The sequence below is a fragment of the Musca vetustissima genome, unplaced genomic scaffold, assembly GCF_032173495.1.
Source record: "Musca vetustissima isolate MV318-11 ecotype Yass unplaced genomic scaffold, APGP_CSIRO_Mvet_v1 utg21938, whole genome shotgun sequence".
Taxonomy (NCBI): Eukaryota; Metazoa; Arthropoda; class Insecta; order Diptera; family Muscidae; genus Musca; species Musca vetustissima.
In genome coordinates, this window is record NW_026876984.1 from 56,040 (window position 1) to 200,218 (window position 144,179).

The 144,179-nt window shown below is 34.9% G+C and overlaps 4 protein-coding genes across 4 annotated transcripts in view; 3 read left to right on the forward strand and 1 right to left on the reverse strand.

Moving 5' to 3' along the window:
• LOC133321511 (vitellogenin-1-like) overlaps nt 1–417 on the forward strand; it is a 641-nt gene extending 224 nt beyond the window's left edge. Inside the window, exon 2 of the mRNA XM_061530594.1 lies at nt 1–417. This exon is cut by the window's left edge and continues 172 nt beyond it. Within this exon, the coding sequence (XP_061386578.1) occupies nt 1–417 (417 nt within the window).
• Nucleotides 418–3,176: 2,759 nt separating this feature from the next.
• On the forward strand, nt 3,177–8,226 carry LOC133321512 (vitellogenin-1-like). The gene is made up of 3 exons (XM_061530596.1): nt 3,177–3,426; nt 3,501–3,760; nt 7,531–8,226. Exons 1-3 carry the CDS (start codon nt 3,177–3,179, stop codon nt 8,224–8,226), a joined length of 1,206 nt encoding a protein of 401 aa, XP_061386580.1.
• Nucleotides 8,227–9,070: 844 nt separating this feature from the next.
• Nucleotides 9,071–11,823, forward strand: LOC133321513 (vitellogenin-1-like). Its single transcript, XM_061530597.1, has 3 exons — nt 9,071–9,098; nt 10,834–11,090; nt 11,149–11,823. Exons 1-3 carry the CDS (start codon nt 9,071–9,073, stop codon nt 11,821–11,823), a joined length of 960 nt encoding a protein of 319 aa, XP_061386581.1.
• Nucleotides 11,824–17,629: 5,806 nt separating this feature from the next.
• LOC133321514 (putative protein kinase C delta type homolog) lies at nt 17,630–108,549 on the reverse strand. Its single transcript, XM_061530598.1, has 13 exons — nt 108,211–108,549; nt 108,026–108,141; nt 103,748–103,833; nt 103,558–103,687; nt 38,684–38,785; nt 33,765–33,848; nt 33,484–33,620; nt 33,241–33,414; nt 23,512–23,666; nt 23,293–23,440; nt 21,640–21,819; nt 17,863–18,003; nt 17,630–17,779 (listed from the first exon to the last, which is right to left on the reverse strand). Exons 4-13 carry the CDS (start codon nt 103,658–103,660, stop codon nt 17,630–17,632), a joined length of 1,374 nt encoding a protein of 457 aa, XP_061386582.1. The 5' UTR covers nt 103,661–103,687; nt 103,748–103,833; nt 108,026–108,141; nt 108,211–108,549.
• Between the last annotated feature and the right edge of the window lie 35,630 nt (nt 108,550–144,179).

Consider the following 144,179-nt stretch of genomic DNA (forward strand, 5'->3'; position numbering starts at 1 on the left):
AGTGTATCGACAATATCACGTAGTGATGCCTCATTTGTTGATATAATTCATACCAATCCTGGTGCACTGGGAAAAGCCGAATCATTGGGACACGTTGATTTCTATGTTGGTGGTAAAGGTGCCATCCAACCGGGAAGTTTGCAGTTTAGCTGTTCTCATTTACGGTCCGTTGATTATTACATTGAAACGGCTTATCCCGGTAATGAGGGAAATTTCATGGGAAAACGTTGTGATTCGATAGAGAATTTAAATAATGGTCACTGTGATGGTCTGGATCATCCTATGGGATATTCAACACCACATGATTTGGAAGGAGATCATTATTTAAATGTGAATCCACAACAACCGTATGGTAAAAATGCTGCAGCTACTGCTATGACTTCGTCGAACCATTGTGGTCATTGTGATGGCCAATAGATATTTTGGAAATGCTTCTGAAATATATTTTCTTTAAAAAATAATATACAGGCAATAAAAATTAAGACATTAAATGTTAATAATTTCTTTGGAGGAATGGCATTCTTGGTAAGTATAATAGAATGATTGTTTTTATACCCTTCACCACACTGCCGTACAGGGTATGTGGTGAAGGGTACCCTTTCAGTTTTACTGTCGAATATATTCGACATTTGCGATTTTTCGGTTATCCTATGTACCGTTACTATTGATGTTTTTGTTTTTACTGAAAGAGGAGACTAACCTGGCCAATGGTTAAAATGAAAATTGCTATTTTTTCTCAACTCTGTGCCTTTATATGATCTTAAATACAAAATTTTAGATTTTTATTCCGACAATTTTTTCTTCGACACTGAAGAGGATTAAAAATTAGGCTTAGCTCCCATTTATATTTTCGACCGATTTAATGTAAATGGGTCTCATGTTCCAACTAAAGTTAGGTTTGGTATGAATAATAGCTTGTACAAAATTTGATTCAAATTGGACATTTCCTTCGCCTGATACTGGATTTATAAATATTGAAAATGTTTACTATTTATGGGGGAGGTACAAGAAGGAGTGGACCAGTGGGTCCCATGTTCGGACTATATCTAGGATTGGTAAGGATAATAGTTTGTGCAAAGTTTGTTTCAAATCGGACATTCCATTCGCCTGATATTGGATTTATAAATATTGAAAAATTTAACCATTTGTTGGGGAGATACCAAAAGGAGTGGAAGAATGGGTCCCATCTTCGGACTAAACCATGGTTTGGTATGGATAACAGTTTGTGCAAAGTTTGGTACAAATCGGACATTTCGGTCTCCTAATATTAATGTTTATAAATGTTTGTGGGGGAGGTACCGGAAAGAGTTGACCAGTTGGTCCCATATTCAGACTTGATCTAGGCTTGGGAAAGATAATTGTGCAAAATAAATTAAATTTTAGTAAAATTTAGTGCCAAATTTCATGATTCGAGCTCTAAAGGTTCACCCAAATCCCAATTTTACCAAATTTAGTTCCATTTAGCACACATAATTTCCATAAGTTAATCCAACAAAAATTCCTGCATACCCCGATCCTACACCCCCACAATGATTCCAAATTCAAGTTTAAGGATTTCAAATCTATCGGTTCAACCACAATTCAAATTGTACCAAATTTAGTACACAGTAGCACGAATGTCAAAAACTTCCTACTTAACTCAAACCTTCACCCTCACAGTGATCATAAATCTATGTTTCAGGTTCCAACTCTATCGCTTCTCCCACAATTCAAATTGTACTAAATTTAGTACATAGTAGTACCAATTTCCAAAACTTTCTGCATTCCCCAATCCTACATCTCTACAGTGATCCGAAATCCATGTTTCAGGATTCTAATTCTATCGGTTCACTCACAATTCAAATTGTACCAAATTTAGTACATAGTTGTACCAATTTCCAAAACTTCCTACATACTCCAATCCTACACCTACAGCGATCCTAAATCTAAATTTCAGGATTCCATCTCTATCGCTTCATCCACAACTTAAATTGTACCAAATTTGGTACACATTAGTACACATTTCTAAATCTTCCCACATATCTCAATCTTACACCTCAACAATAATCCTGACTCCAAATTTCATGATTCTAGCTCTATTGGTTCACCTAAAATTCAAATTGTACCAAATTTAGTACCAGTTAGTACCGATAACTAATAATGTCTTGAACTGAATTCTGACCCTAATCCTACACCCCTACAATGATCCTAACTCCAAATTTCATTGTTCGCGCTCTATCGGTTCACTCAAATCCAAAGTGTACTAATTATAGTACGATTTAGTACTATTCGTACATATATGTAAACATTTTCAAAACTACGTACATATCCCAATTCTACACTCCGACGGTAATGTTAATTTCAAATTTCTGAATTCCAAATTGTACAAAATTAAGTACTTTTTAGTACGTTTGGCATACTTATAGTTCGAATGTCCAAAAAAACCTTTGCTGTATCTATTCTACACTCCATCAGTGACCCTCATTAACAAAAACTTAAAGTTCTAGCTCTACCGGTTCGTCAAATGCAAATGGTATCACATTTAGTACTTTTTGCACCGATCTAGTACGAATTTCCAAAAACCCAGTCTTATATATCACCTTTGGACCAAGAGTGACCCTCACCACAAAATTTCAAGATTCTAGCTTCAGCCGTTTCGTCCGGGCGTTGATGAATCGTTAAGTCAGTCAATCACTTTACTCTTTTAGTAGTAAAGATTTTGTAGGAGAGGTACCAGAAGGATTGGACCAATGAGTCCCATCTTCGAACTAAATCTAGGCTTGGTAAGGATAACTCAAAATACAAAACTACAACCAATCTTGCCGTGCCCATACTCCCCGTTATTTGGAAGGTACCGGGGGCTATTACAAAAAGTAAAGCTCCTAAAGCAATTTACAATGATCGAAGTGACTTTATGCATTGTTTTATCGATATTTGCCACGAAGTTCACCATAGAAAGGGTAGCGTGAGCATTTGATGTCGGCAGACGTTTATCAAATAGATGATATCTCAACAATAACTGACAATGCCTGTATTATTATATAATTATTACTTTTGATAACAATGACTTTTGTCAAGATGAACAATTACAAAACCAGCAACAACAAATTGCAATCAATAGGCACTATGCATTTCTACATATAAACATGTTCTAGAACTAGTACTAGAAATTAGTTCTACAATTAATAAAAACCACAATGAAGCTGCAATTAAAATTCGCTAAATTTATTGGTGAGCTAATTTTAATTTGTGCCACCATCACCAGTCAAGTTGCAGGCCAGGGTATAAATTTTAATGATTTCGGAAATTCGGCTGTTAATATTATTCAAGGATTAAGTTCACAAGGCATACAGGAAATACCAACACCAGATAAAATATTCTCTACATCAATTCAAGTGTTATTTGGTTTCCCCGAACAAGTAATTTTTACTGCTATCAATCAGGCATGTAAGTCGAAAGGGGAATCTGTAATTCAAGTTAAGGATTATTGGAAATTTCTTGAAATGTTTTTGTCTTTTCAGGTTCGTTGTTTTTGGCTTCGGGAGCTATTAATCCCCGAGTAACTCCCAGTGTTGAGAAAATGCATTTCCAATTGAGAACTCCATGTAAAAATATAAGTGTTCCTCTGCAGCAACCAGAGGAGCTTGTTAATTTAGAGGAATTCGATATTGAGAAGAAAGTAGTTATATTAGTAAGTGGTTGGGGTTCGGATGGAAATAAGAGTACATATATTCAAGATTTTGCCGATGCTTTTAATTGCCGGGGTGAACATAATTTTGTGGTAAGTGTTAAACAACAACAACAATAATAATAATAAAACCAGTGAGCGGAGCAGTATAGTCGGACGGGACCGACCATACGATACCCTACACAACTACCACGGAAATCGAACTTTCTGCGGATGTTTATTCCGAGCCTGGCAATATTTCTTGATATTTGCACCCTCCGATTAGAGGTAAACATCACCTCTTCCTTACACTGACATATTTTCCGAATACTATGAGTATTCAGTATTGTGTTGTGATGTTCGGCTTTCATTTGTGGTCTATAGATCGATTCGAAAATAACACAAAAAATTAAGTTTTCACTGAAAATTATAGGCATTGTCCTTGACCATAACTGGAACCTCATGGAACATTTCAAAGTGATCAGCACTATAGTTCCGCTCTCTAGAGTGATAATGTGATAATAATACGGAGATAGCTTTAAATATTTAGGTGTAACTCCCACTTCCGAGCACATACAACAATATAATTGGTATTAGTTTAAAGGTCAACCACTCATCTTGGATATAATATCAACTTATCGGGTCTATGTCCTTCAGGGGTAAATATATACGCTATAGAATACAATACAAATTTTGTTATTTTTCACACAAAAGTCAGGGTCCATTTGACCCGCTAAATATTGACCGGTCTTTATCAAAACAGGCCCGATCCCCTTCTCCATGCAAAATTTCACGATGTTCGGGCCATTATTGCGGCCTCTGGAGCGACCAGAAAAACCGACAAAAACTTATTTGGTCCATTTCATCCCCTAAATATTAACCGATCTTTCCCAAAAACAATAGGGGTATTCATTGACCAGAACCCATCCTACATGCGAAAATTCGTGAAGATTGGCCCATAACTGTGACCTGTATCGTGTTTACAAATTATAGTGGACAGACGGACGGACGGACACACATGTCTAGATCGACTCATCTAGTCGAGATATGACGATCGGTATACTTAAAGGTGGGTCCAGGACCAATATTTCGCGGCGTTACAAACTTTTGGGACTGCACAAAGCTATAATACCCTAACAACATAGTTGTGTAGGGTATAAATATATTTTTATAGGACTTAGGGCGTGGAGGTTTATATTTTTCAAGGGCCAACTGAGGCGTGGATTTATTAAAGAATATTTTTCAAGGGCCAACTGAGGCGTGGATTTATTAAAGAATATTTTTCAAGGGCCAACTGAGGCGTGGATTTATTAAAGAATATTTTTCAAGGGCCAACTGAGGCGTGGATTTATTAAAGAATATTTTTCAAGGGCCAACTGAGGCGTGGATTTATTAAAGAATATTTTTCAAGGGCCAACTGAGGCGTGGATTTATTAAAGAATATTTTTCAAGGGGCAACTGAGGCGTGGATTTATTAAAGAATATTTTTCAAGGGCCAACTGAGGCGTGGATTTATTAAAGAATATTTTTCAAGGGCAACTGAGGCGTGGATTTATTAAAGAATATTTTTCAAGGGCCAACTGAGGCGTGGATTTATTAAAGAATATTTTTCAAGGGCCAACTGAGGCGTGGATTTATTAAAGAATATTTTTCAAGGGCCAACTGAGGCGTGGATTTATTAAAGAATATTTTTCAAGGGCCAACTGAGGCGTGGATTTATTAAAGAATATTTTTCAAGGGCCAACTGAGGCGTGGATTTATTAAAGAATATTTTTCAAGGGCCAACTGAGGCGTGGATTTATTAAAGAATATTTTTCAAGGGCCAACTGAGGCGTGGATTTATTAAAGAATATTTTTCAAGGGCCAACTGAGGCGTGGATTTATTAAAGAATATTTTTCAAGGGCCAACTGAGGCGTGGATTTATTAAAGAATATTTTTCAAGGGCCAACTGAGGCGTGGATTTATTAAAGAATATTTTTCAAGGGCCAACTGAGGCGTGGATTTATTAAAGAATATTTTTCAAGGGCCAACTGAGGCGTGGATTTATTAAAGAATATTTTCAAGGGCCAACTGAGGCGTGGATTTATTAAAGAATATTTTTCAAGGGCCAACTGAGGCGTGGATTTATTAAAGAATATTTTTCAAGGGCCAACTGAGGCGTGGATTTATTAAAGAATATTTTTCAAGGGCCAACTGAGGCGTGGATTTATTAAAGAATATTTTTCAAGGGCCAACTGAGGCGTGGATTTATTAAAGAATATTTTTCAAGGGCCAACTGAGGCGTGGATTTATTAAAGAATATTTTTCAAGGGCCAACTGAGGCGTGGATTTATTAAAGAATATTTTTCAAGGGCCAACTGAGGCGTGGATTTATTAAAGAATATTTTTCAAGGGCCAACTGAGGCGTGGATTTATTAAAGAATATTTTTCAAGGGCCAACTGAGGCGTGGATTTATTAAAGAATATTTTTCAAGGGCCAACTGAGGCGTGGATTTATTAAAGAATATTTTTCAAGGGCCAACTGAGGCGTGGATTTATTAAAGAATATTTTTTTAAAGAATATTTTTCAAGGGCCAACTGAGGCGTGGATTTATTAAAGAATATTTTTCAAGGGCCAACTGAGGCGTGGATTTATTAAAGAATATTTTTCAGGGGCCAACTGAGGCGTGGATTTATTAAAGAATATTTTTCATTGTTTCGCCCGATTTCATGTAAATGGTGAACCAAAGTCGCTATAAATCGTTCGATTTGCACGAAATTTGGAATAACGTACTGACTGAGCCTAGAGTGATGTCTGCCAAGTTTCGTGAAAATCGGTCTAGATTTAGAAATAGCTCCCATATGTATTTTCGTCAGATTTAAGGTAAATAAGCACCAACGTCCATATATATCCTTCGATTTGCACGAAATTTGGCATAGCGTATTGAATTAAGTCGGGAACGATGTGTGTTAAATTTCGTGAAAATCGGTTCATATTTATATATAGCTCCCAAATATAGTTTCGTCGGATTTCATGTAAATGGTGTACTAAAGTCCCTATATATCTTTCAATTTGCACGAAATTTGGGATAGGGTACTGAATTAGGTCTAGAGTGATGTCTGCCAAGTTTCGTGAAAATCGGTCCAGATTTATGGTGTACCAAAGTCGCTATAAATCTTTCGATTTGCACGAAATTTGGAATAACGTACTGATCTGAGTCTAGAGTGATGTCTGCTAAGTTTCGTGAAAATTGGGCCAGATTTAGATATAGCTGTCATATATATTTTCGTCCGATTTAAGGTAAATAGTGCACCAAAGTCCCTATATATCCTTCGATTTGCACGAAATTTGGCATAGCGTCTAGAACGATGTGTGTTAAATTTCGTGAAAATCGGTTCATATTTAAATATAGCCCCCATATATAGTTTCTTCCGAGTTCATGTAATTAGTGCACCAAAGTTCCTATATATATTTCCATCTGCACGAAATTTTGTATAGTGTACTGAATTAATCTAGAATGATATATGTTAAGTTTCGTGAAAATCGGTTCAGATTTAAATATAGCTCCCATATATAGTTTCGTCCGATTTCATGTAAATGGTACACCAAAGTCCGTATATATCTTTCGATTTACGTACTTTGTCCCATTGTAACAAACGAATGACATGTTTATGGATAGATCTAAGTCGTTTCACATTTAGATAAATATCACATATTTTATTTTATACAATTTCATGATGATATTCCTGTTTAATATACCCATAGTGGTGAAGGGTATCATATAGTCGGCCCCGTCCGACTTTACTACTTTCCTTACTGGTTTAAAAGAATATATTTCAGAATTTTTTCAGGCTTCAGGCAATTAAAATATATTTTTCTTATGTTTTCCTATTCCCATTTTAGTACCTAAACACAGGAGATTCCATACAAACTCTGTATTCATGGTCCGCCTTTAATACAGATGAAATTGGTAACATTTTGGCAGAGAGTTTGCAACGCTTGACCCAATGCATTCCCGTGGAGAATATACATTTAATAGGTCACAGTTTGGGTGCACAAATTGTTGGCAAAGCTGGACGACAATATAAGGAATTAACGGGACAATCGCTGCCACGTATAACTGGCTTAGACCCGGCCAATCCATGTTTCAATGAAGGTGAACAGTTATCGGGTATATCACGTGGTGATGCAACATTTGTTGATATCATACATTCAAATCCGGGTGTTTTGGGTAAATCTCAGTCGTTGGGAGATGTTGATTTCTATCCAAATGGCAAGCAAGCCATACAACCGGGATGTGTTAATTTTGGCTGTTCCCATGAACGTTCCATGCGTTATTTCATTGAAACTGTGTATCCCGTCAATGAGCAGAACTTTGTGGCAAAACGTTGTAACTCACTGGATGGTATTGATAATGGACGATGTAATGGTCCGGAACATGTTATGGGCTATGCTGTACCACATGATATTGAGGGAAATTATTATTTGAATGTAAACGGCGATCAGCCGTATGGTCAAAATGCACCAGCTGAGGCAATTGTTCAACCAAATCAATGTGGTAAATGTGACAATATTGAATTCCCAGATGATGTCAATTAATAAGGAAATATAAAATTAAAAAAAAAAATAAAAATGCATATATTGTTACATAAATAAAATTTAATGATATTTTATATTTCAAAAATTGAAGAAAATTCACAAGATACACACGGCAATGGGCGGGAACTCTATTGAGTGCTGATGTTGCTGTAATGTGGTCAAATTTTTAATATAATATTTCTATTGTTATTTAGACATTTGTCAGAATTCTGTAGTAATATTGTAGTTAAAGCTTATAAATTTATCTAATATTATTTTCAAATATGATACGATTTCCACTTAACCACATCGTTCCAGTGACCCACTTTTTCCCCACCAAATAAATGTTTATAAGGCTACTAACCTTGAATTCAAAACATTATTTTGAATTCTATAATTTTAAAATCAAGTTGTTTTTGTTGTTATTAGCAAACTTTCATTTATCCATGTACAAATATGCTGAGCAAGTGTGTACTTTGCATGTTTATTTTTGTCTCCCGTACAGCAGAACCTTTCCATAGACTTCTGCAAATATTGAAAATCAAATAATATCTCAGTATTATTTCGTATCGTTATTATTTACTTAGAGTTTTTGCTATATATAAAAGAAATTTTAGTTTCTAGTTGAATTATTATTAGTTTTGCAACAATGAAGCTCAACGGCGCGAGCAAATTATTTGTAACAATTCTGTTACTCAGTGTCGTGATTCAAAGTAGTTCGGGTTTTTCGTTAATGGGTTTGGATTTGTTCAATTCGGCTGTTAATATAATTTCGGGAGTTGGTACAGAACTGTTGCAAAATTTTCCAACAGTTTCACAATTATTTTCAGCGTCGAAACAAATTTTATTCGGTTTACCGGAAACGATGTTATTTAAAGTTCTAAATCAATTGTGTAAGTAAAGTCGTGTAAGGAAAGATGAAAAGTCGGGCGGAGCCGACTATATGATACCCTTCACCACTTTGGGTACATTCAGGTATGGTAATGTGTACAATACCCTCTTGATAGAAAAGACATAGCATCTTTGGAAGACCATTGGAAATGGAATTATGATCTACATAGATAATGGAATTAATAAAAAACCTTACACATATCGACGCCTCCGAACCATATTATGCTAAGTCTGAAAAGTGAGTTTTTCAGTAGAAGCTCTCAAAGTATGGAAATTTCATATATCTTACGGGCCATGCTAAGTACATTTTTGCTTATAACTTTGGTTTGGATTCGCCGATGATTACCAAAATTTCAGAGAATATTAATTAAGGACCGTAGTATCTAAAAACGTAAAGAACTTTAAAACATGTTAAGTCGACTTAGCATACTATGGTTCGGAGGCGTCGATATCATTCTGAAATCTATGAAAAATTGCATGTAAATCCGGAAGACTTGGATTTTTTGGTGTAACATTTGTATGAAATCCAGCAAAATTATGTATATGGAGCTATATGTAAATCTGAACCGATTTCAACAAAACTTCGCATACACAAATTAGGACCTAATTCAGTGCACCGTGCACAATTTTGTCTAAATCGGACAAATATTGGGAGATTGATGCACCATTTAAATAAAATCGGACGAAAATATATATGAGAGCTATATCCAAATCTGAACTGATTGCAATAAAATTTCGCATACATCAATTAGGACCTAATTCAGTACACCGTTTAAAATTGTGTCTCAATTAGACAAATATTGGGAGTTTTGTGCACCATTTACATAGAATCGGACGAAACTATATATCGGAGCAATATGTAAATCTAAACCGATCTCAAAAAATCTTCACAGATGTCAAACTGGACTGAATTCAGTACGCTGGCAAAATTTTTATTCAATCGTGCAAATTATGGGAGTTTGGGGCACCATATACCTAAAATCGGACAAAGTTATACTTTGGAGCTACATCTAAATCTGAACCGATTTCAACAAAACATAGGACATCAAACTGGACTTAATTAAGCACCCTGTGCAAGTTTTCGTCTCAATCCGACAGTTATTGGGAGTTTGGTGCACCATTTACTTAAAATCGGACGAAACTATATATGGGAGCTATATGTAAACCTGGAACGATATCAACAAATCTCCACAGATGTCAAACTGGACCTAATTCAGCAGCGTGTTCAAAATTTTGTCTGAATCGGACAAGTATTGGCAGTTTGGTGCATCGTTTACATAGAATCGGACGCATATATATATATATATATATATATGGGAGCTATATCTTAATCTGAACTGATTTTTTCCAATTTCAATAGTGTCCTTAGGCCAAATAAGTGACTTGTGCCAAATTTCATCCAAATCGGATCATAAATGCCACCTGTACTTTGTTTGCAATTTAATATCAACAGACGGACGGACATGCATAAATCGACTCAGAAAGTGATTCTATGCATATTCTCATATGGAACCATGAATCTACCTCGTGTCCTTATTCATGTTACAAACATGTGGTGAAGGGTATAAAAATTACTTCCTTCGCAGACCTACTTGGGTGATTGCTGTATACTCGTATATCTCAATTGGTGTGGGATATCACATGATCGGACCCGTCTGACTTCTGTCCCGTCCATTCCTTACTGGTTTATTATTAAGTCTAAAAATCTATTTTATTTTCGAAATTTTATATTTACAGGTTCACTCTATGTAGGTTCCGATAATATAGATCCCCGGATAACACCTAAACTAAATGAGATGTATCTACAACTGAGAACACCCTGTTCCAATCGAAGTGTACCATTAAGTGAAGCTCAAAAATTACTCGAATATCCAGAATTTAATGCTACAAAGAGGGTTGTGGTTTTTATTACTGGATGGATGTCTAGTATACAGGCCGATTATATTGAAGATATGGCCAGGGCATTTCATTGCAGAGGAAATTATAATTTTTTGGTGAGTATAAAATTTGTCAAATTCAATAAAACTAATAAAATTTTTAATTCCCTTCAAGGCTCTAAATGCTTCAAATTTCGTCCAAACTTTATACACATGGTCCGCCTTCAATACCGATGCTGTGGGTGCATTTGTGGGTAAGGGTATTGCTAAGTTGAGTAAAAAAATACCAGCCAAAAAAATACATCTGATTGGCCACAGCTTGGGTGCACATATTGCCGGCAAGGCGGGACGTCATTTTCAAAAACTCACCGGACAAACTTTGGCTCGCATAACCGGTTTAGATCCAGCTAATCCTTGCTTCAATGAAGGTGAAACCCTTTCCGGTTTACATCGTGGTGATGCGGTCTTCGTTGATGTTATACATTCCAATCCGGGTGTGTTGGGTAAATCACAACCATTGGGTGATGTTGATTTCTATCCCGGTGGTTTGGCACCTATCAAACCGGGTTGTGTCATTTTCAGTTGTTCACATAGTCGTGCTTATGAGTATTTTATTGAAACAGTTTTTCCCGGAAATGAAAGGAATTTTTTGGCGAAACGTTGTAATTCATTAACAAGTTATAATGCCGGACAATGTGGGGGTTTGGAATATCCAATGGGTATTGCAACGCCAACTTATTTAAAGGGTGATTACTTTTTAGCTGTAAATGCAAGAGAGCCCTTTGGAAAGAATGCTACACGATTGACAGTGAATGAGAAGCATAGCCAGTGTGGCCGTTGTAGTAAATAAGTGTTGTTGTAGATTATATATAATATTAGTTATAATATCAGATTATTAAATATAGCAATTAAAATAAAAAATGTTGAAAATTTATAAAGAAACGATAAGAAAAAATTTTTTATATTTCCCATTTTTAGACATAATTAAAATAGTGGGTTTATTTAATAAATATCACATGTAAAAAGAACGGGAGCGCTGTTTACGTCTCTGCAAGATAGAAAAATAAACAATTTAATCAGACGAAAAGTTATATGTGTGAACTATATCTACATCGGAACCGATTTTCACGAAACTTAGCACACATCAGTCTAGACTCAATTCAATACGATATGCCAAATCGTGCAAATTGGTGCACCATTTACGTATCTAAATCTGAACCGATTTCTAGGAAACTTTAGTGCTCAAGTTACACAAAACCGGACGAAAATATATATGGGAGCTATATCTAAATCTGAACGGATTTTGGGGACTGTAGACAGGTTTTCCAACCTAATTGACTGTAATTTAGTATTTTGGGTTCTCATTGTATAATACATATCCATACCAAAACCAGTAAAGTAGTAAAGTCGGACTGGGCAGACTATATGATACCCTTCACTACTTTGGGTATGTTGTACATATGAATCCTCACAATTGCAAATCGAAGTATATATAGGGACTTTGATACACCATTTACATAAAATCGGACGAAAATATATATGGGAGCTATATCTAAATCTGAACCGATTTTCCCGAAACTTAACACAGATCACTCTAGACTTTATTCAGTACGCTTTGCCATATTTCGTGCAAATCCAAGGATATACAGGGACTTTGGACCACTTACATAAAATCGTACGAAAATATATATGGGAGCTACATCTAAATTTTAACCGATTTTACCGAAACTTACCACTCATCATTTCAGACTTAATTCAGTACGCTATGCCAAATTTCATGCAAATCGAATGATATATAGGGTTATTGGTGCAACATTTACATAAAATCGGACGAATATATATACGGGAGCTATATTTGAATCAGGACCGATTTTAACGAAACTTTGCACAGATCATTCTAGACTCAATTCAGTACGCTATGCCAAATTTCGTGCACATCGAATGATATATAGGGACATTGATGCACCATTTACATAAAATCGGACAATAATATATATGGGAGCTATATCTTAATTTGGACCGATTTTCTTGGAACTTAGCACACATCGTTCTTGACATAATTCAGTACGCTGTGTCAAATTTCGTGCAAATCGAATGATATATAGGGACATTGGTGCACCATTTACTGATAATCGGACGAAACTATTTATGGGAGCTATATCCAAATCATTCTAGAATCAATTCATTACGCTATGCCAAATTTCGTACAAATCGGAAGATATATAGGGACTTTGGCATACCATTTACCTAAAATCGGGCGAACTATATATGGGAGGTATATCTAAATCTGAACCGATTTTCAGGAAATTTTGCACACATCATACTAGACTCAATCCATTACCTAAAATCCATTTACCTAAAATCGGGGGAAACAATGGGAGCTATATCTAAATCCGAACCTATTTTCACGAAACTTAGCACACGTCATTCTAGACTCAATCCAGTACGCAATGCCAAATTTCGTGCAAGTCGAAATATATATAGATACACCATTTACATTAAATCGGGGGAAACATATATGGGAGCTATATTTAAATCTGAACCGATTTTCTCCAATTTCAATTGGGCCTAATAAGTGAACTGTGTCAAATGGCATCCAAATCGGACCATAAATGCGACCTGTACTTTCTTAACAAAAGTACATGGACGGACGGACGGGCATGCGTAAATCGACTCAGAATGTGATTCTATGCATATTCTCAAAAGGAACCATGGGTCTATCTCAATTATTTTTGCCTGTTACAAACATATGCACAAAGACATAATATCCTGTACCACAGTGTGGCGAAGGGTATAAAAATAGGCGATTCTCCAGAAAATATCATACAACCAATGGAAATTTTATTTGCCGATTTCAGTATTCCAGCTTTATCGGTTCTTACTTACTTTACTTACTTGGCTGGCTTATGACAGAACGGTTGATTTCTGAGAATATATGGTAAAGTTCATGGTTCATTAGAGGGCGATATTCACCATCGACGTAAGATCTTCCGCAGAATTTTCTCCCAAACACTCCAAGAGCTGCCTCATCTGCTAGCGCAAGTACCCATGCTTCAGATCCATACAACAACACGGGTAATATCAGCGTCATGTAGAGTGTGAGTTTGGTCTGGCGAGAGGTGGCCTTGCTTTTGAGTTGCTTACTCAGACCATAGTAGCATCAGTTGGCCAACACTATTCTTCTCCGGATGATGTTATTAGCTTTGTTTATGGCGGTACCAAGGTATATAAAATCTTTGACTACCTCGAAGCTGTAGTTCTCAAGTTCCACAATTGGTCCAAGTCTACTAGACGTCTTGCGCTTTGCTACCATCAGCTTGGTCTTCTCCCCATTTACTATCCAGTCCCACTTTGGCAGACTCCTTCTCAGTTTGTTCAAAGGTGGCTGTTACCGCTCACAATGTTCGACCCATTATATTGATGTCGTCGACGTAGGCACATTTGCATCTCGTATGACATTTTCCAGCAGGATGTTAAACAGGTCACACGACAAACTGTCACTTTGTCTGAATGCTCGTTTGGTATTGAAGGGCTCCGAGAGGTCGTTTCCGACTTTAACTGCTGACATTGTACCAGTTAAAGTTATTCTGCATAGCCGTATTAATTTTGCAGGAATGCCGAAGGCGGATTGGGCTTTAAACCTCTGAACGGATAGGGCTGTCGAATGCGGATTTATAGTCGACGAATAGGTGAAATATGTCGATGTGTTTTTCGTGGGCTTTTCCCCTATCTTGCGCAGAGTGAAAATCTGGTCAATGGTGGAATTGCCTGGCCTGAAGCCGCACTGGTATGGTCCAATAATGTCATTGACCATTGGCTTCAGTCGTTCACACAGTACTTTATAGCACTCTATAGTTGGCTTATTCCTCTATAGCTTGATATATAGCGGCAACTTCTGTTGCTTTATTGTTCTTCAGCTGATTAATTGCTACTCTAACTTCATCTTGGCTAGAAGGTATACATTCTAATACCGTCATCTCTTTTTTGTTCTGTGGTATCTTCTTCTCCGCCACTATTTGATACCAGAAACTTTTCAAAATGATCCTTCCAGATCATCAACACGCTATCTGTATCTGTCACCAGGTTTCCATCTTCATCTCCACAGGAGAATGTGCCTGCGCCAAAGCCTTCGGTTTGATGTTTTACTCGTTGATAAAATTTCCGGACTTCATTCGGACTCCTGTACATCTCGATTTGTTCACGCTCACGCTTCTTTTGTTCTTTCTATCGGTTCAGCCAAAAATTTAAATTGTACCAAATTTAATACTCATTAGCCCAATCCTACACCACAAGAGTAATTCTAATTTAAAATTTCAAGATTCCAGTTCGATCGGTTCACACAAAATTCATATTGTAACAAATTCCTACACCAATCCTACACTCCAACCGTAAAATTATTTTCAAATTTCGTTGTGTAAATCGGCCTAGCTATGGATCTTTTCACGAAGCTTAGCAACATCATTCTAGACTTAATTCAGTACCCTATACCAAAATTAGTGCAGATCGAAAGATATATAGGGACTTTGGTGCACTAATTCCATAAAATCGGACGAAAATATATATGGGAGCTATATCTAAATCTGAAACAATTTTCACGAAACTTAGCACACGTCATTCTAGCCTTAATTCAGTAGGCTATGACAAATTTCGTGCAAATCGAATGATTTTCAGAGATTTTGGTGCACAAATTACCTAAAATCGGATGAAAATATATATGGGAGCTATATCTAAATCTGAACCGATTCTCACGAAACTTTGCACACATTATTATAGACGCAATTCAGTACGCTATGTCAAATTTCGTGCAAATCGAAACATATATAGGTACTTTGGTGCACCATTTACCTTAAATCGGACGAAAATATATATGGGAGCTATATCTAACTTTGAACCGATTTTCACGAAACTTAACACACATCATTCTAGATTTAATTAATTACGCTGTGCCAAGTTTCGTGCAGATCGAAAGATATTTAGGGACTTTGGCGCACCATTTACCTTAAATCGGACGAAAATATATATGGGAGCTATATCTAAATCTGGACCGATTTCCAGGAAACTTGACACACATCATTCTAGGCATAATGCATTACGCTATGCCAAATTTCGTGCAAATCGAGCGATATATAGGGACATTGGTACACCATTTACATTAAATCGGACGAAAAGACATATGGGAGCTATATCTAAATCTGGACCGATTTCAATAGGGTTCGTCCTTGGGCCAAATAATTGACCTATGCCAAATTGTGATTCTATGCATATTCTAAAAAGGAACCATGTGTCTATGTCGTTTCCTTTTGCCTGTTACAAACAAATGCACAAAGACATAATACCCTGTACCACAGTGTGGTGAAGGGTATAACAACCGCACCACGCAAAAATCATTACCAGCATTAAATAAAAACGCAAAATATAATATTTTATATATTTTTATTTTCGCTATTATTTATATACGTTTATTCGATTCAATAAATTGTATGTATATATACGATTGCTTATATTTATTACTTCTTTATTTTCAGTACACTTGTTCACAGATTGACAGTATAATTTGAATATTTTTTTTTACAAAAACTATATAAACGAATATTTTTTTGTAAAACATTTCATTTGTAATGCCATCAATATATGAAAACTGTTTGAAAACAAAACTTAGATTTAAACTAGATAAGGAATTTAAGTTACATTTTAGTTGTTATTGTTCTTTGTGTTAACTTACAATATAAATAAATTAAAAATTTAACTTAATAATATATATCTAGATGCTAAATATATAAATAAAACAAAGACAAGCGGAAGAGAGAAATAAAAAAGTAAAATAATAGATTTGGATTTTTAATTTTTTTGTTGTTGGTTGTTTTTTTTTATAGTATAATGTTAATAAATAAAAGAAGACAATTTGTTTTTATTAAATACTGGTTTTTTATACAAATATTAAAATATTTATAACGATTTTTAGGGATAGCGGGGAAAAGTTTTTCACACACACAAAAAAAAATTAAATTGTGGATAATATACACAAAAATATATTTGGAATAGGGGTTTCCAATTAAAAACAAACTATGTAAAATGTTTCGGGCCAATGTCAAGGCAGACAAAAATCGTTCAGTAAATTTTCTCAGAGTTATGGATAATCATACATCATATTAGAAGATTTTCCACACTTCATTATATATAGTAATTTTCGCACAATTATCCAGATTTGTGATAATTTTTGAAAACGTATTCTACAACATTTTCCTACCTTGTGACAAAATCATTGACCAAAACAAAATTTTACAAAAACAAAAAATATACATTATTTAAAAAAATGTATTTGAAACACTTGGGGGTTCCACTATAAATTATGGGTATTGATTTTTTTTTCTTTATGCAGAAAGGAGAGGTAGCGGATTATAATTATTATTGTTTTTTTTTTCATATAAATCCGTATAAAAAACAAAATCACAAATTTTCAAAACAATTTGGCATAACTGATAATTAATTTATCAGTGACCAACAAAATAACCGATTGTTTATCACATTTAACAAACAATAGCGGGGAGGGGCGGAGTAGTTTTCGATTTTTTAAATAAAATCATTTATTGTGTTTAAATAGTTAAGGTGAGCGGGATCTACCAAACTCGAATATGTTTTTTTTTCTGTTTGCATTTTTAATCCAACGTAATATGAGGATTTGTATATGTAAAACCTAGGAACTGTTTCTGATCCATGGATTGTAGTATATCCTTATCGATAGGCGTCAAACGTACACGTTCTCTTGTGAATACACGATCGAAATATTGTGTATCGAGAGGGTGTTTCTGCAATGGTAATGAAAATAGACAATAAATATAAAATTAGCATTCTTTTTGATTCTAATTCATTTTTAAATAAAATCACTTACCACTTGCGGTCTAAATGGTGGCTCTATTAGTCGTTTCTCCAATAGATTCCAGTCGATGGGTCTGAAGAATATGTGCTCAACAACATCTCCAGCTGGACTGTATTGATTGCCAATACGTTTTGTGTGATCTTTTTCTAAAAGCTGCAATTAAATAAAAGTATAGATTAATTAAAAACTAAAAATTAAAGTATATTTAAATGCTATTAAAAATATACCCTATGATATGGCCATTTGTGGTAATATTAGTTTGGGGAAAAATAAATCCATTAACTTTTGGGCAGATGGCTGGATTTCTCGAAAAGTATCGATCAAACAATTTCAAATTTATACTCGTTGGAAGGGTAACATTTCGCAGTAAATAAATTATTTTATTGTTTTTATTCTTCACCACACTGTGGTACAGGGTATTATGTCTTTGTGCATATGTTTGTAACGGGCAAAAATAATCGATATAGACACATTGTTCCTTTTGAGAATATGCATAGAACCACTTTCTGAGTCGATTTATGCATGTCCGCCTGTCCATGTTAAATTGTAAACAAAGTACATGTCGCATTTATGATCCGATTTGGATGAAATTTGGCACAACACATTTGTTTGGACCAAGGACGAACCCTATTGAATTTGGGACAAATCAGTTCCGATTTAGATATAGCTCCCATATATATCTTTCGATTTGCACGTAATTTGGCACAGCGCAATGAATTAGGTCTAGAATGATGTGTGCAAAGTTTCGTGAAAATCGGCTCAGATTTAAATATAGCTCCCATATATATTTTCGTCCGATTTAATGGTCCACCAAAGTCCCTATATATCTTTCGATTTCGATTTCGATAGGGACTTTTTCCCTATATATCTTTCGATTTGCACCTAATTTGGCACAGCGCAATGAATTAGGTCTAGAATGATGTGTGCAAAGTTTCGTGAAAATCGGCTCAGATTTAAATATAGCTCCCATATATATTTTCGTCCGATTTAATGGTCCACCAAAGTCCCTATATATCTTTCGATTTGCACGAAATTTGGCACAGCATAATAAACTAGGTATAGAATGATGTGTGATAAGTTTTCTGGAAATCGGTTCAGATTTAGATATGGATCCCATATATATTTTCGTCCGATTTAATGTAACTGGTGCACCAAAGTCCCTACATATCTTTCGATTTGCACGAAATTTGGCATGGTTCGGTTCAGATTTAGATATAGCTGCTATCTCTGACCAAATAAAAAATTAGTATCGGTTGCAGAATGAAATGTCTATGGATTCAATTTCATTCCTTTAAAAATGCGACGTCTGTTAGGATTCATCTGTTGAATATACCCAAAGTGGTGAAGAGTATCATATAGTCGGCCCCTTCCGACTTTACTACTTTCCTTACTGGTTTTTGCTTTTAACATTCCGTTGTGAGTTACCGGGTGTCTACAATGGAAGTGAACAAACAGAAAATTCGGTACATTTTACAGTTTTTCTTTGACAAAGGCGAAAATGCAAGCCAAGCTGCTAAAATTGTGAATGGTGGTTAGGTTCCGATACTGTAACAGCCAATTATGTGCAATTTTGGTTTCCGTTCAGGAATTTTTGATGTTAAAGATGGACCTCGCACAAGTAGGCCTGTCGTCGAAAATGTCGATAAAATCGAAGAAATGATCGAAGTTGACCGGAAAGGGCTAGAATTGGCCAACACGAGAGGTGTCGTGTTCCACCAGGACAAATCTATGACACACACATATAAAGTGACCCGCTAGAAACTTCAGGAGCTTGGTTGGCACCTGCGATTATCATATTTTTCTTGCATTGCAAACTGTGTTTAATGATTATGAAGATACCTTTAAAATGTCATCAAACATTCCGTTTGTAACCCATGATTTCCGATCCTTTAAAGTATATATTTTCTTGATCAGCGTAAAATTCTATGACGTCTGTCCGACCGTTGTAATCACTCTAGCCTCTAAAACGAATTTAGTTAGATCACCAAAATGTTGTCTTTATGCAACTCTATGATGGGCTATATCGGTCCACGTTTAGGCATAGCTCCCATATAAGGGTACCTCACAATTTTCGGTATTTTGGGGTTCTTGAGCGCGTTTTCAACCGAATTCGATTCGAAAATAATCACATCCGACCCTATAATGTATATTTATTCTTAATCAGCCTAAAATTCTGTGACGATCTAAGCATGTCCCTATTTTGGGGGTTCTTGAGCGAGTTTTTCAGCCGAATTCGCTGAAATTTGGTACATTGGGTTCTTATTGGGTACCAAATTTCTCCACTAAAAGTTATACATATAGGTCCACTATTCCCGTAGCCGTGTACTCGAAATTGTAAGTTTATACCCTACAAAGTATGCATTTCGATGATGTTGCCATTTATTCTCAGGTTCAAGAATGAACTATATGGGCTCGCATTTAGGCCTAACCTCCACATTATGATACCTACCGATTTTCGATATTTTTGATATTTAACGTGAATGAATGTAAGGTTCGAAATTAAGCTCAATTAGGCATAACACCTCAGACAATGATAATGTTCGTTAATTTCTACACGATGTAATTAATATTGATCCCGCTTTAGGTATAGTTTCCAGGGACGTACACATGCAGTAAGGAAAGTCGTATAGTCGGACGGGGCCGACTATTTGAGACCCTTCACCACTTTGAGTATATTAAACAGATGCATTCTAACAGACGTCGCATTTTCGAAAGACCTTTGGCATGAAACATGGATGAACTAAAATATGTGATCGATATCTAAATGTGAACCGACTTAGATCAATCCATAAACATGTCATTCTGTAACCTATACTAAACTGTTAATTTGGATAGAAAGAGAACGAGGAAAAATTATATAAACCGATTTAAAGTTTTGAGCATATCGGCCATATTTTGGGTCCGTGGTGCATCATTTGTTTAAAATCGGAGAAAAATATATGTAGGAGCTATATCCAAATCTGGTGCACCATTTATTTAAAATCGGGCAAAATTATATATGGGAGCTATATTTAAATCTGAAATGATTGCAACGAAACTTGTCAAACATTAGGTTATACTAATTTCAGTACGTTCTGTGCCTATCGGTCATATTTTGGGTCCTTGGTGCATCACTTACTTAAAATCGTAGAAAAAAATATATAGGATCTATATTCTAATCTGAATCAATTTTCACGAAATTTAACACATCAATTCGGAGCGTTATGGTCTTATAATAACAGGCTTTTTTGCCTGCTATTAAAGAATACGACTAGGAGAATATGTGTCTTCAACAAGACGGAGAGGTTATGGCTTTATTGCAAGAGACATTTCCCAGCCGCGAAATGTTTCGTCGTTGCGATATCAACTAGTCACCAAGACTCGAAATAATGTGTTTATGCGGAAAAACCTTCAGCTTCAACATTCATCGACTAAAATACCGCCCGATATGTCTCAAAATTTGGTTCAAAATTACCGCAAGAGAATTAATGATAGAATGGAGGTCATTTAAATGTTGTAGAACATAATGTCAATGTTTATATTTTACAATAAATAATATTTACAGTGAATTCTCAATAATGTGATCATCCAAAACAGTGAAATCTGGATATTATGAACCAATTAATTTGTTCACATTTTCGATTCGACCAGCTTATTTATCGCTAATTCCTTGATTTATTTATTACTTTGATGCAAGTTTGAGTGTTGACATTATCGAGAGTTCACTGTATCATGAAAAATTATTTAAATTACGAAATGGCTAACCATGTATTAGGCTTAGGTTTCAATAATTAAGATTTAGTAACTTACCCCTTTCAGTATGCTTGTAGCTTCCGCTGATATATAAACTGGGAACCATGGAATTTCATTGCATATTGACCAAAATAGTTCATCTTCATCACAACCGCTGAATGGTGATTGTCCAATTAACATTTCATATAATAAAACGCCAAAGGACCACCAATCGACATTTTGATTATAACTTTCGCCCTGAAATACACAAAATTTAAAGAAGGTCAATAACTAATGCAAATCAGAGGCGTAGCCATAACATTAGCTTGGGAGTTGGCTGCTTTACCATTTACAAACAAAACCAGTAAGGAAAGTAGTAAAGTCGGACGGGGCCGACTATATGATACCCTTCACCACTATGAGTATATTAAACATAAAATATGTGATATTTATCTAAATGTGAATCGACTTAGATCTATCCATAAACTTGTCATTCGTTTGTTACAATGGGACAAAAGTAAGTAAATCGACATCAAACAAATATAAATAGGTAATCCGTTGGGCTATGTCTATACATCTAGAAAACGCAACTACGTAATTCTATACTTAATTTTGTACGTTGTGCAAAATTTGATGTCAATCTGACTAACATGAGGAGTTTGATGCCCAATTAACTTGAAATCGGGCGAAAATATATATATGGAAGCTCTATCCAAATATTAAGCGATTTCAAACTTGTCACAGGTTAAGTTATACTAATTTCAGAACGGTTTATTCCTATTGGTTCCTTGGTGCATCAATTACTTAAAATCAATCTATAATAAAAGAGAGCTGTATCTAAATCTGGACCGATTTTCACGAAACAAGGCAGATATCACTCTAGGCTCAATTCAGTACGTTATGCCAAATTTCGTGCAAATCGAATGATATTTAGCGACTTTGGTGCACCATTTACATGAAATCGGACGAAACTATATATGGGAGCTATATATAAATCAGGACCGATTTTCATGAAACTTGGCAGACATCATTCCAGACCTAAATGATTAGGCTGTACCAAATTTCGTGCAAAATAGAAAATATATAGGGACTTTGAGGCACCATTTACATGAAATCGGACGAAACAATATATTTGGGAGCTATATCTAAATCAGGGCCGATTTTCATGAAACTTGGCAGACATCATTCTAGGTTCAATTAAGTACGTTATGCCAAATTTCGTGCAAATCGAAGGATATATAGGGACTTTGGTGCACCATTTACACGAAATCGGACGAAACTATATATGGGAGCTATATCTAAATCTGGACCTGTTTACTCGAAACTGGGCAGACATCATTCTAGGCCCAGTTCAGTACGTTACGCCAAATTTCGTGCAAATCGAAAGATATATAGGGACTTTGGGGCACCATTTACATGAAATCGGACGAAACTATATATGGTAGCTATATCTAAATCTGGACCGATTTTCTCGAAAACAAATTTCGTGCAAATCAGAAGATATATAAGGACTTATATAGGGATGGACGGACATGCATAAATCGACTTAGAAAGTGATTCTATACATATTCTCAAAAGGAACCATGTGTCTATCTCGTTTCCTTTTGCCTTTTACAAACATATGCACAAAGACATAATACCCTGTACCACAGTGTGGTGATGGGTATAAATATATGTATATATTTATGGGTAATTACATTTCCACTCCATTGGTTCTTGTTTATAACCTACCTTAATTATTTCAGGCGCCATATAATCCGGTGTACCACAGAAACTATCAGCTGTTTTATCCAAATAGATTTGTAATTTACACATACCAAAATCGGCAATTCGTACATGTCCTTCGTAATCCAGCAAAACATTATCCAATTTGAGATCTCTGTTCAGATAAAGGGGAGAAAGAGAGAGAATTATAAGACTACAAATACATTTTATTTATTTTGAAATTACCTGTATATAATGCCCTTTTTATGCAAAAATTTCAGACCCGATATAATTTCAGCACCATAAAAACGTGCACGTTCCTCTGTGAAACGTCCACTTTCCTGTATGTGAAACATTAGATCACCACCATTCAAGTATTCCATTACAAAGAATAGATGGCTCTGAAAAAAGTGAAAAACAAAACCGTTAAACAGACAATAATTGAAGAAGTATGACACCATATCTTCATAAAATTGTCAATAGTCAAAGATATATTAAATTCCATACCATCCTACGAAGAGTACTATAATTATAAATTATTTTTTTATTTGAAAAAAAAAATTGCTCTAGAAACATTGTCACCCATTATTTGCTTGAAGATTCTCGATACAGCGTATTCAACGCCAAATATATAAGTTAATGATTCGCCACAAATTATGTCCACCATTATCCCAATATATCATCATGAATCATTCATTACTAATTTTCTGCTTACTAGATACGATATTTTTAAACAAATTCTTAAATGTTTTCCCAATCTCTGCCCATGCATGAATGTCATGACATTTGTGTTATTGATTTGTACTCTACTCTATTTTAGTATTTCGTTTCCCGTACAGTAAAAATAAAAAAAGAAATTATTGTACTTTGGTCTTTCCAAGGATCCATCTTGATAGATAGATGTACCTGTGCACTTGACTTAATTTTCACCTACAATGTCATAAACAATTAAAATGTTCTGTCGTTCTGTTTTTTGTCGTTGTGCCACTATGGCATTTAATGCGTAAGAAAATATATGTGTCAATGCGAATACGCTTCGATTGTCTTCGAAATGTGAATGAAAATTTCTGTAAGCGAAAAAAAAAACAAAACGAATACGAGAAAGTGAGACGCTATTGACGGCATCTTTGGTGCGTGAACATGTTTACGATAGGATGAAGAGGAAGTCGAAGAAAATGAATGAAAATCTGTTTTCGTAATTGTCAATTAATTGCATCTGCTCACTCTATGCAATCTCTTTTAAAGAGACAATTAAAATTATATTATACTATTTTCTATTAGTCAGTAACATTTTTAGGAACACAATTATTTGAAATGGGTATTAGTTTTGTGAAAAACGATAAGAAAAACCATTCACCCATTAGATAGAATGCAATTCGATGAAGACCGCTTTCTGCAAGCTGTTCTTTGTAGTTTGTCAGCGCTTCCCAGGACAAGTTAAATAATACGGTTCAGAGATAATGTTTTTGTATTAAACCATATTTAACCAGTGAGCGGAGCAGTATAGTCGGACGGGGCCGACCATACGATACCCTACACAACTATCACGTTAATCTAGCTTTCTGCGGATTTTTATTTCGACCCTCGGCAATATTTCTTGATATTTGCAGCCTCTTGTCCGATTAGAGTTCAACAGCACCTCTTGCTTACAATGACATATTTTCCGAATATTACTAATATTCAGTACAGCCGCCCCTCTAATTACTTGTCCAGATTCCCTTCACCGTGGGTGGTGTTGTGATGTTCGGTTTATAATTGTGGCCTATAGATCGTCTCGAAAAAAAAAACAATCAAAAAAGTTTTCGGTCCACTTCATCCCGAATTGGTATCTGATCATCACCGAAAATTATAAGCGTTGTCCTTGACCATAACTAAAACCTCATGCAAAATTTCAAAGCCATCAGTCGTCTAGTGTGGTGATGGGTTACTAAATAATATCTGAATGCATAAGCACCTGTAAATATTTACGTGTAACTCCCACATCCGTGTACATACCACAGTAAAATTGGTATCAATTTAAAGGTCAACCGCTCCTCTTGGAAATACTATCAACTTCTCGACTCTATGTCCTCCAGGAGATAATATATACGCCATAGAATACAAATTTTGTAATTTTTCACACAAAAGTCAGGGTCCATTTGACCCGCTAAATATTGACCGATCTTTATCAAAACAGGTATGCTTATTCTTTGGCCCAATCCCCTTCTCCATGTAAAAATTCGAGATGTTTGGGCCATAATTGCGGCCTCTGGAGCGACCAGAAAAACCGACAAAAATTAAATATTTGGTCCATTTCATCCCCTAAATATTATCCGATATTTACCAAAAACAATAGGGGTCTTCATTAGGCCGAACCCATCCTACATGCAAAATTTCGTGAAGATTGGTCCATAACTGTGGCCTGTATCGTGTTTACAAAATATAATGGACAGACGGACGGACGGACACACATGTCTAGATCGACTCAGCTAGTCGAGATATGACGATTGGTATACTTAAAGGTGGGTCTAGGACCAATATTTCGCGGCGTTACAAACTCTTGGGGCTGCACAAAGCTATAATACCCTGACAACATAGTTGTGTAGGGTATAATAATGTAGAAGCATATGTGAATCAAAACGATTACAATTGCTTTAATTTGAACTTTTTGAATGTAATCTTCAACTTTTCAGAGGAACTGCACATAGTATGGAGGGTATATTAAGATTGTTTTTCAAGTTTATAACTCATCGCAATAATTATTTCCGACCCTTTAAGGTATATATATTCTTGATCACCGTACATGTGTGTCTGTCTGTCTCTTGTTATCACTCCAGCCTATTTTGGTGGTTTTCAGCCGATTTCCGACCTAATTCGGTGTACTAAAACATATAAACATCGAACTACTTTTTTGGGTAGTCCCCATATAATGGTCAATATTTTGGGGACGTTTTTCAACCGAAATGGTTTCTAATTTGGTATTTGAAATTCCCATATGCTATAAATAATTATCAATATTGGTGAAATTTTTGGGGTATACCCAAAATACGCAGATCTTGAAGATTTTGAATAAGTGTTTAACAGAATAGGCTATATTTTGGTATAATAGGTTCTAATTGGATACCAAATCTTCCTGCCAAAATTATGAATATTGGAGCAATTTTTTGAATTGCCCACAAATAAAGACACCCCCAAAAATGTGGATAATTTTGAAGTCTTTATACCCTTCACCACACTGTGGTACAGGTATTATGTCTTTGTGCATATGTTTGTAACAGGCAAAAATAATCGAGATAGACCCATGGTTCCTTTTGAGAATATGCATAGAATCACTTTCTGAGCCGATTTATGCCGTCCGTCCGTCTGTCCATGTTAAATTGTAAACAAAGTACAGGTCGCATTTATGATCCGAGTTAGACGAAATTTGGCACAGCTCATTTGTTTGGCCCAAGGACGAACCCTATTGAAATTGGGAAAAATCGGTTGAGATTTAGATATAGCTCCCATCAGGGACGTACGCCTGGCTTCAGAAAAAATACAACTCTATTCAAAATTTTGTCGATCTATTTCAATTCGTGTATAGCCTAGAGTGATTACAACAGACATACAGATGGACATGATTAAACCGTCATAGAATTTTACGCTGATCATGAACATATAAATTTATAGGGTCGATGAGTTATAAACATGTACAAATGTACCCCGTTATTGATCGTAGCGGTTAAGTCGGTTCACATATAGATACAGATCACATATTTAATTTAGTCCAATTTCATGTGAATGGTCCTTAAAAAAAAAAAAAAAAAAAAAAAAAAAAATCCGAGGTTTGTTAGGTGAAGGGTATCATATAGTCATCCGACTTTACTACTTTGCTTATTGGACTTATTCCAGTTTATACAATATCTATGTAGGTCCAGAATAACGTGTTAAAATTTGGAACCGATTTGATTAATAGTTTTTGAGTAATGTCACATAAAAACACTCATTAAAGAATAATGTTAGAAGAAGCCTTCTTTGAATTTGATTGTCCTAAACGACTAGGAATTCTGTTTTGAAGTTATCCCCCTCATCCCCTTACGAAAGGTGTAATTTCCTACGACTTTTGTTCGGAAGCTTTAAAAGGCTGGGTAGTGGCACAGGAAATGCTCTAACGTTTTTTCCGCTGTCATCTCCACATGCTCTACACCAGTTGTTTCCCTCGCATCCAATCTTCTGTAAGTGGGACGGCAGGCTGTTATGTCTTATGAAAATACCGATCAAAGTACTTATATCGGTATCCGTACGAGACGGAAATTTATTTATAGTTTTTATACATTTTAAAACAGTTTTGGATATAACTGTTTTAGAGGTTATTGTTTTTATAGCTTGTTTGCTATCCAGGACAGAGTTTTCACTACACAAGAGTTTGCACAAAGCCAGTTCAGACACTCCGTTATATAATAGTTTGAACCTCCGCCTATAGGATCGTATTGTGATCTGGTAGACGAAGTGAAATTTCGGTTTTCGTTTCCCAGTTAGTAAATCGTTTGTATCGTGATAAATGCTGATAAATGCAACGTAATGCATGAACGGGGTGATTACCTATGACTCCAATAGACAATTTACAGGAGGGGATGAATATCCTATCTTTAACACATCACCACCACCCTGGCATGTAAGGAAGGAGCTTTATGATCTCGAGGGAGAGGTCTAGATGTAAAAAAAATAACCTTAAGATCAAGCAATTCGAAAACTCAAGGTGGATATAATCCTCGGAAAACACCCGCAGCGGCTGCCATTACAAGCCCTTTTGAAACTGGCGTTAGAAACAGAACAAGATTAAGCATAAAATACACATCAATAAGAGATACAACAACAGTCACTGCAATGTGTGAATCATAATGGTCGCCTCTAGAGCGGTCAGAAAAAATTACAAAAAAAAAAAATGTTTTGTCCTACTATAGGTGTCGTCTTTGCCCAGTACCCAATCTAAATGCAAAATTTCATGGCGATTGCGGCTTGCAATGGATAAACAAAAAAACATATATGTATATAGACATATTCAGCTAGTCGTGATATACGGATTGCTATACTACCAACATTTCGTCACGTTACAAAATTTTTCAAAACTCATAATACCCATACATAATATATAAAAAATTAGTTATTTAAAATCATTGGCTTAGCCCCTAAATCTTTCATTAGTTATATTTGGTGAAAGAGGGTCCAATCAGGTGCCTCATATATGTAAACATTGAATTAGAATTTTAACACAATTTCCGGTACGATATTATTAGAATTACATACATTATGGAAAAGATTTTAAAAAAGATGTGCGCCCTTAATTCTCCTACTCCTCACAAGCATGTAATGTCAATGTATATACAAAACCTAAAAAACAATTTAATTTCCTATCGAAGCACCTGCAATTAACCTAAATCATTAAAATACCATTAATTAATCACGCGTTATTTGGCTTTGGTTCCTCTCTGCTAATTTGTGGAAATACGCAGTTCAATTAAATTTAATTGGGATACTGAACCGGCTATGCCAAGAAGAGGAACCAACATGCGGATATCATCACGATGTATAAAAGTGTATAAAATACAGGGTCGTCGTGACTTATTAATAGCGTTTTTGTTGTTGTTGCGTTTTTTATTTTCATTTGCATGTAGCAAACACTAAAGGTTTTCACAATATACCGCCCCCATAGAGAGGCGTGCGCTATTCTATTTTTTGTTCTTCTTGTTCGGTTGCCTGTGACTTGTGATCTTTTGATAAGTACGCATAAAAATAACCAAAAAAAGTACAACAATTTTAATATAACAACAAAAAAACTAAAATAAAATACGAAATTTTATGTAAAAGATACAAGCGAACAAATCACTGATATTATCACTGTCTGTCCGACGTTTGCCTGACTGTCCGCACACACACATTTTTTTGTTTGCATCTAAATTTAAGTATGTTTAACTAAACATAATGATGAGATTTTAGCATAGCTGCTGGGTTACGCCATCACATTATGCTGTGCAAATCCCCCCATGGTGAAGACGACGATGGTGGCGGGGTATGACAAAACAAACATTTCGTTTTTGTTTGTAGGTGGAAATCGACATTTTTTGTACACAAATCATATGGCATAGCATGGTATGGCACGGACGATACGTGAGCGAGTAAATCAAGAATTTACTTGAAACATAAGCGTCTTTAATGGGTGCGTATGTGTGTGTGTGTGTGCTTTGGTGTCTAGGTATGCAGCCTATTCCCATTACGAATCTAGTTCAATTTGTTTGAAATGTACCCTGATCCATAAAATGGTCATTGGCACTTGAATGGCGGTAGCGCATTTTAGCCGCATCGCCCCCAGGTATGAGGGCGATTGGTTGTTATGAATTGGGGTCTACATCGCTGAAGAACAAATGAATGAGTCTTCATTTGTCGGCAGCGACAGTGTTTCTTGTGTGCAAACAAAAAATAGCTTCAATGATGGCCATTTTATTATAAAATTAGATTATTTTACCTTTATTTTTGGGGTCTTTCTGTTTTATGTGTTTTATTTGCTATATATACAAGATACAGACGCGTGTCTAACGTTCACGAATTATATGGAAAGGAACGGTATTAAAACAATTTTTTTTTATAATGTTTAATATATTTACATACGTATTTATGTTTTTTAATTAAGTAATTCAAAACAGAAACATGCCTCTCATTGATTTTATTGCTTACCAAACTATTAGTCCAGTTATAAATTCGCAGGTGATTTAGTCATGTATGATAAGAATTTTATATATGTATTAGGTTGGGGAAAAATAAATCCAATATTTGTTCGGCAGATGGCTGTACTGATAGATTTCACGTAAAATATCTATCAAACCATTTCAGATTTATGCTCGTTGGAAGGGTGAAATTTCGCTGTTTTTTGTTTGGTGCATTCAGTTGTGAAGTTACAGGGTGTTCAAAATGGAAGTGAACAAAGAGAAAAATCGTTACATTTTACAGTAACAACTAATTATGTGCAATTTTGGTTTCGTAGATTCCGTTCAGGAATTTTTGATGTTAAAGATGCGTTTCGCACAGGTAGGCCGGTTGTCGATAAAATCGGAGAAATGATCGAGAAATGCCTTTAAAATTGTAACAAAGTCCTATAAACATATAATGCATATAGTGCATATAAAAATAATGGGTTTCTTTCTCCCCAACCTAATGTTATTATTATTATTATTACTAAATGTTTGGATTATATCGATGGAATCGAAAACACTTCATTTAGGCGTTTGTATGTTTGTATGCACGATGTCTACTGCATTAGTATTCTGATTTAAATTTGTCATTTAGTTTGCAACACCCTGAAAAATTCACCAGATAAAGTATATATATTTCGGATCCGAATAAAATTCTATGTCGATATATGCATGTCCGTCTGTCTGTCCGCCTGTTGAAATCCCGATATGGATCGCAATTTGTCATTTAGTTTGCAACACCATGAAAAATTCACCACAGAAAGTATATATATTCTGGATCCGAATAAAATTCTATGTCTATATATGCATGTCCGTCTGTCTGTCCGCCTGTTGAAATCACGATATGGATCGCAATATTAAAAAAAACACTGAAATTTTGAACAGTCATTGCTAGTTCTCCTAGGATGTTTGGTATTGCAAATAAGATATAAAGGGTGAGATGAAAAAACTGCAACCACCTTCAGACTGCTGTAATTTCTAAGCCACTCGTCCGACTGCTGTTAACATTATTCCAGTTAAAGCTCATTATATTGTTTACAAGCGCACAAAAGCATTTTGGAGAGAATTTTCAAGAAAAAAAGTTATTTGTGATGGAATTCAAGCGTGATAGTGTGATTTCTTCATATTTGGCTGGAAAACCACAAGTGGCTTCGATTGGCCACCAAAACTCAAGCGCCGGCCATGGTCATGGTGTGTACCGCCATAGCAGCCGATGGTCGCTCTCCGCTCATATTTATCGACCTTGGCATCACAATAAATGCCGAATATCATGGCGAAAATATTCTGGGGGTGCATCAAAGCCTTGAGCACGCAAACATTTTGGCCGGAGACCTTGGACATTCCAATAGGACTCAGCACCATCGCACTCAGCACGCGCCACCCAAGAATGCTTACAAAATGAGGTTCCTCGCTTCATTTCCAGCGCACAATAGCCACCAAAAGCTCCGGATATTGTGTCTGGAGTATTTTTAAAAGCAAGTTTGGCAGTAAAAAATAGCAAAGTGTCGATCACCTCAAGCAAGCGCTTCGCCGGGAATTTGCCGGAAAATACCGCAGACCAACATTCGGGCAGCGTATAACGGTTTCATTGGCGTTTGCATTCGTGCTAAAGGTGACCAATTTGATCAAATCTAACTTATTCTAAAATTTGATGCTATTTCCGACATTTTTGGTTTCATACAATAAAAATAAAAAAAATAACTGTAAGGAAAGCAGTAAAGTCGGACGGGGCCGACTATATGGTACCCTTCACCATTATGGGTATATTAAACAGGACTATTAACATGAAATTTGATGAACTAAAATATGGGATATTTATCTAAATGTGAATCGACTTAGATTAATCCATAAACATGTTATTCGTTTGCTACAATGGCACAAAAGTATGTAAATCGACTTCAAAGAAATATCAATAGGACATCCGTTGGCATATGTCTGTATATCTAGAAAATGCAACTACGTTATTCTATGCTCAATTTTTCTATGCTCAATTTCCTTGTTCAAAATTTCATGTCAATGTGACAAACATGAGGAGTTTGATGCACCATTTACTTAAACTCGGACGAAAATATATATGGAAGCTATATCCAAATATGAACTGATTTCAACGAAACTTGTCACAGGTTAGGTTATACTAATTTCAGTACGTTTTGTTCCTATCAACCATTGGCGCGTCAATTATATAATCAATCGATAATATAAGGGAGCTATATCTAAATCTCAACAGATTTTAACGAATCTTGACACACATCATTCTGGACTAAATTCAGTACGCTATGCAATATAAAAACTTTGGTACATTATTTACATTAAATAGGACAAAAATATATATCACACACATCACTCTAGGCTCACTTCAGTACGTCATGCCAAATTTCGTGCAAATCTTTATATATAGGGACTTTGGTGCACCATTTACATTAAATCGGAGGAAAATATCTAAACCTGAACCGATTTTCACGAAACATGGCAGACATCGAAATATATAGGGTATTTGGTGCACCATTTACATAAAATCGGACGAAACTATATATGAGAGCTATATCTAAATCAGAACCGATTTTCACAAAATTTGGCAGACGTCAGTCTAGGCTCAATTTAGTATGCCATGACACATTTCGTGCAAATCGAACGACCTGTACTTTGTTTACAATTTAACACCAACAGACGGACAGACGGACATGCATAAATCGATTTAAAAAGTGATTCTATGCATATTCTCAAAAGGAACCATGTGTGTATCTCGTCTCCTTTTGCCTGTTAAACACATATGCGCAAAGCATAATACTCTGTATTATGCTTGTTGCAGTTTTTTATCTCACCCGGTATTTGCCATACATATAATTTATTATGTCCTACAAAAAGATGTTTAGTGCCCCTCTTGTATATAGCCAGAGTGGCCAGGTCCACCAGAGTCAAACAGCCAAATATTTTTAAAATTGTCCCATGGTTTTAACTTTTGTCGTCTCTGGATTTAGATATTTCGGCCTATATTTTAATTGCTGTATATGTTCATACGACCCTTCATGACATGATTGGTATAACTTTCCTGTAGAATATCTTGAGTTTTTATGCTTCGAATATCGAACGTAATTTATTTATACTATCTACCTGTGATCCAATAAATTTTTCTTAAAGGCAATTTCAATTTCCGATTAAACTAATTTAATTGATACAATTTCGCATGTGCACATAAAAACCAAATATAAATAAATTCCCATATATCTTTTAATCGTCTATACTAGACAACAAAACAATTTTCGACACTTACCTCTGTTTGAAATGTACAAAACAGGTGACACAAATACGGATGTTTTGTGCCCAAGGCCAAAACTTTACGTTCTATCAGCGTTGAGTCGACATCGTCATCTTCGAGGACAACATCTTTTTTCAAACATTTAACTGCATAATAATAAGTTGTATCACGTAATTCAGCTAATAGGACCTAGAAAAATTAATCGGTTAACGATAACATACATTAAACGAAAAAATATGTCGCTGTTTGGAAACTTACTTTGCCAAAGCTGCCTTTACCTAGCACAGCTAGGAAATGAAAATCATCAACTGAATAATTCTTAAATCTAGGTATAATTGTGGCTGGCGGTGTAAAACGTCCGGATTTTTGGAATTGTGAATATGTATATGAAGTTTCTAGAGAGGGGGGAGAACATTAGATAAAATTAAATTCACATAAAAAATTAACTAAATAAAGTTAAAAATATAAACTTAAAGATACAAAGTAGTGATCACTTGTTTGCTGGTTAAAAATTTTTCAAAAATAATTATTCTCCATACCATCTTGTTCTTCATTTGGTTCAATTTTATATGCTGGATTTAAACTGGGCGGCGTACTGGGTGAATCTCTGGTTTCACGAGCACCTGTACAACAAAATATTATTAAATATATATGATTGCATATTTTTTTTTTGGCTAGAACATGTCATATAGACTTCTCGAAAAATATGAACATCACATAATTATTTTTGCACACATGTGTTTTTGGGGTTTCAAGGAAAGCCATTTTGGCTTATTTTTGGGGTAATTAGAGACAACTATAGTTATTGCTTTGTTGAAAAAATCAATTCTTGAAGGTTTGCTGCCAATTTACGTCAACAGTTTATGAGGTTAATGACAGCCGATGCTAATGATACTAGAGACGACAAACTCGTGGAAGTCGGTCAAGGTTGCAGTAATGAGCATCATTATGTTCTATACCTTTACATTTTCTATTTCATTAAAAATAAATTTCTTTGTTTATTTATTTTGTATCTGTTGTTATAACGACTATGTTTTGTCTGTTGCGTAGTGTTTACGTTTCGTCCAAATACGGAGAGCAATGTATTCTCTATGTTTGGTATAGTATTTATAACATTACTAAAAATGATCAATATTTTACGGAATTTGGGTGCGATTTTTATTCAATTTGACTGCATTTTTTTGCATTCTCAATAGTGGCCTATGTTTCCGTGTAGCACCCATATACTGGTTCATCTAATTATTCGGCATGTTGGCGGGTTGTGGCACATTTTTCTACCAATTTGGCTGTAATTTTATATTTTGAATTCTTATTGAATAGAAAATCTCCATTGGCCAATTTGCCTCTACACAATTGTCTATATAGATCGACTTTTCATATAGGCCCCACATAAATATTTACAGAAATTATACAACATATGTTAATGATTTGGAATAGCCCCCACACAAAAGCTCTGTTTAATTATCGGTTTTCCTACCTAAGTGACTGTAATTTTGGAAAAAATAATGTATAAAAAGCAATTTCTGACCCGATTTAACGACGTTTTTACTTTACTTTTACTTTTACGGAATGGGGAAAAGAAAATCACAAATGTCAGATCGGTCCGCAATGGTGAAAAAGCGTTAAGTTCGACCGGACCGAACTTCACCATAGATATACTGACAGGTACTAGAATTGAAAATATAGGGAACATACCAAAAAGTGGACCTATACCGACATTTCTAAAAAAGGGATTATGTAAACCATAATACAAATTTCAGAAATTTTTAATGGATAATTATACCCTCAGTCTTATGGTTAATGATGGTGTATACAATTTAACACGGTGAAAATGTGCATCACCGAAATATTGGTTCTAGACCCCATGTTTCTTTGGACAAAATCCGTTTCAGAAAATTAAGATTCCATCCAAACTTTGCCCATATTATTATTTCTTCCAAATTTAGTTCAAATTCAAAGATAGGGAACTCCTTCTGGAACCTCCACACAGGGCGAACCTTACGTTATAATTTTTTATCTCGCTATCCTCCGCAGGAGAAATGATTACAACAGAGTCTTAGAACAAAACACAAAACGCGGAACAAATCAGATATTTTTTTATATAAAAAGGGGGTTATATGGGGACTACCCCAAAAAGGGGGCGAAAATTAATAATTTTTGGTAGGGAGATTTGTTACCATATACGGATACAAAATGCCAAATTGCAGCAAATTCGGTTAAAGAACGCGCTCAAGAACCCCAAAATACCGAAAATTGGAGGTACCCTTATATGGGGGCTATCCGAAAAAATGGACCTATATTCATAATTTTTTGTGGGGAGATTTGGTACAAAATTTCAGCGAATTCGGTTGAAAAACCCGCTCAAGAACCTCAAAATACCGAAAATTGGGGGGTACTCTTATATGGGAGCTATGCCTAAACGTGGACCGATATAGCCCATCTTCGAACTTGACCTGCCTGCAAAAGACAGACTCTATACAAAATTTTGGGGTTCTATCTCACAGACGGACAGACGAACATGCTTAAATCGTCATAGAATTTTATACTGACAAAAAAATATATACTTTATAGGGTCGGAAATTATTATTTCGATGAGTTACAAACGGAAAAATATCCTCCATACTATGGTGGAGGGCATAAAAATTGCACTATGTCCTTCAAACGGCCAATCGCTTGCTTGAGGTGATCGACACTTTGGCATTTGTTAGTGCCAACCTTACTTTCCAAAATACTCCAGACTTCGGTGGCGCGTGCTGAGTACGATAACAGCGTGCTGAGTACGATAACAGCGTGCTGAGTACGATAACAACCGAAGGTGCAAATTTTCAGCTGACCTCTTTGCCAAGTAAACACTATTATTTTGTTTGTTTACAAACTGCTGGACAACGAATGTTTTGTCATTGGAGAAAACCAAATTCGGTAGTTCACTGCTTTCGGCCAAGCGAAACAACTCTTTAGCTCTATTGAGTCTATTTCATTTCTGTTGCGGGGTAACTCCTTGCACTTTTTGGAATTCAATGGCTTTACCCTTAGCTCATTTTTCAATATTTGCCGAATGGAATATTGCGATATGTTCAGCTCACTACCCATTTTGCGCCACTACGACGCGGGTTTCGATCAAGTCGCCTCTTTCGAATCATTTCTGCTGATGTTGCTGTTTTCTTCCGTCCACTTCCTTGACGTCGGGCTACGCTACCAATATCACGGTAACGAGCGATGGTACGAGACACAAAAGATTTATTCACATTTAAATGCTGTAGTGCTCTAACGATAGCCACTTGTGTTTTTTCATCCAAATATAAAAAAATCGCACCATGACGCTTGAATTCCACCACGAATAACTATTTTTCTCGAAAATTCTTACCAAAATGCTTTTGTATGCTTGTAAACAATATAATGAGCTGTCACTGGAATAATTTTAATAGCTGTCGGACGAGTGGCTTGGGAATGACAGCAGTCTGAAGTTAGTTGCAGTTTTTCACATCTGACCCTGTATATGGAATACGCTTTTTATACCACTAGGACCATGATATGGGATTCAAATCTCAAAGTACCTAATTGAAGATACTTCGGAAAATGCATTTCCGAGCATTAAAAGATCTAAAAATTGTCGGGGTTGCTATGGTGGCTATGTCAAAATATGGTCCTTTTATGCAAAATGTTTTTCAAAAATTTATTTACAGGCTCCTTGGTTGGAAAATGCCGCTAAAATATTTTAAAAACCCGCAAGGAAAGTTCAAAAGTCGATCGGGGCCGACTATATGATACCATTCACCAATTTGGGTACATACAAAAGACACAAGTCCGTACTGTACAAGACACAAACATGTACAATGTCCTGTAGATAGAACAGACATATCATCTTCGGAGCACCATCAAAATAGAATCGGACGAAACGCGTATTATTTGATGCACAATTTATATGAACTTAGAAGAAAATATAGAGCGGCTATACCAACATCTGAATAATATATTATATGAAAAATCCAATACACGTTATTCTATGTTCAATTTGGTACCGTACACCAGGGACGTACGCAGGGGGGCGGCCCGGGGGGCCCGGTCTCCCCCCGAAATGAAATTTTTTCACAGTAAGTTTATGTTTGCAACAGCGAATTTTTTCATTTTGTACTACCGGGCACCATTAAATAAAATCAAACGAAACTATATATTGATGTTGTATATAAATCTGAACCGATTTCACAGACATCAAGCTGGATTTAATTTAGTATGCTCTGCAAAATTTTTGTTTCAATCGGACATATGTTGGGAGTTTGGTGCACCATTTATATTAAATCGGACGAAGCTATATATAGGAGCTATATAAAAATCTGAACCGATTTCATCAAAACTTCGCATGCATCAATCTGAACCTGTGTCAGTCGCTGTGCAAAATTTTGTCATAATCGGACAAATATTGAGAGTTTGGTGCACCATTTAGATTAAATCCGACGAAACTATATATATATGGGAGCTATATCTATATCTGAACCGAATTTTTATTACAATTTCAATTGGGTTTGTTCTTTGGCCAAATAAGTGACTGGTGCAAAACATCATCCAAATCGCTTATACATGCGACGTGCACTGTGCTCACATATAGAAAATGTGGCTAGGGCCATCAGAATATTGATACTTTTTTCAAAAATAAGTTTTCCACCCTTCAAAATCACGAATTTCGGTTAATGTAACCATTTTTTGTGTTCGACAATATCGAATTTTATAAGAAAAGTTTTTTATCTGTTCGTGTGGTGTACACGAAAACTCTCGAAAGAGGCCCAAACAAAATCATAAGATTCTCACAAAACATAAATCCCGTTTGAAATTGTAGTCTATAGGACCACTTGCTCAAGTACCGAGGGTAGACCGCACACAATGGTACCTTCGGTATTTTGGTTTAATATTCTGTGTTATCATTGGATCTCATTTTTTTATCAATATCGGTAGAAGTTTTGGTATAGCCCCAATATCAGGTTACCTCCAATTTTCAGTATATCCGTCCAAACTGAGTGTCTGTAGTTGGGAATTTTGTGCCACGGATATTTATTTGGGTTCTAAATAAATGTCCAATTGATTATAGATATTTTGAATGGCCACCTCATGGTGATGAGTATAAAAAGTTCTGTCCGGCCGAAATTAACATCGTTTTTACTTGTTTAATATTACACACTCTGTTTTATTTATGAATTCCTGTGGACAAAATAAAATATTACTTAATGTTAATCATAAAATATTTTAAAACATGAACGAATATCAAAATAAGAAAAATATTTTGCATATTATTATGAAAACTTTGCGCGCCCTCTCTATAAATCATGTGATGTTCATATTTTCTTCGGTCGTATTCCTTTATCCATGTAGAAGATGCTATATATCTGCCTGTCTGTCGGCAGACATCTTTATTTTAATTTTTGTTTGTATACTTATTATCTTTTGTTTTCAATTTTTTTTCGTTTACCTCTTTTTACGTTGGCCAAAGCTTCAACAATTAATTTCTGATTGACGCCACACAAATTGGCCGTAAGACGTTCACATTTTTTGTGACAATTCACGTCACATTCTGGAAATAAAAACCAAACAACAATCGTTCCAAACAAAATCGGGAGAGAGAGAGAAAAAAGGAAAAATACCAATGAGTATATAGTTGTGTTATATTTGTTCGGGCAGTGGTTGTGGTCAGACGATTGGGTGGCCATCAAAAACTGCCACCGAATCATCCACGTCACCACCACCCATGCCCTGCTGTTGAATTTGTTGTTGTTGTTTTGTTTTTTGTTTAGACAATTTATAGATTTTTTTTAAATATACAAAATAATGAATTAATTGAATACACGTTTTTCTTTGCTGAGTTGGGGGAGTGTGGGGATTTTAATTTTTGGTTATTTGTTTTTAAATTCCTTTTCTGTGGAAAATGAACAAATGCCAGATTTATTTATGTTCTATTCTATTAGTTTATAAATAAGAATTATACAAAAATGTAGACTAAGTACGTTTGATCAGGGATATTCCAAGAATAACATTGTAAATATGTAAATATTTTTAGGTGAACAAGAATTTTGTAAATTATTTTTGTTATTACACATGAAAAATTTTAGATGTTAATGTAAGCAAGTAGTTCCGAATAGAAAATATTTCATTGTGTCTCTCTGCAAGAAATGTCAAATGGAAGATCGAAACCAACGGTTGGATCTTTTCGGTTGAAATTGGAAAGATAATGATAATTTTTGGCCGACATTTTCAGCTAAAATATTATAGCACTATACTACTAGCTACTGTTCCGTAGCCAAGGCCGTAAGTCCTGGGAGAAATCGGAAAAAAGAAGACCATGACAATTCGAGCTCTTAAAAATCGGTTTTAACTAGAAAACATGAAATGTATATGTCGTCTGATTTAGAGCCCTAACTACGCAACTGACATAGTACCCTTTAATAGGTTCGATTTCATGAAGTTTAAGTGTCCATCTTATAGTTAAGCATATAGAAAGTTCGGTACGTCCGAATATAACGACATTTTACTTGTATTTTTCGATTTCGATAATGGAAAACAATTTTAGTAGTGTTGGCGGTTTATTTGGGATACCATTTGTATTTTTTTGCAAAATAGTCAGGCTGGATTCCACTTTGTTGTTTTTATAAAAAAACAACTATTTATTAGTGGGGGGATGTATGACATTGTGCGCCGACGTTTTGTTCCTAATGGTCATATTTTAGGTCATACTTAAAATCGGACGAAACAATATGGGAGATACAACTAAATTTGGACGGATTTCAACAAAACTTGACACACCCTTGGCTAAACAATTTTAAGTACGTTGTGCAAAATAAATCCGAACTGGTTTCAGCAAAACTTGACACATGTTATGTTACACAAACTTTAGTACGTTGTGCAAAATTGTGTGGCAATCTGCCTAACTTTGGGTCTTAAAATAGGACAATTTTCAGAAACTTTACTCACATCATTCCAGACTCAATTCAGTACGCCATGTCAAATTTCGTGCGAAATTAAAATTAAATCGGGCAAAAATATATGGGAGCTATATCTAAATCTGAACCGATTTTCACGAATCTTAACACTCATCGTTCTAGGGTTTATTCAGTACGCTATGCCACATTTCGTGCAAATCGAAAGATATATTGGGACTTTGTTGAACCATTTATATTAAATCGGTCGAACACATATATGGGAGCTATATCTTAATCTGAACCGATTTTCAAGAAATTTTACACACATCATACTAGACTCAATTTAGTACGCTATGCCAAATTTCATGCAAATCGGAAGATATATAGGGACTTTTGTACACCATTTACATAAAATCGGACGAAAATATATATGGGAGCTATATCTAAGTCTGAACCGATTTTCAAGAAATTTTACACACATCATTCTAGGCTCAATTCAGAAGGCTATGCCAAATTTCATGCAAATCGGAAGATATATAGGGACTTTTGTATCCCATTTACATGAAATCGAACGAACATATATATGGGAGATATATGTCGACTTAGAAAGTGGTTCTATGCATATTCTCAAAAGGAACCCTGTGTCTAGCTCGTTTCCTTTTGCCTGTTACAAACATATGCACAAAGACATAATACCCTGTACCACAGTGTGGTGAAGGGTATAAAAATATAAATTCCAAATATCAACAGTAGGCCACTGTTGATATATGGAAAATGTTGGCCACATTTTCCCTTTGAAGTAGCTCTAATAAGAAAATCAGGGTTCTTGGAGAATAAAATAGAACCATTGCAGTAACATGTTTTGACACTGGCCCACATAAAGATCCCACACTTTTTTTTTTGAGGTTAGAAGGTTTTAGAAGCAGTTTCACATCAATTTGGTATTTTTCAATCGTATTGGCTCAAATTTGATATTTGGGTTCCGGACATCAATATATGCCGAAAATATTAGCCAATGTTTGGACAAAGCTCAAATAGGCTCAAAAATGTACCGTCCTGCTGTCGGTATTTTAAAGGGGTTCGCCGCATTTTCCCATTGAAGTGACACAGATTTGTGTTGAACTACTTTGATATGGGACCAATTTTTGAAATTGTCCGACATAAAGGTGCTGTCACATTTTATGTGTTTTTAAGATTTTAGCAACACTAACAGCACATCTATGCCGAAAATTATGGGCCATTATGGGCCCATGTTTTGTCCAAGGCTCAATATGGTACCAACCGGAAAACCTCTAATTTGGCATTTCAAGGGTTTTGAGGCTGATAAAGATCTGCTCAAAAAAGGATTATTATACATAGGTCCATGTTTTGACATAGCTCCATATAAAAGGTCCCGTACAATTTTCGATACTTTGAAGGCTTTGAACACATTTTCCAACCGAATGGCCTGTAATTCGGCATTCGGGATTCCAGAAAGTAATTTTTATTGGTCCATGTTTTGGAGGCTGGCATGCACAAAAAATTATAATTATAGGTCTTTGTTTTGGCATTGCACTCAACTGTCTATATCTAGATGGATTTAGTTGCTCTGGTTTGACAATCCCTGTTCTTGGTAAAGAAAATTGGAAAAATCGATTCAGATTTAGATATAGCTCCCATATATATTTTCGTCCGATTTAAGGTAAATGGTATACCAAAGTCCCTATATATCTTCTGATTTGCACGAAATTTGGCATAGAGTACTGAATTAGGTCTAAAATGATATATGTTAAGTTTCGTGAAAATCGGTTCTGATTTAATTATAGCTCCCATATATATTTTCATCCGATTTAATGTAAATTGTGCGGCAGAGTCCCTATATATCTTTCGATTTGCACCAAATATCACACAGCATAACGAAGTGGTTCTAGAATGATGTGTGTTAAGTTTCCTGAAATCCGGTCCAAATTTAGATATAGCTCCCATATACATTTTAGTCCGATTTAATGCAAATTGTGCACCAAAGTCTACATATATCTTTCGTAATGAACTTAGTATAACCTAGAAGTTAGAAATAAATGCTGCACCGGACTCCCCATGTGGGTCCAATTAGCACAAAAATTTGCACAACTTATTGAAGTTATTATGAGATAACGTGTAGCAAGTTTTGTTGAAATCGGTTCAGATTTAGATATAGTTCCTATGTATAGTTTCGTCAGATTTTAAGTAAAAGGTGAACCAAAGACCCAAAGTTATATAATTTATATAACCTAGCATGTTAAAAGTATTATTGAAATCGGTTCAATTTTGGATAGAGCTACCATACAGATTTTCTCCCGATTTTAAGTAAATGATGTACCAAGAACTCAAAATGTGGCCGATATTCTGCGACAAGTTTCAATGAAATCCGCTTAGATTTTGATATAGCTTTTATACATATTGTTACGAATACAACTTTAGATTTAAGTTAATTTAGATGAATTCCGTTAATTTAAGAATTTGAATTGTAACATAAATTTCTACTACGCAGTTTATTCGAATAACTTCACAACAACAACTACTGTATAGATTTTTCTACATCCTTCCATTTTCTATTTTGTTCTTGACGTACAATTCTTGTTAAACGTCATCATTGATGCTCGCTTAATTCCTCTTTCTTTGTTACTCCCTCGCCTGTATATGTGTTGTTGTTATTGTTCACTCAATGTAAGTTTGTATGTGTTTGTTGCATTGGTAGATTGTTCCAAATCTAGGTGTTACCAGATCGTCTAGAAACTTCTGTAGCGACAGGCAGGGCTCATATAAATAGGGGGAATGGCAAGGCAGTTAGTTAGTTGTGAATCAGATCGCGAATTGAAACCATCAAGTAAAGTCAAGTGCAAAGTAAAGTTGTGTCAATAAAATCATTGTAATAATCGTAATCAGTAAGAACCCGCGTTTTATTTAGTACGAACTGTATTGGGAAATAAAACAACGTCTACACGGGATTAAGTAAAATCTAAGAACGTAACAATATTTTCGTCCGATTTTAAATAAATGGTGCACCAAACTCCTCATGTTTATCAGATATGTGTCCAAATAATTAACGGGTGTCCGATTGATTATGCTTTAAATTGATTTACATAATTTGGTCCCATTGTAAGAAGCAATTCTATATCTGACCAAATGACAAATTTAGTATAGGTTGTAGAAATATATGTTTATGGGCCCAATTTCATTTTACTGATCTTTCAAAAATGCGATGTATCTTGAATATATCCAAAGTGGTGAAGGGTATTATATAGTTTTACTGGTTTACTGGTTTTTAATATGTAAAATTTCCCAGTCTAGTTTTTCAAACTTAGTGTCTGTAATTATACCTTACACCACTATGTTGTCAGTGTGTTATAGCATTGTACAGCCCCAAGAGTTTGTAAAGTCGCGAAATATTGATCCTAGACCCATCTTTAAGTATAGCTGAATCGATGTAGGTATGTGTGTCTATCCATCCGTCCGTCTGTCCATTATAATTTGTAAACTCGATACAGGCCACAGTTATAAACCAATCGTCCTGAAATTTCGCAATGACCAATGAAGATGCGTATAGGAGAAGGCCGATTTGTATTCTGCTGACGTCCATAGAGAAGGCCGAGTATTTGATAGTAAATTGATATAATTTGAAAAGAATCGAAAACTTTATTTTTGTCAGATTTCATATTCGCTCTAGAGGCCATTATTATATCCCCAACATCACATATTTTATACGGTGAAGGGGATCTCTCCAACTACCTAGAACGACTGTTTAGATGATAATCGTTCAATATTTCGAGGGTCAAATTAACAAAAACCTAAAGTGTCCAAATTTGTATTTTATTGGATAATTATTCACCACGTGAAACAAGATTTTGAAAATATGCCAAAGGTAGAAACTGGAGTCGTTGATTTTAATTCGGTCCACCACATTTGCCCACCCCATGGTGGAAGGTATAAACGTTCTGCCGGACCAAATGTAACAACGTTTTTATTGGTTTCTGTTATTTTTCCCCCCTGAGTGTTTCTAATTTTATATTTTACTTTTCCAAACATACACCCTATTAGAAGAAATGTATAAAGTTTCCGATCTTTTTATGAAAATAATCCGAAATTCGCTCTCCTCATATCCCCTGCGAACGTTTTATATTCTAACAAAAACTAAATATTTTCTGTGTGCATACCGTTAATTGCCCAATCAATCTAATTCCTTGTGACTACTGTCATCTATTCACATACGTAAACTATGCGCAGATTTACATCAGCAAACAGACATTGTTGTATCCAAAATTAGATTCACTCGTACACATACGGAATTTAGTTCACATCAGAAAAATTCATTTTATGACTTATAAAAGACATTCATGTAAACATTATACAAATCATAATGTGGCGTATCGCAACGATGCTTGGAACTTATGTTAATGTATACGATTATTAACAATAAATGTTGAAGAACTTAATAAAATACTAATTTATGATATAATTAGAATTTCGCATTTTCTATTGTATTAACCCTAATTTTGGCACTAGGATTCTGAAGTAACAAGGGCAAAAATAATTGGAAACAATTGAGAATGTTAACAATTTGTATATCCTATGCAAAAATATTCGGTTCAGTGACCGAATTATGAATGTAGAAAATATATAGTCATATATAATTTTTTTATTTTGACATTCATGAAGGGTAATAAAATCTGAAGTAAAAAAAAAATACACAATCAATAATGCGAGGGTTAATACAAACGATAAATCCAATCCAACAAGCATGAAGTAGAAGAAAGAAAACAAATAAACGGAATAAAAAAAATAAATAAAATCAAACAGAAATAACATCCGTTTTGGCAACAAATTGGGAAGAAGTGTGAACCAAATACACAACAAGAAGAACAAATCATTAGATGAACTTGTAAAAAAAAATAGATTAGAAACAGCCCGCAGTCCATTATAGACAATGGCCAGCCAGTCAGCCAGCCGTTGATAATGTAAAGAAATCGACAAAAAGAACGGAATGTATGAGTTGTTGTTGGTTTTTAGTAAATATACAACAAAATTGACCTTGCCAGGCATACAGTAGTAAACAACGAGGCAAGAACTATATTGACGCCAATTTGTGGTCACCCAAAAGAACACATAACAGGCAATAATCGCATGATTTCTAAAGAAATCTCTTCCTAAGGGGTACACAAGAACAAGAAGAAGAAGGAGAAAACACATTCTGTAGTCATATTTCAATTATAAATTATATTTCCTACCAAGAAAAAAATATATGTAAAAAATTAAAATAATTTTTTTCAATACAAAGTTCAATGACTTTTTCTTATAGTTTTTTTTTTTCACAAAGTAAAATCTTTTTTTTCTAGCTGTGGACATAACAATCGAAATCTGACATCCATTCATTACACACGAATTTTTATTTCGTTTTTTTTCGTTCATCTTTCTTGTCATTACATTTATTTGTACAAATAGTTTTTCATTTTTTAGTTTTATGTTTGTTCTTCTTCATTTTCCAAACCATTTTAAAATGCCAAACAAATCTGTTGAAAAAAATGAAAACTATCAAATAAAATTGAATTTAAATTGCAATGAGTTCACTTTCTTGAAATAAGTTTGTTCGTTGGTTTTGGCTGTACTGTGTGTCAGATTCCTTGCATTTTGTTTTCGAATAAAAATTCTTGCATTTCATTAATTTTTGTGTGTATGTTCCTTTATGACACATTACGCATACATTTCGCTATCATACGCTACATTGGCTTGGTCATTATAGAAGCGTGGACAAGCGACCATAAAATGGATGTGTTGTCATTGGAGTGACGAAAAAAAAAATACTTTTATTACAAGTGATGACAGAATTCGTCTTCACAGGCAATGTGATGACTGATAAGTGGGTAAAATATAACGTAGGCTTGGTGTAGTGACAAAAGTCGGACGGGATTCCTATATGATACTCTACACCACTTTGGAGATACAAGAAATGCTGTTTAGATTATATGATACCGATTTAAGGCAAGATGGTTTTACTTGTCATATTCTTAATCAGAATAATATCCTATGTCGGTTTGGTCCTGTCCGTCTGTTTGTCGGCTTGTCAGTATGTGGATAGAACTTTTTATTCCCTTCACCACACTGTGGTACAGAGTATTATGTCTTTGTGCATATGTTTGTAACAGGCAAAAATAATCGAGATAGACCCATGGTTCCTTTTGAGAATATGCATAGAATCACTTTCTGAGTAGATTTATGCATGGACGTCTGTCCGTCTGTCCGTCAATGTATTTTTGTTAACGAAGTACAGGTCGCATTTATGATCCGATTTGGATGAAATTTGGCACAGGTCACTTAATTGGCCCAAGGACGAACCCTATTGAAATTGGAGAAAATCGGTCCACGTTTAGACATAGTTCCCATATAAGGTTACCCCAATTTTCGGTATTTTGAGGTTCTTTAGAGCGTTTTTTTAATTGAGTTCGTTGAAATTTGGTACTTTGAGTTCTTATTGGGTAGCAACTCTCCACTAAAAATTATAAATATGGGTCCATATTATCGGATAGCTCCCATATAAGGGTACCCCCATTTTTGCGGTATTTTGGGGGTTTTGATCGCATTTGTCGGCCGAATCCACTGAAATCTGGTACTTTGAGTTCTTAATGGGTAGCAAATCTCCCTACTAAATATTATAAATATAGGTTAATTTTTTCGGATAGCCCCCATATAAGGGTACCCCCAGTTTTCAGTATTTTGATGTTCTTGGGCTCATTTTATAACTGAATTCTCTGAAATTTTGTACATTGGGTTCTTATTGTGTACCAAATTACACCACTAAAAATTGTAAATATAGGTCCAGTTTTTCTGGTAGTCCCCATATAACGGGACCCCCAAATTTTTGGTATTTTGGGGGTTCTGATCGTATTTTTCGACCGAATTGACTGTAATCGAGTTCTTATTATGTAGCAAATCTCTCCACTATAAATTATAAATATAGGTCCATTTTTTTCGGGTAGCCCCCATATAAGGGTACCCCCCAATTTTCGGTATTTTGGGGTTCTTGAACGCGTTTTTCAACCAAATTCTTTGTAATTTGGTTTTTTGTAGTCGTATATGGTAACAAACCTCCCTCCCAAAAATGATTAATATTCGCCCCTTTTTGGGGTAGTCCCCATATATCACTTTCTGAGTCGATTTATGCATGTCCGTCTGTCAGTCCGTCCGTCTGTCCATGTATTTTTGTTAACAAAGTACGGAGTGCATTTATGCTTCGATTTGGATGAAATTTGGCACAGGTCACTTAATTGGCCCAAGGACGAACCCTATTGAAATTGGAGAAAATCGCTTCAGATTTAGATATAGCTTCCATATATATTTTCGTTTGATTTTAACTTATTGATGCATCAAACTCCCAATTCTGGTCCGATTGAGACAAAATTTTCCACAGAGTTTTGAATTAGGTCTAGATAGTTTATGCCAAGTTTTCTTGAAATCGGTTCAGATTTAGATATAGCTCCGATATATAGTTTCGTCCAATTTAATGTAAATAGTGCACCAAACTCCCAATAGTTGCCCGACTAAAGCCAAATTTTACACAGAGTACTGAATTAGGTCCATTTACAGAAAATCGGACGAAACTATATATAGCATATTTAGATATAAATCTGAACCGATTCCAACTATTTTGTTGGTTCAGATTTATATCTAAATTTGCTATATATAGTTTTGTCCGATTTTCTGTAAATGGAGCAATATACTCCCAATATTTTTCCGATTTAGGCAAAATTTTGCACAGCGTACTAAATTTGATTTTGTTGAAATCGGTTCAGATTTAGATATAGCTCCCATATATAGTTTCGTCCGATTTAAAGTAAATTGTACACCAAACTCCCAATATTGGACTGATTGAAGCAAAATTTTGCACAGAGTACTGATGTATGAGAAATTTCTATATCTACAGGGTATTGTAGATATTAACATTTCTTGCATGTACCCATAATGGTGTCGGCCCCGTCCGACTTTTGAACTTTCCTTACTGGTTTCACATGTTTTGCTACTTCCCCTACAACGTTTGGTATTTTCAGATATCGGTCCATTTTTGATACTCCCTTATAACAGTATCCCCAATAATCGGTATTTTGAGGCTTTTGTGATAGCTTTAATTTGGTATTTTGGTTTATCAATGGGTCGAAACTCATTCTAAAAACAAGAAAATAGTGCCAGTCGGTGTAGCCGACAGAAATATACCCTCACCGCATGGTATGCGGAGGTGGTATTCGGAGTTATACACAGGTTTTATTATTCGTTTTAGTTATGTTTAAATGAAGATGTTTCGGATTTTATGTCGATCAAAAATATAATATTGAGTTTTTTTTTAAGATGTACCAGAGGAGAGGGCTGACGGGTCCCACCCTCGGAACTGATCTAGGCTTGATAAAGATAATAGGTTGTGCAAAATTTGGTTCAAATCGAGCATTCCATTCGCCTGATATTGGATTCATAAATATGAAAAATTTAGACCATTTGTGTGCGAGGTACCAGAAGGAGTGTATCAATGGATCATTGCTTCGAACTTGATCTAGACTTGGTAAAGATAATAGGTTGTGCATAGTTTGGTTCAAATCGGTCATTCCATTCGCTTGATATTGGATTTATAAGTATTGAAATTTTTAAATTTTAAGGAGTGGACTGATGAATGGGTCCCATCTTCGGACTCGATCTAGACTTAGTAAAGATAATAGGTTGCGAAAAGTTGGTTTCAAATCGGGTATTCCATTCGCCTGATTTGGTTTCATAAATTTGAAAATTTTAGACCATTTGTGTAGGATGTACCAGAAGAAGTGGACCGATGAGTCCCATCTTCAAACTGTATCTAGGTTTGGTTAATATAATAGGTTGTGCAAAATTGAATTCAAATCGGCATTCCAATCACCTGATATTGGGTTTATAAATATCGAAAATGTTGACCCTCTGTGGGGGAGATATCAGAGGACCAATGGTTCTCATCTTCCTACTTGATGTAGGCTTGGTGAAGATAGTCCATTTGCATGTTATTATAAAATTAATTTTTAGCACAATTTTGACACCATTTTGTGGGGGAGGTACCAGAAGTAGTGGACCAATGGGTGCCATGTTCAAACTTGATCTAATACAAATCGTAATTAAAAGTCAAAGCATTTCTTTGAAAAGCATGTACTTCGTACGGAATTCCATCGAAAAATCATTTTGACTAGTGAGACTCATCTCACTCATCTCACCATCTTGGTGGAAACATAGTAAATTTCAACAAAAAAGATATATCAAAGAACAGATTCTGAAGTTTGGAATTTCAAAATAGTAATATACCGTTATATAGAGCTATACAAAAACAGAAACTGATATAGACAATTTTTGATAGGAATATTTAACACTCAATGAAAACAAATGATATATATAGAGCAAATACATATAGAATAATGGGAGTATCGTTATATGGGGGCTAACCCAAAAAATTATTGATAATTTTGGAAGGTAAATCGCTACGCAATAAGAATCCTAATGAAAAATCGCATCCATTTTAGTTAAAAAACATATCCATTTTAGTTAAAAAACGTATCTCAAAATCCGAAATTTGGAATCTACCCCAAAAAGTGGTAATTTTGGATATGAAGATAGGAAGATTTGTAAAGAGAAGCTACAAAATCAAATTACAGCCAATTCAAATGAAAGCGTGCCAAAAATCACCAAGTAACAATTTTTGGGGGCTATACCAAAACGTTTTAAAAATTAATATCTAAAATATTGCGAGCTCTATCGCGATTTTAACAGATATGGCTTAAACAACAAAAATATTATTCTGATCCAAGATATATAAATATTTATGACAAATCCAGTGAATATTTTGAGGCGTTGCAAACGAAATGAACAATTTATATATTTTTTAAGTTATAATATGTATTATTCCAAAAACACGACCCTCTCCACAGTCATACTTTCTATAGCAAACAAAATTCAATATATTTTTCTTTTTATTGCGGAAAAAATGCAATAAATATCTATTATATGACGATGGACACGTATATGTATGCATGCAGTCGAACTCTGCAACAAACGAAAGTGTTTAAAATATTCAGATATATGTACATACATATATACAAATGCATTCGTTTATTTGTGTGTAAATTGCAAATGACGACAACGAGGAAGTTAAAGTGGTTCTATTACGTTGGAATTTTTATTTTTATAGGTGTAACGGTGTGGGCGAGAATTTAGAAGAAATTAGGACGCCACAGTGGCACGTACAAATGAGTAAAGGCATACATATATAGTTGCACTTGTTGCTGAAAAGGTAAATGCCCCATAATTAGCAATTTGTGAATGGGATATATTTTTGTCGTAGTTTTTCAAAAATGCGCTTTTGAGAAATTTTAAATTTGACAGAATAGTTTGTTAAAAGTTACCTAATGAGGTTATATTGTGTTTTTAATGGAAAAGAGCGATCAATAGGCGTATACACAATATGTTACAAAGACAACGTATACGCAACACATTCCCAAATAGGTTTGAAAAGAGCTGATTAAAATGTTTGTAAAAATACAAAAACAAAATAATAGATATTAATAAAATGATTAACCCTTTTAGTGTTTTTGTCGATTATATTCGACATTTAAAATTACTCTCTTTCTTTGCGATTTTTCGGTTATATGATTTTAAGTACAAAATTTTAGATTTTTATTCCGACAAAAAGGGTTAAAAATGATCATTTCTGAAATGGTCTGAAACGGATTTGGTCGAAAGTAACATGGGGTCTGAAACCAATTATGAGCCTATAACAAGGTATTGGTTTGTGTAATACATATCATGACGGATTATTATTCCGGCAAAAATAATACACCATTTACCGCTGTATATGGAATTTGTAAGTAGTTTACAAAAAACGCAGACAAAATTCGTCAACAAAAAATTTAGAGAATTCCTGTATGTCCGCCTATCGAAATCACGATAGAGCTAGCAGTACTTAAAATAGAGGTTTGGAATTTTGCACACTTTGTTTTTTTTTTCCTATGGTGGTTGGTATCGAATATGTGGTATATCGGCACACTTTTTAGGATATCCCTAGTATTATGGTAGCTCCAATATTTTGGGGGATATTGGATCCGTTTTCCAACTTAATTGGCTGTAATTTGATATGTTGGGTTCTCATTGGGTGGTCTCGTGGATATTGGATGTGGTGTCCCTCAAGGTTCCATTTTGTCACCCCATTTATATAGTATATTCATGTACGATTTTCCACATCATTATGGATATTCTTGTGGTATCCTTTATGCAGACGATTCATTGCTATATGCACACGATGAATCGCCAAGTACGGCATTATGTAAAGTAAAAAATCACTTGGAGAAAGTTGCACAGTACTATACAAAATGGGGTATAAAAATTAATGCATCTAAAACTGAAGCTATTTGTATTAGAAATGCTTCAGGGAAATGCAAAAAATGGGTAGTCCCTGAAAGTAAAAATTTAAAGTTAACATTCAATGGTACTGACATTCCTATAGGCAACTCATTTAAATATTTAGGTATCACATTTAATAACCTTATGAAATTTAATAAACACGCCAGACAGGTTTTAGGAAAAGCATATCGCCTTCTTGGGTCTTTTTCAAAAATTTTGGCCAATAAGGACCTGCCATCAAGCACTAAATTACTTTTATATAAAACTTCGATTAGACCCGTATTTCTTTATGCGTTCCCAATATGGTTCAGTATATCCCCTGTTCTAATTACCGAAATGGAAATTTTGGAAAGAAAAATTTTAAGACACTGTATTGGGAAATACTATGAATCAAGCTGCAAGCGTTTTTCCAATAGGGTAATATATGTCGAGTCCAAAATTACTCCTGTTGGTTTATACGTTTGTGATTTGATTTCAAAATTTGTTCAACGCGTAAACGGTCATGAAAATAGCTATATATCATGTATTTATAACAACCAGAGACCATACAGTTGATCAAATATCAACTATTTATCTCCAATTGGATATATAAATGAAGTCCCACCTAGTTTCGACATAAACACAAACATTCGATATTCTTTTTATGAAAAAGCGATATTCGGTACACATAGAGGGTGATGTGTATGCTGTTTTTTTTTTATTTTTTTTTTTATATTATTTATTTTTTCTTTGTTCTCTTCTGTTGTTTTTTTGTTTTTATTTAGTTTTTAAGTCTAATTGAGATTTTAACTCTCAAAATTACGGTATTCTCGGGAGCAAGGAATTATTCTACATTATTATTGTAATATAATTATTTTTTCTCTTTTCTCACATGTTTAAGCATGGTGCTGTACACACTATATTGTAAATTTTGATAACACATTATAATCTTAAGTTTGGCTTTCTTTTATTAAAACTCTTCTGAATTATAACGTTTTAAAAAAAGGCTCAATAAATTAAACCTTAAACCTTAAACCTCATTGGGTGGCAAATCTTTTTACTAAAAATTATCAATTTTGGCCCATTTTTTAGGGTATATCCATATAACGTTACATCCCAAATTTCGATACTTGTGCAGTTGGAGCACGTGTTTCAACCAAATTAGCTGTAATTTTATATTTTTGGTACTCATCGAGTAGAAAATTTCTTTACCACTATTTTTTAACATTGGGCCGAAATTCCGGGTAGACCTTTATGGTAGCCCGATTATTCGGTTTTTGGCACGTATTTCAACCGAACTGGCCCTAATATTATTTTGCAGGTTCTCACATCTTCTTACCGAAAATTATCAATATCGGTTCACGCTTTGGTACAGCTCCAATAAAGCAATGCTCGGATATAGAAAGCTTTCATTTGGTGTAAACAGTTTTTGAAGGCTGGGATACATGTATACGGAACATTATCAATATTGACTAATGGAGTATTTTGAAGGTTTTCCATTGAAGTGGCTGCGACGTGGTATTTCGGAATATTAGAGGACAAATCACATTTTTGTTGAATATTGTCTATATAGGTCCAAATGTTGATAAACCTATCAAATAAACGTCCTGTCTAATTTACGGAATTTGTTAGGTTTTAGCAACATTTTCCCGCCAAATTTTCGAAATAGGCTTCATAGAAGGGTTCCATATAAAGATTGTAGGCGAATTTTCTACTGAACTTGCTGCAATTTGACAATCTCTCTTTTTTGGAGTTTTGATGGCTGTCCATGTTAAGACATATCCCCTATATGAGGGTTGAGTGAATAAAGGATACAGGGTGAGATGAAAAAACTGCAACCAACATCAGACTGCTGTCATTTCCAAGCCACTCGTCCGACAGCTGTTAACAGTGACAGCTTCTTATATTGTTTATAAGCGTACAAAAGTATTTTGGTGAGAAATTTCCAAAGAATATAAACTCAAAAGAGCTAAAGAGTTGCTTCGCTTGGCCGAAAGTGGTGAACTGCCGAATTTGGTTAACTCCGAAGAGAAACCATTCGTTGTCCAGCCGTTTGTAAACAATTAAAATGATCGTATTTACTTGCCAAAGAGGTTAGCTGAAAATGTACACCTTTGGTTGGCCACCAGAACTCAAGCGCCCTCAAGCGTGGTCGCTCTCCGCTCGTATTAATCGACCGTGGCATCAGAATAAATGCCAAATATTATAGCGAAAATATTCTGGAGGGTGTAGTAAAGCCTTGGGCACTCAAATATTTTGGCCGCAAACATTGGACATTCCATCAGGACTTAGCACCATCGCAAAAATGAGGTTCCTTGCTTCATTTTCAGCGCACAATGGCCACCAAAACCTCCAGATACTAATCCGTTGGACTATTGCGTCAGTAGTATTTTGAAAAGCAAGGTTGTCAGTAATAAAATGTCGATCATCTCAAGCAAGTGCTTCGCCGGGAATAGACCAAAATATCGCAGAGCAACATTCGGGCAGCGTGTGGTTTCATTGGCCGTTTGAAGGCCATAATTCGTGCCTAAGGTGACCAATTCGAACAATTCTAAACTTGTTCTAAAATTTGATGCTATTTCCGACATTTGTTGCTTTCATTCAATAAAATTTAAAAAATTATGTAAAAATTATGGCGTTTGACTTTGTTGCAGATTTTTTATCTCACCCAGTATACTTTTCAGGGTAGCCTCAATATTATGCTAACTCCCAATATTAGGTATTTTGGGGGTTTTGGACACCAAATTGCTGTACTTTGGTATTTTGATTTCTCATTGAATAACAAACAACTGTACCGAAAGTTTTTAAAATTGATCCAGGGTAGCCCCTTTATAACTTTACCCCCAATATTCGATATTCTAGGGATTTTGGACAAGTTTTCCAACCGAATCGGCTGTAATTTGGTATTTTGGGTTATCATATTGATCCCAATACTGCGTATTTGGACACTTTAAAAAAGTTCAGCTCGGCCGAATTTGGAATTTTAAATGCACGCCAGATGATGGTGAGTGCAAAAGGCTCGGTCCTGTCGAACTTATATTCAAATTCATTTTGCTGGAATGGTACGGGTTGTGTTCTCCGTACTAAAATTGTAAGATACCACTACATCTCATGTTAATATGTTTCTTTTCAATAATTATATACCCAATTCTCCTTCAAATTCGCCTACTGTGTTCAATACTCAAAAAAGTGAAATTGTTTGATTTGCTTATGTTTTTATATAAATGAAAACAATTTACGAAGGCGTTATATATTTTTTCATTCGTCTTGAAATGCATCTGTTTGTATACATCTAGACAACAATTAGTATACAAATTCACACGTTTTATATTCACACAAAATATATATTTAAGACACAATTATTTATTTCAATTTACTTTTTTTATTTTGAACAACGCAGAATTCTATTCATGGCTAATCTTTTTGAGTGCCATGGCAATTGAAATCCTTCAAAAGTGATCACTATTTTGTACCTAGATCCTCACGAACATCATTGATTGACTTACCGAGCATTTTTTTCGGACTTGAAGGTGCTGTACCACCTTCAAAACCAGAATCATTGCTGCAGGTACTCATGCGTATAATATTGGGATCACCGGTGGCGGATATGTTGGCATCACCACCAACACCTCCACTGCCACCGGCAACACTGCCGCCGCCGCCGCCAGAAGCTTGTGCTGAATTCAATTCATCTTCATACTCTTCGGAGGCGCTGGTACATTCATCACTGGTTGTTTCATCGGTTTCCTCGGTGGAACCGCTTTCTTCACTATCTTCACTATCATCGTCCGAGTCCTCATCGGGATAAACGATTTTTTCACGTTTCCAAAGAGGACGCGGTGTAGCGACTAGAGGGTAGCGCGGTGCTTCTTCTTTCACATATAATTTACGCGTCGTATCGATTTTCACTTTTTTCTGCGGATCGAAACGAGCCTGTGCAGCCGCAGCGGCTGCGGCCTGTTTCTCCTTGCGGTGACGTTGCTTAATTTTCTTTTTCATGCTGGGTGTGAAATTATTCCAACCGTCTACACTGCTATAATCGAAATCACTATCTTCGTCTGAATAATTGAAATTGTCGTCACTATTATCCGCGGACGATCCTTTATAATCTTCTAGATCTGCGTCAACGTCTTGTAAACACTGTGCCAAATTCGATACTGTGGCGAACTTTGATAGATTACCGCCGCATGTGTTGCCTTTGTTGATGGCGATATCGGCTGGTTGGTCTTCGTTCGTTTTGTTGCCGCTAATTTGCTGTTCTTGGCGAATTGTTGTTTGATTTTCGTCGTGTACGTTTTTGCCAGCAAAATTTGTGGTTGTAGCTGCTGCTGCTGCCGTCGTCGACTTTGCTGGTGCGTTGACTTTGCCCGAGCCGTTTGTGGCTTTCTTTTTGCTGTCGGGCGTCTTTTTGTTGTTGGTGTTTGCATTTTGTTTTGCCGGCGATGCATTTGATTTTGCAGGTGCCTTTGCAATAAATTGATCGGCGTTGATGACAGCTGTTGGTGATTGTTTTGCTTTGGCTTTAGTTGGTGGTGTGGTTGTTGTTGTTGCCGCCGCTGTGGTTTTGGTGGGTGTTTTCTTTTTCAGTGGTTTTGCCTCAGCAATGTTTGTTGCTATCTTTGTAATAGGCGTGGCGGCGTTCGATTTTGTTTCCGCTGTTGCCACCGGTTTTATTTCCGGTTGTTTTGTGGCCGCGGTAGGGGGTGCTGATGCAGCAGTAATTTTGGCATTGCTTTCAGTTTTGTTGGTTGTCAAAGTAAGTGGCTTTGCCAACAACGTTGGGGCCTGTTGGTCATTTGTTTTCGCCGTCGTCGTTGTTGTTGTTGTTGCTTTTGTTGTCGTTGATGTTTTATTAATGTCTAATTCATCTGTTTTGTTGGCGCTGTTGTTGCCTTTGGCTTGTGTTGTTTGTTTTGCCATCGTCGTCGTTGTCGTCGTTGCCGCCGTCTTTTGCTCTTCTTGCTCTTGTCGTTCAGGTGACTTGGCCTGTTGCCCGGTTATTTTTGTCATCGCCACGGTTGTGGCAGTGGTGGTCGTTGTTGGGCTATCTAAATTTGTCGTTTTTGTTTCCTTGGAGTCCATAGATATTTTATTATTAGGGGTTTTATCGCCTATTTGGGGTTTTACCTCAGATTTGTTGTCTTTTGTTTCCTTCGGTGAGAGGGTAGCTTTGCTGGCTGCATCCGAAGATTTAGGAGAGGTAATTTTCTTTTTCAGTGGAGAAATTTTCTTTACCGATTTCTCGTCTTCGTTTGTTTTCGTATTGACATCTTTTTTCCAGGGAACCTCCTTTTTCTCTTCGCCCACCTCCTTTTTGTCTTTTGCGTCTTTCTTTAACGCCGACTCATTCGAGTTCGAACGTTCCATCACAGTTTTGGCTGCCTGTTCAGCGGCCTCTTTCAAATTTTCCTGTTTTTGTTCAGCAACGGAGGCCTTAATTTCATCTAAATTAGAAACTTCTTCAGCTGTGGTAGATTCCAGCAATTTTTCACGTTTCTGCCAGAGTGTATCCAATAGCTCTTGTTTACGTTTATTCATGTAAAGAGTTTCCCGACTACCAATTTGGGCCCAAAAATCTTCACCACTATCGGATTTTTTAATAGCTTTGCGTATGGGTTTGGGTGTAGCCACTTTTGGTTCTTCGACGGGTACCTCGATTTGGGACATTTTGTTTGCACCCATTTCTGGTTCCTCGGTTATGACTTCTTTGAGTGGTGTTTGCGGAGTTTTGGGAGTGCCGGGAGGAGATTTAAGTTCTACAGTTATTGAATTTGATTTTTCGAGTATTTTATTAACAGGTTTGGGTTTTGCAACACTATCCAAAGATTGTGAAGTTTTCAAAGGTCCTCCAAGGTTTTTGGCCTTTTCATTTTCGTTTGTTTTCAAAGGTCCTGCAAGATTTTTGGATTTTTCCGTTTGGACTTTAGGTGTTGTTGGACTTTTAAGTTCTATGGTTATGGAATTGGATTTCTCTAGCATTTTTGGTGTTGGAGTTGGTGGTGTTGTAACACCGCCGGTATCCAAAGACTGGGAGTGTTTTATGGACTTATCTTCATTGAAAATCACAGAGGTTGTTGAGGTGTTGGGTTCCACTTTCACGTTTTCTTCCTTGGAGAATTTCAATTTTGATGGTTTCAATTCCACTTGAAGGGAATTTAATTTTTCCAGAGGTTTCTTGGTGTTATCCAATTCGGGAGTTTTTAATTGACATGGTGTAGTAACTTTTGGCGATTTCGGTGCATCCTCATTACTAATAATGGCTGTCAGGGGAGTTTTTGAAGTCTTGGGTTCCATCTCATCACACTTCTTTGAAGATTGTGCTATTTGCTCCGATGCCATAGTTTTTGTTGGTGTTTTGGGAGAATCTAATTTTTTCTCTGCTGCCTTGATTTTTGTGGGAGTTTTGGGAGAATCACTTGATTTTTTATTCAAAATCTTAGCTGTTTTGGGAGTTTTTGGTTCTTCATCTTGTGGTTGAACATCCTGCCTCTTCACTTCCTCCACAGCGGCCTCATCGAAAGTGAAAATTTCTGCAGTGGTTGTTTGCAAAGGTTTCTTTGTTTCACTTTGCAATTTTTTCTTTGGCGATGCTTGGGGCTTTGGCAGGGGGGACATAAACCCCTCAGGCAACTCTGCTGGTTCCTTGACCTTGGTGGCCTTTTTCACACTCTTCTTCTTGGGCAATTTGAAAACTTTATGAATTTCATGGTGCTCTTCCACCGTTTCCACATTGACGGTGAATTTGGGTATGGTGGTTGAATCGGTTTCTTCTGCTGCCGTTGGTTCCTTGGCGACTTTGGCAACCAAACCTATAGAACAAGAAGGATCATTTTCTATTTCCACAATGGCTGTAATTTTATGCCTTATTTTCTTGCCTTTCTTGGAGAGACGTTTCGAGGAGGAGGTGGAGGGGTGCTTCTTCAAAACACCTCCACCATCTGAACTGTCATGACTATCACGCCTTTCCAAGTTGATCACCTGAAATGTTCCCGATGGTGACTTCTGCACTTGATTCAATAGCTGTTGTTCCTGTATGAGGCTAGCTCTTCGCCTCAAGGCTCCCGCATTGAGATCATCGTCAATTTTATCCGAAGAAATATCTTCACAAATATCATGGAAAGTGGGACATTGTGGTATGCTGAGCTTGCGCACAGTTTGCATATCGCTATCCAATTCGAGAATTACTTCTTCATAATTTTGTTCAATTTCGGGATTTTCCAATTCCGATTTCGCCGTCTCACTTTCCATATCTTTGAGTTTCTTTTCTTCAGGTTCAGGGTCCACATAGAGATCTTCAACTTTTTGGCGGTTCCGCTCTTTGCTGCGAGACCGTATGGTGGATAGTCTTACAACAGGGCGGTTGCGTTTTATTGTGGAACGATTACGATGTGCGGTGGGTTCTTCGGGAGTCTGAGTATCGTATAGTGTTGTTGTGGGTGTAGTGTTTGTGGTTTGAGGTTTCGTCTCTTGTTGTTGCTCTTGCTCTTGTTGTGGTGCTGGGACACGGGCGTGAGCACTCATGATATTGGCCATTTCGGATTCATGATCCCGCTGAGCCTGCCGCAATGCCTCTTCTTTACGTTTGCGATATCGATTTGCCGATACATCAATGTCGGCGGTGTTTATCAGTATTGGTTTGGGTGGTGTATATTTGGGTGTGTGATGGTGGTGGTGTATTGGTGTACTGCTGGTACTGCTCGCATAACTGGTGTATTTGGGTGAGTTTATACGTGTCAGGGGTGATAGGGCACTGTGTCGTGATACACTTATCAATGGTGAAGATTCTGTGATGGTACTCAGCTTTGGCTGATAACGTGATGATGAAGTCAGGCCGTGGGTAGAGTATGAAGGGGTGCGTGGTGCCGATATGGGTACCACATAGGAGCCGGATATGGCCCGATTATATGTTGAGGTATAAGGGCTATAGGTGGAGGCCGAACTGATGCTACTGGAACCCGGATAATAGGGTGAAAAGAGGGGCGTACTGCCACCACTATAGAAATAATTTGAATCACTGTACAACGGCATGTTTACTTAATTTTCTTTTTTCAAAATAATTTTTAAGATTTCCTATGTAATTATTTTCAATTTATTTTCACTTGTGCTTCTTCTATTTTTTTCCTTTGTATATAAGCAATTATTTGAAATATTTATTTTGCTATGCACTTTGTTTCATAATTTATTTTTAAACAAATCCTCTAACAGTTGTTTTGTTTTCTTTGGTTGCAGCATTCTTTGCACGCTTGGTTCAGCTACCGTAAAATCGGCGTATGTTTTTTTGTTGTTGTTTATTTTGCGTTTCGATTTTTTCTTTTATTTTTAGTTGCTGTTGTTGTTGCTGTGGCTCTAAAAATAATTGTAAAATAATTATATTTGCACTTCTTTTATTTTATTTTTAAATTAAAAACTCAACAATTCCGAATTCGTCAACGAAAACGACGACAGGCAAATAAAATCGACGACGGAACTCACGGAAAATACGAAAGAGCGAACGACCGAACAGCGCGTAATGAATCGCCTAAATGAACTGAGCCAAAAGATTTCTTTTCCACGGTGAATTTTTCCACACACAAAAATAAATTATTTATTTCACTTTTTTTTTGCTTTCCACCACACAGTGATGCCGCCGATGGCCGTTGGATATTCACATTCACGTTTTTCTCCCGTGTAATATTGTTGTTGCTGTTTTTGTAATTTTTTATATTTCGTATAAAATATATTTGTTGTATAATATATTTAATTATTACTACTGTTGCGAACGGAATCTATGAAAATTATGCAATATTTGTTTTTCTTGTTGTTTGTTCCTTGTTTTAAATTTTATTTGTTTATTTGATTGAGTGTTTCTTTTTTTTAATATATATTCAGGGTCTATATCCGACAATATTCGTTTTTTATATCGCTCTGTTAATGAAAATAAAATTTTTTCCCACTTTATTAACTTTTCTTAATTGGCTAAAAATTAATTTGACGATTTTGTTGTTTTTGGAGAGGGAAGTGTGCCGCAAACATGTGGCGAATCAAATGATATTTGGTGCAGTTATTTCGTTGACATGTGCCCTGACATCTTGTCTTGTTTATTTTTTGGTGGGCGTGTATATAGACTATTTTTGCGAAAGAAGATTTAAAATCCATAAATTCTATATTGTGATATTTTGAAATTTCAAATTTATGGATTGGTATGATATTATTTGATGACGTTATTTTTCTTTTGATTTTGAAGGTCATGTGTGTTAGTAATTTAGAGGTTTTACTTTCAAACATTGCTTGAATTGATTATGATAACATTTTTTTTTAATTAGATAAAATTTTGAAAAATTTGGGGATTTAAAGATTTTGCGCTCTTAAAAAGAAGCAGTCAAATATTTCAGTGTAATTAGTTTGGAGTTTTTAAGATGCTACAGATAAATAAAAAAATTATTAGAAAAATTTAAATTATCTCATATATATTTCATATTTATGTATTGTGGTATATTTTACATATTTTTTTTTAACGAATTGAAAAATTTATAATAATTTTTGTGGAGGAAAGGTTCAAAATAAAAACCTTGTCGTTACTAATCTTTGAAATAATAAATGAGCATACATTATTTTGAAAACTTGTAATTTTGCGTATATGTATTTGTAGTCTTAAATATGAAAATAAATTGAGAAACTTGTGTTGTTGTTTCTCTAATTTAAGAAAAGTCCTATTTCCGGTCACTAGAATATCCGAAACCCAAAATTCCAATTAGAAAGAGTACATATCTAGCTTTGGAATGGATTGGATTATATACTTCCCTCAAAAATTAGGAAATAGGAAAATTATTTTTAGGAACCAAGAGTGTAGGGGTGCCCTTGTGCGTCACTGATGTCAATATATGTAATTTGGGCCACAAAAAAATAATCTCTACAAAGTAAAATTACGAAGCTCTTCCCACTGTTGAAAGTAACAAAAATTATTTGGTCTTCGGTTCCACCATGAATTTCATTTATTTAAAACTTAGAGGCATTAAATTAAATCGATGTAGTGTATTTTGAAGAATTTGCTGTAACTTCCATTGGAGCTTTGGGACTTTCCGCAGTACTTTTAATCAAAATTTCTGGTTTTTTGTCCCACATCTTCCATACGGATGAATTTAAATGTTCATCAATATCAATCGTGCACCTGTTGAACATTTGGAGCCCAATTAACACGAAGTCAGTCGGAAATATATTCGAGCTGCATCTGTACTTCTACACGCAATTACGTCATTATATTCTGAAATAAAACAGTTTGGTGAACCATTTATGGCAACTAGTGCACTTTTACCTCAAATCGGCCGAAAATATATATGGGAGCTATATCTAAATCTGAAACGATTTTCACGAAATTTAACACTCAACCTTCTAGACTTAATTTAGTACGCTGTGCTAAATTTCGTGCAAATCAGAGTATATATAGGGACTTTGTTGCACTATTTATTTTAAATCGGACGAAATTATATATGAGAGCTATATCTAAATGTGAACCAATTTTCCCGAAACTCACCACTCATCATTCTAGACTCAATTCAGTACACTATGCCAAATTTCGTGCAAGTGGAAGGATATATGGGGACTTTGGTGAACCATTTACCTAAAATCGGCCGGAAATATGTATGGAAGCAAGGGACGTACGCAGGGGGCGGCCCGGGCCCACCGGAATGATTTTTTTACAGTAAATTTTTGTTTGCAACAGCGAATTGTTTTCATTTTGTACTTCCTGAAACTTAACACACATCGTTCTAGACTTAATTCCAGACGATATGCTAAATTTCGTGGAAATCGACAGATATATAGGTACTTTGGTGCACCATTTACCTTAAATCGGACGAAAATATATATGGGAGCTATATCTAAGTGTGAACCGATTTTTCCCAATTTCAATAGGGTTCGTCCCTGGGTCTAATAAATGAGCTGTGCTAAGTTTCAATCAATTCGAATCAAAAAAAAAAAAAAAAAAAAAAACAAAAAACAGACAGACAGACGGACGGAAGGACATGCATAAATCGACTTAAAAAAGTGATTCTATGCATATTCTCATAAGGAACCATGTATATATTTCGTTTCATTTTGCCTAATAATAAATCGGGCGAAATTATATGGGAGCTATATCTAAATCTGAACCGATTTTCACGAAACTTAACATACATCATTCTAGACTCAATTCAGTACGCTATATATATATATATCTGAATCTGAACCGATTTTCACAAAACTTAACACTCATCGTTCTTGACATAATTCAGTACGCTATGCCAAATATCGTGCAAATCGAAAGGTGAACAGGGATTTTTGTACACTATTTACATTAAATCGGTCGAATATATATATATATATATATATATGAGATCTATATCTAAATCTAAACCGATTTTCAAGAAATTTTACACACATCATTCTCGACTCAAGTTAGTACGCTATGCCTAATTTCGTGGAAATCGAAATATATATACGGACTTTGGTGAATCATTTACCTTAAATCGGTCAAAAACATATATTGGAGCTATATCTAAATCTGAACCGATTTTTATGAAAAATTACACACATCATTCTAGACTTAATTTAGTAGGCTATGCCAAATTTCGTGCAAATCGGAAGATATGTAGGGACATTGGTACACCGTTTACATTAAATCGGACGAAAATACATATGGGAGCTATATCTAAATCTGAACCGATTTTCCCAATTTCAATAGGGTTTGTCCTTGCGCCAAATAAGTGACCTATGCCAAATTTCATCAAATTCGGATCATAAATGCGAAATCTACTTTGTTTACAATTTAACATGGACAAACAGACAGACGGACGGACATGCATAAATCGACTTAGAAAGTGATTCTATGTATATTCTCAAAAGGAACCATGTGTAAATCTCGATTCCTTTTGCCTGTCACAAATATATGCACAAAGACATAATACCCTGTACCACTCTGTGGCGAAGGGTATAAAAATAAATATTATATTTGTTTGCAAGAAAAAGTTTAAAGTTCAATAGAATTGGAAATGACGGGCCATATTTTTAAACTTAAATAATTAATTTTTTAACACGTTTTCTAGAACTATGGTCATCCTATCGATTTGGTTGAAAATCACGATAAAACTCACCAAAATACCGAATAATGGGCGATCCGTTTATACATAGCCTACACCTAAACTTAAGTCAATATGGAAAATGTTTGGTACGAAGATTTTACACCCAATGAGAGTTCCAAATACTAAATTATAGGAAATTTAGTTCAAAAAAGGTGCACAAAATCCCCAAAATATCGAAATTAGGATGGTACAAATGTATGAGGATTAAATTGATCATTTTTGGTATGAATATGTGCTACACAATGCGAAGTTGAGACACAATGGTTGAAGTTGAGACTATTATCTTCCAATTTTACCATCATAACGTGGAGGGTATTCCGTTTGCAACACATCGAAATATTTACCAGAGACCCCATAAAACATTAGAATAAAATTCTATGTCGTTTTAGGCCTGTCCGTCTGTACTATCGTACCGATATTAGTTTAAGAATACTTCTTTAGAAAATGTACTGCCCCTATATAAAGGACTACAAAATTTACAACATATATCTATACATTTTAGAATTTCTGGTAAAAAAATGTCCAGGCCCAGTTTTGGTACACCTGCATCCCTCTTCCAGAATGCAATATTATCATTAATTGATCGTAGAACATTTAAATTACTTTACCACCTTTACTTAACGGCAAAGCAATATTCCCTGCCCATATTTGCAGAAATCCACGGTAATTTTTAAATGAGCACATAAATTCTTTTTATGGACGGTGTATGCAATTCCAGGTCACCGTAACCTTATTATAGTAGGACTATTAATTTCTTAGTAAATTTGACAAATTAGTGGACATTTTAGAGATTTGTTCAGACTCAAATCCTCCATCATAAGTCATTTCTCGAAGTAGTGGTCGGAAATATTTTTGATCGGAATAAATGTCAATGTCGTTTTTGCCATGACCGTCTATTTGTTAAAAACATCTGGATACATCATGCAATATTTAAGACAAAGCTTTGGAATTTCAAATCGGTAAAGCCCCCGCTCGTACTCAGGGTTTTGAAAGTTTGAACCACATTTTCCAATCTCGAAGAAACTATAATTTAGCATGGCGGTTAAACAACTTCTTCGCAGAAAATTATCTAAATCCAGCCATAGTCCATATCTTCACATTTATGTGTCCACCATAAATTATTAATATATACAAAATTATTTCGTATATATATTTTCATATTTGTGAATCTTTAGAGTTTCTAATTAAATACATATTGTCCTTTCCAAATTGATAATGGGGGATCTAAAAAAAATTTGGACCAACATTTTTTTTTCGAACTTCAACGATTCTAAGACTTGATGATGATGCCGGTAAACCTTAAAAACTCCGGTAAAAAATTGAAAAGACTACTGTATGTTGAGTTAACAAATACACACACACATTCACACAAATCTTCAAACCGATGGTGACATTAAGATAACTTTCGAATTTCCGAATCGAAAATGATCAGCAGAAAACACACAAAAAACTTGTATTTATTTGTAAAAGTACATCCCTTTTTTAGATACTTAGATCATCGAATCGACTATAAAAATAATATTTTCGTATCACATGATGGCGTTGAGAAGATGATCATGATGATGATGCTAATACGGTTGATTATTTTATTTTGTGCACTGTTCCTTGGTTGGTGGTCTGCATTTATTAATAACAGCAACAACAACAACCATTAAAAGCCAATCAGATAAATAATATTTATGATGACAGTTAACATTTGTGCCGTTTAAACGATAATACGTTAAATTCAAATTGACAAGAAACTCATGTTTGAACTTTTCTTCATTGACGACGATTGTCCGAATCGATAAAAGAATAATTATTTTGCCAACAGTTTTTTCTTTTTCGAAACAGCAGAAGAAAAATTAGAATTTTGTTTTTATAAAAAAAAAATTGAAAATATCATCTATTTGCTGTTTTTTTTTTCTTTCACAAAAATAAAATTTTGGGTGTTGCACAGAAGTATCTCAACGATGAGTCCGACAGGTATACCACAATCACGCAAACATTTTCAATGACGTAAGACTCAGTTGGTTGCTCCCACAAAAAAGGCGAAGTTCTAGAAGAAATTTCTTATTGCCAGGTAGATGTTAAAGATATTCGGGAGACTTGTCACCAACCACACTTTTATTTTACTCTTTTTTTAACACCAAATATCATTTGAATTTGTGTTTTTTGGAAAATTTTAAAATTTAATTTTATTTTCATGTTTTCGTTTTTGTATTTTTATTAGTTCATAAACATTTTTACAAAGAATTTGATTTGATTTATTCTAATAAAATAGCCATTATTTGCTATCATAATCTGCCAGAATGAGACACACACTTGCACGATTTATGTATTCAGAATTTGTTATTTTTTGTTATTTTAAAAACGAACCGCTTTTTCAGAATTCACCGCAATAACTGAGACAATATTTCAAAAAATCTGTTCTTCTGTTCGCTGAGACGACGACACAAATTTTCTGCAAAATGTTCGAAAATCTTTTTTAATTTATTTTTTTCATTCAGTGTTAAGACGTTTTTCTCCTGTGTGTGTTTTTTTCGGCCAACAACAACACAAGTATATATTGAGAGTATTATGCGAGTTCATGTGAAAATAGGCAAATAAACAGTGTTGCCGTAGCGCGAAGATTTCGAAATTTATGAGATTTCTCACTCAGTGAAAAACAAGAAGAACTGTTCGAATTTAATGATTCTACCCTTCACCACACTGTTGTACAGGTTATTATGTCTTTGTGCATATGTTTGTAACAGGCAAAAGGAAACGAGATAGACACATGGTTCCTTTTGAGAATATGCATAGAATCACTTTCTAAGTCGATTTATGCATGTCCGTCCGTCCGTCTGTCTGCCCATGTTAAATTGTAAACAAAGTACAGGTCGCATTTATGATCCGAATTGGATGAAATTTGGCACAGGTCACTTTTTGGCCCTATTGAAATTGGGAAAAATCAGTTCAGATTTACATATAGCTCCCATATATATTTTCATCCGATATAAGGTAAATGGAGCACCAAAGTTCCTATATATCTTTCGATTTCCACCAAATTTGGCATAGAGTACTGAATTAGGTCCAGAATAATGTGTGCCAAGTTTCGAGAAAACCGGTTGAGATTTAGATATAGCTCCCATGTATAGTTTCGTCCGACTTAAGGTAAATGGTGCACCAAAGTCCCTATATATCCTTCGATTTGCACTAGTCTAGAATGATGTGTGCTAAGTTTCGTGGAAATCGGGTCAAATTTATATATAGCTCCCATATATATTTTCGTCCGGTATAATGTAAATGGTACGCCAAAGTCCCTATATAACTTTCGATGTACACGAAATTTGGCATAGTGTACTGAATTAGGTCTTAAATGATGTGTGTTAAGTTTCCTGAAAATGGTCAAGATTTAGATATAGCTCCCATATTTATATTCGTCCGATTTTACACAACGTTTTGAAGTTAGTATAACCTAGAAATTAGATATAAATTCTGCATCGAATTCCCCAGGTGGGTCCGATTGGCACACAATTTTGCACAACGTACGGAAGATAATATAACATAAAGTATGGCAAGTTTTGTTGAAATCGGTTCAGATTTAGACATAGCTCCTAGATATAGTTTCGTCCGATTTTAACAAAAAGGTGCAGAAAAGACCCAAAGTTAGGTCATTTGCTACAAAATTTTGCACAACGTACTGAAATAAATATTGCCTAACGTTTGTCAAGTTTTGTAGGAATAGTTTCGTCCGATTTTAGTTAGATGGTACACAGAAGACCCAAGATTAGGCCGATTGACACAAAATTTTGCACAACGTACTGAAGTTAATATAACCTAGCCTATATATTTTCTGCCGATTTTAAGTAAATGATGCATCAAGAACTCAAAACCTGTGACAAGTTTCGATAAAATCGGTTTGGATTTCGATATAGCTTTAATATATATTTTCGTCCGATTTTAAGTAAATGGTACACCAAACTCCAAACTCATGCTTATCAGATATTTATTAAAACAATCAAAGGTTGTCCGATTGATATTTACTTTAAATTGATTTACATAATTTTATCCCATTGTAAAAAGCAACTCTATATCTGACCAAATGAAAAATTTATTATAGGTTGCAGAATGACATGTTTATGGATCCAATTTCAAAATTGCGACGTCTATTAGGATTCATCTGTTGAATATACCCAAAGTGGTGAAGGGTATTATATAGTCGGCCCCGTCCGACTTTACTACTTTCTTTACTGTTTTTTATTTGAAAATTTTAGTTAAGTTTTCTTTTCTGATATTTATTCACCTCATTTGGGTCCCACCTCATTTCAGGTATTTTCTTGGCCCTAGATGCATTTTCTAACAGAAGTGTCTGTAATTTAATAAATAAATTCCCTCACATTGATCTCTGAAGGTATAAAAGTCTTCTAGTAGAAAAGATGCAGGCATTTTAAAGGTACTTATTATAAACTGATGTTTTATAAGTCCAGAGGATATTCTCATAAAAACAAAAAACTTTTTTGATAGGAGACCTAAAAAAATTTCGATAAAATACCAGAATGTAACCAGGCTAGTATGTGTCTAACCTATAGGTATAGGTATATAGTTCTAACCTATAGGTCCAGTAGATCGTCTCATTAAGTATTCGTATAGGAGACTAAGTTTTTCTCATAGAAGACTCGGTTTTCTTTATTAAAAATTATAAAGTTTTATAAAGGCTCAGGTATCAGAATATATTTCTAGACGCAAGCATAATATGTTCTAGAAAATAAGGTTAATATATTTTCTTCGAAGACTAGCAAGTGCCGAACATTTCCTGATAATTGACTGGAAGCCTTTTCATAAAATATCATAAGGCCTTCCAGGAGGAAATCAACATGTCTTCTCATTGATGATATATAGAAGTCCAATAAAAGACTCGAAATATTCTTGCAGAAGACCAGCATGAAGACCATAGATGTTCCTTTGTAGAATACTATAAGATATTCTATTATATAAGTCCATAACGTGTTTTTATATAGAAGACCAGACTCTTATAGGATCTACTCTTTTAGAAGATTTGAAGGTATTTTTGTATAAGACCAGAAGAATTTCTTATAGATGACCTCAAGGAATTCTTATATAAAACTACAATGTAGTAAAAACTACAATGTAGTACGATAGAAGAACAGAAAATTTTCTTCAGAAGATCAGAAGGTATTATTATAGAAATTCGAAACGTCTTCTTCTAAAAGACAAAAGTCTTCTTATGGAAGACCACAAATTCTTTGTGTAGAAGACAAGACCTGAAGTACATTTTAGACCAGAAGCTGATTATTTCGATGAGTGTTTTAATTACACCCTGTACAACTACGTTGTCAGGGTGACCCGAGAGTTTGTTAGTTTGAGTCTGTGTCCTAAATCCACCTTTTAGTATACCGATCATATCTCGAATAGCTGAGTCGAATTAAACATGTGTGTCCGTCAGCCCGTCTGTCCATTATAATTTGTATACATGATACAGTCCTCATTTATAGACCAATCGAACGGGTTCTGGCCAAAGAAGGCTCCTATTATTTTTGGTAATGGCCGGTTAATATTTAGTGGATGAAATGGGCCAAAAACTTTATTTTTGTCTGTTCGCTCTAGAGACCACAATTGTGACCCGAACATCACGAAGTTTTACACAGGGTCTGACTATGGAAAAATATGACAGTTTTAATGAAGATTGGTCTATATTTAGCGGGTCAAGCCTTTTGTATGAAAAATGACAACATTTCTATTCTGTGGTGCATATATTTACTCATGAAGGATATAAACCTGTGTAGTTGATAGTACATCCAAGAGGAGTATTTGGCCTATAAATTGATACCAATTATATTATATCGAATGTGGGACTCATTCTAAGATAATTACAGGTGGTTACGTATTTTGATTTGGTTTGTGTTAACATTACCATACTACAAGTCGAAAATGTCACGGGGATCGTAATATTACACGAGGTTTCGGTTATGGTCAAGGATGACACCAATAAATTGCGGTGATGATCAGATGATATTGGTTTTCTAGTCTCTATAGAGACACTATTTCAAGCCGACCATCACAAATTTTACACGAAGAGCGGAACATGCCAAACATTTATTTAGAGTTAAACGAACCAAGACTTTGTGTGTAAAATAACCAAATTCGAATCGTATGCCGTTATGTTTACTCCGGGAAAACATGATTCTGAAAATATGACAGGAGAATAAAGACGAACTGTCGACCTCTAATCGATTAAGAGGGTGCAAACATCGCGAAGCATCGCCCATGCAGAAAAATAAACTTCGGTGTTAGTTGTGTAGGGTAACATATTACCAGCCCAGTCCGTATATGCTGGTTTATCAAATTTTCCGTCTGTCCATGTTAAATTGTAAACAAAGTACAGGTCGCATTTATGATCCGAATTGGATGAAATTTGGCATAGGTCACTTATTTGGCCCAAGGACGCACCCTATTGAAATTGAGAAAAATCGGTTTAGATTTAGATATAGCTCCCATATATATTTTCGTTCGATTTAATGTAAATGGTGTACCAAAGTCCCTATATATCTTTCGATTTGCACGAAATTTGGCACAGCGTACTGAATTAAGCCTAGAATGACGTATATGAAGTATCGTGAAAATCGGTTCAGATTTAGATATTGCTCCCATATATATAATCATCCGATTTATGGTAAATGGTGCACAAAAGTCCCTAAATATCTTTTGATTTGCACAAAATTTCGCACAGCGTACTGAATTAGGTCTAATTAGGTGTGCTAGGTTTCTTGAAAATCGGTTCAGAAATAGATATAGCTCCCATATATATTTTCGTCTGATTTGAGGTAAATTGTGCACCATTGTGTACTGAAGTTTCGTGAAGATCCGTTCAGATTTAGATATAGCTCCCACATATATATTCGTCCGGTTTTACATATATGGTGCACTAAACTCCTAATGTTTATCCGATTAACACGAAATTTTGCACAACGTATCAAATTGAGACTTGAATGACGTTATTCGATTTTGTTGAAATTGGTGCAGATGCAGCCAAAGCTTCCATATGTATTTCGAACGATTGTCTGATTGAAATTAAATTTCTAAAAGTGCGGCGTACTGAATAGCGTATATCAATTTTGCTATAAATCGTTTTCCATAAATTTATCATAGGCTGCAGAAAGACATGTGTATGTCCATTCGAGTGGTGAAGGGTATCATATAGTCGGCCCAGACCTACTTTACTACTTTCCTTACTGGTTTTTGTCTGATTTCTGGTCGCACCAGAGGCCGCAATTATGACCCAAACATCGCAATTTTTAACATTGAGAAGGGAATTGGGCCAAAGAAAAAGTATGCCTATTTCGATAAAGATCGATCAATATTTAGCGGATCAAATGGACCCTGACTTTTGTGTGAAAAATTACAAAATGTGTATTCAATGGCATATACATCCAGGTATGGTCAAGGACAACACCTATATTTTTTATGGATGGTCAGATAATAATATTGGGATGAAGTGGACCGAAAACTTTTTCGAGTCGATCTATAGGCCGCAATTGAACCTAGACAAGTAATTAGAAGGACTTTACTGAATATTAGTAATATTTGTTGACCTCTAGATGGCCAAGAGTGTGTAAATATCGAGAAATATTGCTCAAGCTCAAAATATAAAACCACCCAAAGTTAGATTTTCGTGGAATTTGCGTAGGGTATCATATGGTCGGCCCCGTCCGACTATACTGCTCAGCTCACTGGTTTTTACCTTAAATAACCCCAAAGCAATTCTTCGTCCCCAATTACTTTATTCATAACATCCGTGGCATCTCTGGTCACAACAGACATTGACTATGCACACGGAAAATAAAAACCAAACATCCATCTCACTGAAGTCGATGTAGATGATGATGAGGCAAATAAATGGGCAAAACAGAAAACAACAACAACAAACGGCAAACTTTCCTAATTGCGAAAATGCCAGACAGTGGCAGAGAATGTTTGCTAGACAAATGAGAAACGTTTTTATTAATTTTTCTTGTACAATGGTGTGTTGATCTGTTCATTGTATTCGAATATGCCGAAAAGATCAAGAGAAATGTTAAGTTATTGTTATGTGTGTATGTATGTTGTGTGTTCTGAAAATTGTATTTAAAATTTCGAATTTATTTCATAGTTCGAAAAAATTAAGGTGAATTCTCATAAAATTTTAAAAGTTATGCATATCATAGTTTGCTTTGGATGCTCATTTTGTGATTGAAAACTGAAAATTATTATCATAGTAATAATAATGATGATCATTAGCAAGGTGTGACTTTTGTTTATTTTTATGTTATATCAAAAAATTGGTCGGAAAACAAAACCTAGGGGGGAGTTCTGCGAAATTGTTTTTCTGTTCATGATTATCGTCAAATTTTGGATGGGTTTTTGAATATAGTGTGCATTGACATTGCCATTATAACCATCGTTGTATGTATAAGGAATAACAAGTGAAAAAGCGGTAAGTTCGGCCGGGCCGAACTTTGGATACCCTCCACCATAGATATATTGACAGATACTAGAAATGAAAATATAGGGAACATACCAAAAATGGACCTATACCGACATTTCTAAAAACGGATTATGTAAACCATAATACAAATTTTAGAAATTTTTAAAGGATAATTATGCCCATCTTATTATTTCTTATAAGCTTAGTTCAAATTCTGGAACTTCCAATCAGGGGCTGGGACTAAATGCGGCTCTAGTTCATTATCGAACCTTACGTTCTAATTTTTTATTAGAACCAAACTCAAACCGCGGAACAAATCAGATAACTATTTAAATATAAACCAGTAAGGAAAGTAGTAAAGTCGGACGGGGCCGACTATATGATACCCTTCACCACTATGGGTATATTAAACAGGACTATTAGCATGAAATTGGATGAAATAAAATATGTGATATTTATCTAAATGTGAATCTACGTAGATCTATCCATAAAGTATGTAAATCGACTTCAAACAAATATAAATAGGTCATCCGTTGGGCTATGTCTGTACTTCTAGAAAACGCAACTACATAATTCTATGCTCAATTTTGTACGTTGTGCAAAATTTGATGTCAAACTGACTAACATGGGAAGTTTGATGCCCAATTTACTCGAAATCGGGCGAAAATATATATGGAAGCTCTATCCAAATATTAAGCGATTTCAAACAAACTTGTCACAGGATAGGTTATACTAATTTCAGAACGTTTTGTTCCTACTGGTTCCTTGGTGCGTCAATTACTTAAAATCAATCTATAATAAAAGGGAGCTATATCTAAATCTGTACCGATTTTCAAGAAACTTGCCAGACATCATTCTAGACCCAATTCAGTACGTTATGCCAAATTTCGTGCAAATCGAAAGGAATATAGGGACTTTGGGGCACCATTTACATGAAATCGGACGAAAATATATATGGGAGCTATATCCAAATCTGGACCGATTTTCACGAAACTTGAAAGACATCATTCTAGACTCAATTAACTACGTTATGCCAAATTTCGTGCAAATCGAAGGATATATAGGGAGTTTGGTGCACCATTTACATGAAATCGGACGAAACTATATATGGGAGCTATATCCAAATCTGGACCGATTTTCACGAAACTTGGCAGACATTATTCTAGACCTAAATGATTAGGCTGTACCAAATTTCGTGCAAATCAAAAGATATATAGGGACTTTGGGGCACCATTTACATGAAATCGGACGAAACTATATATGGGAGATATATCTAAATCAGGACCGATTTTCATGAAACTTGGCAGACATTATTCTGGGCTCAATTAAGTACGTTGTACCAAATTTTCGTGCAAATCGAAGGATATAAAGGGACTTTGGTGCACCATTTACATGTAATCGGACGAAACTATATATGGGAGCTATATCTAAATCCGGACCGATTTTCTCGAAACTTGGCAGACATAATTCTAGGCTCAATTCAGTACGTTATACCAAATTTCGTGCAAATCGAAAGATATAAAGGGACTTTAGGGCACCATTTACATTAAATCGGACGAAACTATATATGGGAGCTATATCTAAATCTGGACCGATTTTCTCGAAACTTGGCAGACGTCACTCTAGGCTTAATTCAGTACGTTATGCCAAATTTCGTGCAAATCAAAAGATATACAGGGACTTTGGGGCACCATTTACATGAAATCGGACGAAACTATATATGGGAGCTATATCTAAATCTGGGCCGATTTTCACGAAACTTGGCAGACATCATTATAGGCCTAAATAATTAGCCTGTACCAAATTTCGTGCAAATGGAAAGATATATAGGGACCGTTTACATTAAATCGGTTAAATATATATATATGGGAGCTATATCTAAATCTGAACCGATTTTTCCCAATTTCAATAGGGTTCGTCCTTGGGCCGAATAAGTGACCTGTGCCAAATTTCATCCAATTCGGATTATAAATGCGACCTGTACTTTGTTTACAATTTAACATGGACAGACAGATGGACAGGGCTATCCGAAAAAATGGAGCTATATTCATAATTTTTTGTGGAGAGATTTGGAACCTATTAAGAACCCAATGTACCAAATTTCAGCGTATTCGGTTGAAAAACACGCTCAAGAACCCCAAACTACCGAAAATTGGGGGATACCCTTATATGGGGGCTACCCGAAAAAATAGTCCTATATTTATATTTTTTTGTGGAGAGATTTGGTACCTATTAAGAACTCGAAATACTAAATTACAGCCAATTCGGTAAAAATATACGATAAAAACCCCCCAAAATACTGAAAATTAGGAGGTACCGTTATATGGGGACCACCACCTATATTTATATTTTATAATTTTTTGTGGGAACATTTACTACCCAATAAGAACCCAATGTACTAAATTTCAACGTATTCAGTTGAAAAACGCGCCCAAGAACCCCAAAATACCGAAAATTGGGGGGTACTGTTATATGGGAGCTATGCCTAAACGTGGACCGATATATCCCATCTTCGAACTTGACCTGCCTGCAGACAAAAGACAACCCGATGCAAAATTTCAGCACCCTATCTCAATTCCTGCAGAAGATAGCGTGATTACAACAGACGGACGGACGGACATGGCTAGATCGTCTTAGAATTTTACCCTGATCAAGAATATATATACTGTATAGGGTCGGAAATGAATATTTCGATGTGTTACAAACGGAATGACAAAATTAATATACCCTCCATACTATGGTGGAGGGTATAAAAAAATGATCTACATTCGACTAATAGATTCATGGATTTTTTGTGCACATTTTACATTGGTCGGTAATAGTCAAAAATCGATTTTGAACAGGTTTGTCAACATCGAAAGATCGAAAAGTCAACTTTTTAGTAAAAGGCAAAAATCTAAAAGTCTAAAAGTCGACTTTTCCGCTTGACTTCGTACCCCTAGTGTTATACATGTTTTGACTTCGGGCTCAATCGTTTTTTTACTACTCAATGGAAGATTTCAATTTTGATTAAAGCAAATGTTAACAAAAATATTGGGGGAAAATTAATGATAATGGCAACGCCAATTCTTTACAACAGCATCAGAACATCGTGATCACAAGTGGCATAGCCAAGATTGCTGTATTTATTGTTGTTGTTGTAAATTTTATTTTCTGCCTTTAAATAAACAAAACAAAAAACAAAAATATCATTTGACAATATATGAAATAGATGGCATTTTTTGACTTGTGGCTTGTTTGCGTTTAATACCCTCTTAGTGAAAATTATATACATTGATGCAGGTTGTCCCAGTTGTTAGCCAAAAATTTAGAAGGGTTTTCTCTACTTGTTGTTTGTGATTGCGATTTTTGTGTGTGGGACAACTGCAGGGGTATGTGACCAAATGGTACGTCAACATACTATCTGCGATGTGTGACGAAATATTTTAAACTACTGGTATGGGCGAGCCAAAAATAAAATAAAACAGAATATTGTTAGAATATATAGAGATTTTTCGTTTGAATCGAATGTGATGTTGTTGCTGTTTTGTTTTGGGATTAAATGCGTAAATATTGACCAAGACGTTTCGATTCATCAGAACAAATATTGTAAGGTGAAATTGACACCTTTCACCTTACAATATTTGTTCTGAGAGAGATATATGTAAGCATTTTTAAGAGTTTTCTCAATTTAAATTTTCTTTTAGAAAATTATGTGTACATTTCATTATATTCTAGATCCCTGATCATCATTTCTTCAGATCAGAGGATCTTCTCATAGAAGAGGAGAATGATGGAGGTGGGTCTCGCACAATAGTGGACTTGCATAAAAGCCCAAAAATATTCTCATAAAAACTTGAAGTTGTCCTCGTAGAAGACCAGAAACCCCTAAGACCAAATAGGTTCCCCAAAGACGAATAGTTTGCCCATTGAACAAGAAATTCCCCCAAAAGTCCAGTATCAGAAGGGAATTAAGAATATAAGTCTAGAAGTTATTTTCTTTTAAGACACGAATGAATTCTTATAGAAGACCCAAAGGTCTTAATATAGAATACCAGATTGTCTACACATAAAATACACAATGGTCTCAACATAGAAGACCAAATAGTCTACACAACGAAGACCAGATGGTCTTCATAAAGACCAGAAAGACTTCTAATGGAAGATCAGAAAGTATTCTAATAGAACGCCAGAAGCTCCTAATGATAACAGAAGTCAAGAAATAATTCTTCTAGAAGAACACAATCTTATCTCTCAGCATGTCTTTTTACTGAAGACTAGAATATCAGCAGGTCTTCTTATAGAAAATCTGGGGGTGTACTTATAAAGAACCGGAACGCATTATTATAGAAGACCAGATTGTCTTCGTATTGAAAATAGAACTTCTCATTGAAAACCAGTGAGCGGAGCAGAATAGTCGGACGCGACTGACCATATGATACCCTACATAACTTCCACGAAAATCTAACTCTCTGCGGTTCTATATTCTGAGCTTGGGCAATATTTCGCGATATTTATACAGTATAAATACCCTTCACCGTGGGTTGTGTTGTGATGTTCGACTTAAAATTGTGGCCTATAGATCGACTCGAAAAAAAACACAAAAAATTAAGTTTTCGGTCCAATTCATCCCAAAATTATTATCTGAACATTACCGAAAATTTTAGGCGTTGTCCTTGACCATAACTGGAACTTCATGCAAAATTTAAAAGCGATCAGCGATATATTTCCGCCCTCTAGTGTGTGGATTACTAAATAATATCTCAGTACGTAAGCACCCGTAAATATTTACGTGTAACTCCCACATCCGAGTACATACAAACATATAATTGATATCAATTTAAAGGTGAATTTGGATATATTATCAACTTCTTGGGTCTATGTCCTTTAGGAGTAAATATATACGCTATAGAATACAAATTTTGTCATTTTTCACACAAAAGTCAGGGTCCATTTGGCACGCTAAATATTGTCCGATCTTTATTAAAACAGGCACGCTTATTCTTTGGCCCGTTTCCCTTCTCCATGCAAAAATTCGCGATGTTTGGGCCATAATTGCGGCCTCTGGAGCGACCAGAAAAACCGACAAAAATTAAGTATTTGGTACATTTAATCCCCTTGATATTAACCGATCTTTATCAAAAACAATAGGGGTCTTCATTGGGCAGAACCCATCCTACATGCAAAATTTCGTGAAGATTGGTCCATAACTGTGGCCTGTATCGTGTTTACAAATTATAATGGACAGACGGACGGACGGACTCACTTAAAGGTGGGTCTAGGACCAATATTTCGCCGTGTTACAAACTCTTAGGGCTGCACAAAGCTATAGTACCCTGACAACATAGTTGTGTAGTTTATAAATATATAAAGTAATCCTATAGAAGCTCAAACATTTCTTATCATAGAAAACTCGAAGTTCTTCTTATAGAAGACCCAAAGGTATTCTTATAAAAGGTACGAAGACCATATTATAAATGACTCGAAAGGCTTCTTACGAAAGATTGGTAGATTTTCGAATATAAGACCAGAAGAACTTTTTATAGAAACCTAGAAGTACAAAGAACCATGTGGTCTAATTAGGGAATACCAGAACGTTTCCTTGTAGAAGTCAAGAAGATCCTTTTTGGATCTACTAATACACAAATAGAAGATCTTATAGTAGTCCAGAAGACCTTCTTATAGATTATCGCAAGATCTTCTTACAGGAGATCAGATGAGATTCTAATATAAGATCAGAAGAGATTTTTATAGAAGATCAGAAGATTTTCTTATAGAAGACCCGGAGATCTTCTTGTAGAAGATCAAGAGGACTTCTTATAGGAGACCAAGAGGACTTCTTATAGAAAACCATGATGTCTTCTTATATAAATATTTTTTAAATATTAAATAATATTATAAAATACTTTATTAAAAAATATTTTTATAAAAGATCGGAAGATACTACGATCTTTAGAATAGAAGATCAGAAGAGCTATTTTTAGAAGTTCGCCGGATTTTCTTATGGAATGTCATAAGATTTTCTTATAGAAGGTCAAAGAATGTCTTAGTGAAGATCAGGAAGATTTCTTATAGAAAAGTAGTATTCTTCGTATAGAAGACCTTCTTGTGCTCTGTAAGAAAATATTTTTATATAAGATCAGAACCATGAGGTATTTTTAAATCAGATCAGGAAGTCTTCTTATAATAGACAATGCGGTATTTTTACGGCGAACAATGAAATCCACTTATATTATACCAAGAAAATCGGGTAGTTCTCTTTTAGAATGCCAAATGATATTCTTATAGAAGACCAGGTGTCCTTCTTATAAAGGGTCCGGAGGAGATTTTATACCAGAGGGTCTTCTTACAGAAAACCCAAACGTTTTCTTTTTCTGTTCTAACCAAATACCAGAAGGGTTTCCTATTGAACAGCAGATGATGTTCGTACCGAATACGTGGAGATCAGATAAAAATTTGTATTTATTATATCAAATCGATTGTTCCAGTAGTACAGAATATATTTTATAAAAAAATGTATCAGTCACAACAAAATGAACTTCTGACACACAGTATAATTTTTGATGCTTAAATCTGGACCCCTAAAATCTGTTGAAAATGACTATATTTTTCCAAAATAATATTTATACCCTTCACCACACTGTGGTACAGGGTATTATGTCTTTGTGCATATGTTTGTAACAGGCAAAAGGAAACGAGATAGACACATGGTTCCTTTTGAGAATATGCATAGAATCACTTTCTAAATCGATTTACGCATGTCCGTCTGTCCGTCCGTCTGTCCGTCCATGTATTTTTGTGAACAAAGTACAGGTCGCATTTTTTTATCCGATTTGGATGAAATTTGGCATATGTCACTTATTTGGCCCAAGGATGAACCGTATTGAAATTGGGAAAAATCGGTACAGATTTAGATATAGCTCCCATATATATATTCGTCCGATTTAATGTAAAAAGTCCCTATATATCTTCCGAATTGCACGAAATTTGGCACATCGTAATGAATTAGGCCTAGAATGATGTGTGCTGAGTTTCATTAAAATCGGTTCAGATTTAGATATAGCTCCCATATATAGTTTCGTCCGATTTTATGTAAATGGTGCACCAAAGTCCCTATATATCTTTCGATTTGCACGAAATTTGGCACAGCGCAATGAATTAGGCCTAAAATGATGTGTGCTGAGTTTCATGAAAATCGGTTCAGATTTAGATACAGCTCCCATATATAGTTTCGTCCGATTTCATGTAAATGGTGCCCCAAAGTCCCTATATATCTTTCGATTTGCACGAAATTTTGCATAACGTATTGAATTAAGACTAGAGTGATGTCTGTCTGCCTTGTTTCGTGAAAATCGGTCCAGATTTAGATATAGCTCCCTTTTATTATAGATTGATTTTAAGTAATTGACGCACCAAGGAACCAATAGGCTGATCGGAACAAAACGTTCTGAAATTACTGTAACCTAACCTGTGACATGTTTGTTTGAAATCGCTTAATATTTGGATAGAGCATCCATATATATTTTCGTCCGATTTCAAGTAAATTGGGTATCAAATTCTCATGTAGTCAGATTGACATCAAATTTTGCACAACTTACAAAATTGAGCATAGAATTACATAGTTGCGTTTTCTAGAAATACAGACATAGCCCAACGGATGACCTATTTATATTTGTTTGAAGTCGATTTACATACTTTATGGATAGATCTAGGTAGATTCACATTTAGATAAATATCACATATTTTATTTCATCCAATTTCATGTTAATAGTCCTGTTTAATATACCCATAGTGGTGAAGGGTATCATATAGTCGGCCCCGTCCGACTTTACTACTTTCCTTACTGGTTTTTGAATAGAATAATGCCCACTTAATCTACTGTATATGGGATAATGTAGTTGGAGGTGTCAAAACATGGAAGTATATAGAAAAATGTCTGTACAGTCACTTCGTTTAAAAATACGGCTAAAACTTTAAAATACCGACAATTGGACACCATGTCTAAATATAGATCAATTTTGAAAATATTCTGACACTTCGTAGGAAAATGCGGCTAAAATCTCAAATGATGCATTGCCGGGTTATATCAAAAACGTGAACCAATATATCTCAATTTTAATAACAAACTTCGTCCCTGATGTCAACAAACCGATAAACCAATATGGAATTTTATTCTGATCAAGATCATTTAGTTTCTGATGAATACTTGATTTCATATATCACATTTTTCTGAGGCCCACAATTCAGGATGTAACATATATTCAAAAGCAGCAGCATATTCTCTTGACAAATTGTTATTTTTGTTTTCCATCATTATTCTCCAAATTGTTCGAGCTTCGCTACTGTCTTCATTCTTCAGTTTAGCGGCAAGATGACTAATTGTTGTCATAGCAGCAATACCCTTCCTTCCACATGAATGCTGAGCTTCATCAATGTCCTTGATAAAGTTTTCAAAAAGTTCAATATAAGGTATATATGATGCTTGCTTTGGCATAGCTTCCAAATATATTTCCAAGCGGAATTTTATTTCAACAAGGAGATCATCGAAATTTTCCTTGGCTGCCTGTATATCCCCGGGTGTATTCAGTGGCATTGCCACTGAGTTCTAGAATCAAATCAAGAACTTAATAAAAATGCCTTAATTTGTTTTTGTATTATTTAAGTTTTACTTACTCGAAGCAGAAATGCGGTGGTAACAGTAAGTAAAATAATTACAATCTTCATTGTTGCTTTAATTGGATTCGATTTATCAACAAAAGTCTAAGAACTGATTAATGAAACTCAAATTGGTCTTATTTATATCAAGCTGAATCGTCAGTCACAGATCCATAGACAACACAGTAGATCTATGACAGCTGACCTATATTATCGGAGAATATTAATTTACGTATTTTCTTTTCTAAAGAACAATAAAAAATACAAGAGGGAGCTTATCACAAAATGTTAGACGAATTTGTTAGGTCAAGAACCTTTATGCATCAACGCATCCTATATAATAGTCTGCCACCTTATATTGTATATATTGGCATATTGACGATCATCATCAAATGTGAATTCCTCAAGGAAAAAGAAGATTGTGAACGGGCTTTTACTATTATTAAATTCGGGCGATTCTAATTCGACTGTGTGCGAGTTGAATTCAATTCGAAAAGGATTACGTAGGTAAATCAGACTTTATCCATTAAATACCTAGAGCCTTCAAATTAACAAGGATATTTTCACTGTCTAATCCAAAATATCTAGTTTATGTTCCAAGTTTTTTGAACCAAGCCTGTTTCAGGCAATTTGGTCTATGAAAGCAGTTTCGATACAAATTAGAATATACGATTGTTTTAGAAATACTTGCACCTATCTCTCAAATGTTTACATATTTTTTTAAGATGAAAATACTTATTCATGTCTAATGCTTACGGAAATATATGATTGCGATGGTGGTACAAGTCAATTAATTAAGTTTTTCGCATCATTAAAGCAATCAAGTGCAATAAGCTATAACATGGCAAATGTATCGTCTCATTTATAAGTTTTTAAATGTAAAGCAGAATGACGAATAAATATACATACATACACGTGGATATGCACGAAATTTGGCGTACTGAATTAAGTCTAGAATGATGTGTGTTAGCTTTCGTGAAAATCGGTTCGGATTGAGATAAAGCTCCCATACATGTTTTCGTCCGATTCTAACTAAATGATGCATCAAAGCTCCTAGATAAAAAAGTGAGAAAACCTTAAGTTCGGCTGGGCCGAACTTTGGATACCCTCCACCATAAATGAACTGACAGGTACTAGAAATGAAAATATAGGGAACACACCAAAAAGTGGGCCTATGCCAACAGCTCTAAAAACGGATTATGTAAACCATAATACAAATTTCAGAAAATTTTAATGGATAATTATACCCTCAGCCTTATGGCTAATGAGGGCGTATAAACTTTAACACGGTGAAAATGTGTCTCATCTAAATATTGGTTCTAGCCCCATGTTTCTTTAGACCAAATCCGTTTCAGAAAATTTAGATTTCGTCCACAAAAAGTTGGCGAATATTAATAAATTTTGGTAGGGAGATTTGTTACCACATACGAATTCCAAAATTCCAAATTGCAGCAAATTCGAAATGAAAACGCGGTCAAGAACCCCAAAATACCGAAAATTGGGGTTACCTTTATATGGGGGCTATGCGAAAAAATTGACCTTTATTCATGTTTTTGTGGAGAGATTTGGTACATATTAAGAACTCAAATTACCAAATTACAGCTAATTCGGCGTAAAAATACGATCAAAACCCCCAAAACCCTGCAAATTTGGAGGTACCGTTATATGGGGGCTACCAGAAAAAAGTTAACCTATATTTATAATTTTGTGTGGAGTCATTTAGTACCCAATAAGAACCCAATGTAGCAAGTTTCAGCAAATTCAGTTGAAAATCGCGCTCAAGAACCCCATAATACCGAAAATTGTGGGGGGTACCCTTATATGGGGGTTACCCGAAAAATTGACCTATATTTATACATTTTTGTGGAGAGATTTGCTACGCAATAAGAACTCAAAGTACTAAATTACAGCTAATTCGGGCGAAAAAATTGGATAAAACCCCCCAAAAACTAACTAATATAGGGGCTACCAGAAAAAGTGGACCAATATTTATTATTTTTAGTGGAAACCCCAAAATACTTAAAATTGGGGGTTCCCTTTAGACGCTAGAGTGATTACAACAGACAGACGGACATGCTTAGATCGCCATAGAATTTTACGCTGATCATGAATATATATACTTGAATATATATACTTATATTATACTATGGTGGAGGGTATAAAAAAATATTTTCTGTTTTTTCTTTGGTGTATTCAGTTGTGAGTTACAGAGTGTTAAAAATGGATGTGAACAAAAAGAAAATTCGGTACATTTTACAGTTATTCTTTGAAAAATGCGAAAATGCAAGCCAAACGGCTAAAACTGAGAATGGTGTTTATGATTCCGATGCTGTAACAGCCAATTATGTGCAATTTTGGTTTCGTAGATTCCGTACAGGAATTTTTGATGTTAAAAAAGCACCTCGCACAGCTAGGCCAGGACACACACATCTACAGTTACTCGCCAGAAAATTCGGGAGCTTGATTGAGAAGTTTTAATGCATCCGACATACAGTCCGGACTTAGCACCAAGCGATTATCATATTTTTCTTTCATTGAAAAAATTCTTTAATGATAAAAAATTGGTGTTTAGGGAGGATTGTGAAATAGAATACTAGAGTGTTCTGCAAATAGAGAGAGACGGACTTCTATGAGAGAGGTATGATGCAAGTTTTCTTCTTCACCTTATATTGTGCAACAAAACCACACAGACCACCGCCACCTCATATACATATTTGAGATAATGTCACCCCAAAGGAGGGAGACGCAGAGTTTTAAATATTAATATATCGGTGGCCAAGTGGGATTTGTTCCTAGTGCGGTTGCAGATCAATACTATATCATATCTTCTCTCGATACCTCATCCATTCGACAGTAGTCGCTGCAACTCGATACGTCTGACTATGTCGATGTCCGTGTATAGATTGTGGTTAATTCGACGCCGATATTCACCGTCGACGCAGATCGGCCCATATATCTTTCGAAGAATTTTTCTCTCTTGCTTCTAAATTGCTTAATTAGACCATAGTACATGTTGGCCAACACTATCCTTCTCCGAATTTCAAAACAGATGTCATTAGTTTTATTTATGGCGGTACCGAGGTATATAAAATCATTGGCTACCTCGTAGCTGTAGTTTTCAAGTTCCACAGTTGATCCGAGTCTAATGGACGTCTTGCGCGTTGATTGGTACAGATTGGTCTTCTCGCCCACTTTGGCAGACTCCTTCTCAATTTGCTCAAAGGTGGCTGTTACCGCCCTCAGTGTTCGACCCATTATGTCGATGTCATCGGCGTAGGCGAGTAACATGTGCTGTTTGGTGTACAGAGTGTCATTTCTGTTCGCCTTAGCCATTCGTATGACCTTTTCACATTTTCTGAATACTCGTTCGGTGTTAAAAGGCTCCCAGAGGTCATTTCCGACTTGAACGCTGGGCATTGTGCCACTTAAATTTATCCTGCATAGCCGTATTAATTTTGCAGGAATGCCGAACGCATACATGGCTTTAAACACCTCTGAATGGATAGGGCTGTCGAATGCGGCTTTATAGTCGACGAATAGATGGAACGTGTCAATGTGTTTTTCGTGGGTCTTATCCAGGATTTGGCGCTGAGTAAAAACTTGTCAATGGTGGATTTGCCAGACCTGAAGCCGTATTGGTATGGTCCAATAATGTCATTGACCATTGGCTTCAATCGTCCACAATGTATGCTGGATAGCACTTTATATGCGATGAGAAGGAGACTTATTCCTCTAAAGTAGGCACATATCGTCTTGTCTCCTTCTTTGTGCACGGGACACATATGCTGACGTTCCAAAAATTGGGCATGCATTCCTTTAGCCAAATTGTACTAATCAGCTGGTGCATGCACCTGATCAGCATTTGACCACCGGTCATGAATTGTTCGGCTGGTAATCCATATGCACCTGCTGCTTTATTTTTCTTCAGTTGAATAATTGCTACTCATCTCATCATCTCATCTTGGCTATGTGGTATACACTCTATACCGTCACCTCTTATTTGTTCTGGCGTATCTTCTTCACCGACACTATTTGATACCAGAAGCTTTTCAAAGGGCTTCCTTTGAAAAGCTCCTGTATCTGTCACCAGGTTTCCATCTTCATCTCTATGGGAGGATTTGCCTGCACCAAAGCTTTCGGTTTGGTGTTTTGCAAACAAGCAAAAAAATTTTCAGAACTTCGTTCTGACTCCTGTACATCTAGATTTGCTCCCGCTGACGTTTGTTTTGTTGTTTCTTCCTTTTTCTGAAAATACGTTTCTCCTCTCTCCTTTTATCCCGATAATTCTCTCTCGCATTACCTGTTGCTATTGTCTGCTGCGTTTTTCAGATCAGTAGCATTACGACACACCTAATCGTACCATTGGTTTATTGATGTTGGTCTTTGGTACCCAAGTGTCGCTTTTGATGCCGTTTGTAGGGAGTGGACAATTATTTGCCATTGTGCTTCTATATTATTGTCGGGGCAAGTGGTGTTTTCGTCAAACAGGTGGGTAAGTTGAGCGGATTAGGCTTCTGCTATCTGTTGTGTTTGCAACTTTTCCGTGTTGTGTTAGATCTCACCTTTATTGCTACATTAATACGATTGCGTACCTTGGCTGCTACAAGGTAGTGATCCGAATCGATATTAGCTCCTCGGATCGACCGAACTTCTAAAACACTGGATGAGTGCCTTTACAACAATGCCTTTTATAACAAAATAATCAATTTGATTTCTCGTTGTTTGATGGGGAGAAAGTCAGGTTGGAAGAAAGCCAAATTAGATCCAGTTCGGTTAAAAACTTGCCCAAAATGTTGAATAGTGGGAGTAACTATATGAGGACTATCCTAAAAAATAGAACGATGTCGATAATAGTTATCCCATTCGGTTACAAATGTATTTGAAATGAGGAAGAAAAATATTAAATCTTAGCCAATTAGGTTGAAAAAAATTACAACAACATATGGTTTGTTCCCGTACTGCTGGAATTTACTACTTTTTATTGCAGTACGGGAACAGACCAATATTCTATCAAAGTGTCACCCATAATTTTTCAGATAGGGTCCCCACAAAAAGAGAAGTCGATATTCCGATGATTTCATTGTCCTATTCCACTTTAGCCAATTCTTGTTCATAAAACATTTTATCTAAAGTATAAAGTTTGTATAAATTGTAGATTATGTTACAACTTCGAACTTTTTTGGTTTGATTAAAATCGGTACAAAAATCTTTTCTGTTTATTATCTGATTAACCGGTTAAAAAATTTAGGGACCCAGACCTACCACCCACAAATAATTGTTATTAACCGTGAACATTTTTATTGACTATAATAAATGTAATTTCTTGAGATTATTTCACGCCCGCGTATAGGTTAATCTCTGGCACAGAAATTAGAAAGATGTACATTTGAAGAGACTAATAAATTTAATCAATACACATCTATATATGCTATTGATACATGATTTGTTTTTGTAATATTCTTAGACATTTTGTTATATGCTTTGCTACTAGGGTGGTGCCTTCTGTACGTACATGTGGTATGTTTGTATGTGTATTTCAATCTACAGATGTAGTTCTGCTGCTTTTGGCACAATTTATTTGCATGACAATTGATTTGTTTATTTTTATAGTTGATGTGTAATTTTTCAGCTATATTTCGAATATATATTTTTTATATATTCTATTCAAATCGGCATAATAGATGCGGACATGTTTTGGCTAGAAATTTATTATACTATTTGATATCAGAAGACATTAACCCCTGAAGACAACTGTTAAATCGGAAGGAGAAGAAGACACAGAGTCTCCTGAACTTGTAAGATGTTATAATGAACTTAATGGCTTGATTGAGAGCTAAGTAATTTTAGACATTTTACAATAAACTATGTCCATTTATATTGCTGTGCATCAAGGGTTAATACCCGTCCACCCTATCCCTCCCTCGTCACAGAGCATTACATCTAGTATTGCAAGTTCATTTTCGCATTTCTTAATTGTCGACAAAATTTGTTTGCATTTTATGTTAATTTTTCTCATTTTGAAACAATAACATTTGATGTTGGTGGCGGCGTTGTCTGTTTTCTTGATTTTGTTGTAGACTTATCTATTGCAGTTTTTGCTGTTGTTGTTATTGGGGACAATTTACGTCAATTTAAGTGGTCTTAAAAATATTTTGTTTTGCCCAAACTGTTTTTGTTGTTGCAATTGTTGATTTCATTTAATATTTGTTGTTTCAAAAATGTTATTTTTATTATTGCCGTACATCAAACAGAAGAAGAAATGAAAAAAACCCTGCATAAAAATAGTTTTGCTAATATACGAACAAGCCCAAAACATATCGATCATAATTTCAACTAGGGGTTAAAATGTGGACAGATGTATGTTTATAATTAGCCAATAGATTTACGAAAGCAACTACAAAAAATAGACAAAAATAGATTAAAATAAACTACATGGGAATTAAAACTCAGTGATAAATATTTTTCGATTGAATAAAAAAAAAAAAAAACTAAAAGGAGCAGCCCGGTGGAAGTTACTTCAAATTTCCATCTGTGAAGCCTTGGTCAAACGGAATGAGATAGACCCATTTCTTAAACGGATGGTGTCTAAAGATGAGAAATGAATCACGTACGATAACCCTGCTCCGGACTTGGCACCAAGCGATTACCATATTTTTCTTGCATTGTAAAATTTCTTTAATGAAGAACCAGTAAAGAAAGTTTAAAAGTCTGTCGGGGCCGACTGTATGATACCCTTCACCACTTTGTGTACATACAAGAGATGTTTATATCTACAATATCCTGTAGGTAGAACAGGGATAGAATCTTTGGGCGACCATTGAGATGGAATTGGTCGAAATTAAACGGGCTTTCAAGATAGATGTTTGAATCAATTGAAAAAACCCCATACATATACCATTCTGAAATCAATGAAACATTGCATGTCAAACGGGCAAACTTGGATTCTTTGGTGTACCATTTGTATGAAATCATGTAAAATTATGTATGGGAGCTAAATATAAACACATGGATCTACTTAAACAACCGTTGCATACACCATTTATTTTTATACCCTACACAACTATGTTGTCAGGGTATTTAGCTTTGTGCAGCCCCAAAAGTTTGTAACGCCGCGAAATATTGGTCCTAGACCCTCCTAGCTGAGTCGATCTAGACATGTGTGTCCGTCCTTCCGTCCGTCTGTCCATTATAATTTGTAAACACGATACAGGCCACAGTTATGGACCAATATTCACGAAATTTTGCATGCATGATGGGTTCTGGCCAATGAAGACCCCTATTGTTTTTGGAAAAGATCGATTAATATTTAGGGGAGGAAATGGACCAAATACTTAATTTTTATCGGTTTTTCTGGTCGCTCCAGAGGCCGCAATTATGACCCAAACATCGCGAATTTTTACATGGAGAAGGGGATCGGGCCAAAGAATAAATGTACAAGTTTTCATAAAGATCAGTCAATATTTAGCGGGTGTGAAAAATTACAAAATTTTTATTCTATGGCGTATATATTTACCCCTGAAGGACATAGACCCGAAATTTGATAGTATATCCAAGAGGAGTGGTTTACCTTTAAATTGATACCAATTGCATTGTCGTGTGTACTCGGATGAGGGAGTTACACTTAATTATTTACAGGACCTTACGTATTCATATATTATTTAGTAACCCATTACCACACTAGAGGGCGGAAATATAGCGCTGATCGCTTTGAAATCCCATGAGGATCCAGGTATGGTCATGGACAACACCTATAATTTTCGGTGATGATTATATAATAATATTAATTTTTTGTGTTTTTTTGTATGTGTCAATTTATAGGCCACTATTGAAAGCCGAACATCACAACACAACCCACGGTGAAGGGGATCTGGACAAGTAATTAGAGTAAACGTCTAGTCGGTCAAGGGGGGTGCAATTATCGCGAAATATTGCCCAAGCTTAGAATATCGAACCATAGAAAATTACATTTTCGTGGAAGTTGTGTAGGGTATCATATGGTCGGCCCCGTCCGACTATACTGCTCCGCTCACTGGTTTGTTATCATTCTATATTCAATTTAATACCCTCTGCCAAATTTCGTGTATATCAAACAAACATACGCCCTTCGTTGCACCATTTACATAAAATCGAACGAAAATATATAAGCCCTACATCAAAATCTGACTATATATGGGCACTTCCGCAAAATGGTAAACCAAAGTTCAATAATTTGTTTCTTTAATTGTGTATAAATACGTAAAGTAAAGGCAAAAAATACAAAGAAAGACCACATTTGTCATTTTTTCTATTTGTTCTTAGCATAAATACTAATTTAATGACTAAAAATGCAGACACTTCAGAAATAAAAAGTGCAAAATCAACAATGTCGCGTGAGTTACGTCGCGTGAGTGACCGAGAAAAATCCTTCGCAAATAAAGGATATGCCATATTTTGAAATTTTGAAAGTGCAGTAACAATGCTTGGTATCTCTTATTCATGTAAAGAATATTAAAAGTTTAAAATATTCACACAATTCGCAGAGTTTTCCCATTATTAGTAGTGATGTCTAAAGTCGTGTGTATTTGAAGTCGCGTGAGTGACCGCTCTTTTGTGGCTTTTATCTCAAAAGTTAAAAACTAGAGGCTCTCAATTTTTTTTACCACTGATAGTACTCCTAAAGTTCTACAAAAAAATATTAAGGGAGGATTGTAAAAAATTTAATTGTTTTCTATTTATTTAAGATTTAAAATCTGATTTTGCCTCTGAAAGTCGTGTAAGTGACTGCGGAAGTGCCCATATGCGAGCTGTATCTGTAACAAAACTTCCCAGACATCAGTCTGATTCTAATTCAGTATTCTGTGCAAAACATTGTCCCAATCGGACAAATATTGGAAGTTCGGTGTATCATTCACAAAAAGTTTAAATCTATACCAGTTTTAACAAAATCTTGTGAGTTTGGTGCACCATTCACATAAAATCGGACGAAACTATATGTCGGAGCTATGTCTAAATCTGCACCGATTTTAACAAAACTTCGCAGACATCAATCCGGACCTAATTCAGTACACTGTGCACATTTTTGCCTCAATTGGACAAATATTGGGAGTTTGGTGCATCATTCACAAAAAATCAGACAAAACTATATATGGGAGCTATATCTAAATCTGAACCGATTTTAACAAAACTTCGCAGACATCAGTCTGAACCTAATTCAGTACTCTGTGCAAAATTTGCCCCCAAAAAATCGGACGAAACTATATATGGGAGCTATGTCTAAATCTAAACCGATTTTAACAAAATCTTGAGAGTTTGGTGCACCATTCAGATAAAATCGGACGAAACTATATATCGGAGCTATATCTAAATCTGAACCGATTTTAACCAAACTTTGCAGACATCAATCCGGACCTAATTCAGTACTCTGTACAAAATGTTGTCCCAATCGAGAATATATTGGGAGTTTGTTGCACCATTTACTAAAAATCGGGCGGAACTATATATGGGAGCTACATCTAAATCTGAATCAATTTCAATAGGGTTCGTCCTTGGGTCTAATAAGTGAGCTGTGCTAAATTTCATCCAATTCGGTTAATAAATACGACTTGTACTTTGTTTACAATTTGACGTTGATAAACGGTCGGACGCACATCGACTCAGAAAGTGATTCTATGCATATTCTCAGAAGGAACCTTGGGTCTATCTCGTTTCCTTTTGCCTGTTACAAACATATGCACAAAGACATAATGTCCTGTACCGCAGTGTGGTGAAGGGTATAAATATGTCTGCGAGGATGTATTCTGTCCTCTGAAAATTATAGCTGCTTCGGTTGGATAATGAAGCTAGAACCTTCAAAATACTGCAAATGAGGCGTTACTCTTAAATGGGGGCTATTCCAAAGCATGAACCCATATATTTTTGCATTAATTATTACCCAATATTGGAATAAATTGAAATTTATCACAACATATCCACAACCCGCCTTTTAACTAACTGATCCACATTAGCCGCACATACTGGTCCACATTGCCCGCCAAGTTGTTTCTATTCGCAGTTTTGAGTTTCTTTTAATATAATGCAATAACATTTTTATAGGCCAATATATAATGTTTGACCTGTAATATATTTATACAACAAATCTACTATGTTGTGAAAAAAACTGAAAATGGTAGTCCATATTATCCGAAGTTCCTCGATCTAAATCGGAACCGATTTCAACAAAACATAACACACACTCAATTCAATACGCTGTGCAAAATTTTGTCTCAATCGGACAAACATTGGGAGTATGGTGCTCCATAAGATCGGACGAAAGTATATTCCAACAGGGTTCGTCCTTGGGTCAAATAATAACCTATGTCAAATTTCATCCAAATCGCACCTATACTTTGTTCACAAGAATACATGAAAGTTCAAACTTCACAATCCACGTCTAATGGCAAATAACTATTTTTCCAAAAATTTATGGCACGAATGTTCCAAACGTCCCCCTTACCATTAACACACACCACCAGCGATCCCTACATCAAACTTCAAAATGCCAGCTCATTCCTTCCACTTAATACCAATTGCACCATAAGATAATTCATAATAATTAGGCTGATAACAGTTATAGGCAAAATTGTCGGTATTTACTTGAAGAAAAAGGTACAATTTCCTTAAAAAATACAGAAAATCGGGCAAGACTTTCAAATCCATTAAAATTTACAACAAATATTTGTTTCCGTAGTTTCAAAAATGTAGAACAATATGAACATACCTCGCATTTTATGGCATAGGTTATAACCAGTGAGCGGAGCAGTATAGCCGGACGCGGCCGACGATACGATACCCTACACAACTTCCATGAAAATCTAACTTACTGTGGTTCTATATTCTGAGATTAAGCAATATTCCGCGATATTTGCACACTTTTGACTGGCTAGAAGTAATCAAATGTTACTAATAATCAGTACAGCACCTCTAATTACTTGTCCAGATTCCCTTCACCGTGGGTTGTGTTGTGATGTTCGGCTTTCGACTCGAAAAGTTTTCGGTCCACTTCATCCGAAATATATTATCAGATCATCACCTAACATTTTAGGCACTGTCCTTGACCACAACTGGAACCTCATGGAACATTTCACAGCGATCAGCGCTATATTTCCGCCCTCCAGCGTGGTAATAGGTTACTAAATAATATATGAATACGTAAGCACCTGTAAATATTTAAGTGTAACTCCCGCATCCGAGTACCTACGACAATATAATTGGTATCAATTTAAAGGTCAACCACTCATCTTGGATATACTATCAACTTCGGCTTTCGACTCGAAAAGTTTTCGGTCCACTTATGTCCATTAACATTTTAGGCACTGTCCTTGACCATAACTGGTATATACGTGGTAATAGGCTGTAAATATTTAAGTGTAACTCTCGCATCCGAGTACCTACGACAATATAATTGGTATCAATCATCTTGGATATACTAAATTTTGTAGTATTTTTACAAATTTTGTAATTTTTTACACAAAAACTTGGGTCCATTTGACCCGCTAAATATGGACTGATCTTTATCAAAACAGGCATGCTTATTCTTTGGCCATTCCTCTTCTCCATGCAAAAATTCGCGGTGTTTGGCCCATAATTGCGGCCTCTGGAGCGACCAGAAAAACAGACAAAAATAAAGTTTTTGGTCCATTGAATCCCCTAAATATTAACCGATCTTTTCCAAAAACAATAGGGGTCTTCATTGGCCAGAACCCATTCTACATGCAAAATTTCTTGAAGATTGATAACTGTGACCTGTATCGTGTCTTCAAATTATAATGGACAGACGGGCGGACACACATGTCTAGATAGACTCAGCTAGTCGAGATATGACGATCGGTATACTTAAAGGTGGGTCTAGGACCAGTGTTTCGCGGCGTTACAAACTTTTGGGGCTGCACAAAGCTATAATACCCTGACAACATAGTTGTGTAGGGTATGAAAATATGCCCAATGATTTGTCATTTCAATCAGTCGATATAATGACACATATAAATATTAAATTCGAAAAGGTGTCTAGCAGATGCCAAAAATCTCATTAAGATAGTGGCAAAAAATAGATTTCACAATTCCAATAATCGAAAAACACCTAAGAAAAAAATGACCATTCATTCCTTGAAATATATAAATTGTGTGTGTGTGATTTTTTTTTTAAAGAACAAAATAATGAATGCGAATTAAATGAAAATAATTAATGAGAAATAATAAAACATTCATTTTGTGTGTGTTTACGCATTGATGTTGATGTTGCTGTTGTTGTTTTTTCTTTTTTTTAGAATTAGAAAATATGTATTTTTTGTTTCTTCTCGCAACTATATTATATGCAATTTTTATTTTACGACAAAGTGATTCATTAAAAAAATACGGAAAATATATTTTCCGTGTACGAGCATTTTTAATGCATAAATATATTAAAGGTAAATATCAATAATATAAACAATATTTATTAAAAAAAAAAAGAAACACGACAAGAACAACAACTTTGCCAAATTGGCATAAAGACAAGAATAAAGAGACTGTACAAATAATAAATTTATGAAGCAATATTCATAAATGTATAATTCATACAGTTTTATAACATATTTTATATTATAAGTGGTGGACGCCATGTGTGTGGCAGTTGTTTTTGTAATATTGACAAAGAGTCTTATTATACCCTTCACCACACTGTGGTACAGGGTATTATGCCTTTGGGTATAGGTTAGACACATGATTCTTTTTGAGAATATGAATATAATCACTTTCTGAGTCGATTTATGCCTGTCCGTCCGTCCATCTGTCCATGTCTAATTGTAAACACAGCTGATTTCCTGGTTAAGTTTCGGGAAAATCGGTTCATATTTAGATATAGCTCCCATATATATTTTCGTCCGATTTTATATAAATGGTGCACCAAAGTACCTAAATTTCTTTCGATTTGCACGAAATTTGGCATAAAGTACTGAATTAAGTCTACTAGGTTTCGTGAAAATCGGTTCGGATTTAAATATAGCTTCCACATATATTTTCGTCCGCACCATATTTTCGTCTGAGGCTATGCAATTTGTGACCCAAATAATAAACGGTTTTCAAAACGGGATAAAATTTGGGTAGCACACTGTGCTGCAGCATACCAAATGGTGTATGCCACGGTTGCTCAAATTTGTTCAGATTTACATATAATATAATTTTACTCGATTTCTTACAAATGATACACCAAGGAAGCAAATTCTGCCCGATGTGCATGTAATTCCTAGATTTCTGAATGGTATTTGTAAGGGTTGATTATAATTGCATATATTAGGTTGGGGATAAAGAAATCCATTATTTTTATATGAGCTTTATTTAACATGCTGATTTGGGATAAGTATTCACCGTTTTGTTGTATAATTTGTTGCCATTTTAAAGGTAACTTCATAATGTTTCTCTCATGGAAGTCCTGCTCTCTATTTGCAAAAAAAATCTAGTAGTCGATTTTCACAACCCTCCCTAGATACCAATTTTTTTATCATTAAAGGAATTTTGTAATGCAAGAAAAAGATGAAATCGTATGGCGGATGCAATAAAACTTCCCAACTAAACTCCCGAAGGTTCTGGCGAGTCACTGTAGATGTGTTTGGCCTAGCGTTGTCCTGGTGGGACTCGACACCTCTCCTGTTCAAGCGGTCCAGTTGTTGACAATAGAGATCAGAATTTAGCGTTTGGCCATATGGAAGCAACTCAAACTAAATAATCCCCTTCCAGTCCCATCAAATGTATAGTAGAACCTTCCTGGCCGTTAGTCCTGGTTTGGCCTCCGTTTTAGGTTCTTCACCGTTTTTTGACCACGATCGTTTTCGCACAGGGTTTTCGTATGTGATCCATTTCTCATCTCCATCCGTTTAAGAAATGAGTTTATCTCATTCAGTTTGGCCAAGGCTTCGTAGATGGAGATTCGATCCATCCTATTTTTTTCTGTTAATTTGTGTGGTAACCAAACATAGAGTTTCTTTCTGAATCCAGCTTTGTGTAAATGTTTCAAAACTGTTTTATGGTCGATTTTTAGCTCCAATGGGCAATGTTACGACTGCTAACATGCCGGTCAATTTTGATCATTTCTCCGATTTTATCCACAATTCATAATGGATTTATTTTTCTCCAACCTAATATTATCTATGTGAAGTGAAACTTATATGCTATCAAAATCAATGGTTCAGGTACTCTTACTCTTCATAAACAAATGTCTGCCTATTATTTGCCGTATATTTTGGTAGAAAAAATATCAAATATGGAACTGTGGAATAAAATGAACGAAGTACCTATTGAACACCAAATTACAAAAAGAAAATGGATAGGCCACACACTCAGAAAAAGACCTGCAATCATAGCCAAAGACGCACTAGATTGGAATCCTCATTGCTCAAGAATATCTGGCCGTCGTAGAAATACGTGGCGCAGAACTATTACTCTAGAAATAAGAAAAAACCAGTAAGGAAAGTAGTAAAGTCGGACGGGGCCGACTATATGATACCCTTCACCACTATGGGCATATTAAACAGCACTATTAACATGAAATTGGAACAAATAAAATATGTGATATTTATCTAAATGTGAATCGACCTAGATCTATACATAAACACATCATTCGTTTGTTACAATGTGACAAAAGTATGTAAATCGATATTTGTTTGAAATATCAATAGGTCATCCGTTGGGCTATGTCTGTACTTCTAGAAAACGCAACTACGTTATTCAATGCTCAATTTTGTACTAAATCTCAACTGATTTTCACGAAATTTGCCAGACATCACTCTAGGCTCAGTTCAGTAGCAAATCGACAGATATATAGGGACTTTGGTGCACCATTTACATGAAATCGGACGAAACTATATGTGGGAGCTATATCTAAATCTGGACCGATTTTCTCAAAACTTGGCAGACATAATTCCAGGCTCAATTCCATACGTTATACTAAATTTCGTGCAAATCGAAAGATATATAGGTACTTTGGTACACCATTTACCTAAAATCGTGCGAAATGAAATATGAGAGTTATTTGTAAATCTAGACCGATTTTCACAAAACTAATCGCACATCATTCTAGACCTAATTCAATATGCTACACCAATTCGTGCAAATCATGAAAGGGACTTTGGTGCACCATTTATCTAAAATCGGGTGAAACTATATGGGAGCTATATCTAAATCTGAACCGATTTTCAGGAAACATAGCACACATCATTCTAGACCTAATTCAGTAGGCTATACCAAATTTCGTTGAAATCGAAAGATATATAGGGACTTTGGTACACCATTTACCTTAAATCGGACGAAACTATATATGGGAGCTATATCTAAATCTGAACCGATTTTCACGAAATTTAACACACATCGTTCTAGACTTAATTAAGTGCACTATGCCAAATTTCGTGCAAATCGATGGATATATAAGGACTTTGGTACACTATTTACCTTAAATCGGGCGAAACTATATATGGGAGCTATATCTAAATCTGAACCGATTTTCACGAAATTTAACACACATCGTTCCAATCTTATTTAAGTGCGCTATGCCAAATTTCGTGCCAATCGAAGGATATATAGGGACTTTGGTGCACTATTTACCTAAAATCGGACGAAAATATATATGGGAGCTATACAGAGATGGTCCGTCAGAAATAGTGACGTAAATGACATACATTTCCGACGTATAATACATACGTCAGAAACGTCGGAAACCCACCAAAAACCATTAGGTTTTTGATAAAATAGCTATTTCCATTAATGAATTTGGAAATTAAGTATGCTTTACTCAAATCCATATCAAATTTCAAAATTTTCTTCTCCAAAAAGTTTAGAATTTTTTAACAGTTCTAGTGTAGTTCTAGTCAGATATATGTAAAAATAATATATATTCTTGAAAATAACAGTATATTGCAATAATATTGGAATAAATGACGTTAACTACATTTATTACAGGTATATGACGTTTTCGACGTTTACACCCTTTTGACAGTCGAAAACCTAAAAATTCGTCACACGAACCATCCCTGGAGCTATATCTAAATATGAACCGATTTTCACGAAATTTTACACACACCTTCTAGACTTAATTCAGTACGTTATGCCAAATTTCGTGCAAATCGAATGATATATAGGGACTTTGGTGCACTATTTACCTAAAATCGGACGAAAATATATATGGAAGCTATATCTAAATCTGAACCGATTTTTCCCAATTTCAATAGGGTTCGTCCTTGGGCCAAATAGGTGAACTGTGCCAATTTTCATCCAAATCGGATTACAAATGCGACCTGTACTTTATTAACAAAAATACATGGACAGACGGACATGCATAACGCGACTCAGAAAGTGATATGTGAGGACTATGGTTGAGGAGGGAGGTTTGTTACCATATACGACTACAAAAAACCAAATTACAAAGAATTTGGTTGAAAAAACTCGCTCAAGAACCCCAAAATACCGAAAATTGGGGGGTACCCTTATAGGGGGGTTATCCGAACGTTGACGTATATTTATAATTTTATGTGGAGAGATTTGGTACCTATTAAGAACTCGAAATACTAAATTACAGCCAATTCGGTGGAAAAATAGGATAAAAACCCCCAAAATACTGAAAATTTTGAAGTACCGTTATATGGGGGCTACCAGAAAAAGTGGACCTATATTTTTAATTATTTGTGGATATATTTAGTACCCAATAAGAACCCAATGTACCAAATTTCAGCGTATTCGGTTGAAAAACGCGCCAAAGAACCCCAAAATACCGGAAATTGGGGGGTACTGTTATATGGGAGCTATGCCTAAACGTGGACCGATATATCCAATCTTCGAACTTGACCTGCCTGCAGACAAAGACAACCCTATGCAAAATTCCAGCACCCTATCTCAAATCCTTCAGCGTGATTACAACAGACGGACGGACAGACGGACATGGCTAGATCGTCTTAGAATTTTACTTTATAGGGTCGGAAATGAATATTTCGATGAGTTACAAACGGAATGACAAAAATTAATATATACCCTCCATACTATGGTGGAGGGTATAAAAATTAACAAAACATAGTAATAATAGGATAGAATGGAATTTTCTTGTAAATGCCATTTGTTCCCAATGAATAAAGGAAAGAATATTATCTATGTAGATCACATATTTAATATCGTTCGATTCTATTTCAATTGTCCTTCAGAATATTTATTGAAAATGAGGTAAAATATTAATATATATTTTTTGACAAATTCAATATACACTCTACTTTTTGGTGGAGAAATTTCCTATCGGAAACACAATTACCATCCAAAATTCGGGAAATTCGGGATATGCTCATGTCTATGTGGACTTATTAAAACATTAACCAATAACGATATTTTTTGCAAGGTGTTTTGTTAGCTTTTGAAAACGCCAAAAATAACAAATTATAGACACTTATTATAGAAACATGAGGGGATCTAATATTGAAAATTTAATGGGATCTTTATTTCGTGATGATTATTCAAAATATATAAATCTGCCATTAATCAGTTATACTTTGAACCAAATTCAATTGTAATTAATTTTTCCTATAGAAAAGGACAATGGACATTTGTGTGATAATTCGTATAATGACATAGCCTATCGATTGTCCTTGAAATCATTTATTCTTTGTCCACTTCGGGTTTTTTTTGTAACACCTCCGCTTGACAGAATCATTTAAATAATCAGACATTTGTTCTACATCGTTTTATGAAATTTATTTTTAATACGAGTCTAAATAAAGAAACGTCAAATTAATATACAATATAAATAATATATATTTATTCATATGTATATAATATTGCATTCAAAGAAGAAATGTGCGGGAAATTCTCAACATGACCCAGAGCATCTCAAAATATCATAATGAGATATTTAACATTTGAATTATTTGGCAATGGATTAAACTCTAAAAAATGTGTTAATATATAGACAAATCAAAATGCTACCATGGCATCGAAAAATAAAGAAAAAAAAATTATATAGAAATTATTTATTAAGAGAAAATGTCATTGAACTTCCTTAGAATTTGAAATATTGCATTCAAATGTTGGATTTACTGATGGAAGATTTCTAGCAAATTGTCATCTGGGTGTATGTGTGCAGATGTGTTACGACAAACAAAAATAATAATGTGGACACATTCAACAATCCACTAAGTAGTCTATTGTGTGTCATCAACGTTGTCATTGTGCCAGCCAACCAATCCCTCACATACATACTCAGTTCCCACATAGATGAAAATATGATTTCGAAATCAGGTGTGAATTGTTGATGGTGTGTGCATTAATTTCTTAAAAAAAAGAGAGCAACCACTACACACAAATACATACATACATATATTTCTTTGCGTTACACAAGGAAATGCGAAAAGAACAACATTTTAATTCTCTGCGATTTATTGTTTTGTTTTCTATATCATTGTTTATACAAGAATCAATCAAATGTGATGTACATTTTTTTGTTTGTTCTAATTCAAATCGAAAGAAAATACCAAAAACCACTAATATTTCAAGGAATCCCCTTAAACAAATACGTTAACGTTACTATCATCTGTTTTATTATTCATACGCCTTATCTGTCAGGTAGGGGAATTTTGTTTAGTTCCATATTATTGTTCATAGGAATACATCGAACAAATCATATATGAAAATGTCCATATTAACTGCGTAAATATGCCATTGACTGTGTACAAAAATTGTGATTCACAGAATATCTTAAATTTATGTTATGCCAATAAATCAGATTTTGAATATTTAGCGAAATGAAAATACATTTTTTATTCTACATATCGTTTAATACTTATTGACCATTTAAAATTTTCACAAATTAATCAATAAGCCAGATAACATTTAACGGGAAATTTCTAGTGAATTTGAATGTATTGAAATGAGTGTGGAAAATTGATATAGGTGTGTCACATAGTGCGATCGGCCTTATTTTAGCTTCTAAAAAGTTGTTAAACTTAAATGAAATCCCTATAATATACCCTCCACAATATGGTATTAATAGCGTTTGTAATACCTCGAAAAATTCGACGGAGACCCTATAACGTATATAATCTTGATCAGAAAAAAATACATATCCATATATTGAATTACATGTGCACTACTATTACACCTTGGGTGTATAATATTTCAAATGAGGAATATCGGGCCATGTTTTGTAATAGCCCCCAAATGTTTTATACTTTGAAACCTTTAGCCACTTTTCCCAACCGAGGTCTTGGATGGTGGTATACATCTTTGCAGAAAATGTTTTATATAGGCCCATGTTTCGTATATTTAGCTCTTATATACAATTTATATTGATATTTGAAACATTAGGCAAATAGGGCAATGCATATCGATTTAGCCATGTATGTCTCCCTATCCGTATATTGAATTACACTACTGCACTACTATTACACCTAGGATGTATAATATTTCAAATGAGGAATATCGGGCCATGTTTTTGTTAGCCCCCAAATGTTTTATACTTTGAAACCTTTAGCCACTTTTCCCAACCGAGGTCTTGGATGGTGGTATACATCATACCAAATGGTGTATGCCACAGTTGCTCAAATTGGTCCAGATTTACATGTAATATAATTTTGCTCGATTTCATACAAATGATACAACAAGGAAGCAAATTCTGCCCGATGTGCATGTAATTTGTCTTAGATTTCTGAATGGTATTTGTAAGGGTTGATTATAATTCCATATAATAGGTTGGGGATAAAGAAAACTATTATTTTTATGTGAACTATAGGACTTTATTTAACATGCTTCGGAATGTCCGATATGATTTGTTGCCATTTTAAAGGTAACTTAATAATGTATCTGTCATAGAAGATACTGTAGATGTGTGTGGCCTAGCGTTGTCCTGGTGGGACGCGACACCTCTCCGGTTGGCCAATTCTGGTGCTCGATTTCATACAAAGGTGCCGCTAATTTGTTCCCAATAGATATGCCTTCAATGTGCCATTTCCAGTTTTCGGAGGATAAATCCTTTATTGCATGACTTAAGGGGACCCCCATTCTCGGGGTCAATTTTTTTTTTGATTTAATTCAAATATACACTAATTCAAGAATGTCCCTACAAAATTCCAAGTGAAAATCTCAAGAACTCTTGAAGATATAGCCGATTTATTGTGTCAGCATCAAGTGACGGCTGAAGGGCTTCTCAAACTTTAAACGCGTTTTTCTCCTTTGCGAATGGCGGGCACGATAACTCAAAAACTAATAACCCAATCGATTCCAAATTTTTACACGTTTCTCTGTGAGTGTTTAGCTATCGTATGAACTAGTATAAAGTCAATCGGTGAAGATCTTCCTTATTTGTTAGCTTGGATTTTGGTCAAAAATCGGCGATTTTTCAAAAATATTTTTTCAAAGGTCCGCCATTTTGTTAACTTTAGAGCGAAGTCAATAATCCTGGTTCATACGAGATCCAGACATGTACTCTTTCTAACACCGTTGGAATTTTCGGATTCCGATGTTCCAGTGAGAAGTTATCATGCCCGCCATCAAAAATAAGGACCTTTCTTTAATAACGTATTTTGAAGGATTATTAACATGACATTGGTTGAACTAAATTAAGTGGTCTTTATCTAAATGTGAACCGATATAGATCAGATCATAAACATATCATTGTGCAACCTATACTAAATTTTTCATTTGCAGAGAGTCAATTGTTTACAATTTGTTATGTACATCTATTGTTATGTACAAGGGAAAATCTCAAAAACTCTTGAAGATATAGCCGATTTATTGTGCTAGCATCAAGTGACGGCAAGAAGGCTTAAACGCATTTTTCTCCAAACAGCGTTTTAGGGAATGGCGGGCACGATAACTCAAAAATTAATAATCCGATCCATTCCAAATTTTGGGACGTTTCTCTGTGAGTGTATAGCTATCGTATGAACTAGGATAAATTCAATCGGTCAAAATATTTCTTAACTCATTTTATAGTATAAAATTGGCGATTTTCCTAAAATATTTTTTCAAAGGTCCGCCATTCGTTGACTATTTGGAGCCCAATAAACATAAAGTGCCTATTTGCGCGTATCGGTCTTATTGTGGGTCCTTGGTGGATCATTTACATAAAATCGCCCGAAAATATATATGGGGGATGTATCAAAATCTGAACCGATTTTAACAAAACGTGACACGTGTTATGCCAATCGGTCTAACTTTGGATTCTTGGTGCACCGTTTACTTAAAATCGGACGAAATTATATATGGGAACTATATCTAAGTCTGAACCAATTTTTCCCAATTTCAAGGACGAACCCTACCCCTGGGCCAAATTAATGCTCTTTGCCGAATTTCATCCAATTCGAATCATAAATGCGACCTGTACTTTGTTTACAATTTAACATGGATAGGCAGACTAATGGACATGCATAAATCGACTCCGAAAATTATTCGATGCATATTCTCAAAAGGAACCATGTGTCTATCTCGTTGCGTTTTGCCTGTTAGAAACATATCTACAAAGACATAATACCCTGTACTACAGTGTGGTGAGGCTATGCCACAATGTGGACTAGTATGGACCTCTATTATATTTGACCTCCCAGAAAACAGAAGTCGGGTCTTTACAATCTGTGGCTTTACTTATTATTTTCAACATCGTCGGACATGTTTTCCAAGTCTGTCCGTCTGTTCATTATAACTTGTAATAGCAGTGCAGTTTTAGACCAAACGTCACAAAATTTTGCATTTAGTACGGCACCTATATTTTTTGGTAATGGTAGGTTAATATTTAAGGCACGAACAAACTTAATGTTTATCTGTTTAGTTGGTCGGTCTAGAACACAATTTTGAACCTAACATCACGAAATTTTACAGCAATCCCTTTTTTGGAGATTATCGGTCACTATATATCGGGTCAAATGGACCAAGATGTTTGTGTAAAAATGTAACAAGTTTGTATATTATGGCGTATATGTCTTCTTTTTGGGAAAAGTTGCCTTTTTATGAAAGATAGATTGTTGACCCTTGATCTGAAAAACTCCGTAGAATGTAAGTTTAATGTAATAACCCTTTCAGTGTTTTTTTATATTGTGTGGGGTTTAACATGATGTTTTAACGCTTTTAATTTGTTTGCCTATGATTTGAAGTACAAAATTTTAGATTTTTATTCCGACAAAAATATTTTTTGAGACTGAATGGGTTCAACTTGTGTGCCTCATCAAATCGAATGAGAGTTTTTATTTCTCGAGACCTAAACAAAAAACGAGATTTTTTTGACATTTAAATAATATACGAAAACGTCGCTCATAAACATGCATATATTTTTTCCGGAACCTTGCCCAGAAGAAAACCTTATATCTATATACAATAATGAATTTCGTAAAGATTGTACATCATGAAAAAGTATCGGATTGGTCTGTAATATTTTCAATTTTCAGCAAGGTTTTCAGTAAATAAGTCTTATTGAATCAACCGGAATGTATATTTATATCAATTGGAAGATGAAAACATGCATCATTTTTCGAATGTTCTATATTTTGTTATTGTTCTTAATATTACATCTCATTAACAACAACTATATTTTATTAAAATCAAAAGAACAAAAATTGTTCATAAATATGTGAATACTATACATGTGTAGCTGTGGATAATTTCCTTTTTTCTGCACATTGTGTATCATCTACAAACGCATTATATTCAACACACTGTATTTAATGGGTTAATAAAATACCTTTGGTTTGTGTATTTGCTAAGTAATTCAACACAGTAATTGTATTTAAAATTCAACAGATGGCGCTCTTCTCCACCTCTATTGATTTTCCCCACTCAACGTGTATTTTAATTAATTCACAATTTGGTATACCACATACAACAACAAATTTTTTTAAAATATATAAAAAATATCTGCACTTACCTTCACATTTCAGACCCTGTATAAAAAATCCACCCATTATTGAACCACAATGATCACAGAATGTTGGTGACATAAATGTATGCGGCTTGAAACGATGTGGCATATCAATTTTGAAACGTTCACGCAGTAACTGAAATAAGCGAAAATTTTTTGGTATTGAATTCGAATAAATAAATTTTAATAAACTTACAATAGTACTTGCGGAATCAAATACCGAACCCGAACATTTGCCCAACAATTTTTCATGACATTTTTTATGCACAGCAGTTTGGCAGGCTGAAAATAAAATGAAATAAATAAAAAAAATGAAAATAATTATAAGGAATATAATTTGAACAAGTGAAAAAACGGTAAGTTTGGTATACTGACAGAAACTTGAAATGAAAATATTGAGAACAAACCAAAAAGTGAACCTATATCGATTTATGTAAACCATTGTGTACACCAAATACAAATTAATTTCTGAAAACCCCAAAGCGTGGACTGATACTAATGACGCATGTTAGATAATACAATCCTCAAACTACAGCAATTTAGATTACAAAGTTAAATTCCATAATGTAGGAATTATCGAATATTTGGGGCTATAATTATATGAGGGCTATGCCTAATCAATGACCGACATATGCCAATTTTGAACCCAATATTTTTGTTTTGTGTCTCAATTCTTTCCTCCAGGAGGTATACTTATATGAGGGAGATGCCTAAATGTTGGCCGATATATTTCATTATCGTCAGGTTCGAGTTTTTGATTACGATTTCCATAGAAAGCTTAATTATTTTTTCTTTGAATTCCATAATTTGTAGAGTACAACTGACTATTTCGAGTAACGACTATCCCCTATACTATTGTAGAATACGCCTATATGGCGACAACCCTTACACACGGAACTAATCAGCTAACTATTTTAATATAAGAAGGGGGTTATATGGGAACTACCCATAAAAGGGGCATATTCGACTACAAAATACCAAATTACAGCAAATTCGGTTGAAGAACGCTCAAAAACCCCAAAATACAGAAAAATGAGGGTGTTTATATGGGGGCTACCCGAAAAAATGGGGTTATATTAATAATATGTAGTGGAGAAACTTGGTTCCCAATAAGAACCCAAATTTCAGCGAACACGGTTTAAAAACGCGCTTATAACCCCACAAAATACCGTAATTGGGGGTACCATTATAAGGGGGGCTACCAGAAAAAGTGGACCGATATTTATAATTTTTAGTATAGACATTTGGTACCCAAAAATAATCCAATATACAAATTTCAGCGATTTCGGTTGAAAAGAGCGCTCAAGAACCACAAAATATCGAAAATTGGGCGGTATGGGGACTATGCCTAAACGTGGACCGATATATGCCATCTTCGATCTTGACCTACCTGCAGACAAAAGACGGACAGACGGGCGGACGTGGCTAGGTCGTCTTAGAATTTTACCCTGATCAAGAATATATATACTTTTATGAATGTTTCGATGAGTTACAAACGGAATGATAAAATTATTATACCCTCCATACTATGGTGGAGGGTATAAAAATCGGGTGGGAACAAATACCCTTGTATGGGGCCTCTATTGAGCATTGAAATACAAAATTAGAGTAGGGATGCACGCCCTTGAACTCTAGCGATCACCTCAACTTTTGTTTTTTAAGATTGAAGATGGACAGCGAAATGACGACCCAAAAAAAGAGAACATTTTACTTTTATTAATTTTTCATACACACCGATGGACCGCACTTGTTTGCCGTGTGTGGGCCTCTTTAGCTTTGTGTAATAGTCTCACACATACATTTACAAATTGTCATCCTCTCTCCGTGAGCATCACTGAATTAGAGTTATTTCGATGGGAGAGAGTGTCCATACTTTTTAAAATACCAATCATACTATGATGACCAATTTTTGATAATTTTGGTAGGAAGATGTGTAACACAATGAGGACCCAAAATATGGTCAATACGTTTGAAAACACGTGCAAATATTCTCTAATATACCCACATTTTCTAGGTATCATTATATCATTTTGAACCTTTGGGGGAGTTACAAAGAGCGGCTTATTTGAATGTTAATGTTTTGAAAATATATGTACATTTTTTTGGAGATCTCCTCATCGATAATTTCGTGGATTATGGCGAAATGGAAAAGTCGGTAATTATAAGGAATACCAGTAAGGAAAGCAAAGTATACCCTTTACCACTTTGGCTTTAATCAAGATATGCATCCTAACAGACCTCGTATTTTTCAAGGACCACTGACTGACTGATATGTGTCTATATCTGACGTAACCCTACGATAAATAACCGGGTACATTTGCACCTTTGTGTACCCTCCGCCATAGTATGGAGGTTATATTAAGTTCGTTTTTCGAAAAAATAATTTCCGACCCTATAAAGTAGGTGATCGGCAAATAAACGAATTGAGATAGAAGCCAAAAGTTTGCATAGAGTTGTCTTTTATCTGCAGGTTCGAAGATGAACTTTATCGGTCTACGTTTAGGCATAGCCCCCATATAAGTGTACCCCCCAAACTTCGGTATTTTGGAATTCGTTGAAATTTGGTTCAATGGGTTCTTATTGGGTACATCAATCCACACACATGTCCTAGGTAACGTATGCCAAATTCCATTTCGTCGGAGCTAATTTAGAGTCGTTTTTGTGCAATGGGACAAAATTATGCAAATCGATTAAAATCAAACTATTCATTATGCTACAACACAGAGAGCCGTTCTATATTTTTTATACCCTTCACCACACTGTGGTACAGGGTATTATGTCTTTGTGCATATGTTTGTAACAGGCAAAAGGAAACGAGATAGACACATGGTTCCTTTTGAGAATATGCATAGAATCACTTTCTAAGTCGATTTATTCATGTCCGTCCGTCCGTCTGTCTGTCTGTCCATGTTAAATTGTAAACAAAGTACAGGTCGCATTTATGATCCGAATTGGATGAAATTTGACATAGGTCACTTATACGGCCCAAGGACGAACCCTATTGAAATTGGGAAAAATCGGTTCAGATTTAGATATAGCTCCCATATATTTATTTAACCGATTTAATGTAAACGGTCCCTATATATCTTTCGATTTGCACGAAATTTGGTACAGCCTAATCATTTAGGTCTAGAATGGTGTCTGCCAATTTTCGTGAAAATCGGTCCAGATTTAGATATAGCTCCCATATATAGTTTCGTCCGATTTCATGTAAATGGTGCACCAAAGTCCCTATATATCTTTTGATTTGCACGAAATTTGGTATAACGTGCTGAATTAAGTCTAGAGTGATGTATGCCAAGTTTGGAGAAAATCGGTCCATATTTAGATATAGCTCCCATATATAGTTTCGTCCGATTTCAAGTAAATGGTGCCCCAAAGTCCCTATATATCTTTCGATTTGCACGAAATTTGGCATAACGTACTTAATTGAGCCTAGAATGATGTCTGCCAAGTTTCGTGAAAATCGGTCCAGATTTAGATATAACTCCCTTTAATTATAGATTGATTTTAAGTAATTGACGTACTAAGGAACCAATAGGAACAAAACGTTCTGAAATTAATATAACCTAACCTGTGACAAGTTTGTTTGAAATCCCTCAATATTTGGATAGAGCTTCCATATATATTTTCGCCCGATTTCAAGTAAATTGGGCATCAAACTCCTCATGTTAGTCAGATTGACATCAAATTTTGCACAACTTACAAAATTGAGCATAGAATTACGTAGTTGCGTTTTCTAGAAGTGCAGATATAGCCCAACGGATGACCTATTTATATTTGTTTGAAGTCGATTGACATACTTTATGGATAGATCTAGGTAGATTCACATTTAGATAGATATCACATTTTTTTCATCCAATTTTATGTTATAGTCCTGTTTAATATACGCATAGTGGTGAAAGGTATCATATAGTCGGTCCCGTCCGACTTTACTACTTTCCTTACTGGTTCTCAATTGGATTATATGGTGCACAAATTATATGAAGTCGGTCGAATGCATCTGAACCAATTTTGACAAAACACAATATTCTATGCAGAATTTAATATCTTAACTTAACATACGTTAGGCTAGGCTAACTTTAGAACGATGTGCACAATTTGGTGTCAATCGAACCAACATGAAGATTTTGGTGCACAATTCACATAAAATCGGACGAAATTATATAAAGGAGCTATTTCTAAACCTGGACTGATTTCAATAACTTCAGTACGTGGTGCCAATCGACATAATTTTGGGTCTTTTGTTCACCATTTGCTAAAAATGTTGTGCAAAATTTCGTGTCAATCGGGCTAAATTTGACTCTGGTGCACCATTTTCTAAATCCGAACCGATTTTCACAAATTTCAATAGGGTTCGAACTTGGGCTAAATAAATGATCTGTGCCAAGTTTTATCTTAAATAAAGCTCATGTACCACCGAATATTTAATATCATTTATTTATTTAATGAAATACACTCCTTGTTTACTTACTTATACACTGGTATCCTTGCTTTCCAAAACCCCACAGAAACAAATTACAAAAGGCACAGAATGTTGGTTGGCGAAAAAATTTCGCCACAAAACGATGACCATTGATTTCGTGTGTTCTGTAAAAATAGATACAAAATATTTGATTAATAAAATTGCATGTAAAAAATTAAAACATTTTTAAATACTTTTGATGTTTGATAGCACCCCGGCGATTTGTAATACTTCGTGGCCTGGTACGTCGATCCACATAGGCTGTTGATTTTTCACCGTATGAACGATGCGGTGAATATGAATCCTCCTTCGAGTGTTGGCGGGGTAGTTCATAACTTGAGTAGCGGCTGTGCTGCGGATGATGCAGCAATGATGGATTGCTATTGTATAAATCACTGTAATAACCACTGCTGCGTTCCGCAATACTTGCTGTTCCTTCTCTGCTATCCCGATCTCTGTCTCTGTCCCTGTCTCGATCTCTGTCACGATCCCTCAGTCGTACACCACCACTGCTGGTTGTACTATTACTGCTGCTGCCGCCAAGACCTAATAATGCTGCAGCAGAACTACTGCCACTACCTCCTGGGAAGTTTGATGGTTTGTAGCGATTCTAAAAATAATGAAAAAAAAAACACCAGAAATAAACAAAAATAAATAAATAAACGAACGAACACAGTGAGCGATCATTGTGCTTTAATTTTGGTGTGTTTTTTGTTCGATTTTTGTTTGTTGTACCTCAAAAACAAGGTGAAGTATAAACAATGGAAACGTATTGTTTAATAAAAATTTGGACCATTTATTAGAAAATTTCTCTAATATAAAAATATTTTAAATAAATAATTAAATGTAAAATAAAACGACCATATGCTATAAAACTGTGAATTTTTTATCGACTTAATTATACCAATCATTTTTATGTAAAAAGAACAGCGGAGTGGAGATCATGAATTCTATGACGTTTTAAGCGAGTCCTTCGGTCTGTTGTAATCGCTCTAGCGTCTAAACAAATTGAGATAGATCGTCAAAATTTTGCCTTTTGTTTGCAGGCAGGTCAAATTCGAAGATGGGCTATATCGATCCACGATTAGGCATATCCTCCATATAAGGGTACCGCCCAATTTTTTATATTTTGGGGTTCTTGAGCGCGCTGCTCAACCCAATTCGATGAAATTTGGTAAATTGGGTTCTATTTGGGCACCAAATGCCTCTATTAAAAATTATAAATATCGGACCACTTTTTCAGGTAGCCCACATATAAGGGTACCCCGCAATTTTCGGTATTTTAGGGTTATTAAGCGCATTTTTCTAGCGAATTCGCTGCAATTTGGTATTTTGTTGTCGTATATGGTAACAAATCTCCTATCAAAAAATATTAATAATCGCCCCCATTTTGGAATAGTCCCCATATAACCCCCTTTTTATATCATGTTTATGTATTTGTGCATATATATGTAACAGGCAAAAGGAAACGAGATAGGCGCATGGTTCCTTTTGAGAATATGCATATAATCACTTTCAAAGTCGATTTATGCATGTCCGGACGGACGCTGTCTGCCAGTCCATGTTAAATTGTAAACATTTCGCATTTATGATCCGAATTGGATGATATTTGGAACAGCTTGTCTATTTGGCCCAAGGACGAACCCTATTGAAATTGGGAAAAAATCGGTTCAGATTTAGATATAGCTCCCATATATATTTTGGACCGATTTAATGTAAATGGTTCACCAAAGCCCCTATATATCTTTCGATTTCAACGAAATTTGGCATAGCGTACTGAATTGATTCTAGAATGATGTGTGTAAAATTCTTTGAAAATCGGTTCAGATTTAGATAAAGCTCCCATATACATATATGTTCGACCGATTAAATGTAAATGGTATACCAAAGCCACTATGTATATTTCGATTTGCACAAAATTTGGCATAGTGTACTGAATTAAGTCTAGAATGATGAGTGTTAAGTTTCGTGAAAATCGGTTCAGATTTAGATATAGCTCCCATATATACATTCGCCGGGTTTAATGTAAATTGTTTACCAAAGTCCCAACATATCTTTCGATTTGGACGAAATTTGGCATAGCGTACTGAATTGAGTCTAGAATGAGGTGTGTTAATTTTCGAAAAAAATCGGCTTAGATTTAGATATAGCTCCCATATATTTTCGACCGATTTAATTTTAATTTTGCACGAAATTTGATATAGCGTACTGAATTGATTCTAAAATGGTGTGTGTAAAGTTTCCTAAAAATTTACCGACCCAAAGTTATCGATTGCCACACAATTTTGCACAACGTACTAAAGTTTGTGTAACATAATATGTTACAAGTTTCGTTGAATCGGTTCATATTTGGATATAGCTTCCATATCCATTTCATCCATTTTAAGTAAATTGTGCACTAAACTCTTCGTGTTAATTGGGCTCCAAATATTCAACGGGTGCCCGATTGATATTTGCTTTAAGTAGATTTACATAATTTTGTCCCATTGTAACAAACGAATGACATGCTTATGGATTGATCTAAGTCGTTTCACATTTAGGTAAACGTCGCATATTTTCTTCACCTTTTACGATGCATCTTTATACCCTACACAACTATTTTGTCATTATACCCTACACGACTATGTTGTCAGGGTATTATATCTTTGTGCAGCCCCAAAAGTTTGTAACGCCGCGAAATATTGGTCCTAGACCCACCTTTAAGTATATCGATCATCATATCTCGACTAGCTGATTCGATCTAGACATGTGTGTCCGTCCGTCCATCTGTCTGTCCATTATAATTTGTAAACACGATACAGGCCACAGTTATGGACCAATCTTCACGAAATTTTGCAAGTAGGGTGGGTTCTGGCCAATGAACCCCTATTGGTTTTGGAAAAGATCCGTTAATATTTAGGGGATGAAATGGACCAAAAACTTTATTTTTGTCTAGAGTGACCAGAAAGCTCTAGAGGCCGCAATTATGGCCCATACATCGCGAATTTTTGCATGGAGAAGTGATCGGGCAAATGGACCCTAACTTTTGTGTGAAAAATGACAAAATTTGTATTCTATGGCGTATATATTTACCACTGAAGGACATAGACCCGAGATGTTTATAGTATATCCAAGAGGAGTGGTTGACCTTTAAATTGATACCAGTTATATTGTCGTAGGTACTCGGATGCGGGAGTTACACTTAAATATTTACAGGTGCTTACGTATTCATATATTATTTAGTAACCTATTACCACACTGGATGGCGGAAATATAGCGCTGATCGCTTTGAAATGTTCTATGAGGTTCCAGTTATGATCAAGCAGAACGCCTAAAATGTTAGGTGATGGTCAGATAATAATTTTTCGGATGAAGTGGACCGAAAACTTAATTATTTGTAATTTTTAAGTCGAAAGCCGAACATCACAACACAGCCCACGGTGAGGGGAATCTGGACTAGTAATTAGAGAGGCTGTACTGATTATTAGTAACATTTGCTGACCTCTAGCCAGTCAAAAGTATTCAAATATCGCGAAATATTGACCAACCTCAGAATATAGAACTACAGAAAGTTAGATTTTCATGGAAGTTGTGTAGGGTATCGTATGGTCGGCCCCGTCCGACTATACAGCTCCGCTCACTGGTTTTAATATACCCATAGTGGTGAAGGGTAACATATAGTCGGCTCCGTCCGACTTTACTGCTTTCCTTACAGGTTTTATATTAAACTATTTATCTAATTTGTTCCGCGTTTTGGATTTTGTTCTGAGACTGTATAAAAAACTAGAACGTAAGCTTTGATAAAAAAACTATGTATGCATTATAACCCGTATTTAAGACTAGCCTCTGTGTGGAAGGTACCAGAAGGAGTAGACCGTATCTTGGAACTTGAACTAAGTTTGGAAGAAATAATAAGATGGGCAAAGTTTGGATGAAATCAAAATTTTCTGAAACAAATTCGGTCCAAATAAACATGGGGTCTAGAACCAATATTTCGATGAGGCACACTTTCACTGTGTCATCTCACCCTCATTAGCCAAAAGGCTGAGGGTATAATTATCCACTAAAATTTCTGAAATTTGTATTATGGCTTAAATAATCGGTTTGTGGACAAGTCGGTATAGATCCATATTTTGTTATGATTCAAGAGATTTTCTCCATATTTTTTACATCTTTTCATATTTCAAGTAGCAAAACAATCGATTTTTTCGTAGTAGTGCAAATATGTCTCGAGATTTCGTGCAAATTATAGACCAACGATAGATATAAACCTTTGGTTAGCGAGCTGTGTTGCAGTATACCGAATGGGTCCTTTAACATTAGATTGCCGAAGACGGTCATTTTGACCGATTTTCAATTTCAAGTACAAAAACAATTGTGTATATTTGACACAGCTTTTTAAAATGATTCCACCTGAAACATTACAAGTCTATACCTACGACCTCTTCTGTAAATAATATAAGTAAATAATAATATTTTTATTATTGGGGAAAATAAGAGTTGGATGATGTGTTGCAGCATACTAAATGGGACGTGTTTCCTTTAAATCAGTACATATTTATATATAGCTCTCATAAATAAAATTAATCGATTTTATACAAATGGTACACCAACGACCCCAATTATGCCCGGTTGACAGGAATATGTAGATAGACAGCAGAACACCATATATTTGGATTGATTAAAATCGCTTTATATATCTGTTGTCCTAAAATTATAATTAATGAACATTAACAGGTTGTTATGAATCTGTGAGGATTAATTGCCCACGATTTTTTTTTAAATTCTGTTATATTTTAATCTTGTTTATATGCGAACTATAAAGCGTAACACCAAGCGAGAGTGAATCTTTCTTCGCGAGTACAAAAGAGAAATGTGTTGGTGATGTTCGAATGTTTTCTCATTTGTATACACAGTGTATCCAATGAGTGTATCAGTGTATCCAATGTTCAGAGAATAGAAAAGTTTCTGAGTGCGTATGAGGAATTTTTTGTTTTCAAAATACACTTACGTCGTAGGCATACTGCTGTTGCTGCTGCTGTAGACTTCGTGAGGAACGCGGACGTTGACCGCTAGAGTTGCCGCTGTTTGATTTTTGTTTGCGCACTTGGGCGCGTGTAAACATCATCTCGAAGCCGTTTTTTCGATTATTTGGCTGCTGCTACTGAGAATTGTGCCTGCGTCGTCGGCTATTATTTTTTGATGTTTTTCAAACAATTTGTAATATTGTTGTTGTTGTATTTATTTTGATTATATTATTTTTCTTGTATACAAATTGTATATTTTCGCTGTCGTTTTCTTTTCAATACCTTTTGCTCTTTGATAGTGATCCGTTTTTCCAATATTGTAGTTCATTGCTTTTCAATGCTCAGTTGGCACATATAAATCTCAGAGAGTGTTTATATCGTGTGTACGTGTGAAAATTTTCTTTTTTCTCCACATTTTATTATATGTGTCGTGTTGTGGTTGTTTTGTTTTTCTCTCCTTCTTTTTTCTATGTTTTTCTTTCTTTTGATGAAATTTATGAGTTTTTTCGTTCGTTTTGATTTGTTGCTCAATTTTACGTTTAATAAAAACAATATTGTTTTATTTTGACCGGTTTATTTTGTCAGCTGTTTTGTTTGGCTGTCATTTCAAAATGCATTTTATAATTTCCACAATGATTTGATTTGACAATAATTTCGATGGCAGCTCGATCCAAATTTGATCTGAAATATAAAATTAAAAAAAAAGAAAATTTGATTTAATTAATCTGTTTCTATTTTTGACTATTTATTAAATAAAAACTAATTCGAATTAAAATATAATACATTTAAAATCATATAAAAATTAAGAGCAAATAGTTGTTGTGAAGCCAATAAATAAAGTGGTTTAAACAATAATTGGTATATATCGGACTCATCCCACAGTAGTACATATAGTCTTTTGTAGAATGACAATGGGGCATCGATTAGCAAAAAGAAGTATAACCGAGCAGACATTGCAATTCGAATGGTTAAAAGTTTACAGTTGTCGCCCAGTAAAGCATGTTAGCTTTGAGCTGAGGGCCAACCTCAGGTCAGCCGGGAATTCTCAGAAATCATTGTTAATCATGCTTTAGGATTTGACGGTGAATAACTGGGAAGCTTTGGATAGACTTGTTCTTCAAGAATGATTCTCGTGAATAAAGTGAAACTGAATGATGGGAAAGCTCTTACAATCGCAGAAAGTATCCAACCTTCGGTAATCAATAGTGATGAATGTTGCCGCTACAACCAGCATGAATATTGGCAATAAAGCAGATGCTGTAGTTTGGCTACAACAAATGTTCGAAGAGAAAGGTAACCAAGCTCCTAAGTTCATCAATTGCGTTCATCTTGATAGAACCTAGCTCTACTTGTTATACCCTTCACCACACTGTGGTAGAGGGTATTATGTCTTTGTGCATATATTTGTAACAGGCAGAAGAAAACGAGATAGACACATGGTTCCTTTTGAGAATATACATAGAATCATTTTCTAGGTCGATTTATGCATGCCCGTCCGTCCGTCCGTCTGTCTGTCCATGTTAAATTGTAAACAACGTACAGGTCGCATTTATTATTCGAATTGGATGAAATTTGGCACAGCTCGAGGACGAACCCTGTTGAAATTTGGAAAAATCGGTTCAGTTTTAGATATTGCTCCCATATATATTTTCGTCCGATTTAAGATAATTGGCGCACCAAAGTCCCTAAATAGCTTTCATCTTGCACGGAATTTGGCACAGCGTACCGAATTTAGCCTAGAATGGTGTGTGCTAAGTTTTGTGAAAATCGGCTCAGATTTAGATGTAGCTCCCATATTTGGGAGCTGTACTGATAGATTTCTCGTAAAGTATCGATCAAACAATTTCAGATTTATGCTCGTTTGAAGGTTGACAGTTCGCAGTAAAATAAAAAAATATTTTGCTGTTTTTTGTTTGTGAGTTGTTTTTATACCCTTATGTCTTTGTGCATATGTTTGTAACAGGCAAAAGGAAACGAGATAGACACATGGTTCCTTTTGAGAATATGCATAGAATCACTTTCTGAGTCGACTTATGCATGTCCGTCCGTCCGTCTGTAGATGTTAAATTGTAAACAAAGTACAGGTCGCATTTATGATCCGATTTGAATGAAATTTGGCACAAGTCACTTATTTGGCCCAAGGACGAACCCTATTGAAATCGGTTCAGATTTAGATATAGCTCCCATATATATTTTCGTCCGATTTAAGGTAAATGGGTCTCCAAAGTCCCTATATATCTTTCGAAATTTGGCATAGGGTACTGAATTGGGTCCAGAATGATGTGTGCTAAGTTTCGTGAAAATCGGTTCAGATTTAGATATAGCTCCTATATATATTTTCGTCCCATTCAATGTAAATTGTGCACTAAAGAACCAAAGATTGTCCGACCCGCACTCAATTTGGACAATGTACTGAAGTTACTATAACCTTTCGTGTGTCAAGTTCTCTTGAAATTGGTTCAGATTTAAATATAGTTCCTATTTATACTTTTGTCCGATTTTACGTAAATGGTGTACTAAAGACCCATAGCTAAGCCAATTGGCAAAATGTACTGAAATTAATATAAATTAATCTCGCGCAATTTTCCTTGAATTCGGTTCAGATTTAGATATAGCATAGCTTCCATATATAATGTCGACCTATTCATGTTGATTGTAAACCAAATAATCAATGGGTGCTGGATTGATATTACATTTTAAACAGTGAAGCATACCAAATAGCGTGCGTAAAGTTTGCTTTAAGTCTATTTACAAAGTATGGAATAGATTGCAGAATGGCATGGTATTGATGTTAGTCGGTTTACTTATAGATAAAGATCGTTATAGATAAGTTCGTTCAATTTCATGTCAATGTTCCTTCGAAAAGACGACATCTGTAAAGATACATATGTAGAATATGCCCAAAGTGGTGAAGGGTATGATATAGTCGGCCCAGTCCGGCTTTACTGCTTTCCTTACTGGTTTTTAAATAAAAATATTCAATGTCGGGTAATGTGGACAGTCATAAAAAAGTGGGACCTTTTCATGAGGACGAGTTCGAAACATGGGCGCATTTAATATGCGAGGAGGTATTCTATCCTCTGAAAACTCGATATGCGAAATTACAGAAATTAAGAAAATATATATGGGATTGTCCTTGAACCAATAGGGTTTGTCTTTAAATGAATTGGACAAGCTTTGGATGTTACAGCGTGGTGTTGGGCATTCTTATCGTCCATTATTATACCCTTCACAACTATGTTGTCAGGGTATTATAGCTTTGTGCAGCCCCAAAAGTTTGTAACGCAGCGAAATATTGGTCCAAGACCCACCTTTAAGTATACCGATCGTCATATCTCGGCTAGCTGAGTCGATCTAGACATGTGTGTCCGTCCGTCTGTCCATTATAATTTGTAAACACGATACAGGCCACAGTTATGGACCAATCTTCACTTTGCATGTAGGATGGGTTCTGGCCATTGAACACCCCTATTGTTTTTGGAAAAGGTCGGTTATAATTCAGGGGATGAAATGGACTAAAAACTTTATTTTTGTCGATTTTTCTGCTCACTCCAGAGGCCGCGAATTTTTGCACGGAGAAAGGGATCGGGCCAAAGAATTAGCATGCCTGTTTTGATAAAGATCGGTCAATGTTTAGCGGGTCAAATGGACCCTAACTTTTGTGTGAAAAATGAGAAAATTTGTATTCCGAGACCCGAGAAAGTATATCCAAGAGGAGTGGTTGACCTTTAAAGTGATACCAATTATTTTGTCGTAAGTACTTGGATGCGGGAGTTACACTTACATATTTACAGGTGCTTACGTATTCATATATTATTTAGTAACCTATTACCACACTGGAGGGCTAAAATATAGCGCTGATCACTTTGATATGTTCCATGAGGTTCCATTTATGGTCAAGGACAACGCCTAAAATGTTATGTGGGGATCAGATAATAATTTTTCGGATGAAATGGACCCAAAACCTTATTATTTGTACTTTTCGAGTCGAAAGCCGAACATCACAAAACAACCGACGGTGAAGGGAATCTGGACAAGTAATTAGAGGGGCTGTACTGATTATTAGTAACATTTGTTGACCTCTAGCCAGTCAAAAGTGTGCAAATATCGCGAAATATTGACCAACCTCAGAATATAGAACTACAGAAAGTTAGATTTTCATGGAAGTTGTGTAGGGTATCGTATGGTCGGCCACGTTCGACTATACTGCTCCGCTCACTGGTTAAATTTAAACTTTTAATTTCTTTCAGCATTACTTTTTCAAATTTATTACAAATTGCTTGTTTTCTATTGATTTTAATTAGTTTACAACAACTATTTACAAAATTTATATTATATTTCAAAATTTGCAATTATAAATGTTCCAATTATTTTTATTGACGTGTTTTTCGTTCCAGTTTTCAAATTTATAAAATCGCAATTCAACAATTTACATTTATTTTGTGGTTCACAAATGTTTCTATTTTAATGCGAATATTTGTACAATTAAAAATATAAATAACAACATTTTAGAGGTTGTTGCCTTTCAAAGTTTGTACAATTAAAAATATAAATAACAACATTTTAGAGGTTGTTGGCTTTCAAAGTAAATTATTTTTATAATTAAAAAATTTAAATTCGTGAAATATTTCTTGTCGTAGTAAATTTTTGGTGTAAATATTTGTACAAGTAATTTAAATTTATTTAAACTGCTATTTTGTTAGATCAACCAAGAACAATTATAGTTTTCATTCATTGTCATATATAGATGAGTGCAAGTTTATGTTCAGTGTAAATCCCAACAAACTATTAACAGTAGAGGAACATAGCAATACGAATATATACATATATAAATATTTGACTATGACTCATTGCAAATATTTTGCCAAACTGTTGGTATTTCCATATCTTATATTTTTCTCACTTTTAATCCCCATCATTTATATGTTGTGTGGGTTATGTGCAAATGATTTGTTATTGTACAATTTTTCATATTTGTATAAAGTGATTTTGTTGTTGTTGCTTTTCGGTATGGAAATTAATTTCAAAACCATGTCACACCGGTTAATGAGTCATTCATGTGGTGTTTTTTTTCATCATAAAATCACTATAATTATGGGACTTTGGTGCACCATTTATCTAAAATCGGTCGAAACTGTATATGGGAGCTATATCTAAATCTGAATCGATTTTCACGAAACTTAGCAAGCATCATTCTAGATTTAATTTAGTACGCTATGCCGAAATCAAATGATTTTCAGGGACTTTGGTGCACCATTTACCTAAAATCGGACGAAAATATATATGGGAGCTATATCTAAATCTTAACCGATTTTCTCCAATTTTAATAGGGTTCGTCCTTGGGCCAATAAGTGAATTGTGCCAAATTTCATCCAAATCGGATTATAAATGCGACATGTATTTTGTTTACAATTTAACATCAAAATGACTGAAAAAAATTTTATTGTGTAAAGACATTTTTTGAAAGTTATTTTTTAATGCATTTGTTTTCAAAAGTCAACAAAACATGGTTATTATTTGTTTTCGATTCCTTTTGCCTGTTAAAAAATAAGACCCAAAATGCACAAAGACATAATGTTTACCTACAGTGTGAAATGAAGGAAATATAAATTTACCGAATTTGGGGTATCGTTTGTGTGGGGGCTACCCATATGAATGTTTACATCGCTTAAAAATTAACAAAATGACGGAGGTTTGAAAAAAAATTGAAAATTGCCTATTTTTGACCACAAACTAAGTTAGCTATACACTCCCAGATAGCTATACACTCACAGAAAAACGTGTCAAAATTTGGAACTGATTGGATTATTAGTTCTTGAGTTATCGTTCCGCCCAACATCGTAGCAGTAATAGTAATGTCTGTGCAAATTTTTTCGATTTCGACATATCGACAGACGGACATGGTTAAATCGACATAGAATTGTATTTTGATCATGAATATATACTCTATGGGGACTCTGATAAATCATTCGAGATGTAACAAAGGAAATGACAACTATAAAATAACATATCATTAATTTTTGCAGAAATATAAGTTCGGCATGCGTGGAACTGATCCACCTTTAATACCACACAACGGTATTTTGAAGGTTTTTGTAGCTTTATTCCACCGAAAGAACCCTTATTTGGCACACTGGGTAAAATAAACCGAATTTTTCAACCGAAGCGGCTGTAATTGGCATTCCGGGCGGAGAAAAAGTACTTCGCAGAAAATTGGCATAAATGTCCATGTTTTGATATAGGACCCAATACAAATGTCCATCTTCATTTAAGATAGTGCGAAGGCAGTTATAAGCGATTTTTATAATTTATCCTTTTTATACTCGTAGTCTACATATATAACAATTTAATATAATTTTAGTTTAGTTACCCTATAATTGATTACATCCGCTTAGGTTGTCTTTTTGTTTTCTTGTTTAGTGTGTCAACAATGCTTCCGCTTTGTGTACCATTTAAATGTTTTTTTTTACCTCAAACAAAATAAAATATATAAGTATGTATATTTTTGGTTTTGTTTTTATTTTAAATTTGCATACATGTGTGTATAAATATGTGATGAGGGCTTGCTAAAACACTAAAATATTTGACAAGATACCCACTAGAAATATCCACTTTCAATGTTAGCATTAAATATTTTTCTTTTTGTTTGGTTTTATTTTTTAAAACAAGAGGAAAAAGAGATGAATGAAATTTCCTGATACTCAGAACAAAAGTATTTAGTATATATAAATATAAATATAAAAAAATACAAATATACAAAACAATTTCCAGAAAAATTGGAAATTGATATATAACTGATCTATAATATATGAACAATGTGTTATGAAAAATCATATATATATATACATATACCAGTAAGGATAGCTCAAAAGTCGGACGAGGCCGACTATATGATATCCTTCAACAGTTTGGGTACATATAAGAGATGTTAATATATACAATATTCTGTAGATTGAAGAGACATAGCTTCTTTAGAGGCTCGGTTTTAAAAGTAAGATGAAAAAGGCGTTAATTTCGTTCGTGCCCATCATAGGCATATTGATAGTTACGTGTAATAAGGGTTCCAACACCACCTTGAACTATTCTATTGCGAATGGGGCTAGAATCTCCGATGTATGCTAGAACGGGTGGAATTTGTATATAGGGCATATTACATGGAAGTGGATCTTCGCAAATAATGTTTTCAACGATATCTTGAAAACTACTGACGACTATAAATACTAAATTGCAGTCACTCTTGATGGTTACTTTCTATAAAAAATTCCACAGTGTATTGACATTTATTTGAAACTAGCATATGCCCGCAACTTCGTTAGCGAATGTAGGAAATATTTAAAAATATATTAACATATTATTTTATTTTCAGAGAAAAGTGCATACGTCACAAAAAATCATCCACACATTTCATGATTCGAGCTCTAAAGGTTCACCCAAATCCAAATTTTCCATTTAGCACACATTATTTCCATAAGTACCCTCCTCAACCATTTAACTAAACTGCCTGCATACCCCATCAAACCAAACTTCCTGCATACCAAACTTTCACCACCACAGTGAACCTAAATATAAGTTTTAGGATTCCAACTCTTTTGGTTTACACTGATTCTAAATCAAAATTTCAGGATTCCAACTCTATCGGTTCAGCCACAATTCTAATTGTATCAAATTTAGTATGCAGTAGTACCAATTTCCAAAACATCCTACATACCCCATCTTACACCCCCACACTGATACTAAATTCAAGTTTTAGGATTCCAACTCTATCGGTTCACCCACAATTCAAATTGTACTAAATTTAGTACATAGTAGTACCAAATTGCAAAACTTCCTACATACACGAATCCTGCACCTCAACAGTGTTCATAAATCAAAATTTCAGTTTTCCAACTCTTTCGGTTCACCCAAAAATCAAATCGTACTAAATTTAGAACATAGTAGTACCAATTTCCAAACCCTCCTACAAACCCCAAACCTACACCCCCACAGTGATCGCAAATCCAAATTTCAGGATTCCAACTCTATCGGTTCACTCATAATTCAAATTGTACCAAATTTAGTACACATTTGTAAAACTTCCTACATATCTCAATCTTACACCTCAAGAGACACAAAATTTTATGATTCTAGTTCTATTGGTTCACCTAAAATTGAAATTGTACCAAATTTAGTACCCATAAGTATTATTTTCTTAGACTGAATCCTGACCCCAATCCCACACCCCTACAGTGATCCTGACTCCAAATTTCATTGTTCCTGCTCTATAGGATCATAATCCAAATCCAAACTGTACCGTTTATAGTACGATTTAGTACTTTTCGTACACATAAGTAACAAATTTCCAAAACTACGTTCATATCCCAATTCTACACTCCGACGGTAATTTTAATTTCAAATTCCAGGATTCCAGCTCGATTTGTATCTCCAAATTAAATTTGTAACAAATATAGTACCATATAGTATTTTTCGTACACATGAGTACACGCTTTCAAAACCATCTTCTTAAATGGACCCTACTTTTCAACCTTAATTCACACTCCAAATTTCAAATTTTTAACGCTATCCGTTTATATGCTACAGAATTGTACCAAATTTAGTACATTTTCGTACTTTTCTGATAGTTATAGTTCGAATTTCCAAAAACCCTTTGGTACATCTATTCTACACTCCATCAATGACCACCAAACCAAATTTCAGAGTTCTAGCTCTACCGGTTCGCCGAAATCAAATGATACCACATTTAGTACTTTTTGTACCGTTCTAGTACGTATTTCCAAAAACGCAGCCTTATCTGTCACATTTGGACCAAGAGTGACCTTCACCCAAATTTTCAAGATTTTAGCTTCAGCCGTTTCGTCTGGGCGTTGATGAATCGTTAAATCAGTCAGTCAATCACTTTACTCTTTTGTTAGTATAGATGAAGTTTCCCAACGCACTATAAATTATATTATATTGCCACGAAACATACTGCAATGGATTACAATAATATTGGGAATGTATCAACAAGTGGACCTCTAGGGGAGATTAGAGCACATTCTGCACTATTTTAGAGCTCTATATCACTGTACTCATTCTAGGAATATATAAATTTTATGGTTGTTTATTGTCCTCTTAATTATAAAAACTCTTACCAAAAACATATAATAAATTAATATTAGTTAAAATTTTTTACAAGTTTGTAAAAAATGTTAAATTCACCAAAAGTGTCCCAATCCTGGATACCTTCGGCATTTGATGTGTCACATTCGGTGCCATATGCATAGTCTGGTAATTATCACTGCTATCAGTCTGGATGAAATTCAGATTCTCTAAGGATTCTATTATGTTTTAATATATGACTCAATGTTTGACTTTTAAGGTTATATTTTCTAGCGGCGGAACACATCATCAGAAATAGCCTTTTCTATCGCATTTTTGTCAATTAAACCTCGTTTGGTCTTATGTAATTAATTTGGAAGCATATTAAAGCTATTTTTTTAAGACAAACCTAAAAACATTTAAAAGAAAAAAAAAATAAAACTTTCTGTATATGAACGAATGTACTCCACTTAAAAATGCCAAATCTACCCCATGATAATTTCTATGGTTTTTTTCTATCAATTCTTTCCTAAAATCTTTAAACGTGGACCGAATCTATATTATAGCATTAGATCCGTAGGATCACCTCTTGGATCCTTTCTTAATTGGTCTATGTATTATATTGTACATAAACATTTATTCAATATTTATACCCTATTCATAAATGTTTAATCTCTATAATGTATTTGTTCTATATTACTGAATTGAATTTAATTTGCACATTTAGCATTTAAATGTTTTATCTGCTTATTTAGTATTTAATCTTGAAACCTTATTCTTCGAAAAAAAAGAAAACACGACATATTGTGTGTAGTGGCACCTGTCCGACTAAAACGTATTGTCGGACGTAATCATTGCCAAGTCTATAATCATCATGTTCATGCCGTTCATCGTCTTCCTATTTTCAATTATTTTTAGCGTTGCTGGCAATGTTGTCATTGGGTCGATATCGGTATGTGAATTGTATACTTTTCAAAAGTTGTTACATCGCAGGTATGACGTTGGGAAAACGTGTTTCCATTTCATTATAAATAAACATTGTGTTGTGCGAAATGAAAACATGAACAAAAATCCTAAATAAATAAAACAGATTATCGGACAACCAAACCAAAAAAAAAAAAAACGCGCAATAAAGCCTATCAAACATTCAGTTTGGGATGTTAAAATTACGTATGAACTACGCAATAGTTGGCACAAATAGAAATATCCGTTACAGTTTATAACATACGTCCTTGAATGAAATGTATTTTGGATAGATTTGTTCCGAAAGGCGTCATGTGGTTGTTCTTGTGCGATTTTGATCGTTTCATAAAAGTTTGTTGAAGGCGGCTAGTAACACGTTGTAAAACCTGTAAGGGAAGCTCAAAAGTCGGACGGGCCGACTATATGATACCCTTCGCCACTTTGGGTACATATAATAGAAGCTAATATCTAGATTATCCTGCAGATAAAACAGACACATCATCTTAGAAGAACCTTTGAAATCGGTCGAAATTGAATGTATGATCTACATAGATATTTGAAACTATTGAAACCCCCATTGACATACCATTCAGAAATCAATGGAAAATTTGGACCTAAATACGCAACCGTGACATATACCATTTTGTATGTTGCAGCACAGTGCGCTGTCCACAATTTTATCTCGTGTATATGGAACAGACATAGGCTCCTCGGTGAACCATTTATATAAAATCAGACGTAAATATTTATGGGAGCTGTATCTAAATCTAAACCGATTTTTGCAACTTTAATACACATCACTCTAAACTAACTGCTTTTAAATTTTCTGTAAATCGCACAAACATAGGGTCCTCTGTGCAGCATTCACATAAAATCGGACGAAATTATATATGGGAGCTATATCTAAATCTGAACCGACTTCAAGAAAACTTCACATATGTCAGTCTAGACATGATTCAGTACGCTGTACCAAATTGTGTCGCAATATGACAAATATTTTGAAGTTCGTCCTGGCCGAACATAACGATGTTTTTAGTTGTTGTTATTAATGTTTATACCCTTGTGAAGGTATTATATTTGTGTGTAGTCCCGAGATTCTGTAAGGCCACGAAATATTTATAAAAGAAACCTAGCTGGATCGATCTTGCCATGTGGGTCCACTATAATTTGTATTCAAAGTACAGGTCGCAGTTATGGATCGATCATTACAAAATTTTTAATGTAAGTTCTTACGTTAAAAAGCTTTATTTTGTTCTGTTATCTTGAACGCTCTATAGGCCGCAAGTATGATCCGAACATCAGGCAATTTTATATGGGGAGGGGACATAGCCAATAGTTATAGAAATTATGAAAATGATCGGTCAATATTTATAATGTCTAATATTTACTAATACTGGCCGAACATAACGATGTTTTTAGTTGTTGTTATTAATTTTTATACCCTTGTGAAGGTATTATATTTGTGTGTGGTCAGAGATTCTGTAAGGCCACGAAATATTTATTAAAAAAACCTAGCTGGATCGATCTTGCCATGTGGGTCCACTATAATTTGTATTCAAAGTACAGGCCACAGTTATGGATCGATCGTTACAAAATTTTTGATGTAGGTTCTTACGTTAAAAAGCTTTATTTTGTTCTGTTATCTTGAACGCTCTACAGGCCGCAAATATGATCCGAACATCAGGCAATTTTATATGGGGAGTGGACATGGCCAATAGTTATAGATATTATGAAAATGATCGGTCAATATTTATAATGTCTAATATTTACTAATACTAACATTATCGCAATTTTAGAACCAAACCAGGAAAGTAGTAAGTCGGACGGGGCCGACTATATGATGCTCTTCACCACTTTGGATACATTTAATAGATACATCCTAAGAGAATTAGCATTTTTAAAGGACCAGTAACATGAATTTGGATAAACTAACATATCTAAATGTGAAATGACTTATATCAATATATAGACATATCATTCTGCAACCTATACTATTTTTTTTTATTTGGACAGATATAGATTCGGGCGATTAACCTGAAGTCGGTTATGGGAGCTATATCTAAATCTAAACCGATTTTCTCAAAACTTTACACACATCATTCTAGACTTAATTCAGTACGCTATGCCAAATTTCGTGCAAATCGAAAGATATATAGGGATTTTGGTACACAATTTACCTTAAATCGGACGAAGCTATATATGGGAGCTATATCTAAATTTGAACCGATTTTCTCAAAACTTTTCACACATCATTCTAGACCTAATTCTGTACGCCATGCCAAATTTCGTGCAAATCAAAAGATATAGAGAGACTTTGGAGACCCATTCATATCTAAATCTGAACCGATTTTCTCGAAACTTGGCACACATCATTCTGCACCTAATTCAGTATTCTGTGCCAAATTTCGTGCAAATTGAAAGTTATAGAGGAACTTTGGTGCCTCATTTATCTTAAATCGGACGAAGCTATATATGGGAGCTATATCTAAATCTACACCGATTTTCTCGAAACTTGGCACACATCATTCTGCACTTAATTCAGTACTCTGTGCTAAATCGAAAGATATAGAGGAACTTTGGTGCCCCATTTACCTTAAATCGGACGAAAATATATAAGGGAGCAATATCTAAATCTGGGCCAAATCCTTGGGCCAAATAGGTGACTTGTGCCAAATTTCATCCAAATGTGATCATAAATGCGACCTGTACTTTGTTTACAATTTAAAATCTACAGACGGACGGACGGACGGTATAAAAAACCTTATGTTCAGCCGCTCCGAATTTGGGATACCCTCCACCAAAGGTATACTGATAGGTGCTTGAAATGAAAATATAGGGAACATACCAAAAAGTGAACCTATACCGATAATTATACAAACCGATTTATGAAAAGCATTATGTACACCAAATAAAAATTTCAGCAATTTTTAATAGGGATTTTTCATAAAATATGAAAATCCAAAAGCGTCGACATGATAGAGTATACAATCCTCAAACTACTGCAATTTAGATTGCAAAGTTATATGAGGTATGTCCAGAGCGGGACCAATATTGATTCCATAGTGTTGGAATTAGCGAATATTTGGGGTTATCATTATATGGGGGCTATGCCTAATTAATGACCGAACCCGGTATTTTAGTTTTGTATCTCAGTTCTTTCCTTCAGAAGGCAAAAATGTGTATATAATTCTTAGTGGAGATATTTGGTATTTGGTACAAAACCCCCAAAATACTGAAAATTGGGGGGTACCAGAAAAAGTGAAGCGTGAAGTTATAATTTTTAGTGGAGATATTTGTTACCCAATAAGAACCTAATCTACCGAATTTCAGCTTAGACGCTTGAGTGATTAGAACAGACAGACGGACAACGTTAAATCGTCATAGAATTTTACGCTGATCAAAAATATATATATACTTTATAGGGTCGGAAATAATTATTTCGATGCGTTACAAACGGAAAAACAAAACTAATATACCCTCCATACTATGGTGGAGGGTATAAAAAAGACTCCAAAAACAGACACTCTTCATTTCAGTTGATAACACTTGCTTTCATGTATTTGTTTTTTGCTTTATTTTTGGCGTTTGTTTATTTGAATTAAATCAGTTGTGTTTTCTTTAAATTAACTAGAATGAAAAGAATTTGGCCTTTTGCTAATTTTTCTTTATTTTTGCTTATCATAAAATAACAAAATTCAGATTCAACTTATTTGAAAGTATTTAACATATTTTAATTGAAAATGTTTTTTTGTTTTGGTCAACTATGCGTTGACCTTGAAAAGTTCAGTGAATTCAAGAATATAATATAATACAAATAAATTTAATAAATTCTTATTCTTCTAAATAAGAAGAAATAGAAATTTGTATAAATAAATCGGAGCTAATGATGTTTTAAACTTCTATTAAATGATTTTATTAAAATTTTTCATGCACTGAATGCTTTAACAAAGCAACTGATACGGATTTCGCGATTTATGAAAATTGATGGTATATATTTTTTCTAATTTCGTATGTAGAAATAAATTCATATTAAGCTTACAGATCGATAAAAATAGCTTGGCAAATAGCAATACTAAGATTATATTTATCGAAACATTTTTGCATTAGCATCCAAATGGAATATAAATAAATTTTGGGATATTTAGCTATTTTAGTCTAGACCTTCGAATCGAATGACATAAAATTTATTGTTTTTGTTGTTATTCGGATCCCACGCGTATCTCGAAAACATGTACTATATTAAAAGCAATTGATTTTTACTGCAATATCGTCGATGATCGTAAAATGTCTATTAAAAATATTTATTGATATTTTCTTGTGCGATTTTTTTTTTTCTTCTGCTGGTAATAAAATTAACTTTTTCTGTTTAAATTATTGTATTTTTGTATAAACTTGGCAGATTTGATATAATCTTCGAACAATATTTATATTTCGGAATTATGGAATTGACATTGGAAAGCAATTTTAAGTGATTTATTCCAAGTGTAGAGCTGAGAGGGAGGGAGGTCTTATCAATGAATCATTCTTAAGTGTTTTAGTTGCGTTATTATATACTGCAGGATCGTGATCATTTCTATAAAGATATAAATATATAATATGAAACTAGTGAGCGTATCACAACACAACAAACACAGAATTTACATTTTCAGTGGAAATAAATCTTGGTTCTGTGCAAATATTCGAGACAGTTGTCAAATATTTGTGTTTTTATGTGTTTGTGTATATGTTTGTATCAGAAAAAATAATGATGTGTGTTAAGTTTCGTAAAAATCGATTCAGATTTAGATATAGCTCGAATATATTTTCGTAAAATAATGTTTTTCACCTAAAAGTCTTTGTCCATTTGGCCTACTAAATATTAACCGATCATTCTTGGTCATGTCTACTTTTGTGATGTTCGGGTCATAATTGTGGCCTCACAGACAACAGTTTGCGGTCCATTGTATGTTCAAAGTGTTAACCGATCATTACCTAAAATTATATATAGGCGTCGTTTTGATTAGAACCAAACCGGCATGCAAAATTTCGGGAAGATAGGTCCATAACTGCGGCTTTTACTCTGTTTACAAATTATAATGGACGGACGGACACACATAGTCAGTTATATCGGCTAGTTAGAATATGACGATCGGGTATTAAATTCTAACATTTATTTTAAGTACCTTCTCATGTAGCAATGCCAGTGCGCTTGTGAATATGCTCAGAATAATACTGTTCCATGCTCTGGGTTTGTCCCAGAAAAATATTCCTTTATAAATCAACGTTGTGGATAATTCCAATAAAGTGTTATTGTAAACGTTACGCTTGTGGATAGTGGTTAGATTCAGAAAACTATTCTGAAACTAGAATGGAAAGTTCGACGACTTCACCACTTTGGGTCCATACAGGTAGTATCTTTGGAGGACTATTGACATAGAATCGGACGAAATTTTATGCGTAATACGCATGTCATTCTGAAATCGATGCAAAGTTCCATGTCAAACCACTATGGGTCAAGAACCCAATTTTTATACCCTTCACCACACTGTGGTACAGGGTATTATGTCTTTGTGCATATGTTTGTAACATGCAAAAATAATCGAGATAGACCCATGGTTCCTTTTGAGAATATGTATAGAATCACTTTCTGGGCCGATTTATGCATGTCCGTCCGTTCGTCTGTTGATATTAATATGTAAACAAAGTACAGGTCGCATTTACGATCCGCATTGGATGAAATTTGGCACAGCTCATTTGTTTGGCCCAAGGACGAACCCTATTGAAATTGGGAAAAATCGGTTAAGATTTAGATAAGCTCCCATATATATTTTCGTCTGATTTAAGGTAAATAGTGTACCAAAGTTCATATATATATATATATATATATCTTTCGATTTGCATTAAATTTGGCACAGCGTAATGAATAAGGCCTAGAATGATGTGTGTTAAGTTTCGTGAAAATCGGTTCAGATTGAGATATAGCTCCCATATATATCTTCGTCCGATTTAAGGTAAATGGTGTACCAAAGTCCCTATATATCTTTCGATTTGCACGAAATTTGGCATAGCGTACTGAAATAAATCTAGAATGATGTGTGCAAAGTTTCGTGAAAATAGGTTCAGATTTAAATATAGCTCCCATATATAGTTTAGCCCGATTTTAGGTAAATAGTCCACTAAAGTCCCTATATATCTATCGATTTGCACGAGATTTGGCACAGAGTAATGAATAAGGTCTAGAATGAAGTGTGTTAAGTTTCGTGAAAATCGGTTCAGATTTAGATATAGCTCCCATATATATCTTTGTCCGATTTAAGGTAAATTGTGTACCAATGTCCCTATATATCCTTCGATTTGCACGAAATTCGTCATAGCGTACTGAATTAAGTCTAGAATGATGTGTGCAAAGTTTCGTGAAAATCGGTTCAAAGTTAGATATAGCTCCCAAATATATTTTCTTCCGATTTAAGGTAATTGGTGCACCAAAGTCCTTATATATCTTTCGATTTGCACGAATTTTGGCATCGAGTACTGAATTAAATCTAGAATGAGCTTCGTTAAACGATCTATAGCTAGGCCGATTGACACAACGTACATAAGATATATATTTTAGTATCTGGCTAGTTCCCCTGAAATCGGTTCAGATATAGATAAATAACAAAAACGCGACGTCTGTTAGGATATGTACAGTATACTCAAAGTGGTGAAGGGTATCATATAGTCGGCCCAGTCCGAATTTACTACTTTCCTTACTGGTTTTTTTCTAAAAGAAGTGGAGTAGACTTCAGAAAAAGGCGTTATTAATTTCAAATCTGGAGACTTTGAGCTTCACACTTGTACAAATTTATATCGTTGTGAGTTACGATTTACAAATTCTCAAAATATCTAATAACATTTGTTTTTCGAGACGAAAATAAAATTTTTACATAAAATCGACGAACATATATATCGAAGCTGTATCTTAATCTGAGCCGATTTTCTCCAATTTCAAAAGCTCTTGTCCTTAGACCAAATAATTGGCCAGTGCCAAATGTCACCCAATTCGGATAATAAATGCGACTTGTACATTGTTCACAAAAATTCGTGGACGGACGGACGGTCGGTCGGATATGCGTAAATCGACTAGAAAGTGATTCTATGATTATTATTATCAAAAGGAACCATGGGTATATCTCGATTCCTTTTGCATGTTACAATTAAATGCACAAAGACATAATACGCTGTGGTGAAGGGTATAAATATGTTAGCAAAATACGTGCCCTTTCTAAAAAAATTGCTAGGTCTATCCTGAACATGATCAAATCGATATAGAACCTTTTTTTGATATTTAGGTGAATCTCTGGAAGAGGAGGTGTTGCAAACGAAAACATAAATTTAATATACACTTCATTTTATGATGGCTGGTATTAAAATCTGCACTTGTTAATAGCCTCGGACAATTTTTCTTTAATAAATTTCCATCTGACGATTTTATTTTCTTTGCTATTTCATATATCCAAAGAATTTAGAAAATTAATCTATGTAGCTTAGATCATGTATACAAAACAGATTACAGATGCGGTTTTGAGTTAAGAATCACAAATTGTTTTTTTTTTTAATAAAAAACATTAATTTTTTTGGCAAGCTTTTAATAATTTCACGCTTTTGTTTCTGTTGATATTCAACCGTGAAAAAGAAAATGTTCAATATTATTGTCGTGACGTAGATACTGTGTTGAATAGCAACAATCGAATAACAAAATAACAACAACAACATCAAACAACACACATTTAAGAGGAATTTTTACGATTTTATTATGCCAAAGCCATTAATAAGAAACTAAATGGACCACGCAACGCCACTTATAGACAAATAACCCATATGTACATTAATACACATCTACATACGTTTGGATTTAGCTATTTCTGCACATTGGAAATGAAGAAAATTAATTTGCCTAACTATAGTTTGTATTGCATTTGAGAAGAAAAAAAAACCGCCACATTCATTCAGTATTTCGAAGTATTTCCGCCTACTACTTGTTTGGGGGTATTTGGTTAGGTATTTTTAAAATCAATATAAAATAGCAACACTTTCAATGAGGTATCGTAAGAAAAATGGCAAGGAATTAAACATCATTCGCACATTAATATTTACATTCATAGAATTAAATGTAGAAGTGATGACGCTTTATTGCAAATTAAGAAAAAACACGTCATAATATTTTGTGGTGCTATTGTTTTCGGCAAATATTTACTTCGAATACATTGTATGAAAATTATCTTACTCAGATGATGAAATCACATCGGTAATAAACAATTATTTGCCAATTACTGTGATAAAGAGCGATTGAAAGTATTTATTAAATCAGCCTTTGTTTGTGATGATTCTAATGAAAGATTTCATTTCGAAGAATTTAAAATGAAATTCTTAAAATATTAACATTTCTTTAAATACCTACGTGATTATTTTATTCGTGAGTGTATGTTCCAGCGACCTCAAAATAGGATTGCCAAAAATTCTATAACGAAGGGTCTAGAGGCATATAGTATCTGTTAGGGATACATTGTCTTAGCATTCATGTATTTTGACCAGAAGATGCTGAGGTATGTAACAATGAACATTGCTAATTTCAAAGTAGTATAATCTCCTGTGGACCGACATTCCTTATCTTCGGACTTGAACTAAGTTTTCAAGAAATAATACGATGTGAAAATTTGAATAAAATCGGTTACTCTCTTTGAGAGTTTTCGAGCGCACCAGCCCCCCAGACAGAGAGATGGACGGACGAACGTTTGTAAATCGACTCCAAATAATCTGAAATGGATTTGGCCCAAAGAAATATGGGGTCTAAAGCCAATATTTCGATCAAGCACATTTTTGCCGCATCAAATTGTATATTCCCTCGTAAGCCATAAGGTTGAGGGTATGAAAAGATATTACTATGCAAATATGGACTAGACCGGATAATGTTTTGCTTATGCTCCCATATAAAGGTATCCCTGGATTTTTATACCCTTCACCACACTGTGGTACAGGGTATTATGTCTTTGTGCATATGTTTGTAACAGGCAAAAATAATCGAGATAGACACATGGTTCCTTTTGAGAATATGCATAGAATCACTTTCTAAGTCGATTTATGCATGTCCGTCCGTCCGTCTGTCCGTCTGTCTGTCCATGTTAAATTGTAAACAAAGTACAGGTCGCATTTATGATCCGAATTGGATGAAATTTGGCATAGGTCACTTATTCGGCCCAAGGACGAACCCTATTGAAATTGGGAAAAATCGGTTCAGATTTAGATATAGCTACCATATATAGTTTCGTCCGATTTCATGTAAATTGAGCACCAAAGTCCCATATATCTTTCGATTTTAACGAAATTTGGCATAACGTATTGAATTGAGCCTAGAGTGATGTCTGCCAAGTTTCGTGAAAATCGTCCAGATTTAGATATAGCTCCAATATATAGTTTCGTACGATTTAATGTAAATGGTGCACCAAAGTCCCTATATATCTTTCGATTTGCACGAAATTTGACACAACGTACTGAATTGAGCCTAGAATGAATTATGCCAAGTTTGGAGAAAATCGGTTCAGATGTATATATTGCTCCCATATATATTTACGTCCGATTTTATGAAAATGGTGCATCAAAGTCCCTCCATGTCCTTCGATTTGCACGAAACTTGGCACAGCGTAATGATTTAGGTCTAGAACGATGTGTACTAAATTTTGTGAAAATCGGTTCAGAGTTAGATATAGCTCCCATATATAGTTTCGTCCGATTTCATGTAAATGGTGCCCAAAGTCCCTATATATCTTTTGATTTGCACGAAATTTGGTATAACGTACTTAATTGAGCCTAGAATGATGTCTGCCAAGTTTCGTGAAAATCGGTCCAGATTTAGATATAGCTCCCTTTTATTATAGATTGATTTTAAGTAATTGACGTAGTAAGGAACCAATAGGAACAAAACGTTCTGAAATTAGTATAACCTAACCTGTGACAAGTTTGTTTGAAATCGCTCAATATTTGGATAGAGCTTCCATATATATTTTCGTCCGATTTCAAGTAAATTGGGCATCAAACTCCTCATGTTAGTCAGATTGACATCAAATTTTGCACAACTTACAAAATTGAGCATAGAATTACGTAATTGCGTTTTCTAGAAGTGCGGACATAGCCCAACGGATGACCTATTTATATTTGTTTGAAGTCGATTGACATACTTTATGGATAGATCTAGGTAGATTCACATTTAGATAAATATCACATTTTTTTTCATCCAATTTTATGTCATAGTCCTGTTTAATATACCCATAGTGGTGAAGGGCATCATATAGTCGGCCCCGTCCGACTTTACTACTTTCCTTACTGGTTCGACATACCACAGTGTAGTGAAAGTACCCTTCACTACATATGTTTGTAACAGGCAAAAGGAATAGAGATAGACCCATTGTTCCTTTTGAGAATATGCATAGAATCATTTTCTGAGTCGATTTATGCATGTACGTCCGTCCATATATTTTTGTGAACAAAGTACAGGTCACTTATTTAGCCCAAGGACGAACCCTATTGAAATTGGAGAAAATCGGATAGATTTTGATATATCTCCCATATATAGTTTCATCCGACTTTATGTAAATGGTGCACCAAACTCCCAATATTGGTCCGATTGAGACAACATTTTGCATAGAGTACTGAGTTGGGTCTAGATTGACATGTTCCAAGTTTCATAGCAATTCGTTTAAATTTAGATATAGCTCCCATATATAGTTTCGTCCGATTTTATGTGAATGGAGCAGCATACTGTCAATATTGGTCCGATTGAGACAAAATTTTGAACACAGTACTGACAGAGGTCTAGATGATTGATATATGCCAAGCTCTGTTGATGATGTTGATGATTGGCATTCAATTTTTCATAAATTTCAGATTGGTATGCGTATGGGTTGTTTTAATTTAGTTCAAATATCTATGTAATTCACGCAGTTAATTTCGTCCGAGTCTATTTCAATGTCTTCCAAAGATTCTATGTAAAATATATTGTTTATTATATCTAAAATATATTGTACATATGAGCATCTCCGGCATGTACCCAAAGTGGTGAAGGGCATCATATAGACGGCCCCGTCCGACTTTTGAACTGTCTTCTGGTTTTATTATTGCAAAAAGACGTATCTACACTCCTGAAAAAAAAACTAAATCTCGCAAGATTAAAGATAGAAATTCTGAACTTATATTAATGTTTGGTTGTTTGGTATTGAAAATATAGTAAATCGGTCATTTTTTACGGTAGCCCCCATATAGCGGTACCTCAATATTCGGCATTGTAGGTGTTTTCTTCATTTTTGAACTAATCAGCTATAATTAATTATATTAGTCCAGTTTTTAACCAAATGGGCTGTAATTTTACACTTTGGATAAACATTGAGTTTAATGATCATTATTGGAGTTGCAGGAGTCGGGCGGAACTGTATTCTCTCCCCACTTTGAATACATACAATAAAGGCTCTTAAGATCGTTATATGTACCAAACATAACAAATGTCATGTTAATAAGCTGCTGGAAGCATGAAATGTAACATGGGATCAATATAGATATATGAATCGATCCCTTAAAATCCATTTAATTTAAACTGGCTTAGGATCTTAGGTGTACTATTTGTATGAAGTCGAAGAAAATTATGTATGAGAGTTCAAGTAATAAATCTACACCGATTTGAATAAAACTTGGCATCCTGGAGCACAACGCGTTGTTCAAAATTTCATCTCAATCGGAAAAAAGTTGCTTATTAAGTGCACAATATACCTTACAGCTATATTTAAATCTGATTATCTGTGAAAAAGCATCATTCTGGGCTCAATTGGATACGTTGATAAATATTTGGTGCAATTTTTAGATACAAATGGCAAAAAATATATGAAATATATTTAAATAAATTAAAAAAAAATAATATTCGTCATTCTAGAATCCATAAAGTACACTCTATAAAGTTCTATTGCTATCGGAAAAAAAAATATTTTATTTCTTTAGTGCTGCATTTACATAAAATCTGTCAAAAATGTATATGGGAGCTATATCGAAATCTGAACCTATTTTCACAAAACTCTATGCCAAACTTCGTACAAATCAAAATAAATATATAGGCTTTAATGCATCAGTTAAACAAAATTGGACGAAAATATGTGTGGGACTATATTTAAATCTGAACCGATTTTCACGAAACATAACACACATCACTCTAGACTCAATCCAGTACTCTATGCCAAATTTAGTGGAAATCGAAAGAAATATAGTGACTTTCATTTACAAAAAAATCCGACGAAAATATATGTGGGAGCTATGTCTAAATCTGAACCGATTTTAACAAAACTTAACACACGACACTCTAGACCCATTTTGGTACGCTGTTAGTCATTTGTGTTGTAGTTACATCTTTTTGTCTCAATATCATGTTGAAAAAACGTAACTGAAAAAAAATTCAAAAATAAATACGGCTCTATGAAGAAGTTAAACTTTGAAAAAATTTCCAGCCATACTCCATTTTTATAGATTTTAAAAGGTTTTTTGTTTCTCCTGTAAAATTAGTAAAAACCAGTATGGAAAGTTCAAAGGTCGGATGGGGACTATATGATACCCTTCACCACTTTGGGCACATACAAGAGATACTCATATGTACAATATACTTTATACAGAATAGGCATATCATCTTTGGAGGACCATTGAAATGGAATCTAACTAAGTTAACTGCCTGAAGTTGTAGATATTTGAACTAAAATAAAACAACCCATACAGATACAATCTGAAATCTATGAAAAATTTAATGTCAATCATCATCAATCTAGATCTAATTTAATATTCTCTGCAAAATTTTGTCTCAATCGTACCAATATTGGGAGTTTGGACTAAATTCAATACACGCTGCAAAATTTCGTGAATATAGAACATAGACTCCTCGGTGCGCCATTTTCATAAAATCGGACGAAAATATATATGGGAGCTATATCTAAATCTGAACCGATTTCAACAAAACATCGCATACATCAATCTAGACCTACTTCAATACTCTGTGCAAAATTTTGTCTCAATCGGACCAATATTGGGAGTTTGGTGCACCATTTACCTAAAATCGGACGAAACTATATATGGGAGCTATATCTAAATCTGAACCGAGTAAGCCAGACCAAGTAAGTGACATGTACCAATTTTCATCCAAATCGGATCATAAATGTGACCTGTACTTTGTTCACAAAAATACATGGACGGACAGACGGATGGACATGCACAAATCGACTCAGAAAGTGATTCTATGCAAATATCCCCACAAACAATTATTAGTATTGGTCCAGTTTTCGGGATTAACCCGCAAATTTCGGTATGCTGAGGATGTTGGACACATTTTTTGGTCGCATTGGCTGTAGTTTGGTATGTTAGGTTCTAATTGTATACTAAATCTTTTTGCTAAAAATTATCAATATTATTCGAGGTTTTTGTAGTTCCCACAATACGAAACCCCTCAAACTTCATTATTTTATAAACATTTGTCAGTCATATAGTACGTTTACATTATACCAAATTTCGTTAACCCAGTCCGTTTCAATTGTCAATTCCATTGTGTATATGTCAAATAAATCCTCATGAAGTAGGTTAACCCAGTAAAAATTTCTAATGTAAATGCCGTTATAAATAACTATTGGCAATAAAATAAAAGTGAATTCGAAATCTGAGTCATGAAAGCGTCTGTGCAATGAAAAAATTTCGCCACTTTTTATTTTTTTCGAGCCTCTAAATCAATGATTTCGACCACTGTGCAGCATACAAAATAGAGCATGGAATGACCAGTATTAAAATTTGTTGCAATCGGATATATTTATTTTTCCTAACATCATGAGATCATGGTTTACACAATCGTCCCACTACTCAAGCAATTGGAAAAAATAATGACGAAATTTGAAGACTTGAGCGACTATAAGTATTGCAAGGCTTCTACATCGCCGTTTTGTTCGTTCTGATTAAAATATTGCCGAAAATAATTGAAATTGAAATAATATTGAAAATGTTGCCGAAAACCCAAATAAGTCGATTCCTCGTGGTTCGCAGGAATTAGGACTGTCTTACCGAACGTTATGGCGTGAGTTGCCTTTTCATGCATGTAAAGGCCAGCTCACGCAAAAAACTGAAACTAGCTAGCCATTCTCAACGTCATAGACACATGGTATTGGTGTTTGAACAACAGTCGGCGAACGCCAAATTTTCGAAAAATTATAATTGTACAAGTGCGATTGGATGTTACATTTTCGAAAAAAAAAAACAGTAAGGAAAGTAGTGAAGTAGGACGGGGCCGACTATATGATACCCTTCACCACTATGGGTATATTAAACAGGGCTCTTATCATGAAATTGTATAAAATAAAATATGTGATATTTATTTAATTGTGAAACGACCTAGATATATCCATAAACATGAACTTCGTTTGTTACAATGGGACAAAAGTATGTAAATCGACTTCAAATATATATGTATATGTATATATATATGGAATCTATATCCAAATATGAACAGAATTCAATGAAATTTTTCACAGGTCAGTTTATACTAATTTCAGTACATCTTGTTCCTATCAGCCATATAATGGTTCCTTGATGCGTCAATTACTTAAAATCAATCTATAATATAAGGTAGCTATATCTAAATCTCAACCGATTTTCACGAACCTTGACACATAATTCTGACTTAAATTCAGTATGCTATGCAACAGAAGAACTTTGTACGCTATACCAAATTTCGTGCAAATCGAAAGTTATATGTGGACTTTGGTGCACCATTTACATGAAATCGGACGAATCTATATATGGGAGCTATATCTAAATCTTGGCCGATTTTTACGCAGATATTACTCTAGGCTCAATTCAGTACGTCATGCCAAATTTCGTGCAAATCGAATGATATATAGGAACTTTGGTGCACCAAATACATGAAATCAAACGAAACTATATATGGGAGCTATATCTAAATCTGGACCGATTTTCACGAAACTTGGCAGACATCACTCTAGGCTCAGTTCAGTAAGTTATGCCAAATTTTGTGCAAATCGAAAGATATATAGGGAATTTGGTGCACCATTTACAGGAAATCGGACGAAACTATATATGGGAGCTATATATAAATCTGGACCGATTTTCACGAAACTTGGCAGACATCACTCTAGGCGAAGTTCAGTACGTTATGCCAAATTTCGTGCAAATCGAAAGATATATAGGGACTTTGGAGCACCAAAGACATGAAATCGGACAAAAAAATATATGTGGGAGCTATATCTAAATCTGGACCGAGTTCCATGAAATTTGGCAGACATCACTCTAGGCTTAATTCAGTACGTTATGCCAAATTTCGTGCAAATCGAAAGATATATAGGGACTTTGGTGCACCATTTACATGAAATCGGACGAATCTATATATGGGAGCTATATCTAAATCTTGGCCGCTTTTCACGAAACTTGGCAGACATCACTCTAGGCTCAATTCAGTACGTCATGCCAAATTTCGTGCAAATCGAATGATATATAGGAACTTTGGTGTACCATTTACATGAAATCGGACGAACTATATATGGGCGCTATATCTAGATCTGAACCGATTTTCACGAAACTTAACACACATCATTCTAGACTTAATTCAGTACACTATACAAAATTTCGTGCAGGTCGAAAGATATATATGGACTTTGGTGCACCATTTACATGAAATCGGACGAAACTATATATGGGAGCTATAACTAAATCTTGACCGATTTTCACGAAACTTGGCAGACATCACTCTAGGCTCAGTTCAGTAAGTTATACCAAATTTTGTGTAAATCGAAAGATATATAGGGGCTTTGGTGCACCATTTACAGGAAATCGGACGAAACTATATATGGGAGCTATATCTAAATCCGGACCGATTTTCACGAAACTTGGCAGACATCACTCTAGGCAAAGTTCAGTACGTTATGCCAAATTTCGTGCAAATCGAAAGATATATAGGGACTTTGGTGCACCAAAGACATGAAATCGGACGAAACTATATATGGGAGCTATATCTAAATCTGGACCGATTTCCATGAAATTTGGCAGACATCACTCTAGGCTTAATTCAGTACGTTATGCCAAATTTCGTGAAAATCGAAAGATATATAGAGACTTTGGTGCACCATTTAAATCTGAACCGATTTTTCCCAATTTCAATAGGGTTCGTCCCTGGGCCAAACAAATGAGCTGTGCCAAATTTCATCTAAATCGGATTATAAATGCGACCTGTACTTTGTTTACAATTTAACACCAACAGACTGACAGACGGACGGACGGACGGACATGCATAAATCGACTCAGAAAGTGATTCTATGCATATTCTCAGAAGGAACTTTGGGTCTATCTCGTTTCCTTTTGCCTGTTACAAACATATGCACAAAGACATAATACCCTGTACCACAGTGTAGTGAAGGGTATAAAAACGATGGAACTACTGTCATATGATAACCCAATTTTTTCCCAGCTATTGAAGAATACGACTTGGAGAACAACGAGACGCTGTCACATGCCACAGAAGTCGAGCGAATATGGCTTTTTTGCAAGATACATTTCCAGGCCGAGTAATTTCTCGTCATACCGATATCAACTGGCCACCTAGAAAATGCGATTTGGCACCATTATATTTTTTATGGGCCTTAGCGAAAGACCGTTTTATACAGATAAACCCTCAAATCATGAACAAAGGTATTAAGAAAATTCCTTATATGTTTAATGAGAAGTGTAATGATTTCAGATTCCAAGTCAGTGGTCCAAAAAAACACTCTGTGTGTTACAATTAAATTTAAATGTTGTTTATCTTCAAAATGTTCTCCATACTCACCTCGAGTGTGATGAGTTTATATGTATCCAAAATGGCAGTGTTTATAAAATATATATATATATATATATATATATACGTGGGTGCTAGTAATTCCCAAATCACTCAACCGCTTTTAATTCACAACACTTGTTTGTAAGCATTTTCATTAGATATTGCAGATTTTTTTCAATAACTTTTACTTTCATAAAATTTTTGAAATATTTTAAAATTTCCAAAAATTCACTTTTTCCACTGGCTCTCAATGGTGAATGAACACACACACACATCAATTAAAGAGAAGTAAGAGAGATAACGCCCAAATGTATATATTTGTTGTTAAAGTAAACACTGATATTCTCTTTGATTTTTCCCCATTAATTTTCATTAGCGATGATGAGGTGAGTCAAAAAGCAGAGGAAACGCACACAAAAAATCAAATGCTGATGTTTATGATGATGGTGGTCTGAGCAATCGACAAAATATGTTTGTATGTATCGATTGTTTTGGTTAATTATTTATATTTACTTCACTTTTTTTATTTCTTTTTTAAGTATAGATATATGCTGGAAAAGCATTTCTTGTGGTTTATTTTTGGAATAATTTTATAATTTTTTCTTAATTATAAATAAACCAGATTTAATTTATTCTTGAATTATATATATTTTTGTTTATTCACAGCATGACGTCACTGTAGATAACATAATTGTACATTTCGGATGTGGTATTAACACGGGATACAGGTGGATTTATTTAGACATAATGGCAATATTCTGTAAAAGAAAAACAGAAATCATTCTCGATTTTAAAATGTATAGTTATTGTGTATGTATTTTATTTTTTAACTTTATTTTATAATTATTCCACAATATTTTATTGTATTATATTCATTGAATGCTCAAATAACAGACAACACATATTGTTTATTCATCTCCATATACAACACTTTTCATTCACTTTGCTTTCAAACACCAAAAAAATGTATTCCTTAATATTTTCATTTTTTCATCGCATGATCTGTTTTGTATCACTTTTTTATCGAATTTTCTTTGGTGGGCCTATAATGGCCCTGATATATTCAATTTATAGGCCACAATAATCACACAAACACTCGCGCGCACACATACATTTGTACATGTAGAAACACCTAAATATTTGTATTATTGCCACATCTCCATGCTGATGCTGCTGTTGTTCTTTTTTATCCACCGACAGCGACGAGGTAACTGTATAATAGGATTTTCCGAAAACATTTCGTTGCTTTCAATTTTATTTTGTTTGTATTTTTTTTTTTCTTATTTCATTTTTTTTATTTTATTCTGTATTTTTGCTCTCCGTTTGTTCTATATTTTTCTCCGCACATTTGTTCAGTTGCAAGTATGGCCCGTTTCTAAAAGTGATCTCCACATTTCCTCGATCTCAATGCGATCAATGGACGCACGTCCGGCAGCATTTGCTGTGCTGTGAGTATCTATTGGCGCACTGTGTGTAAAATTCATCATGGCAAGTGATGAAGTGAGGAAAGAGCGTGTTCTCTCATTTGTTTTTCCGTGAGCCAGCAGCATTCTATGCATGGAAGAGGAAAAGCTGGGAAATTTTATTGAGTAAATGAGTTGTTTTTATACTGCATTGAATTTGTTTTGATTTTTTTATGTATTTCGTTTATACAAGTTTCTGTGGTGGAAATAATATTACTTCTATGAAAATCGAAAACTTAAAAATTCAAAGTAAATTATTTTATTTTTGGTTACAAAGAAATTCGTCGATTTTTAAAATACTAATTAATGAAAACTTACATGTTTGTATATTTATTCCATATTCATTATTTTGTAATAAGGAAAAAACTCATAAAAGATAATATTTAAAAAAACACAATGATATTCATTGTTTACCCATTAATTTACGATCATAAATGTGGATCAAATAATATCAAATAAATATCAGTTTTAGACTCCAAGTGTCTTTGGAATCATTCCGTTTCACAAAATTCCGTTTCAGATAAAAAATCTGTGGAATTTCAACATTGACGTGTTTTTGGTATAATTAAATCTATTTATGGTGAATATTTGAGACGAATCCTACAGTTTTGTACAACTTATTAGTTATTTTACATCATTATAATAACAACAATAAAACAACTAACCAGTAAGGAAAGTAGTAAAGTCGGACGGGGTAGACTATATTGTACTCTTCACCACTTTGGGTATATTCTACATGTGTATGCTAACAATTTCATGTAAATTTTCCTTCGAGGGAACATTGTATGAACTTAAATATGCAATCTTTATCTATAAGTTAACCGACTAACATCAATCCATACTTGATACACGCTATTTAGTATACCGCACTGTTCAAAATTTAATGTCAATCACAATCAGACACACGTTCAAAATATATATAAAAGCTATGTCAGCAAGTCCACCAATCTCAAAAAAAAAAAAAAAAAAAAAAACAGTAAGGAAAGTAGTAAAGTCCGACTGGGCCGACTATATGACCCCCTCCACCACTTTGGGTATATTCTATATATGTATCCTAACAGACGTAGGGTGTTTGTTATATATCTATATCTAAACCGATTTCAGGGAAACTTGCCAGAGACTAATTTATATTACTTCAGTACGTTGTGTCAATCGGCCTAGCTATGGATCTTTCCACGTAGCTTAGCAACATCATTCTAGACTTAATTCAGTACCCTATACCAAAATTCGGGCAAATCGAAAGATATATAGGGTCATTGATGCACCAATTACCTTAAATCTGATGAAAATATATATGGGAGCTATATCTAAATCTGAACCGATGTTCACGAAACTTTGCACACATCATTCTATACGTAATTCAGTACGCTATGCCAAAATTCGTGCACATCGAAATATATATAGGGTCTTTGATGCACCAATTACCTTAAATCGGATGAAAATATATATGGGAGCTATATCTAAATCTGAACCGATGTACACGAAACTTTGCACACATCATTCTATACGTAATTCAGTACGCTATGCCAAATTTCGAAATCGAAAGATATATAGGGACTTTGATGCACCATTTACCTTAAATCGGACGAAGATATATATGGGAGTTATATCTAAATCTGAACCGATTTTCACGAAACTTAACACACATCATTCTAGACCTTATTCATTACGCTGCGCCAAATTTCGTGCAAAGCGAAAGATATATAGGGACTTTAGTGGACTATTTACCTAAAATCGGGCGAAACTATATATGGGAGCTATCTCTAAATCTGAACCGATTTTTCTCAATTTCAATAGGGTTCGTTCTTGGGTCAAATAAGTGACTTGTGCCAAATTTCATCCAAATCGGATTATAAATGCGACCTGTACTTTGTTTACAATTTAACATATACAGACGGACAAACGGACGGACATGCATAAATCGACTCAGAAAGTGATTCTATGCATATTCTCAAAAAGAAAAGGTCTATCTCGTTTCCTGTTGCCTGTTACAAACATATGCACAAAGACATAGTAACCTGTACCACAGTGTGGTGAAGGGTATAAAAAATTGATACGTTTTGCAAAACTTCAGCTATATCTATATCTAAAACTGAACCGATTTTCATAAAGCTCAATACACATCATTCTAGACTTTAGTCAGTATGCTATGCCAAATTTCGTGCGTATCGAAAGATATATAGGTACTATCTAAATCTGAGCCAATTTTGTCAAATTTCAATAGGGCTCGTCCTGGGGCCACTGTGACAAATACATATTATTTTGTACCACAGTGTGGTGAAGGTTTTTATACCCTTCAAATGGGGACTACCCCCAAAAGGAGGACGAATATAAATAAGTTTTTGGAGAGAGATTTGTTACCAAATACGACTACAAAATACCAAATTACAGCGAATTCGGTTGAAAGAAGTCTTAAACCCCTAAATATACGGAAAATTGGAAGTACCGTTATATGAGGGCTACCGGAAAAAGTGGACCTATATTTATAATTTTTAGAGGAGAGCACTCAAGAACCCCAAAATATCGATTAAGGGGGCACCCTTATATGGGTTCTGCGCCTAAACGTGGGCCGATATACCATCAACATCATATTTAAACTTGACCTGCCCGCAGACAACAGACAACCCTATGCAAAATTTCAGCACTCTATCTCAATGTCTTTAGAAGAGAGCGTGATTACATTAGACGGACGTATATGTCTAGATCGAGATCAAGAATATATGTACTTTATAGGGTCGGGAGTGAATATTTCGGTTGGAAACCGCGCTCATGAACCCCAAAGTATCGAATATTGGAGGGTACCCTTA

Bases quoted from the DNA above. Each gene is read 5' to 3' on its own strand.
- LOC133321512 (XM_061530596.1), top strand. From the start codon at position 3,177: ATGAAGCTGCAATTAAAATTCGCTAAATTTATTGGTGAGCTAATTTTA. The intron at 3,427-3,500 runs GTAAGTCGAAAG...TTGTCTTTTCAG, and splicing joins TACTGCTATCAATCAGGCAT to GTTCGTTGTTTTTGGCTTCG. The intron at 3,761-7,530 runs GTAAGTGTTAAA...TTCCCATTTTAG, and splicing joins GGGGTGAACATAATTTTGTG to TACCTAAACACAGGAGATTC.
- LOC133321513 (XM_061530597.1), top strand. From the start codon at position 9,071: ATGTTATTTAAAGTTCTAAATCAATTGT. The intron at 9,099-10,833 runs GTAAGTAAAGTC...TTATATTTACAG, and splicing joins TAAAGTTCTAAATCAATTGT to GTTCACTCTATGTAGGTTCC. The intron at 11,091-11,148 runs GTGAGTATAAAA...ATTCCCTTCAAG, and splicing joins GAGGAAATTATAATTTTTTG to GCTCTAAATGCTTCAAATTT.
- LOC133321514 (XM_061530598.1), bottom strand. From the start codon at position 103,660: ATGCCACATCGTTTCAAGCCGCATACATTTATGTCACCAACATTCTGT. The intron at 23,667-33,240 runs GTAAGTGTCGAA...CACTTTTTTCAG, and splicing joins TTTGTACATTTCAAACAGAG to AGCCATCTATTCTTTGTAAT. The intron at 21,820-23,292 runs GTAGGTTATAAA...TGTGTATTTCAG, and splicing joins TGGCGCCTGAAATAATTAAG to GGCGAAAGTTATAATCAAAA.